We start from the raw sequence: 144,179 nt of genomic DNA, 5'->3' as shown, positions 1-144,179 counted from the left end.
AAAAAAAATATTTTCCTTTTTACTCAATCCTTTGCCCTCTTCCTCATCGGGCCCACTGGGTGCCACCCAGGCTATGACATGGCGGCCCCTAATTGGTCGGCATAGGCACCTGCCTTTCATTGCCATGTTAGTACACCCGAGACTCAATGCCACAGGGCACAATCCAGCATACCTGCATTACTTATGTCCCGGGCATCTTGGTTTTGTGGGCATGCACTATCCGTCGGATTTGCCACATGGTAGCATCCTGTGCATCCGCCTAATCTTACTATCAATTTCCACCTCATCGCCAACTGGGCCCACACTGCCACATGTTGCAATTTTTCATACGGGCAATATTTATCCATCGAGCAATTTGCTTTTGCGAGCATGCACCCACCGTCTGATTTGGACACATGGCACAATCTCTGAGCATCGTTGCCTAATCGGTGCGCCTGTATTTTCATTCAAAAGATTCCTTATGTCATCATCCATCTTTGCATCACATTTGACATGCTGGGGCCCACATGCAACTCTTCAAGTCCACAAAAGACACTGTGTCTTTAAGACATTTTAAACTATGTGTGTTATTGTATTTAAATACATAAAAGGACCCTCCCACGGGCAATGTGGGATAATAGCCTTTACTGGATTTCCCCTCTGACTACATTTTTTACATGCTGCCTTTGTTTTGTCTTCAAGCGCGCTGCTCTACATGTGTTGCCTCTTCTTTTTAAAGTTGACTCCTTGTTTGTTCTGCAGATTCCTTCCTTGGTAATCAACGGTTTAAACCTTTTCTGGTGATCGAGCATGGCTTCGCTAACCCTTAGCTGAGAGTGTCATTTGTAGAGGAATTCCATGCAATGGATGCTGTCAAGGATGAACATTTCTCAAATCTTTATACCGCATTGCTTACATTTTTAAATTCTACCAAAAGTTGCCATTGTTTAAGCTCCAGAGGATCAAGTAATTCATAGACCTTTGCATGACCATCACCATATGCAACCATCAATTTCAATCCGGATACATAGTTACCAAACTTGATATCCAATACTAATACACTGTTGTCTTGAACATGATTACACAATCTCCAATTGCATGATTCAATGTCTTCCCCTATGGCTTGTTTCTTTGTCATTCCCTCAGCGCTACCATAAGAATGGTGAATTTGAAATGACTGATCAATCTGTAGAAAGAGCTACCATTTCATCGTGCTAATAGGCCCCACCTCCAAGTTGAGAGGTAGTTCCTCAAATGTTTCATCGATCTATATTAATTTATCCCTCAAAAGCTAGAACTCATTAAAATAAACAATGGGAAAATAATTTCCCGTTATGGGATCAATGCGCAAGAGTTCAACTACAAGTGGAGGTATTGCATTCTGTGAGTAATGAGTGAAATCATCAACCAAATTAATAGTTATAGTTGGTTTCCAAAATGAGACCCACTCCACAATGCCATCATCTTTTATCCCAATAGAGCCCTCCTTTATGTTAGGTTTGGATGTATCCTGCTCTATGTCGTAGCCTGCTACTATGACATCTTTTCTTTTGAATTCCTCTTTGGATGCATGTTGCTCCTTTTAACACTAGCCAGCTTCAAACTTTAACTTGAGGCTTCTTTTATGTGTGAGACCCTTTAAGTGTGGGTGTTGTTGGTGACATGTTTCATAGCGTGGGTTTTCATTGTCTTAACACTGACTGTTTCCTAGTCCTACTCATGCCTTGCTCTCCTTTGGTGGATATATTTACCTTTTAATACGTTAACTGCCTCCATGTGCATTCTTGTCTCCATAGCTAGAAAGAAGTGTAGCTAGAAAGAGTGCTTTCACTATATTTCAACACCACTACCCATCTACTTGAGTTTGAACTTGAGTGTATATGTGCAACTATATATATGTATGCCCACTCTTAATGGTTTAGAACCATTTTTCTCATAAAAACACCATCCTAGCCAAGTGGTACAATAGAAATGGCTATTTTTTAAAAAGATGTGTCTTTATAATCACAAAAAATTTGTCAGATACATAAAGCTTGCAAATCCATTGATGGACGTCAAATATTACACTTCCTGATCATAGTGCTGGAATGAAAACATAGAACCATTCATATACATACAATGATGAAATGCTAATATCCCACGAGCATATCTAGCTATGATTAATTGTCCATCAGGACATCTGAGATGAAAGTAGGGATTTTGCCAAGCCTCAATAACATTGAATAACAACACAGATTGCAATAAAATTTTTGGAATATCATGTTAGTCCCTAAATATCTTCAATTTCACATTTTATCAATTTTATCAATTTGGTATAATTAGTCAGGCCCCAAGTGGGTCTGGCTAAATTTTTTTTTGTTTTCGAACAACTAAACCCTCAAATTGATCTATTGATCATCTCAAACTGATTAGAATTAGGTTCGACCACTAAAAATAACTTTTAAAGCTCATTTTACAATTAATCTACAAACTATCAATTTAATGCCAGAGGGTCCTTTGATCGGCTTTAAAAGCTAACCCAAACCTCTGATCGAGCTCTGAAATCTAACACGTTGATTCTTTGTTCTACATAATGACACCCTGTCGAATCTCGTCTCATGAAAAATTCCCAGTCAAAAGATATTGACTATCAAAGTTGACCTCTCAAAATTGCCTGTAAGAAAACATGTCAGAAAATAATAAATTGTGTTTGGATTTGGCTTTGAAAACTGGGCAAACAAGCACTTGGGGAAAAAAAAATTGGGATATTGGTTTACTATCATGAGGAAAGTATAAATCTATGATTTGGGCTCATGATGAATAACAGGATGCAAATGGCAAGCGGTCAAAGTGGGCTACTCAAATTTGCAAATTGGAAACACTGATAGAAAACACTTTTTGCAAATGGAATTGACCTAGGAAAATGTGCAAATGGATTCGTCAAGATTTACAAATTGGCACACTTGAAGTATTTTTAGAGTACAACATAGTGGTGCAAACCATTTGATCTCATCTATCACAAATTTCAAGATATGACATCACAAATAGGGGTTTTGACAAATTTGCACTTCTTGACACTAGTAAAAAGTTACAAATTGCATTTGGAATTGTGTTTGAAAACTGATCAAATGGATTCGTCATGAGCTGAAACTTGAAACATAACAAGTCTGTAACATCTAAAATGTAATGCAAAAGGAATTTTAGTATTTGGGTCAACTGGTCAAAAGTTACAACATGTCAAATAGGGCTTCCTAGAATTATGTGCAAATTGCAAATGCATGAAAATAGTAACCTACCAAATTTGAGGGATTCAAAACCTAGTCAAATGGACTTGAAACGACTCAAAATATGAAACATAGGCTCTTAAGTATGGACACTAGACATTCCCAAAGTGGTGAGTTACAAAATATTTCTAGGTACAAGATATTCAGATGCAAACATAGCCTCTTGTCATTGTTTGATACTTGGTGAAAAATGTAGATCTGACATTTGCTCAAAACAGGACTTTGCCAAATGACTCAGAACATCAATTTAACTTCATGGAACAAGTGGACAGGCTGAATGGAAGGTGTTAGAAGCATTAAATACCTATGGGGCCTCACAGGCACAATCGGGTACATATGCATTAAAAACGTTTATAGGGCTCAATTTTCTCAATGGTACTCAAAATTAACCTTGTAATTTTTAGTTCCAACAACCCTAAGCCCTTTTATACAAGTATTTTTAACACTTTAGGGTTATAATTAATAATTACATGTTGGCCCAAAATCCCAATAAAATAGGGCCCAAATTTTTTTCCAGGGTGATGCCACGAGCCCCAAAGAATTTATGAAGTATGTACAATACTTTCCTGATTAGTCACCACAAACTAATAATCTCCCACTTGGGGACTAATCAAGCTCCACACTAAACAACAATCTCCCACTTGGAGACTGGTCCTATAGCTATGCCACTACTCCAAGAGGCTCCCATTAGGTCAAACCACCTTGGACTCTATTGTTCTTTTATTCATGTTTAGTCTAGAAGACTAATTGAAGTTGTTCTGGTTACTACTTTTGTAAAAATATCTACTAGATTGTCATCTACATTTATCTTGTCCAACTTTAACTATCCATCATCCAAAACTGATCGAATGAAATGGTATTGCAACTATATGTGTTTGGTCTTTGAATGCAGAGCTAAATTCTTTGCAAGATGAATGGCACTTTGACTATCTATAAATAAATCATTATCCTTTTGAGGGTGTCTCAATTCTTCAAAGAAGAACTAAAGCCATATCATCTCCTTAGTTACCTCTATAGCAACAACATACTCTACCTCTATAGTGGATAAAGCATTAACCTTTTGTAACCTAGAAACCTAGCTCACGACTGCCTGACCAATAGTAAAGACATAACCTGTAGAACTCTGCCTGGTATCAATATCCCCTGCCAAATCCACGCCAACATAGCCCTATAAATAAGTAATAGAGCCCCCAAAGTGTAAACACTTATTTGATGTTCCTCTCAAATATTTGAGAATCCATTTGATTGCATTCCAATGCTCAATTCTTGGATGACCCATATACCTACTAATGACTCCCATTGCATGTGAAATATCTAGCTTTGTATATACCATAGTGTACATAAAGCTTCCTACAACTAAAGCATGGGTAACTTTAACATCTTATCCTCCTTTTCTTGTGTCTTGGGACACATCTCCTTAATCAACTTCAAATGACCAGGTAAAGGTGTGCTGACAGCTTTAGCATTCTCCATAGAGAAATGTTGCAACATCTTCTCAACATAATCAGCCTAAGATAGCGTCAATTTCTTATTCTTCCTATCTGTACAAATCTTCATACCAAGGATTTCCTTTGCTACCCCCAAATCCTTCATGGCAAATGCATGTGTTAACTAGCATTTCAACCCCTTAATCTGATCCATGTTAGACCTAGCTACAAGCATATCATCAACATATAAACATAAAATAATGCAGCTATCATCATCCAACCTCTTAAAGTGAACACAATGATCTAAATGACACCTACTATATCCATGCTCATGCATAAAATTGTCAAATTTTAGATACCATTGCCGAGTTTCTTGCTTCAAGCCATATAATTTTTTCTTCAATTTGCACACTATGTTCTCCTTACCTTTGACCTCAAATCCTTGTGGTTGAGTCATATATATCTCTTCATCCAAATCACCATGAAGGAAGGTTGTTTTAACATCAAGCTACTTTAAATGTAAATCTTTAGTAGCCATAATACTTAAAATAGAATGGATCGAAGTCTTCATAACAATAGGAGAAACTATCTCATAAAAATCAATGCCCTTTTTCTGTGAAAATCATTTTACAACTAACCTAGCTTTAAATGTTTTCTTACCTCCATCCTCTTCTTTTAACCTGTAAACCCACTTAATCTATAAAGCCCCTTTACTTGCAAGAAACTTACATAAATCCCATGTCTTATTTTTTAGCAAAGAGTCCATTGCATCTTTCATTGCAGACTCCCACTAAATCTTAGTATCCACCTGCACAACTTCATCATAACATTTAGGTTCACCAACATCAACAAGTAAAGTAGAATAAAAAGAGGGAGAAAACATTTTTGGAGGTCAAATTATCCTTATTAACCATCTAACATTCATTGTTGTGTGTGGTATTTTTTGTTGCGGTTGTTACACATCATGAGGAATTGCTGGAACATCATCTTTTGGAGTATCATCTAGCATTACATAATCATCTTCTTTCTTCTCATGTTACTACAATAGAACTTTGTACAACACTTTCTCATTGAATATAGCATCCTTGCTTCTTACAATTTTATGATTTTCAAAATCCCAAAGCCTATAACCGAATTCAGTAATGCCATATCCAACAAATACACATTTCTTTGACTTAGCTTCTAGCTTGGTTCTATTTTCAGAATCTATGTGACCAAATGCTTCACAACCGAAGGTTTTGAGAAAAGAATAACTCACCTTCTTACTAGTCCATGATTCCTTTGGAATACCACAACTCAAAGGAGTAGAGAGACCTCTATTAATCAAATATACAATAGTATTGATAGCCTCCACCCACATGTGTAAAGGCAACCCAATATGCAACCTCATGCTCATTGCATGTTCCATTATAGTCCTCTTCATGCATTCAACCACTCCATTTTCTTATGGAGTCCTTGGAATAGTTTTCTATGTATGAATACCATTAGTGGAGCAATAATCTTCAAATTCATGACTGCAATACTCACCACCATTATTAGATCTTAGACATTTTAATTTCTTACCAGTCTCATTTTCAACCAAGCATTTCCATTTCTTGAAAGTTTGAAATACATCAAATTTCTATCTAAGGAAATAAACCCATAATTTTCTAGTTGCATCGTCAATGAATGTAACATAATAATAAGAGCCACCAAGGAAAGATACTTGAGCTAGTCCCCATACATCTGTATGCATAAGCTATAATTTCTCCTTTTTATTTTCCTTCCCAATCTTCACAAAACTCACTCTCTTTTGTTTTCAATACACACAACTTTCATAGAAATCCATATAAACACATCTCATACCTGGTAAAACTTTCTTTGAATGAAGTACTTTCATACCTTTCTCACTCATGTGCCCAAGTCTTTTGTGCCACAACAATGTATCAGAATTTATAGTAGCTATTTGTTCTCCCTGCTCAACTACAGAAAATGTTCCTGAACATTCATTTTTCTTTGAAACAATTAAAGTAGAAGGAACAATATGAACTGTACAAAGATATAAGGTGCCCACTTTCACTCCTTTTGCTACTACAAGGAAACCTTTTGAAACCTTCCAATTTTTATCATTAAAGGTAACTACACAACCCTCATCACCAAGTTTCCTTGCTAAAATTAGGTTCCTACTCAGCCTTGGAACATGTCTTACCTCATGTAGTACCCAATGATTCTCATTCTGCAACTTAATCTTAACTTTTCCCTTTCTAACAATCTGACAGGGTTCATTATCTCCCAAATAAACAAGTCCAAAATCCCCTTGGACATAATCAATGAAATAACCTTTATGAGGTGTAGCATGAAATGAAGCACCAAAATCTAAAACCTAGGAATCGTCAACACTTTCTAAAGATAGAAGCAAAGCATCCTCTTCAGATTTGTTACTTATCACATTTGCCTCCTTGTCTTCATATGGTTTATCTCCTTCATTTTTCTTTCAAGTCCAACAATCTTTCTTTTTATGCCCTGGTTTCCCATAGTACCAGCAATTGTTCGGTCCTCTCAATTGAGACCTCCTCCCCTTTGATTTTCCTCTTGATTTTCCATGGTTTCTAGAATTACTTCCTCTCTTATTTGTTCTGTCTTGACTTTGTGCATTCAAAGAACTTTCTGATGTAGATCCACCTAAGGTTTTCCTACGAGTTTTCTCACTCAAAATAACACCGATCACATCATCATATTTTAGGGTACTAGATCTAGGAACAGAATTACTCATAGCCATTACCAAGCCATTCTAGCTTTCAGGCAAAGAACACAAAATTAAAAGAGCTCTAATTTATTCATCAAAATTGATACCCATAGAAGATAACTGACTAGTAATAGTATTAATCTCATTTGAATGATTTGCAATAGATTCACCTTCTGTCATTTTCATATTAAATAAATGCTTCATGAGAAATACCTTGTTTGAAGAGGAGAGCATTTCATATAATTTCACTAGAGTTTGCATCAACTCTTCTGTTGTCTTCATTTTTGTAATATTAAATGCCACCAATGGTGCCAGGCATAGTTGAATGCTTCCAAGTGCCTTTCTGTCCAAAAGATCCCAGTCGTCATTTGACATAGATCCTTGATTCTTGGTTTTTCCTTTCAATGACTTCAATGAATGCTTTTGATGAAGATAGTCTTCCATTTACATCTTCCATAACTGAAAGTTTTTCCCATTAAACTTGTCAACCCTCAACTTAACCTCACCTACCATCACTCCCACTCAACTGTTAGACTTTCCTACAGAGGATAACTAAAAGACAACTTCACTTTGATACCACTTTTTATGATTAAACCACAACCATAAATAAATATTACATGCAAATATAAGCAATATCAGAAAATAATAGATCACACAGAAAAGAACACAAGACACGAAGATTTAACATGGTTCACCCAATCCCTGAGCTACATCCACCAAACGACAAATCCAATATTATTACGATCTAGTGATTACAACCTGATTATAATCTGTAATCCCTTACAACTCAATACCACCACAAGAACCAATTTTTGCATCACAATAATGAAATAATCCCTAACCCTTAGCCATTTTATACAAGTATTTTTACCACTTTAGGTTTATAATTAATAATCACATGTCAACCCAAAATCTTGATAAAATAGGGCCCAATTTTTTGTGTCAAAGAATTTATGATGTATGTATAGTACTTTCTTGATTAGTCACCATAAACTAATAGGAATCATCCCTAGTTTACCTCTAAGATATTAATGAGCATCTTTGGGTAATGGTTTTTTGAATATGTGAGCAATTTATTCCTTTATATTCACATATTCTAGCTCCACTTCTTTCTCTTGAACTAATTCTCTCAAGTAGTGATACTTGATAGCAATGTGCTTTGTCTTAATGTGCATTAATGGATTCTTTGCAATGTTGACAAAACTTGTATTATCACAATAGTTAACTACTAGATTTGTAATCTCTTCTTTTATACTTTTCAATAATTGCTAAATCCACATTAGGTTTGAAAAATTCACTGAAGCTTCCACATACTTGACTTAAGTTGTTGATTGAGAAATATAATTATGCTTCTTTCTTGTCCATGAAACTAGTCTCTTTCCTAGAAAGAATGCACCTCCCCTTGTGCTTTTTCTATCATCAATATATCTATCCCAATCTAAGTTAGTGAAAACCTTTAGTTCAAATCTATTAGTTCTCTTGTAATATAATCCATAGTCTTCTATACCTTTCAGATATCTCAATATCCTTTTTAAAGTCATCATGTGATTCTCTTTAGGATTTTCTAAAAATCTACAAACTATCCCAACTACCAAAACAATATTTGGCCTATTGTGAACCACATATTGCAATTTTCCTATCATAGATCTGTATAGGGCCTTGTTCACATTAATAGAATCATTAGTCTTAGATAGCCTATGTCCTATAGACATAGGTGTACTCACTGGCCTTGAATCTTACATACCAAAAGTCTTTAATATTTCCTTAATGTATTTGGATTGTGAAATGAAAATACTAAACTTCAATTGACATACTTGTAATCCAACAAAGAATTTGATTTCACCAAATATAAAAATTTCAAATTCCTTTTTCATTTCATTAGCAAATGATTTATATAATGCTTCCCTTCCTCCAAATATAATATCATCAACAAATATCGTAGACAATAATACTTCATTGTTCTTACCATTCTTCAAATATAAGTTGACATTATCATTTTTGCTTTCAAAACCAATTTTCACTAAGTAGTTATGTAGTCTTTCATATTATGCTCTTGGGGCTTGGTTTAATCCATAAAGAGCTTTGTTCAATTTACATCATATGTGTATATGAGAAATATGTTAGCAAGTAATACTAATCTATTAAAAAACAAAAGCATTAACTAGCATATAAACCATAACATAAATGAGAGACTAAAGAGGAAACTCCAAGTGGAAATGTGAGCCAAATGAATGGACTCTCCCAATGGGATTTAGCTCCTTGCTTGGTAGATGGGTCTAAAGATTGGGATGTATGCTCAAGGTTCCCAAAAACTAGCTTCAATGGAGATGAAAAATGGCAAATTGGTAGCTTTGTGAGCTCTCAATTTGGCATCATAAGGGTATGGTTGATGGCTTTTGGCTCTCAAAAGGGCATTATAACTTTAGCTCCAAGATTGTGATGAAATGGCTTGGGAGGGGATTCAATTTATAGGCTAAGGGCTTGAAAGATGGAGGGCTAAGATGGAAGGAAAGATGAAAGCTTAAGGAGGGCTAGGATGCACTCAAAAGGGAGCACATGGATTGTGCTTGTTTAGCACCAATCAGGGAGTGACACATGTCACAAGGTGAGTGGATGGAGGAAAGGGGAAGGATGAGTCAACAAAGGAGGCTTTAAGGATAATATCTTCATAAAGACCCTTCATTATGTCTTGTAAGAGCTTGTAAGAGTCTTTATGGCTTTTGTAAGAGCATTCATTGTTGGGTGGTTGGGATATTTTGAGGGGAGTTGAGATTGTTGACTTTCCTTGGCTTAAGAAAGTGTTAAGCTTGCTTAGGGAATGTGACAACATTAGGGTGTGGATTAGGCTTGGGTTTAGGATTAGATTAGGGATGTTAGAGATTTGCAAGTGGATGGCATTCATGAGGGTGGGTGAGTTAGTGGCTAAGCTTGGTTAGTATGTGTGGATGGGGTGGATTAGGCTAAAAAGAGGGTTTAGGAATAAGTTAGGGGCTTTTAGATTTGAGGGTTTTATTTATCAAATAGATTTATTTAATAAATGGGGATTTTGGAATTAGATAGAAGAATAGGATTTAATTGATAAATAATAGGTTATTTGATTTATCAATTAGGACTATAGATGATTAATTAAATTAATCAGCTAGGGGATGGCAAAGGATTAATTAAATAGGAATTTAATTAATGATGCCTTTAGAGATAACTAAATAAGATTACCAAAGCAATGTAATCAAATTTAGGTGTCTACATTTTTCCCCTCTTTGACATAGTGTTGAGACAACACTATTTCAAAGAAGTTTGAATGAAGACGACACGAGGAAGATGTTTTAGCAACACAGTTGCCCTAGTCTCAGATAAGAAGAGGAGAGACTAGACTTAGATGATGCCGCCTCAAGAAGGTGGCGAAGAGAGAAATGAGGCTCGATGGCTTCTTGAAAAGTACAAGAATTCGAGATGAGCAAGGAGACTCAGATTGGCCTAAGAGAAGGGGTTGAATTAGCTCAAACTCTCACTACGGGAGAATGATAAAGGGCTATCAGATGCACAAGAGGAAACAAGCTTAAGACTTTTGGGATTGGGGGGAGGATGAAGGAGCAGAGTGCTATAAAAGGAATTCAGGATGGAGAGATGGATGAGGGGATTAAAAAGCTAATGCAACAGGATTTCAAAGAGTCAGATTGGCAGAAGATGGGTTTTCAAAGATCCCTAGAACTAGGATTGTGGATCTCGAAAGATGAGGCTTGGTGGATTGATTGGGATTGGTGGATCCCTAAGACTAGGATTGTGGATCCATAAAGCTAAGCGTGAGGAACAATTCAAAGAGGTACTGATGCACAAGCTGGGATAGGAGAGACAGATGCTGGATATGGATGGGGGATAATGGAGATGAAGGAAAACCATTGAAGCTGTTTGAGCGGGGGGGATACTTCAAAAAGAAGTACCACCATGTAGTTGAGCACTAGATTTGCTATAGGACTATTGATTAATTGCCAAGGTTACCAAGAACATCAAGGCCTGTTCACCAACTATCCAGAGGACTGACAAACTGACTCAAAACAAACATGCAAGGGTTGCCCCAGCATCACACATGAATCCTAGAGGAAGCAGTGCAGAACTGACACTGGGTAACCCACAAATAGACAAGAAAAACAAACAAAAGACTTGATCAAGACCTTACACTCTAATTGCCCCATTCACAGCATACCATGATATCGAAGATCGTGGCAACCTTGAGGAGGGAACAAGGAGATTGCTTGGAAAAGATACTTCAAGATCCAAAAGGAAAGATTCCAAATCAAAAGAAAGTGAAAATCCAAAAGAGAGCCGTTTGCCAACGAGATGGGTAGGATGAGGTACTAATGGACCAAGATCAGACATGAGGAAAGCTATATCCTGCAAGGACCTATTGGAGAGCACCTAAGCTGGTGGATCGGGACGAGTGGTACATCTGGCAAGCTAAACTAAGAAGGATAACACTTTGGTGACATGAGATCTAGCTAAAGGATGCATTGGAATAGCTAACCAAGGGTTGTACGATGTGTGCAAGATGCTGATCAAGGACAAACTGACATGAACACTGGATAGATACAATGGTACTAAGCTAAAGAGGATGTACAAGCTGACGGACCAAGATATGTTACAAATGTACAAGTTTTTTCATGTTTTGGTTTTTGTGAGATGGAAATGTTTGTGAAGGATGGGATGTCTACAATAGTTGATAGGTGGATAGGTAGATGGTTTGCGAAAAGTTTAAGGAAAATGGGATTCTTTGTGTGCATGTGATAGGATACAAGCTAGGATACAAGATTATCTACAAGCTGGAGTATGGTACAAGCTTTGGACAAGATTCAGATATACAAGGTATGGTACAAGATTTAAAAGGTATAATACAAGCTTTGGTACAAGATTTATAAGGTATAATACAAGCTTTGGTACAAGATTTTACAAGCTGTACAGGAGGTATTTACAAGCTCCATTAGATTTTGGATATTTGGTTGGAACACCAAGGGAACAAGCAGGTGTTTTATGGGATGGTGGGTGAATGGATGAGGGATAGGATAGTGATAGATAATGGATTAGTATTTAGTACACAAGGTGCCTGAATTACCAGGTTTTCACCAAGGTACCTATCTAAGGCACTTGAATTGCCAAGTTTTCACCATTGGACGCCTATTTTTCTTTACTATTTTTTTTTGTATTTTTCAAAAGTTGGGTATACCAAGGATCTTCAAGCATAGAAATTCTTGAGATGAATGATGTTAGTAGGATCATTCAAGAGTTCTCCTTCCGGTGTAGATAGCTGATAGGCTCCGGAGCCAAAGGAAGCAGTGACAACATAAGGACCAAGCCATGTAGGTTCAAACTTGCCTTTCTTTTCTTGATCTGCTTGGACTTTCATGTTTTCTTTGAGGACCATGTCACCTGGCTGAAAGTGTCGTGGAAGCACCTTCTTGTTGAAATTCCTTTTGAGATGAGTCTGATAGACTGTGAGATGATCATAGGCTTGTTGTCACTTCTCGTCTAAGAGATCTAGCTGGGTGAGCCAAGCTACTCTGTATTCTTCATCTGATATTTGCCCTTGCAAAGATATGCGTAAGGAGGGAAGTTCAACCTCTATAGGTAGTACCACTTCGGCACCATAGACTAGGGAGTATAGAGTTGTGCCTGTGGATGTACGAAAGGAAGTTCGATAGGCCCATAGGGCTGGATTTATTTGTAGGTGCCAATCATGGCCGAAATCATTGACAACTTTCTTTAGGATTTTGAGGAGGGTTTTGTTAGTTGCCTCTGCCTGGCTATTACCTTGTGGGAAATATGGGCTAGAAAAGCGGTGATGGATGCAGAGGGAAGTGCATAATTCTTCCATGTTGAGATTTTCAAAGTTACCTCCATGGTCAGTGAAGATGGTGGATGGGATGCCGAAGCGGCAAACAATGTGGTATAAGATGAACTTGGAGACCTGAACTCCTGTAGCTGAGATGAGGGGGACTGCTTCCACCCATTTAGTGAAATAGTCTGTAGCTGTTATTATCCATTTATGTCCATCAGATGAGAGGGGTGTGATAGTTCCAACTAGATCAAGGCCCCAACAAGCGAAAGGCCAAGGTGGTGCAATAGGCTGTAGATCCTATGCTGGAGCGTGCACAAGATTTTCATGCTACTGACATGGGAGACACTTTCTGACAAAGTCACAGGAGTCTTCTTCAATGATAGGCCAATAGTAGCCTACTCTAAGGATTTGTTGCGCTAGGACAATACCACTTGTGTGGGCACCGCAAAGTCCAGAGTGTACTTCCTTTAACACCATCACGGCCTCATTTTGGTCTAAACATCGAGAGAGAGTATCGTGATAACCCCGACGATATAGGGTATTGGCTATGATAACATAGCGGGATGATTTTTGAATGAGGTTCTGGCATTGGGTACGTGTGAGGTGAGGGGATATGATACCATCGTTAAGGTAAGCGTGAATCTCATGGTACCAAGGGGATTGGGGACCAACCAAGATACAAACAGGGTTTGAATCCTCATTCGCATAGGCGGGTGTGAGGAGCTGCTCCACTAAAAACTCATACTGTGTAGCTGCTTGGGAAATTTCCAAGAGCGAGCCTATAGTAGCCATAGCATTGGCTGCTTTGTTCTGTATTCGAGGCACTTGTGTAAATTGAAGCCTTGTAAAATGTTGGGTTAGCCGATCAACTAGCTCTTTGTAGGGTAATAGCTTTTCATCTTTGGTTTGATATTCATTTAGGGCTTGCTTGATGATGAGCTGAGAATCACCAAAGATTTGTAGCTCAGCAATGTTCCATTCTGCAGCTATCTTTAATCCTACTATGAGGGCCTCATATTCAGCTATATTGTTGGTGCTAGGGAATTGTAGCTTGAAGGCTTTTGGAATGTAATCTCCTTGAGGTGTGACCAACAATATTCCTGCCCATGATCCATGAGATGTGTATGAACCATCAAAATAAAGTTTCCATGGGGTTTGTTCTTCAATTAGACAGATATGCTCATCTAGAAATTCTGTGATCAACAGATAAGCATCTATTAGAGGTGCATCGGCTAGGTGATCTGCTATAGCTTGCCCTTTGATTGCCTTTCTGTCCACATACTGGATTCAAATTCACTAAGGAGCATAACCCATTTGGCCAAATGACTTTTAAGTGCTGTTCTGGAGAGCATATACTTTAGAGGGTCAATCTTTGAGACTAGTTGGATGGTATGACTTAGCATGTAGTGGTGAAGCTTTTGAGTTGAGAAAACAACTGCCAAACAAGCTTTTTCCATAGGAGTGTAATTGAGTTCATAACCAACTAGGGTTCTACTGATGTAGTAGATGGCTCTTTCTCTGCTATAGTCATCGAGCTATGCTAGAAGTGCCCCTAGAGCAGTAGGTGTTGCTGATATGTACAAAATTAGGGAACGACCAGGAACTGGTGGAACCAAGATAGGGGGATTGATGAGATACTACTTAAGATGGTTGAAGCTACGCTGACATAAACGATCCCACTTGAAGTTCTCATCCTTCTTCAGTAAATGTGAAAATGGTGTACACTTATCTGTAAGCTGGGAGATGAAGCGCCGAATAGATTGGAGCTTTCCTTGAAGAGAGCGAAGCTGTCACAGTGTCTGGGGAGGAGGCATGTCTAAGATAGCCTTGACCTTCTTGGGGTCGATCTCTATACCTCGTTTAGAAACTATAAAGCCTAGAAGCTTGCCAGATGTGACCCCAAAGACACATTTCTTGGGATTCAGCATGAGATGATATTTGGCTAACCCATCAAAGACTTTCTCCAGGTCAGCAAGATGATCCATGAAGGTATGAGACTTGACCAAGATATCATCCACATAATCCTCCAAAATGCTATGGATGAGATCATGAAAAATGGTTGTCATAGCTCTTTGATAGGTATCCCCAGCATTCTTTAGGCCAAAAGGCATCATGTTGTAGCAAAAAGTTCCCCAAGGGGTAGTGAATGCTGTCTTATGCTGATCCTCTTCTACAATCTTGATCTGATTATACCTAGAAAATCCATCCATGAGAGACAAAACTTCATGTTCAGCTGTAAGATCTACAATCATATTTATGTTGGGCAAGGGAAAATAATCTTTTGGACAAGCTTTGTTAAGATCTCTGAAATCAGTGTAGATTCTGATGTCACCGAAAGGTTTAGTGACGGGGACCATGTTGGAGATCCACTCTGAGTAGTCGATAGGTCGGATAACCTTAGCAGCTAACATTCTTTCTAATTTAGCTTTGACCAATAATGCCACCTTGGGGTGCATTTTTCTAAGCTTTTGTCTAACGGGCTTGATCTTTGGATCGACTGCAAGATGATGAACTACAAGCTTTGGATCAAGCCCTGGCATGTCTTGATATGACCATGCAAATCGACCAATGTTCTCTCTTAAGACCTCAAAGAGGAGGTCAGCTTGGTCCTGTGATAGGGATGTAGCAATGTGAACAAGCTTAGGGATCTCTGAAGAACTGATGTTGACTTCCCTAGTATCCTCAATTAGAATAGAAGATATCTCTGGTCGATTATCTTGAGGAGGCAATGCTAAATCCTCATGTTCTACTTGTGGCTCTGGATTTCCTTGCTGAGGAGTTCTCTTCACTATCTTAGCTAGTCTAAGATTCACCTTAGTTCCAGTTTTGGGTGTATCGAAACTAGGTTGGGGATTTTCTCCAAAATACCCCTTGGGATCTAGCTTGTAGATATAGGCAAAATCTGGCTTTGTTTTCTTGTGAGGTGTTTCAGCTCCCATGAATCTCAGAAGTGCTTCCTCTGATGTGAACTCATCAATGTGTATGAATTTTGGTTGGTCCCAATCTATGAGTTGTGGATGGGCGAGTGGTAGGTCAATGAGGTGGATGGATAGTTCTTGGAGAACAGAGTCTCCGAGGGAGATTTGGTCTAGGATATCGTCATAGGCTCTCTTTTCAACTTCCTCAGGAATGTCTTCAATTTTGACAAGGTCGCGGTGAATTTTTGAAAAAGCGTGACGATTCTCATTGGTGCCCCCAGTTATGGGTATGCCAAAGCCAAGACCTGACTTCGTTTCCCACTTATGTGCATCGATGGGGCACTGCATGCCTCTTTCTTCTGGTCCTAGACCACCACCTTGATAGTTCCATTTGTCAGTGATGAGCTTATGTTCTTGGGGATACTTTTGGCTGAAGTGATCAAGGCATGCTTGATTTCTTTGAGGTGCATCCTTATGTAACCATTTGTTGATATCTTGACTGAGCTCCTCATGAAGAGGGATTTTTGAGGATACAAAGGTTGTTGGGCCAAACTATTTGTATCAAGGAGGTGGAATCTCCTTAGCTTTGTGATATGTTGGTCATCCATGGGCATGTGGATCAAGTGGGAGTGCCCTGATAGCAAATGCATCCGATAGACTATACTCTCCACAACCTTTGTTATTGATCTTCACGGTAGACAGGGTAGAGGCAAGGATGGTTTCTGGGTCATTATAAGTGTGGGATGAGCTGGCGATGGATGTGCCAATATCAATTTGAGGGCAATGGTTTGTATATGAAGCTTCAACTACATTGCAGTAAGCAAAGGGTTCTGGATCGGCATGGATGGTTACCTCAGTGCCTTGATGCAGAAATTTGACGCACTGATGGTAAGTGGATGGAATGGCTTTCATGGCATGAATCCATGGGTGACTGAGGAGGATGTTAAATGGTAGGTTTAGATCAATAACATGGTAGAGTGTCTCTTGGATGACTGGCCCAACCTTGATTGGTAGCAAAATAGTTCCTTCTGTGGTTCTTTCCAAGTTGTCATAAGCTTTGATGGTGATAACCTCACTGATGATATCTGCCTCAGTATACCTAGCTTGTTTTATGAATTTTAGGATGCAAATATTCAAGGCTGATCCATTATCTATCATTACTCTTTTCATGGAAAAGTTGGATACCATGATGGCTATGCGAAGCAGAAGGGTGTGATCTGGCTCAACCATGGGTATGTCGGTGGGTTTGAATGATAGGGCGCATGAGGAGGATAGGTGTCCAACGAGATTACGAAAATCAGTAGCATTGCTATCTGAAGGGACATGTGATTCTATGAGAGCACTATCAAGGATGTTTTTGTACATAGGACTAGTGCAAAGAAGGTCTAAAATGGAGATTTGGGCTGGCATGTTCCCAAGGTGTTCCAAGATATTGTACTGGCTTTTTGATGGAGCTGATGGTGTTGGTGAAATGGGTGGGCCTGCGATGTTAAATCAGGCTCTTCGAGTGGTGACTGCACACTCATTGTTTGGTCCTTGGATATTGATAACATTGACAGAAGGCTCTTTCTTGGATATACAACCTATAAGGCTACCATAGTCTATATAGGATGAAGTGTGGTCATTGTTCTTCCCATGCTGTTGGTTTGGCTAACGGTTGTTGGTGTTGTTGTTGTTGGTTTGGATAGGTGCTTTTCCAAAATTTTGATTGTTGTGAGGAGGAAAAGCATTTTGATAGATCTGTAAGCCTGCATTGGGAGAGGTTTGGTCACCAACAGTGATTTCCTTCCGATCAATGAGGTCCTGCACATAGTCTTTTAGTTTCATGCATCTGAGGGTATTGTGACCTTTTACCCTATGAAATTTGCAGTAAATTTGATGAGGTTTTCTGGTGGGGACACAACCCAAGAATAGAATGGAAACAATAGAAAAGGGAAATTATATTAACTGAGAAAATAAGCTAGTACAACCAGTACAAGAAAATAAACTTCAAAACATGCCCTAAGGGCTTACAATAGCATAAATGTGGAGATAATTTCCCCTTATGGTACCTCCTCTCAAACTCCACTCCGAATTGCCTTTTACAATGCCAAAAATGTCCTTAAATAGACCCCGAAGGGTTAAGGACTAGGAGTACATTCTAGAAAGTTCTAGTAGGCATCCACCGACTGAATAGAAGGTTCCAGAAGCGTCGTTAGAAGTCGGTGCAAATCTAGAAGAATCCAAAAACGGTAACCAAACTTCTAGGAGGCATAACTTTTGAACCATAGCTCCGATTGACGAACCGTTTACATTTTTAGAAAGCTCTCAAAGCGCTCTATAGCCCTATGGACAAGCTTCACTTGTACCCCATTTTTTAGCCCTTTTTGAGGTCATTTAATGCCCCTAACTTGACTTTGAAGCATTCTTAGGAGGTCTCCAAAACTCAAAAAACTGCAATAACTTTCAAACCGTGGGGCCTTTTGACCTGATTCTTTTTCTAGAATGCTCTAAATTACAATTACATTCATCTAGCCAATTCACACCTTCTAGGTCATCAAAATGATGGCCAAATTGCATGCTCCTATTTTTTTGGGATTTTCAAACACACTGATAGTGGAACTGTGAGAGTTGGAACCTTTATTTGACCCAAATGGGTATCCAAAAATGTAAAGACATGAAACAGAAACTAAGTCTAAGTACATTTTTTTGGGTGACACATTATTGCCCTTATACCTTTGGATGCTCCTGCATCAGACACCCAGGGTAGATTGAAAAGTGACACTGTCACTTTATGGATGGTAGAGGAAATCCGAAATGGGAAACCTCAGCTGTTGAGATCCAAGTTGAGTCCTCAATTGGCCATCCTTTCCATTTGACCAAATACTCTTCATACTGCCTGTTTCTGGTACTCCTACCCACACGATGATCTAGAATGTCTTCTATCTCCTCCTTCTTAGAAGTAGGAATTGGACATGGCTCTAACACCAGCTCCTCATCTGCACCATCATCATGATACTCTGTTAAATCTACAATGTTGAAAATGGGAGAAATCTGAATACCATTTGGCAGCTTCACTTCATATGCATTTCCTGAGTCATGTTTCTTCAAAATTTTGTAGGGGCCAAATTTCTTCATTTTCAGCTTGTTATAAGTATCGGCTGGAAATCTTTCTTTTCGTAAGTGTACCATGACTAAATCTCCTACTTGGAATTCCTTATGTCTTCTCCTTTGATCAGCCCTAGCTTTATACTCTTGATTCATCTTGGTTATGTGTGCCTGAACCTCCTCATGTAGATGCTTGATATGTTCAGAAAATTCCTCAGCTTCAGCGCTTGTCCTCTCCCCTTGTTCTATCTTGCTTAGCTTTGGTGCAGTCCTTGGGCTATTCCCATATACAATTTGGAATGGTGATTTTCCAGTACTCCTATTTATAGAGTTATTATAAGCAAATTCTGCCTGTGGTAGAATCAAATCCCATCCCTTGGGCTTATCCCCAACTAAACATCTCAACAAATTTCCTAGACTTTTGTTTACCACTTCTGTTTGGCCATCAGTCTGCGGGTGATGCGTGGAACTGAATTTCAAGTCTGTCCTCAACTTTTTCCACAATGTCCTCCAGAAATACCCCACAAATTTAGTGTCTCTGTCAGAAACTATAATCCTTGGAAGACCATGTAGTCTTACCACCTCTTTGAAAAACAAGTCTGCAATATGGACAACATCATGAGTTTTGTGGCATGGAATGAATTGTGCCATTTTGGAGAACCTATCAACCACCACGAATACTAAGTCATTACCCCTTTGTGTCCTTGGCAATCCAAGAACAAAATCCATACTTATGTCCTCCCATGGCCTTGATGGAACAGGCAACGACTGATATAGACCAGTATTGTGACTAAACTCCTTGGCAACTTGACAAACCTGGCAACTTTGTACGAACTTCTTCACATCCTGTGAAATTTGAGGCCAAAAATAATGTTCTCTATGAATGGAAATGGTCTTATCTCGACCAAAATGTCCTGCCATCCCTCCACTGTGTTTCTCCTTAATCAGATTTTCCCTCATGGAACTCCTTGGAATGCACAATTGACTACCTTTGAACAACATGCCATCCTGAATCAAATAGTCTAACCACTTGGTTCTATCTATAGAAACAGACTCTTTACAAGCTTTCCATGCTTTAGCAAAATCAGGATCCTCGGGGTACAAATTCTTGAGTTCATCAAACCCAACTACTTCAACCTGCATTACTGTAAGCAGTGACTGTCTCCTACTTAGTGCATCTGCAACCCTGTTAGATTTTCCACTTCTATGCTTCATCACAAATGTATAACTCTGCAAGAATTCTACCCACTTCATATGCCTCTGATTCAATTTGCCTTGGCTATTTAGGTACTGTAATGCCTGATGATCAGTATACAAAACAAATTCCTTTGGCAATAAATAGTGCCTCCATTTCTTTAAGGCCTGAACTATTGCATAGAACTCTTGATCATAAACAGAATACTTCTTCTTTGCATCATTCAATTTTTCACTAAAATATGCAATAGGCTTACCTTCTTGGCTTAATATAGCCCCAATAGTGTTGCCACTAGCATCACAATCCACCTGGAACACTTTTCTAAAATTTGAAAGTGCCAACACAGGCTATTCTATCACCTTCTTCTTCAACAATTCAAAACTTCTCGCAGCTGCTGTAGTCCATTTAAACTCTTTTCTATCCCCTCTTATTGTATCAGTTAGGGGTGCACATATGCCACTGAAATTCTTAATAAACTTCCTGTAAAAACTAACCAGACCATGAAATGATCTTACCTTAGTAGCAGACCTTGGAGTAGGCCATTCCAAGATGGCTTTTACCTTCTCTGGATCCATTTTAAGACCTTCAGGTGATATAACAAACCCCAAATAGACTAACTCCCTTTTTGCAAAGATACACTTCTTCAGATTAATTAAAAGTTTATCTTCCCTTAGCCTTTCAAGGACACTACGAATATGTAGTAAATGTTCTTCCAAAGTCTTGCTGAAAATTAAAATATCATCCAAATAGACAATAACAAATTTTCCCAAGAACTTCTTAAGTACCTCATTCATGAGCCGCATGAAGGTGCTTGGGGCGTTCGTCAATCCACAGGGCATGACTAACCACTCATAAAGACCCTCCTTGGTCTTGAAGGCTGTTTTCACTCATCTCCTTCTCAAATCCATATTTGATGATAGCCACTCTTCAGATCTATCTTTGTGAAGTACTGAGCTCCACTCAAGCAGTCCATAAGATCATCCATCCTTGGCAAAGGAAACCGGTACTTGATGGTTATCCTATTTATAGCTCGGGAATCTATACACATCCTCCACTCTCCATCCTTCTTTGGTGCAAGTACTGCAGGTACTGCACATGGACTCAGGCTCTCTCGAATCAAGCCCTTCCTCAACAGCTCCTGAACCTGTCTATTTAGCTCCTCTGTTTTAGTAGGAGTCATCCTATGAGCAGCCTTGTTAGGCAAACTAGCTCCTGGAATCAGATCTATCTGATGACTAATTTGCCTTATTGGTGGCAATCCATCTGGAACATTATCAGAGATAATATCTCCAAATTCCCCTAGTAAATCTGAAACTTCAAATGGTATTTCACTACTACCTTCTTTATCTTTCCTAGGAATCAAAGCATAGCACATATGCTGATGTTTCATGCCATCTAAAAACTTCCTTTCATCAACAAGACAAATCCTAGCATTTCTACATACTTTTTCACCTTCCTTTTTCATGGGCTTCAATTTGTGGCAAACTCCATCCTTTGTTAGAGAGTATGTGTTTGCATGTCCATCATGTATTGCATGTCTATCAAACTGCCATGGTCTACCCAACAATAGAAGGAAAACATCCATCGAAATAATGTCACAGAGAACTTCATCATGGTAACTCCCAATTTTGAATTTTACTAAACATTGTTCACTTACCAAGACCTTATGATCATCTTTTACCCAAGAAATCTGATAGGGCTGGGGATGTTTCTCCCTCTTGAGCTTTAGCTTAGAGACCATCTCTTCTGATACCAAGTTATCACTGCTACCACCATCAATGATCACATCACAACATTTATCCTCACACTTGCATTTGGTATGGAACAAACTTCTCTGTTGTCCTGGTTCATTCTCACCACTTAGTAGGACTCTTTCATTTACCTAGGTCTCTCCTCTTTCTGCATCCTCTGAATGTGATGATTGTGCATCCTCATCCACATGAGCAACCCTAGCTTGGCCCTCAGTTCTCCTATCTGTCCTTCCTTGGCATTGAGGGCATTCAAAAGCATGATGACCTTTTTCATTCTAATGGAAATAGGTACCACGAAAGCCTCCTCTTCCTTGTACACATCCTCTACCTCTTCCTCTTTGATTTCCAAAGTCTTGATCATGGGAGCAGTTGAAACCCTCATTCCTCTGGTTTCTTCTAGTACCCACATCTTCATTTTTCTTTTGGGTTTCATTGCGGCCTCCAGATGATCTATCGCTTCCCCTTCCTCCTTGACCGCACCCCCTTTGTCTTCCTTCAAACCTTTTATTCAGCTTCTCTTCAACTCGTAGGGCAAACTGGTATGCTTTTTCAACGCTGGTCATTCTTACCAGACTTAATTCCTCCTGGATGCTTGGTCGCAACCCACTGATATAACGAGCAACCTTCTCCTTATTTGCTTCTGCATGCCCTGCTCTAATCAAGAGTCAGTAAAACTCCTCTGTATAGTCTTGGACTGATCTTCCTGCTTGCTTTAACACATGCATCTTCTTAAACAGATCTAGCTCGTAGTCCACAGGAATGAACTGCTTCTTCAATTTGTCCACCATGCGATCCCATCTTATGATCTTCTCCTTTCCTCTTCTAAGTCTTTCCAGTTGAACCTCTTGCCACCAGATTTTGGCATGGCCTTTGCAAACTTAACCCTATCTGGGTCCCTTATATCCTCATACTCAAAGTATTCTTCCAGTTCATTCATCCAATTGATCAACTCATCTGGTTTCAGATTTCTTGAAAATATACCCGCTTCAATTGTAGGTCTTTTCCCAAACTTAGTAATGGCCCTAAAAAGCCTTTCCTCTATAGGATTCAGAACTTCCCCGTCAACTTCCTCTTCTAGTCCCATTACTTCCTCTTCATTGTCATCCTCACTATTGTCACCTGCAGCAACATTTGCTCCTCTATGAAGCTCCTCTTGCAATGCCTGCACCTGCCTCTGGAGGGCTCTAACCTCCTCAGGATCAATAGCTCTGGCCCTTTTGCCATGCTCTCTTCGTGGAGGCATCTTCTAACTCGAACCCACAACCACACAGTCCTGGTGCAAACTGCCTCACAGTCTGCGCTCTGTCTACACACTCAGGAAAACTCGCTCTGATATCACTTGGTGGGGACACAACCCAAGAACAGAATGGAAACAACAAAAAAAGGAAATTATATTAACTGAGAAAATAAGCTAGTACAACCAGTACAGGAAAGTAAACTTCAAAACATGCCCTAAGGGCTTACAATAGCATAAATGTGGAGATAATTTCCCCTTATGGTACCTCCTCTCAAACTCCACTCCGAACTACCTTTTACAATGCCAAAAATGTCCTTAAATAGACCCTGGAGGGTTAAAGACTAGGAGTACATTCTAGAAAGTGCTAGTAGGCATCCACCGACCAAATAGAAGGTTCCAAAAGTGTCGTTAGAAGTGCTCCTAGGGATGGGATGCAACAAATGCTGGTGGATGCAAAAAAGGGGGAAGGCTTTTCTATGCAAATGATTTCCTAGGTTGAGGCAAAGCTATATGACAAAACCTAAGGAGGATTGGGTTGGGGATTCTAACTTCAAAGATATGTTGCCAAAGCACGAAAGGTCTACTTTCCTATGTGCAAGCTTGGTGGTGATTGTGTCAACTTAAGGATAGACTGATGATCCTTTAGGAAGAACACAAGATTGACCACTTGTGGATCCCAACCTTTAGCTCAAGGTGATGAGGGATGACAAGTGACAAAGCTAGATTACCCTAGACAAAGCTTTGTCAAAGGGATAACCTTGGTGAGGTTGGTGGATTTGAAAGTTTTTAGGAATGGCAAACTTTTGGCAAGGTGACAACAAATTTTGAAGGCTTGGATGTGAAGATTTTGGATTGCTGGCTAGATGGTTTGTCCTAAATGAGATGAATGAGCTAATAATGCTTAAGGGGATAACCTAAAATGGCTGGATTTTCTACAAAGATGAATCTAAAGTGAAGCTTATCCAAGAAGATGTGGAGAAACAAGGGGGTCTAATCATAGAAATCATGCCTAGTTGGTAAGGCATAAGCATTGTTAACTCCTAGATTTTGGCTAAATTTGATGGTGCGCTCTAACCAGGCCTCTTGAACTGCTTCGTCGGCAACTTTGTCCTCTGCTTTGTGGAGTTTGGCAATTCGAGGACTTGGTGTTAGTTCCTTTCTCTTGGCTAAAAGTTCTTGGTATGCTTGAGATGGCTTGAGTTTGACTTTGTGGAACTTCTATTTGGGTTTGGGTTGCTCTGACATGAATTCTTGAATCTACTTGGCTTTGAGAGAACTCATTTATTTTGCTTCAACTTGTTAAAGTTCTGGGATAGGCAGTGACTACGCTAAGTGTGCCCTAAGCTAGGATTGACCAAGTTTGGCAAACATGCATTCAATAAGTAAAAGACCAAACAATAGATAGAAACAACCAGATAGCAGTTTTGATTCCCAGAATGTGATACTTGCACCAAGGAGTGTGTGTGTTCTACAAATGTTTCAATCAGTCACTTCAAACACATTAACATCCTAGATGGTTGTCTGCAAGGCTGACAGTTGGTTTAGCTAGGGAGTCCTCGATATACCCAAGGTATGTGAGGCCCAAATCCGTAGATGAAACCAAAAAGATGTCACACAGTCGAGAGGAGCGGTAACCCACTTCTCCTCTTTCACTTCTCAAGGGTATAAAGTTCCTTGAGGCTTAACCCGAGTGACAAAATCTTGATCCCAAGAGAGGTGTCTTTCGATTCACCTTCCAGTTCTTATACTCTGCCGAAACGCTGGAGTTGAGGTCATCCTGAGGGGTGATGAAATCCCCAAGCAGGCCTCCTAAAAAGAAACAAGATTTTGGATCCTAATGTTATGCACCCAAGATGGCCTCGAAAGACGACAAGGGGAGAGAAGACTTGGATGACCTTGGGCTAAAAAATATGCTTTTTCTTTTACCAACTGACTCTTATGTGTGCTAATCTAGACTTTGCAAGCACTCATGTTTAAGAGACAATGTTCAATTCTCACTTAAAGTGCCAACAAAAGTAAATCGATCGAAGAATGCAAACAAGAAGAAGAGTTAGGTTCAACAAAAGAAAACTCGCGTGCCCGGAGGCCCTCCACATCAAGTATCGATTAATTTTCTTTAAGGCATTCAAGATTGAGTGTGAGTTTGTTTTAAAGCCCAAAGCAAAGATGTGTGAGACTCGATTTGTCAAGCACACATCCGGAGGCCCTCCACGTCAATAGTTGTTCAATTTTAGTGCCCAAACTTGAAGTGTGATCGATTTAATCTAGAGTTTTGATCATTTAAGAATTTTGATAAAGTTAAAGAAAACGTTCAAAGACCAAGTGAGTGAGTTAGATTGTGGAACATTTAACACCTTTTTCAAGTAGACCCATCCTCATAAATGGCGTTGAGATTGCAACCAATGGTTGAATTGATGGGTGATTAGAAAAGAGGTGAGTCTAAGGAACTACTCAAATTGATTTTTTCAAATTTGTATTTTAACTTAACAAAGTTTCTTAAATGTCCAAAAATCAAACTTTACCTAGATTGCATGTGGAAAAGAGATTTGTTTTGTTCAATTTTAGAAGCTCCAAATGAAGTGTTTGATATTGCAAGGGTTAATTGATCCTTGGCATTCAAGATTGGATTTGTTGTTTTAATCATGCATTCAAGGAAAATTTGATTTTAACCCACGACATTCAAGAGTGTGTTTTTTTTAGCAACATTCATTCAATAGAAAATGTGTTTAACCATTCAGGTTCATTTCATGAAAAACCTAAAAAACATGATTAGTCACCCAAAAAGTTGCTCCAACCTGCAATAAGACAAAAAACGAAATTGATTAGTCACCAAAATCTTCAAAAAAAAGGAAAGCTTAACTATGGAATTTTTTTAAAAAATTTTTTTTGCTGTTTTTCCTATGCATAAAAATGCTTAAAATGGTCTAAATCCTATGGAACCACTAAAAGTCAAATTTTTATTTATACTTTTTTAAAAAAAAAACTACAAAGTGCGAAAATAAAGATTTTAAAGAAAAAGTGCAACAGTGACAGGCGAAGACGACAGTTCATCAGGCACAGACAATGATCAGCGGAGACGCTAATCCATGGAGACGATAGAGGAAGAGGCGGAGATGATAGATTAAGTTGGCGATGAAGGAGACGACAGTCTAGGTTGCAGAGATGATAGTTTGTTTGCTGGCGGGGGCGGAGATGACAGTTTGACTGATGGCGGCAGCGGAGACGACAAAGTGGATTTTGAATGAGAAAATTGCCAGGTGGAAATGATAGTTAGAGGCGGAGACGATGATTAAAGCCAGGTAGAGACGCTGATTTGCATAGACGACAGAATTCACTTCGGAGACGACAGTTTTAGATTCGGAGATGACATTCGACCAATCAGAGACGCCGATCTGCAGAGACGACACTGCGCAAAATTTGGTTTAAAACACGCGGATTTTCTCTAGAAAAATTTTGAAATTTGATTTTTGAAGCTTCATTTTTTCTCCCTAATGCTTCCTTTAACCTGCAAGAACAAGATTAAACCCTACAACTCACTCAAATGACAAGAAACATTAGATTATTAGCAAAAAACAATATATAGATACAAATAGAGGATTAAATGACCCATAGTGGGGTCCCACTGGGTGTGCCAAAATGTATATGAGAAATATGTTAGCAAGTAATACTAATCTATTAAAAAACAAAAGCATTAACTAGCATATAAACCATAACATAAATGAGAGACTAAAGAGGAAACCCCAATTAGAAATGTGAGCCAAATGAATGGACTCTCCCAATGGGATTTAGCTCCTTGCTTGGTAGATGGGTCTAAAGATTGAGATGTATGCTCAAGGTTCCCAAAAACTAGCTTCAATGGAGATGAAAAATGGCAAATTGGTAGCTTTGTGAGCTCTCAATTTGGCATCATAAGGGTATAGTTAATGGCTTTTGGCTCTCAAAAGGGCATTATAACTTTAGCTCCAAGATTGTGATGAAATGGCTTGGGAGGGGATTCAATTTATAGGCTAAGGGCTTGAAAGATGGAGGGCTAAGATGGAAGGAAAGATGAAAGCTTAAGGAGGGCTAGGATGCACTCAAAAGGGAGCACATGGATTGTGCTTGTTTAGCACCAATCAGGGAGTGACACATGTCACAAGGTGAGTGGATGGAAAAAAGAGGAAGGATGAGTCAACAAAGGAGGCTCTAAGGATAATATCTTCATAAAGACCCTTCATTATGGCTTGTAAGAGCTTGTAAGAGTCTTTATGGCTTTTGTAAGAGCATTCATTGTTGGGTGGTTGGGATATTTTGAGGGGAGTTGAGATTGTTGACTTTCCTTGGCTTAAGAAAGTGTTAAGCTTGCTTAGGGAATGTGACAACATTAAGGGGTGGATTAGGCTTGGGTTTAGGATTAGATTAGGGATGTTAGAGATTTGCAAGTGGATGGCATTCATGAGGGTGGGTGAGTTAGTGGCTAAGCTTGGTTAGTATGTGTAGATGGGGTGGATTAGGCTAAAAAGAGGGTTTAGGAATAAGTTATGGGCTTTTAGATTTGAGGGTTTTATTTATCAAATAGATTTATTTAATAAATGGGGATTTTGGAATTAGATAGAAGAATAGGATTTAATTGATAAATAATAGGTTATTTGATTTATCAATTAGGACTATAGATGATTAATTAAATTAATCAGCTAGGGGATGGCAAAGGATTAATTAAATAGGAATTTAATTAATGATGCCTTTAGAGATAACTAAATAGGATTACCAAAGCAATGTAATCAAATTTAGGTGTGTACAATATGTTTATCTTGTCTAGATCTACAAATCCTTCAGGCTATTCAATGCATACTTCTTCCTCTAGTATACCATTTAAAAATGTAGATTTTACATCCATTTGATATACCTTGAAATTCTTCTAAGATGAGTATGCAAGTAGAGTTTCAACTCCTTCAAGTCTATCTACAGGAGAAAAAGTTTCTCCATAACCAACTCCTTCTTCTTATGCATAAATTGTGCATACCAATCTTGCCTTTTTTCTTGTTGCTTCACCATTTTTATTGAGCTTGTTCCTAAAAACCCACTTTGTCCCAATGAATTTTTTGTCTTTAGATCTTTGTAATAAATTCCAAGTATTTTTCTTCTCAATCTAGTCAATTTCTTTGTTCATCACTTGTATCTAATATTTTAATTGTCTAAAGCATCCTTTATTGATTTGGGCTCAAACTCACAAAGTAAGCATGTGTTGTCTTTGAGTCTTCTTCTTGTCATTACACTTGATTCAACATCACCAATGATTTGTTTAGGTTTATGATTTCTTCTCATATATTTTGGTAACATAGGTAGTTTCCTTCGTAGTTCTTCTTCAAGTTCGTCTAGGAAAATAATCTCAGACTCATTTCCTCTTCCTTGTTCAAATCCTAGTCTAGGTTTTGAATGCTTGGTATTCACTATCTGATGGTCAAAATTGCATGTCTATAACTCAACATATTCAATCTATTTCTTGACACCTACTCTGTTATTCAACAATTTGCATTTACATTCCATCATTTCCTATTTGATGGGAGCTTGCACCTTGACTTGTCCATTCACTTTAAGTGTTGGGAGCATCATCATCCACATAAATGAATGTACTATAGTCGTTAGGTTCTTTATTACATGAAGTATCATCTCTATCTACAAACTTATCAACTCTCACATTTGCACTTTCTACAACTTTGTTAGTGTTATAATTCAAACACTTATAAGATTTTCTTTTAGTGGAATAACCGAGGAATATTCCTTCATCACTTTTTGCATCAAGCTTTCTATTCCTATTATCTTTTAGTATATATAATCTACTACCAAAGATTTTGAAATAATTAACATTGGGAGCATAGCCATACCATAGTTCAAAAGGTGTAGCATTTGTACCTTTCTTGAATTGTACTCTATTTAGGGTATAGACATTAGTACTAACTAATTTTTTCCAATATTTTTGTGACACGTTCTTCTCCATCATTAGTGTTCTTGAACAATCCATTATTGATTTGTTTCTTCTTTTAGCTATCCCATTTTGAGGAGGGCTCCTGGGTTCTGACATCTATATTTTTATTCCCTTGTCATTGCAAAATGTATAGAACTCATGTGATATGAATTCCCCACCTCTATCAAATCTCAAACACTTTAGAATCTTCCTTGTTTCTTTTTCAACTTTGGCTAAATACCACTTGAATAACTGAAAAGCATTAGATTTTGCTTTAGGAAACATCATAGTCATCACTCTAGAACAATCATCTACAAATAGAATGAAATATTTATCTCCATAGTAACTTTTAACACCAATGGTTTCACATAGGTTAGTATGAACCAATTCCAAAATATCAGTAGCAGTATATGTTTTACTCTCAAAACTAGACTTTATCATCTTTCCTAATTGACATTGTTTACACATAGCATTGTCAGGCTTCTTTAGCTTAGGCAATCCTCTTAATTTATTCATCTTGTTGATATTTACCAAATTTTCAAAGTTCACATGACATAATCTTTTGTGCCATAACCAAGCATCTTCTTGTTGTGCAAACATATATGTCTCACTTGATAGGTGTAGATAGAATAAGTTACCTCTAGTCAGTTCACTAGTTCCAATTAGCTTATCATCACCATCATGTATCTTGGCCTTTCTATTGTGAAATTAAACTCTATAACCTATTTTGTTTAGTTGTGAAACACTCAACAAATTGTAGTTACGTCCTTCAACCCAGTAAACATTGTCACATGTTATCTTGTTTGTCAGTTGAATAGTGCCTTTACCTTTTATAACACATGGGATATCATTACCAAATTTAACACATCCACGATTGTATGGACCTATATCTTCAAATTTATCTTTATCACCAATCATATGATTAGAACATCCTCTATCAATTATCCATCTATCACTTTTTTTCACATAAGAAATTAATGTAGTTTTCTCATCTTCCTCAGAATCTTCTTTCATAGCAACATAGACAAATTCATCTTCATTACTGTCAAATTCATTATTAGTATTTTCTTTAGAAATATAACAAGATTTCTTACCTTTTTCATCCTTGCTTCTCCTATAATTTTTGTTATCTCTTCTTCCTTTGTACTTGGTTTCCTTCCTTTTATCCTTATCCTCCATGTCAGGAGGACTAGCAACAATATGACCAACTTTTTTTCATGAAAAAAAAATGATACGTAATTTACCTTTGTATTTATCTCTTCCTCTTCCAAACCTTTTTGCAATTAGGGCTTCAAGTTTATCAATCTCTTCATCAAAACTATCACTTTCACTCTTCACATGGTACTTGAAAGAAGATTCAATAGTTGCAAGCATGTAGTTATACAAAATAGACACCTCAAAAGCAATAAGTCTACCATTTTGTTAGTGAACAGATTATCTTCCAAGAAAATGCGTGCAAAAATAACCCTAAATGCCAAAGTGAGAGGATGAATCAACACCAATAGTTGGATAGGTTATCATTGGATTGATAACCTTTCTCTGAATTTTATTGGGTATAGCTCCCCATGTGATATATTCAATGAATTAATTATGGATGCTTTTAACCAGAAAGCACAAAAGGATTATAAACATCTATCTGTAAACATAGAGTAGATGCATAAACTTATTAACTGAAAAGAAAGAAAAGCAGAAAACAACATATCACACAAAGTTCAATTGCTACATGTTGCATTACAAAGGAAAAAGAGCTAAGGAATAATTTCCATCCTCCTGAGAAAAGAAGAATCAAAGCTTCAAAGAGATCTTGATATCAAAATGTGTTCATAAAAAAACAACATTAGATGTACTTAAAGAAAACTGAAAGTTTTGAAAAGATAACAATTAGTGGAAAGTATACTGCCTAAGCCCAAAATTGTAGTTTGCAGTTATCTTTCAAATCTCCCTTCTTTAAGATGTAAAAGTTGTACAAATCTTATTACACGCTACATCAGATTTACTATCTAGAAGAAAACAAAAACCCTCTCCCATACATTAGGTTGAGAAATCAAATCCCTTTAATAACTAGCACAAAGTCTAGCAAAGTAAAGCTCTGTTATGCTACAACTCTACCTTCTTCTCCCAGAGAACTAGAAAATCCCCCTAGAAAAACTAGAATCCTCTCACTAAAGTAGCATAAAATCTCCTTCTAGAAAGGAAACAAAAAATGGAACCCCCTGCATTGCTTGTCACTGGTTTATTTATCTTTTCACTTCTCGTGGCTTTTCAGTTTCCTTAACTGAATCTTGAAAGACTTTATGAATTCCCCTTTTTCCTTTTAAAATTTTCAACTTTGGCCAACACAATATTTTTAGGTAACAATATATCATGCATTTATACCCTTTACTTGATTACCATTTAAGAGTATTTCTTAAAATTTATAACCACTTCCCATATTGGAACCCGTAAAGTCAATCTTTATTATTTTCCTGCACCATGTCTTAAGCATATATGTTGTATGGAAAATTTGAATTAAAGTTCGATATATATATATTCCTTTAATCTGTAAAACTCAATGAAGCTCACACCTTCAATTTCCAACCAATCAACATGTGCTTCATCTCATACCCATGAGTGTCTTCGGGTATTATAATAGACAACTATTATAGTTCCCTTCAATATCATTGTGCCATGATAGGTGGATGAATTTTCCCTATGGTCTTCCTGTATATATCCCCTTTATTGCCTTTGAAATGACCTTCTAATTAATGGGTGTACAAAATCCACATTCCAATATCACCTTCGCATGCGAAATGTTAGAATCTCAAATTAGATTAAAGATCCTAAAAATATGAACTTAATCCTCCCAATCACCAATGATCTACATGCTTAAATGCATATTCATACCAACTGATTGCATTAATAGCAATTTACATTCAAAATATGCTATCGTAAAGTTGAAAGGAAGCTTGAACTTTTGCTCTTTGTGCATCTTTTGTATCCTCCTATTAACATGACTGTGTATGATGAAGACCACGTTGGCTAATTCATTATTGATACTCATGCCATCGCCATAACCGGTTGTAGATATAAGGCACAGACAAATACTGGTGACCCCATTACTCTTGTACAAACATTATTTTAGTTTCCTCATCAACATCTTGTGCTAGTCAAAGCGATGCAGAGTACTCAAGTGATTCATATACTATTAGATTAGGAGAGTGAACACCATTTTGTTCATAGTATCCTGAGATGTAGGCAAACATTTTTTATTTATTTTAGGGTACCCAAATATGCATATATTCCCTTCAATGTATCCTCCTATTTTTCTTCTTGCCAAGACATCCATCAATGTGGTTTTTCGAGCTCCACTAACTCCAACCAAGGCTGTAAGCATCCCTGGCCTAAAGGATCCACTTATGTTGGAAAGGAGTTGTAACTTGTCTTGACCCACACCTTCATTTTTTCATCTCCTATGGTATGTCAACATAGTAGTTGATTTTTTCAAAAGCAATTGATAATGGTTGGAAAGGAAGGACCATTCCTTTTTTTTCAAAATACTGAGTGCTAAATATCAGTTAGTTCTCTATCATGGCTTGAAGTTAGACTTTCTCTTCTCTCTAAAAAATTTGCATGACCTCTGGATTTTACCACCGATGTCAAATCAACAGACTTAAGTTGTTCTCCACGGTTGCTTTCTCTAGTTCTATTTACTTGTTTCTCTTCAATAATATCCTTAGATAACACAACTTATGATTTGCTCAACGGATTGAGGTATGCTAGAGCCAAGATAAATAAAGTATTAAAGATTATACATAACCTAATCAGTGCTCCAACAACAATCCAATATAATCTAGCTTTGGCAATTAATCCACGAGCTTCTATTATTTCATGTTGCAATGTCTTTTCTGAGGTAGTATTTGTGTAATGTCCCCTTTTTAGAATTCATAGCATGATGTTGTCGTTAGCCTATTTCCCCTTGGTCCCATAGGCTAACCAGGACATCAAAAGGGCTTATAGGCCATTTGGCCTAGATAGTTTCAGTTGCAGGTCTTTCTGAGGGGTTGTGAGGCAACTTTGGGCATACTTACTATTTATAGTAAGTCATCTTGGATATGGTCAGACATCCAGTGGCAGCAGTATGTCGATGGTAATTGTTTAAAATCAACAAGAAGACTTGTTTATCATTGATAAGATTTGTTATGCATTGATAAAGCTATTTTATAAAGTTAAATTTAAATATTTAACTTTATTAATGCATAGACTATAGTTTGTGGGAAATATTTAAATTAAAAGAGTCCCCTTTATTTTATAACACATTGGAGACATAAGTTACATAAAGGGAGTGATGTTTTATCCCACATTGAGAAAACGAAGGAATGAGCTCTTGTGAGAACACTATAAAAGAAAGGGAAGAGCTTCTTTTTAGTATGGTTGGAAATATCAAAGAAATTGGAGAATTTTTTGGAGGTTATGTCTCAATAGTTTGAAGGACGAAATCCCTTCAAGCTAAAAATTTTGACACCATTGAAAGATATGGTCTTGAGATTCAACAGGGTAGCAATCCGAAAAAGTAGAAACGAAAAAGCAGTCTGAAAAAGTGGAACCAAAAAAGCAGGCAAAAAAAGTGGAATCGAAAAAGCAAGCAGAAAAAGTAGAATTGAAAAAGTAGGTGAAAAAAGCGAAATCGAAAAAGCAAGCAGAAAAAGTGGAACCAAAAAAGCAGGCCAAAAAAGCAGTTCAAAAAAGTAAAGTAGAAGGGGCAACATTGAAGGAAAATTATTACAGCCATCTACAACCAGGTTCCCTTGTTAGTATTGTTTTTTTTAGAGTATTATAAGTTTTAGCCGTAAGTGTGCATTATACCAGCATTGTCATTTTGGTAATCCATGTAAATGCCAAAGTCTTGGCCATACTTTATGAGCATTGTATTAGAAATTTGATTGCAATCAAAAAGATAATAGTTGCTGGTGTCATTTAAGCAATTCAATCTCATTATTTATTAGCTAGATAGTTTGCATACCGACTGTTTGCAAAAATGCCAGTTGGCTATAGGTGTTCTTTTCTCATGCTTAGATCATAATATATGCACTGAATATTGTCAAAATTAGGAGCACACTCATGTTAGGTCATTGTGTAGTTCATTGTAATCTTCTATCACTAGATTCTCATTGATGCAAATTGGAAAAAAGTCATTTAAAGCAAGCTGAAATACTATGTCAGTCATATGTCCCTTGCATGCGAATTGTTTGATGAAATTCCTTGAGCTTTCATCAGCATTTTTTGAGGGCAAATTTGAGGAGGGTTATTACAGTGGTATCAGAGCTTGCTTGCAAAGTGTTTGATGAAATGCCAAACAACTAAAGTATAAAGATTTTTGGTGTTTGAAGGAGTTATAACCTATTGGGGTTATTACAGTGGTATCAGAGCTTGCTTGCAAAGTGTTTGACGAAATGTCAAACAACTGAAGTATAAAGATTTTTGGTGTTTGAAGAAGTTATAACCTGTTGGGGTTATTACAGTGGTATCAGAGCTATAAGTCCTGCCATCCTGTGGAGGTCTTATAGGAAATTTGGATTAGCTAGAGAGAGAAAAATGTTTGACAAAATGAATGCCGATCCAGATCAGGGAAAGGAAAGATTCTGACAATTATTAGACACCTTAGCACAGGGACAACGATCAGCAGAGCAAAGAGCACAGGAACAGAGTCAAAGATTTGAGCTTATGATGCAGGTGATGGCTCGTCAAATGGGGTTGAATGCTAATGTGGTTGGAGGAAATAATCAGAATGGTAATAATCAGAATGGTAATAATCAGAATGGTAATAATCAGGATGGGGCACATAATGGAGGCAAACAAGTTGAGAACAATTTTGATCATGCACCCCAGCAAACTAGGACAATGAGTTCAAGGTCCATGGTTCCAACATTTCCTCCTAGAGCTCCAGAGAAGCCCGTACCAGAGCCCTAGATCAATGATATATAGGACCAGCTAAGGAGAGATTGGGAAGCTGGAGGTCCAGATTTTACTGCTGCAATTACCTTTAGGGAGTATATAGATGTGCGGATGAAGCATATGCCTCGTGGACATGACAAGAACCAGAGCTATGAGCTACGGAAGAAAGTAGGAAAACTTCAATTACCATATTATGATGGCTTGGAGAAGTCTACAGCAAGAGCTTGGGTTCAGAGGCTTGACACATACTTTCAAATGAATCCTATGCCTGAGGAAGAAGCTATTAAGTATGCAACAATTCACCTGGATGGGTTAGCACACGAGTGGTGGCATCATGGTATGGTCACTATGGGTCATGCACAAATTACCTCATATGTGGAGTTTAAGGAGAGACTGATTGAACATTTTGATAGGCCTAAGGATTGTACCTTCCCTATGACAGGAAAACACTTGTATGAGGAGTTTAACAGACATGCAGATTCGATACAGGGAGACTTTAGCACATCTTCAGGTAATGGTTTATCTGCATCATCTTCATAGGCAGAAGGGGTTTCAGATGTTGTGCAGGTTGAGCCAGTTGCATCAGAAGGTGATATCATAGGCACACCAAATTGCATGATTGACACAGATAGTGATTCTAGTATAGTTGGGTTGGATAAAGTTACAACAGTTGAGGATACTGTCATGTTTGACGATAGTACAGTTGATCAAAAAGTGAGCATTCAAGACTTTGCAAAAAATGAGTATCAAGCACAGTTGGATGCTTCTTCACATGAGATAGAGGCTAGTAGCTCTTCACTTGGTTTGGAAAGCCAGCTGAAGACAAGGGACAAGGATATTGTCACGACTTTATCTCATCATGACAGGATACATGGATTGATTGAGAATCACATTTGGATGATTCAACTGCAGGACAGACATAAAGGAGTTACAATAGGTTCTTCTTGTGATGACTTACAATAGATCAAGGAAGATGCAGTGAAGAAGGAGGAGAAGGAGGTTGATTGGCTTTCTTATGGGCTCGAGGATACTCGAAATTCCTTGGTGTGTACTCGATTGGCTCTCTAGGATTTTGAGAGACACGTGGATGAGCTTTGTCTTGAGGTGAGTTCAGTATGAAAGTTAGCGCGTATAGCAGGGACTCAGTTTTCTTTTACAGTTGAGTCACATGATGATGATATGAGTATGTCTAGCATTCACACTCCGGATTCAAAGATTGTAGACAGGTGCGTGAAGTTAGTTGGTATTGTTCACATTACTTAGGCGAGAAGTTTACTTGAATTGCTAGCTAGTTTCCATTCATGGATTAGATGTTGGGATCCTTATCTTAGTACTTGGGATCGTTTTGACCAGAGATATTTATCATTCCTTGGTAGTAGTATCTATTGCACCATCATGGACTTGATTAGTAGTTTGCTAGGTGTAGTTCTCATCCATGCCAACAACTTGTTTGATGCTAGAATTAGTTTTTACACACCTGTGTTGGGCATTGTTCATATATCCAGTTGACCATTCTTGTTGGAATGGGTTGATGATCTCTCAGATATGACAGAGTTTATAGAAGAGTCCCAGGATCCGAGTATTATAGATGATAGCTATTTTGAGGTTATTCCTTTGGACAGTGTACCGGGGATAGAGTATAGGAGTTTGACTAGTCGGCACAATCATGTGTCTAGTTAGCTTAGAGTTGGCGAGCGAGACATTTCTATCGCTTGTGAGCATTTCGATGCTATTCGTCAGTTGTTAGCAGTTTATGGATGGGGTTCTCCTACTAGTGATGAGAAGGGAGGCAATTATCTTTCCTTGACAGAGATCCACTCTTTATGGGAGGCTATCCAGATTCTGAGACAAAATTATATGCAGTTGGTAGTCGACAGAGATTATCTTATGGAGTGGGGGAGTACAGCATACGATGCATTATTGGCCAAGGAAGATGAGGTGAGTGAGCTTACTCAGTAGCTTGAGGTGACTTCTGAGATTCTTGAGAGTACACAGTTGGCTTTCGAGGAGTCATAGTTTCATTTGGCTAAGGTGACCATGGAGTTAGAGTGACTTCAGTCTTTATCAGATTCTGTACAATCACGGACTGTGGTGTCTAGTGATTCGCGGATGTCCATGGTCGAGGTTGATAGAGGTAGTGGAGATGAGGATATATCTGTCCATGCCTCTACTATTGGCATATTTGGTCCATTTCCACTGGAGGCAGGTTCAACTGAGTTGGGCGCTACAGCTGAGCATTGTGATATGTTTGACTTGGAGGGTACAGAGACTAGTGATGTTGTTGTTGATTCTGCACTCTTGGATATATCATCCTTTGACTTAGCTGATGATTAGTCACAGTTGGTCATATCACATCTGCAAGATGAGTCTTTGACTGAGATTGGTTCTTTTTACCAACATTATACTAAAGGATATGTTCATCGGTTTGCTTTTGATCCATGTGTTGAGGAGTTGATGGCAGACAGGTTTGGACTGGGCTCTCATTTTTGCTATCTACCATGTAATGACTATTCACCATCAGTAGTGCATGGGTGTTATGGTTATGAGACAGTGGCCGGTAATCTGCAGAGTTGTGTTAACTGTAGCAGATGTACAGTGTGTGGATTCTCTATATTTGATGCAATTTCATGTGGGAGTGGTCACTATTATAGTAGAGTTGGAGTGTGCATTCCACATAACACGGTGGGTTGTGTGGATGGTGTTTATTATGTTGATAGTTTGGGTGATCTACTCTACTTGGGGTCTAATATTTTGAGAGTTTGTGCCTCATGGGTTCTTGACTATGGAAGTAGTGGATTTGGAGTTCAGTTGCACCGTGATTCACAATTCATTTATGGATTCCTCTTGGTTAATTTTCATAGGTTGTTGCAGGAGCCTATGTTGACTGACAACACTATAGTTCATGACTACATTTGGGATCCAGGTGGATTGATTGGGTTGTTGTTCGACCATTGCTTGGGGACAAGCAATTTTGGGAAGGGCAGACTGTAATGTCCCCTTTTTAGCATTAATAGCATGATGTTGTCATTAGCCTATTTCCCCACGGTCCCATAGGCTTACCAGGACATCAAAAGGGCTTAGAGGCCATTTGGCCTAGATAGTTTTAGTTGTAGGTCTTTCTGAGGGGCTGTGAGGCAACTTTGGGCATACTTACTATTTATAGTAAGTCATCTTGGATATGGTCGGACATCCAGTGGCAGTGGTATGTCAATGGTAATTTTTTAAAATCGACAAGAAGACTTGTTTATCATTTATAAGATTTTTTATGCATTGATAAAGCTATTTTATAAAGTTAAATTTAAATATTTAACTTTATTAATGCATAGACTATAGTTTGTGAGAAATATTTAAATTAAAAGAGTCCCCTTTATTTTATAACACATTGGATACATAAGTTACATAAAGGGAGTGATGTTTTATCCCACATTGAGAAAACAAAGGAATGAGCTCTTGTGAGAACACTATAAAAGAAAGGGAAGAGCTTCCTTTTAGTATGGTTGGAAATATCAAAGAAATTGGAGAATTTTTTGTAGGTTATGTCTCAATAGTTTGAAGGATGAAATCCCTTCAAGCTGAAAATCTTGACGCCATTGAAAGATATGGTCTTGAGATTCAACAGGGTAGCAATCCGAAAAAGCAAAAACGAAAAAGTAGTCCAAAAAAGTGGAACCGAAAAAGCAGGCAGAAAAAGATTAATCGAAAAAGCAAGCAAAAAAAGCAGAACTGAAAAAGCAGGCAGAAAAAGTGGAATAAAAAAAGCAAGTGGAAAAAGCAGAACCGAAAAAGAAGGCCGAAAAAGTAGTTCAAAAAAGTAAAGCAGAAGGGGCAGCATTGAAGGAAAATTATTACAGCCATCTACAACCAAGTTCCCTTGTTAGTATTGTTTTTTTTAGAGTATTATAAGTTTCAGCTGTAAGTGTGCATTACACCAGCATTGTCATTTTGGTAATCCATGCAAATGCCAAAGTCTTGGCCATAATTTATGAGCATTGTATTAGAAATTTGATTGCAATAAAAAAGATAATAGTTGCTGGTGTCATTTAAGCAATTCAATCTCATTATTTATCAGCTACATAGTTTGCATACCAACTGTTTGCAAAAATGCCAGTTGGCTGTAGGTGTTCTTTTCTCATGCTTAGATCATAATATATGCACTAAATATTGTGAAAATTAGGAGCACACTCATGTTAGGTCATTGTGTAGTTCATTGTAATCTTCAATCACTAGATTCTCATTGATGAAAATTGGAAAAAATTCATTTAAAGTGAGCTGAAATACTATATCAATCATACATCCCTTGCATGCGAATTGTTTGATGAAATTCCTTGAGCTTTCATCAGCATTTTTTGAGGGCAAATTTGAGGAGGGTTATTACAGTGGTATTAGAGCTTGCTTGCAAAGTGTTTGATAAAATGTCAAACAACTGAAGTATAAAGATTTTTGGTGTTTGAAGGAGTTATAACCTGTTGGGGTTATTACAGTGGTATCAAAGCTTGCTTGCAAAGTGTTTGACGAAATGTCAAACAACTAAAGTATAAAGATTTTTGGTGTTTTAAGAAGTTATAACTTGTTGGGGTTATTACAATTTGTTCCATCTAAGAGCTAGAAATTTATTGACAACAAGGGCATTTTGGCTATAATAAAATGGAGAACACCAATAGGCCCAAATCCATCAATTGGGTACGTCGACTCGAGAAACCACAAATCCTCCAAGAAGGAACATGATAAGATTAGCAAATGCTCCAAAAGTTTGTGAGACAATCATGTTTTGACCCAATGATCCCATGAACTTAAAAAGTCCCATTCCAATTTGATGCAACCAAAAGAGGAGAAAGACTTGCTCAAAGCATCTATCAGCCTCTGGTGCAAAACCAGTAGTATAGTATGTAATGAAAACCCATATCACTACTTCTACTAGAGAAAATGGGATATTTTATCAAGCCGTTCTGAATCCAATTTGAAATATCCCTTCAAAATAATGAATTGTAATTGGAACTATGAATTGCTGAACTCAAGTGAGTCAGAAATAAGCCTTTGAACCTGAACCATTTAATTAGGACTGAGCTCAAAAACTAATCATGAATTGTGAACTTTCTTGAATTAATGGATCTACATTTCAAACTTTGATTGAACCTTTGAAACATCAAAACCCATTGAACCTACATCTTAAACTCTGAACTTGTTGAACCTTTACTCTCAAATTGATACATATCTTCAACCTTTGAGCTTTGAATTCTAGCTTGAACATTGTGAATTATGACTAGCTTAATAAACCCTAAAGCATGAACTCGAAACTATGACTTCAAACTTCATACCTTCCAACTGGGAGCTACTTTTGTGGTGTTGAACTTTGAGCATTTGAGTCATTACACTCTGAACCGTTAGGACCATTTTGAATTTTGCTTATGTTGAACCTACATAATGGGTCATTTGAACCACTAAACCACTTCGAACTACTTTGAACTGAGGTTCAAAGTGGTTTGGAAACATAGATCACAAGTTTTAAAGCTATGTCTATATTGGGTACTAACACAATTACACCCTCTAAGGTCAAGTTGTTACTTGGTGTGCATCTCAACATTTGGATTATAGAGACTCTAATGGCATAGATAGGGAGTAGAGTCCTTAATACCTTACTTATCACTGTTTCATCTTTGATTTCTCCATTTGCACCTTGAATAGCATTAACAACCTCTTTAACTCTTGTACAATATTATACTATGTTATCACCTTCCATCATTGTCATGTCATCAAATTTTCATCTTAGGATTTTTGATTTAACTCTTAAAACATTGTCATGACCTCCATATATGGTCTTCAATATGTACCACATCTTCTTTAAAATATTGCAATCATTTAGGTCATCAAACTTGGCATAGCTCAGGGCTAACACAATCTCCAAGATTGTTGGTTATGATCTAACTTTTGTCTTAGTTATTCAACAGTTAGAGGAGTAGTTGTTAATTCTACATATTCATTGTCTAGAAACTTGACAACAACATCAATGATATTGGATATGTGTAGCTTCATCAAAATATTCCATGTAGGAAAGTTCTCCTTGTTCAACTTGGGTACATCTCTCTTGTTTGTCATGCTCTTTAGTTTTAAGTACCTTCAAAATTTTCTCTATAAGCACTGCGCTCTGATACAAATTGTTAGATATGTTTAGAATAACTGGGGGGGGGGGGGGTGAGGTTGGAATTTATAGTTGGGAAGATTTACTTTTGAGAGGGGGGGTGGGGTAGGAAACAGAAGTAACAAACTTTACCCTCTAAATTTTTTAATTGAGATTATTCACTTGCATCTAACACATCTAATTAACATGAAAATAAAGACATGCATGAAAATAGATAACACAAGATTTGATCACCCAAAAACCCTCCAAAATGAGAAGGTAAAACTAGGGTGGGGATGACACCCATAACTTATCATTGCAACAATATGTAACTGGTTAAGGTTACAAAGTTTGACCACTATCAATGGTCTACCCTATGAAAGGCCTACCCTGTTAAAGGCTTCACACCTTGTTAAAAAGTGACCTATCTAAAGGATTTACAAACATTCACTTGGAATGTCACCCTATTAAAGGATTTACAACATGGCTATTAAACCAACCTATCTTCATAGGATTTTCATTCTCCTAATACAATGGCTAGAAAGTATAGTAGAATGTGTTGACTTGATAACTTACAATCTTCAATTTTTGATCTCAGATCCTTGTACTATCTAATCTAATCCGATCCTTCCTAATATGATAAATCTCTATTTGAAGTGCTGATACTCTATTCTTGACCAACTAATTCTGTAATGTTGTTCTTCCTCTAAGTCTTCTCACCCCTTCCAAAACTTTGCTAGCATCCACTCATGCATTCCCACATGACCTCTTACTCACATGAATTATGGGGTTTTGACCTCCTTATAAAGGTTTCGAGACTTAGGGTTAGGTATGAATCCTTGATCGAGATTCATCCATCTTTTTTGGCTCAATTTTTTCCATATCTTCTGATTGGTTGCATGCTCTCTCCATTTTTTTGATTGGTTGCATGCTAATTACATAAGGAATGTAATAGATTCAATCTTATCTTTTAAATCCTTCGAGATTCATCTTGAGTCAGCTCAAAAATGGTTTACATCTAAGTTTGTGAGGGCACAAATTCTTATGCTGATTCTATGTTACTCACCACTTATTGAATGCTGATGCTCGACACATTTAGGAATTCTATCTTGCTCAGCTCCTATAGTAACTCTATCTTGCTTGACACCTATACTAGCTCTATCTTTCTCGACACCTATGCTAGCTCGACACATATACTAGCTCAGAATAAATTGTCACTCAACACTTGAAATTAGCTCGGCACATATACTATCTTGGCATCAATTGTCACTCAACACTTGAATAACTTGGCACCTATTGAATTTATGGCTCGACACATACTATAACTCAGCATCTATATTATACTCGACATTAACTTTAGAAATTTCTTAAGTGTGTTGACACTCAATTGTCAAAACCAATCTGAGACCAACAATCTCCCCCTTTAACATGAGTGTCAAAAACACATAACTAAACATTATGAATCTGATCTTAATTAGTATAATGTTCATCTTATTCAGCATATATACAAAATTTCAAAAACTTGTTCAAAATTTTGTAGAAGACTATATACCTCAAAACTTGTAACTCCCCCTGAGCTGATGTGAAATTTGTGTATCCAAAACTCCTTATGCTAGATTTATGTCATGCTGATTATTCTGATACTCTTTATATCTGCCTTGTCATTCCTTCCCTTGTCTGCCTTGTTTCTATCTGCTTTGTCTTTACTCCCCCTCACACATCTTCCCTTGTAGTTTTTATATCCTTTTGGCTTTATCTCCTTATCTCCTCAAAACTCAAAATTTTATTATCTCCCCCTTTTGGGTATCTCCTCATTTGGGTCTCTTAAATTATTATCTCCCTCAAAATGTATTAACTCCATAATGTATCATCTTCCCCTTTTTGACACATATGTCAAAGTGTCCTATGAATGAATTTAATACTTAGCCAATAAAGATTTGCTTACCTCCATAATGATTTTTAGAGCAGCATCACAATTGTCTAATGTAATTTTTAGTGCTTTAAGTTGGATGGTTGTCTCTGCTGCAAGGTGTACTAGGCCTTCCAATGTAGAAAGATTGAGATATTTCTTCAAGACATTCTTTGAATAGGCCATTTCTTTGTGCAAAACTTCCATGTGAGGGGTTATGGTAGATTGGATTTATATTAGCTTGGCCTTGGTGTTTGCATCATCTACTGTGAGTAAAACTAATTCCTTTTGTGTGTGAAGCATTGTAGAAAAATGCTTCTCACTTTGAGCTAGATCCTTTGGTAGCTGCATGCTAGATACTTTAAGGTTCATCTCCAAGCTCAATATCCTCTGGTTGGTCTCTTTTGTGAAGTATGAAGAATCACACAGTTCAGAGTATAGTGAGAATATATTCTCAAGTATTTCTTTCACCTTTTCTACCTTCTTTGCTAGCTCTACTTGAGAAAGTTCTATCTCACTAGATATTTTCTCATTTATCTTCATCTAGAACTTCGTTTTAGGCCATTCAAGCAATTTAGCATTGGTGTCTAGGTCTTCATTCTATACTTGGTCCACTATGTGTGATAATTGCTCCATTATGGGCTTTGTCTCATTAGGTACTTGCAAGATAAATGCATCAAGAAAGATGTCTTTGATTTCAATCAGAGCTTGCCTTTGTCTATACTCATTCTTGATTATCTCTTTTTTCTTCTTCTTTTCTAGTGCCTCTTGCACTTCATTAATTTGATCAATACTCATAGTTTTATAGTCATATCTTGGAATGACTATCTCCTCATCAAGTGTGGGGTCTCCATAGTGAAGTACCCTTGCTACCTTGGTAGAGTTTGACCCTGGTGCTGATATTTGCAGAGGTACTACATCAGTGCTTGGTTGCTATGTTGTTCTAGTGGGAGTCCCTGTAGTACACAAATTTATCAATGTTTGAATTGCCTCTTGTTCCTTTTCCTTAGGGCTCTCTTCCTTGTCCTCTTTAATTCTACCTTGATCAATTATAGTGATCTGAGGGAGTGCACCTTGTTTTTGTGCTATAGGAATAGAGATATCCTTCTGTCTTATTTTCTCCTTTACTTGCTCCTTGACAGTTGAAGTCACTATGACTATGGTGCCAACCGTAGCTGATGCATCTTGTGCTACTTGCTCTTGTGGTTGACCACTTGTAGCTGTTGGAGTATGTAAAGGTGGTTCTTGTGGATTCACCTTCTCCTTTGTAATATCAACTATAGCTTTTTGAAGTTCCTCTACACTCACCAAGACTAGATTAGTACATAGTTGTGATTGAAAAGTAGTCTAGTGAAGGATCTTTCTAAGGTCCTCTGTAGTCAATGGGTTGATGTTCTAACTAGAGGTGTCAAGAGCATCCTTTACAATTATTGTTTCTATAGGGGTAGATGTTACATGTGGAGGGCTAGGAGGTGGCATTTGTGTGTCTTGCACACTTTGATCTGTTTGGTACTGTATCATGTCATCTTTTTGTCTTTCCCTCTCCATTGCAACATCTATCTTTTCTTTCTCTCCTTCTTCTTCCTTGTCATTTTCTTCTTCATTATCTTCATCATTCCTTCCCTTAAAGGGATCTTCTTGTCCTTCCTTAACTGTCTAGAGACTATAAATTACTTTCCACATGAGAGTGGACTTCTTCATAACATCTTCAATTTTATTTTGCAAAATACTAAATGCTCTGTATTTGGGTGCAAATTTGCTCCCATGCTTCTTACTTGCCTTACTTGTTTGGCCTTTTGTGAGATCAAGCATCACATGAGCCAATGTTGACTCTCTTATTTCTTTTTCCATGTTTAGGCAATAATGCCATTTATTTTCTATTATGGAATATAACTCCTTAGGCATAGTATTATCAACTTCAAGTGGAGTATTCTTGAACTTTGCCATCATAGTGTATACTGATTCTTCCCCTATGTTTTTTTATTCTCTTGTCAACTTATTGAAATCAATGCCTTTAAGCCCTGACAAGTCTGCATTGTCCCTAATGTTGTCACAAATGTTTTCCAAATCAGATTTAGTGGTGTGACTTACCACTCTAAACTGTCCATTGTCATCAGACTCTGTCCTTTCTTCATCTAACTCTGGAAGTACCACATATTTTCTCCTCTACTTCTTCTTTGCTGGTCCTACTTTCTCTGTGGATTTCTTCTTTTCTTGTTCCTTTTCCACCTTTTTTGTAGCCCTTGTATCTACCCTTGTGGTAGGTTTTGTTGGGCTTGGCTTTGCTTCCTTCTTGCCTTTGAGCTGAGCAGCAAGTTGTTTTTGTTCTTTTCTCTTCTTTGCGTCTACCTTAGGTGCTTCCTTGGTTTGCTCCTCCTTGAAACCTTCTACTTCTTCAACATCTTCACCCATGCCTTGGGTTAGTGCGAGTGGCTCTTGCCTCTATTTCTCTTCATCTTTACCTTCTTCTTCATCATCATCATCTTCCTCTACTTCTGCTATGCCTTCTTCAAATTTAGCCTTGATATTTTTGACTAATTTGTCCTTTTTCTTGAGTGTAGAAGTAATCTTCAATTCTGTATCTACTTTAGATCTTACTACATCATATGTACCAAAATTTTGGGCACTTTTATCTACTTCTTTGGCAAGTAGAGCTATTATTGCTACAAATGCTTCATCAATATTTATCTCATACCCAAGTGGTCTAAGCCATCTTACCCTTGGTATGGCTGCTTGGATGTAGGTAAGACAATATCAACAAGAAAATAGATATCATTTATATGCTATTCCACAAGTGAGACTGGAATCTTAAGTCTCTGTTTCATTGATTTCTTGAAATCTTCAAAATAGTTGGTCATGAGTGTCTCAAAATTGGCTCCCATTTGTTCAATGTATTCATTCACTTGGGCTACAATGGACCCGTTTGTCTTCCAACTTATCTTTCCATAGGAAGGGAATTCATTCTGCACATAGAAGAATATACATATCAAAATTGCTCCAAACTTACATTGAGCTCCCTTTGTTCTTCTTATAGCTCTCAAATTCTCATTGATCTATTGTAGTTTTAGTTTATCTAGATCATAAGTATGATACTTTTAAAAAAGTTTATAATCAACATCCACTACAATACAGGGAACATTGTTGAGTCTGCTAGATTGGTAGAATTTGTGGGATATGACTCTAATAGCAAAATCAACAAGAAGATCCTTAATGGTGCCAATTTTCATGCCTCTCTTGTTCCACTTAGCTCCAATATTATTCTTAATAGCTTCTTTCATGTCACTTCTTAGGGTTTTAGGCTGATCTAGGGTTGGATACCCTATTACCCAATGAATAATCCTTTTTGATATTTTGACTGGCCCATCTTCTAACCATAAGCTACCATCATGTATCCTACTGAGTACAATTCTAATCCATTTGGTCTTAAACATAGTAGGGAAATATAGGGCATGGGTTAAGCCCTTCTTCTCAATGATTTGAAACTCTTCTTTCAAGACCCCATTCTCGCACAACTTGTCATATGCCTCCCTAATTTCCATGTCTCCAATAGCACCTATTTTTTAGTTATAGCATCTCCTGACATCTTGGACCATTACAACCTTAGGAGGAATTATGTACAAGGCTCTGACAGGGTCATTCTTGTATGCAACTTTAGGGATAGGTCTAAAATCAGGTTGCTTAACTTCATTTGACACTAACTGAACTTCGAATGACTCTTTTTCCTAGGGTTTTCTAGAACTAGAGGCCATTTGTGCAATATAGGGTTTCAACACAAAGAAATTTTGAAACTTCCTAGCTTGGCACAAATATAAATACCTTGAATCATCAAAACTATGTTGAATCTCAGTTGAAATCTGCTCAAATGCTTGATTCTCTGCTTTGAAATCCTTTTTGCACTTTTCTCATCTTTGTTGTTTGTTCGCGATGGTGAAAAAATGATCCAAAATGCGATCGAATACCCTTGTTTCATAGCATTTAATTCTTAGTACATTTACAACTGTCCACTTGGCTCCTTAAGCATTTATGCTTTACTTGTCTTCCAATACTAAACTCTGCTACCACTAATCACTCTGCTTCTACTGACTTTGGCAGACAACTCGGCATGCATTAGGTCTTCACTTGGCATCTGAAGGCAACTTACTTTGCAACACTTGTGAAAATTTGAAGTTTTAACTTTGCATCTCTATTCATGCTAATCTATCCTTTTCAGTACTTACTTATCTAGGAACTGATGTATGGTAAAGCTCTGTATGTTCCACATACCTTCTTTTGTTTAGTTGGATGAAGTGTGACCACTTGACCTTTTGGGTGAAGTGATCTCTTTATTGAATGTTTTGCCTCTATATTTCTTCTTCCATGTTTTATTCATTTCTCCTCTGATGTGTTCAACATCAACTTTTCCTTTTCCTTTGTTCAACTTTGAGTTGGGTGCCTTTGACCTTGTTGGGCAGTTCTTGCTGATGTGACTAGTCTTCAAATGACTGAAGCATGTAGTTTGGTTCAACCATCTATTGTAGCTTCCTCTAAAATTTCTTCTTATGTAATTTTTAGGGATGTTTCCATAATCTTGATAGTAGTGATAGCTATGCCTAGTGTTGTAGTCCCAATTGTAATGACGTCCATGATTATTTGACCTTACTAGTTGGTTAAGTGTGCACATAGACTTTGATCTACACTCAAAAGCTCTATGTCCATACTTCTTGCAATTGTAGTAATGGCCTTCAAATCTTGATGTCCCGATGGTTCTAGTCCTACAATCATGTGCCTAATGACCTTGCTTATTGCACTTGTGATAGAGACCCATATTTTTAGGTTTGTCATGCTGATTGGTGTTCTTGCTCTTGCACATATTAGAGGTATGTCCCTTTTTACCACAAAAATGACAAGTGGGTTTTGTGTTCTTACCTTTGTCACATCTTTCTTCTGTAGTCTTTGATGACTCACCTTCTTTAGTGCTCGAGTATCCTAGTCTTGAAGTGTCATTACTGGATCTTGGTGATTTTAGTAGCTGTTCAAAGTACTTGATGGCCTCATTAGGTTTGTTAAAGCTCTTTGCAATCTCCTTGTATCTTCTCAAATCATTTTGCAGTTGTTCATTTTGCATCTTCAGTGTGGAGATCTCAATGTCTTTGATATTCAACTCATGATGTACATTCATCATTTGGCTTAAGGTGTCTAGCTGCATATTAGAAATTCTTGCAACCTCAATTAAATTTTCCACCAATCTGTTAGCAAGGTTTCTCTTGTCATCTTCTATCATAGCCTTATCTTCAATGGCTCTTTTCTTCTATTCAGTCACTTCAGAAAGCATCATGGCTTGAGATTCTTGTTCAATCTTGAGAGTTCTAATTTCTTCTGCTTGAGCTCTATTCTTCTCCATTATATCTACTATTTCTGCATCAAACTCCTTGGAATCTCCATTTGAAAACACTTTTGAGGTGTCAATATTCTTGTACTATGTATCATTCTTAGCTATAGCAATCTCTCTTCTTCTCTTTAAGGATTTCCGCAATTCCTTCCTAGCTTCTTCCAGAGAATGTAGAACGAGTCTTATTTCAATTTCCTGATTCTCTATGATCTTCCCAAGTTTGTAGACTTCCATTTCTAGATCTTTTGCTACAAGCTATAAGGCTTCTTTGTGTGAGAACTTAGCTCTGATACTAATTGTTGGAATTTATAGTTGGGAAGATTTACTTCTGAGCAGGGGGGGGGGGATAAGAAGTAACAAACTTTACCCTCTAAATTTTTTAATTGAGATTATTCACATGCATCTAGCACATCTAATTAACATGAAAATAAATAAATGCATGAAAGTAGATAAGACAAGATTTGATCACCCAAAAAACCTCCAAAATGAGAAGGTAAAACTGGGGTGGGGATGATACCCACAACTTATTACTGCAGCAATATGTAACTAGTTAAGGTTACAAAGTTTGACCACCATCAATGGTCTACCCTATGAAAGGCTTGCCCCGTTAAAGGCTTTATACCCTGTTAAAAGTGACCTATCTAAAGGATTTACAAAAATTCACTTGGAATGTCAGCATATTAATGGATTCACAACATGGCTATTAAACCAACCTATCTTCATAGGATTTTCATTCTCCTAATACAATGGCTAGAAAGTATAGTAGAATGTGTTGATCTGATAACTTACAATCTTCAATTTATGATCTTAGATCCTTGTACTATCCAATCTAATTTTATCCTTCCTGATTTGATATATCTTTTTTCGAAGTGCTAACAGTCTATTCTTGACCAATTGATTCTGCAATGATGTTCTTCCTCTAAGTCTTCTCACCCCTTTCCAAAATTTCACTAGCATTCACTCATGCATTCCCACATGACCTCTTACTCACATGAATTATGGGGTTTTGACCTCCTTATAAAGGTTTTAAGACTTAGGGTTAGGTATGAATCTTCGGTCAAGATTCATCCATCTTTTCCCAATCAATTCTTTCCATATTTCTTGATTGGTTGCATGCTCTCTCCATTTTTTTGATTGTTTGCATGCTGATTAAATAAGGAATGTAATAGATTTGATATTATCTTTTAAATCCTTTGAGATTCATCTTGATTTAGCTCAAAAATGGTTTACATCTCAGTTTGTGAGGGCACAAACTCTTATGTTGATTCTGTGTTACTCGGCACGTACTGATTGCTGATGCTTGACACATAGAAATTCTGTCTTTCTCAACTCCTATAGTAACTCTATCTTGCTCAACACCTATACTAGATCTATCTTGCTTGACACCTATACTACCTTAGCACATATACTAGCTCAACATCAATTGTCACTCGACACTTGAAACTAGCTTGACACATATACTAGCTTGACATCAATTGTCACCTGACATTTGAAACTTGCTCAACACTTGAATAAATCGTTACCTGTTGAATTTCTAGCTTGACACATACTATAGCTTAGCATCTATATTATACTTGACATCAACTTTATAAATTTCTTAAGTGTGTTGACACTCAATTTTCAAAACCAATCTAAGACCAACAAGGGGGTGGTGAGTCAGTTACACAAGGTCTATATGTACCACTTGAAAACTAAACATTAAACACTGCATTGTTTTGCTTATCTTGTTGTTGCTCGATCTCTACTATAAAATTTTCATAAACATAACTTGAATTTCATAATGGAAACATTATCAAATGTAAACATTCATAAAACATCCATCATAGTTTGACACTAAGATTTTATGTAGAAACCCAATTTGGAAAAAACCACCAGCAACATGTCACTCTTTTTTACTCTTTCGAAGTGAGCTCTATTAGGAGCCAACCTCATTAAAGGTTATAATACACACTATTAAATGTGACTTGGTAAGAGGATATAATCACCCTATGAGGAGTGGTCTTGTAAGAGAACTTTGATCATTCCATTTAGAATGTCACCTAGTTAAACGATTTACATAGACTATTAAGTCTTCAAATGACTGTTAGGTCAACCTTTGTTAAAAGGATTTTAATAAAAACTATTTACAATGATAAGAAATAAAATAATAGGTTCAATCTATGTGATTACAAATCACTTTTATTGGTTTAGATCTTTGTTCGGTCCTTGTGCTAGTTCACTGATAATCCTTTCACTGTCATCTCTGATCTTCATCTGCTTGGACACCTTTCAAGCAATAAGTCCACTCTTCTCATAAAAACTTAAGCCTTTTTCTCTAATTCACTTATCAGTAACAAAATCATATTTGCAAGCTTTCTCCTTTAGCTTTTCATTCACACAATTGTGTATTTCTAATCAACCTTGCTCTGTATGTGCCCTTTCTTCACATACACACTTGCTGATATACACACTAGCTGGGCTTGGCTAGGATTGACTAGACACAACACTAAATGATCAGTTTTGTTTCTCTTTAAATAGGTAACTTGTGTTTTACCATTTTCTACATCCACCATAGATCTTAGGGTTTATGATCATATTCAATTCGATTCACTATATCTATTCATCTTCTTGATCATCATCTAGAAAATTCTCTAGAATCCATCTATTAGGTCTTTACCTAATTAACTCCTTCAATTTAATGATCCAACTCATCAATCTTATCTTTAACACATTTTATATCTCCTAAGAAATCAACTAAATCGACTTGATCTTATGATTATTTGAATTTTGTTCTCTTACTATCACTCAAAAATCTCTAAATTTTGATACTCAGTCAACACTAAAATACTTGGTCATTGTAAAGCTTCTTGCTCAACATCAACAAAATTTATTGATTGATGCTAATGGTTGGTCAACACTAGATTTTCTCAGCACTAACTATAGTTTAGTTGATACTAACATTATTTGACACTCAGTATTTTACTCTTTTGGTCAGCTTAACTTAACTCTCTTTACATAAACAATTACTTTGATTTATCAAAGTATATCCAATCATATGTCCATTATTGCTTTCTTTTCATAACTTCAACCTTTCCTCTAGGTGCTATAGTTATGAGTAATTTCTCAAATCCTCTTCATCAATCAAATAGATATAACATTTGGACTAGCTAGCAATATGTTTCATCCATAGATTTGACATCAATGACAAAACAACAATTGTTCCAATTGTAAGTTTCCAAAAAAAAAAAAAAAGAATATAACATATATATATATATATATATATATATATATATATATATATATATATATATATATATATATATATATATATATATATATATATATATATATATATATATATATATTGTTATATTTATTATTTTCTTAATGAATAAACATGCCCTATGAAGGGACATGTCTATTCATGGCCTATTCTCTATATATATAAATATAAGAGGGTGTTTCATTTGGAGCACACATAACAAGAAAAATGGTAGTGCCACTATAAATGCAACAATCCTCATAATACCTTAATAGTTATACACAATGATAATCAAAGCTTCATTAAGCTATCAATGAACCAAATCTTCCATAATAGATCCAAGCACATAGATATTCTCTACCATTACATCAGGGATATGGTAGATAGCAATGCCATCAAGTTGGTATATATCAACACTGAAGAGCTTAATGTTGACATATTTACCAAACCTCTTGCAAAGTTAAGAGTGGAGTACTTTAGAGGTAAATTTGGTATGACTAAAATGTAATTGTAATTCGTATGATTATACATAAGTCATATTTAAATTTAATATATATTCATTTATATATTAAATGTTGAAAGAGTTACAATGTTGCATATGTGGATTATGTCATTAAAGATGCCATTCTTTCATTTGATATAGGTGTAAGGTCACTATTGTAAGGTGACGATCTTAGCAATAGCTTGACCTGTTATCATGATAGACTTCATTAAGTTGTTATCCTGGAATGTGTCAGAGATCATGATAAAAGAAGTATTATGGTTGACTATATTAAGCTTTTTGTTTAGGAATGTTCTAAAAAGTATGATACTACATTTTTTTTTCTTGAGTTCTTGATCATGATAGACTACATTAAATTGTTGTCTCAAAATGTGTCGAAGGTCATGACAACTAATGTGTCATGATAGAACACCTTAAGTTGATATCCCAAAGTATGTCACAAATCACGATACATGTCATAATAAAGACTACATTAAGTTGTTGTTCTTGAGATCATGAGTGTTATTTGATAGATTAGATTTAGTTGCTATCTCAAAATACTTCAGAAGTTAGATAAGTTAATCCTTTAGGATATGGAATTTATCTATTGGAAACAATTCTTTAAATTGTACATTGTCATTTATGTTACATAAATGTTAGTATTAACCAAGGAAATATCAATATTAACTGAGCATAGTTAGGTTTTAACTTAGCACAATCAGTATTAACCAATTATGATAGCACTAGTCAAGTTTAGTTGAGCAATGAAGGAATCACAATAATAATTGAGTATCAATGAATTGCTCTTGTTAATTATTTGAATAATTGAGGCCAACTAGTTGGATGTTTAATGATTATATTAAAAGGTATTCGATTAAAATTAGCAAAGCTTATGATATATAAGTGAGGTCAAGAAATGTAATGAAATATGCAAATGTGAAACAAGATGGATATGTGATCAAAGAAAAAGGAAGAGAAGGCAATTGTGGAAGATAAGCAATAGAGAATATTTTGATCATCAAGGATCTAGAGGTCAAGCCGAAACAAAGATCTAAATCTACAAAAGAAGTTGCTTCATAAATCAGGTCAAATTACTGTTACCTTCTAACCATTGTAGCAGTGAATAAATCTCATAACAGAATTGACTTAACAATTAGATTGTAAATCCTCTAACAAGGTGAAATTTCAATATTAATGTGTCTAAAGACCTCTAACTAGGCCACTCCTAATAGGGTGAACTAAATCCTCTAACAAGATCATACTTAATAGTATGTATTGTAACCTTTAATAGGTTTGGCTCCTAACAAGGCTCACTTCAAAAGAGTCAAAGATATTGTAACTAGTTGCATGATGGTTTTCCCAAATTGGGTTTCCATGTTAAATCTTGGTGTCATCTACGTTCATGTTATTTAATTTATGCTTTATGTTTCTACAACTAAGTTACTGAAGGTTAAAATATCTTAACAATCATACAGACTTCTTTGTGAATTGAGTTACAACAAGAACTTAGTTTTAATCAAGCTGGATAAAGTATTGCATTATTAGTGAAAAGTTTAATTTGACATCTAGGGTCTGGGAATTATTTTGGAGTAATTGATTCACCCCTCCAATCTAAGTCACTCCATTTCCAAAAATTGATATTAGGTTATTTGGTGCTTGCAGGAAAGGTTTCAAAGGCCTAAGTTAAAGATCAAGATGTCATACAAAAGGGACATTCCCAAGCTCAATAGAGAAATTTTTTCAGCATGGAAGGAATTGATGAAGCTACACCTATCAGGCCCCGGGGATACTAGTCTATTCTACTTAGAAAACATATATGCTCCACCACCAAAGCCTATGATTGTGGAACAGATGAGTGAGGTGAAATATCACAATATAATGATGATTGATATAGCTTCCTCTCTCAACTATTCTGAATTTGATGAAGTTAAAGAATGTCCAATTGCATTTGACATGTGGGAGAAACTTAAAAAAGTTTATGGAGGTGATAAAAATGTCCTCAGAGCCAAGGAAGAAAGTTTAAGAGGTAACTTTGATCAACTGAAAATAAAAGAAGGTGAAAAAATTGTCCAATACAATGAAAGAATCAAAGAAAGTGTGAGTGCAATCAGAGATGCAAGACAAAAAATGACTAATGAAACAATGATCAACAAGATATTAAGAACTCTTCTTCCTATTTGTGCAATTAGAGTTTCATCAATTCAAGAAATTAGATGCAATCCAAAAAATGATGTAACCTTGGATACACTTGTGGAAAGATTGGCTACTTTTGAATTGGGCAACTTTGATAACTATGCTCCTAATCCTAGCAACATTGAATCTACATTCAAAACCAAACTAGCTCTTGGTAGAAAAGGAGGAAACTCAGAAGGAAAACATGTTGATAGTGATAAAGAAGATGATACTGATGACGATCTTGAAGTCATTGAAGCCCTGCTTGCAAAAATTTTACCAAAAGAGAAAGGTAAATTTAAAGGCAAAGTTCCATTGATTTGTTTCTGGGTCATCCCACACAACTCGTTCCCACTTTTCATCACGAATAGATTGGATGACAACTGGGGAAAATTTTTTTGGGGCTTTTTGAGTGAAGTGATGTCTTCCATTGAAGCCACCACATGGCTTTGCTCGAAGCCATGTAGAGAGGGCTTTGAGCAAAGCTAGGGGCTTCCTTCAAAGCCTTTACAGCTTCGATGGAAGCCTTAAAGGATTTTTTCAAAGAACACAAAAACCCTAACCACGATGGCTTTTTAGGTGATTTACCACTTTTCAATCTCATTTTTATGCCGACTATTTTGGACTAGCAGTTGGGGTGAAGTTTGTGACGTCTACAATTAGACCATCATTCAAAATTAGCATATTCAACCTCCTTCAAGCATTCAACATACGAGGTATGTTCATCTTTGTATTTTTAATGAATATTTAGTTATTTTTAATGATTTTTTAGTTATTTTGATGAATTAAGTAGTTTTAAAAAAAAAAATAGTTAGTTTTATGAATTTATTGAACTTTTTTATGGGTATTTTGTCATTTTTAGTATACAGCTATTAATTTTATGTTTATATGCTGCATTTTAGTTTAAATGTTAGAAATTATTGTTAAAATTATAGCTAATGGAAGAAATATTATATGTTTAGTTTATTTAAAATTCTAGGTAGAAAAACAATAAAAACAAAAAATATGATTTAGATTTAGAAAACCAAAAATATGATTCTAGATGTAGAAAACCAAAAATAGGATTCACCATGTGTAGAAAACAAAAAATAGGATTCGGTGTAGAAAACTAAAAATATGATCTAAGATGTAGAGAACAAACAATAGGATTAGATGTAGAAAACAAAAAATGATTTAAAACTTAGAGATGAATAAAAATTAATAAAAAATTTTCTTCAATATTTAGAAAAACTCTCTCTCTTCAGAATTTCTCTTTCATAAGACTTTCTATCTCTTCTCACTTTCTCTCTCCTAAAACTTTCTATCTCTTCTCACTTTCTCTCTCCTCAAACTTTCTCTCTCTTCACTTTCTCTCTCCTCATTTCTTTCTCCTTACTTTCTCTATCATCACTTCCTCTCTCCTCACACTCTCTCAAAATTTCTCTCTCATCACATTTTCTCTCTCCTCATAGTCTCCCTCTTCTTACTTTCTCTCTCATCACTCCTCTCTCCTTACTTTATCTCTCTTTACTTGCTCTCTCTTCTCACTTTCTCTCATCAATTTCTCTCTCCTCACACTTTCTCTCTCCTCACACACTCTCTCTCTCTCTCCTCACACTCTCTCTCCCTCTTCTTACTTTCTAAACTCGTCACTTTCTCTCTCCTCACACTCTCTCTCCCTCTACTTACTTTCTAAGCTCATCACATTCTCTCTCCTCTCACTTCTCTCTCCTTACTTTCTCTCTCATCATACTTTCTCTCTCTCCTTACAATCTCTCCCTCTTCTTACTTTCTCTCTCCTCTCACTTTTCTCTCCTTTATCTCTCTTCACTTTCTCTCGAATCAATTTCTCTCTTCACACACACTCTCTCTTCCCACACTCTCTCTCCTCACACTCTCTTCTTAGTTTCTCTCCCCTCTCACTTCTCTCTGTTCATTTTCTCTCTCCTCTCACTTCTTTCTCATCAATTTTTCTCTCTCCTCACACACTCTCTCTCCTCACTCTTTCTCTCTCATCACACTTTCTCTTTTCTCACACTCTCTCCCTCTTCTTACTTTCTCTTTCACCACTTTCTCTCCCCTCACACTTTCTCTCTCCTTGAACTCTCTCACACATAATTTCTCTCTCCTCATGCACTTTATCTCTCCTTTCATATCTCTCTCCTCTCTCTTCAAGCTCTCCTTAAACTTTCTCTCTCCTCACTTTTTCTCTCTCTTATCACTTCTCTCTCCTTACTTTGTCTCTCACTCTCACACTTCTCTCTCCTTACAGAAAGTATCTCTCCTTTCAAATCTCTCTCATCACTTCTCTCCTTAAAATTTCTCTCTCCTCACTTTCTCTCTCTTCTCACACTTTCTCTCTCCTCACACTCTCTCTCCTCACATACTCTCTCTCACACACTTTCTCTCTCCTCACACTTTATCTCTCCTTTCAAATCTCTCTCCTCACACTTCTTTCTCATCACTTCTCTCCTTAAACTTTCTCTCTCATCAATTTCTCCCTCCCCACACTCTCTCTCCTCACTCTTTCTCTCTTATAATTTCTATCTCCTCACTTTCTCTTTCTCCTCACACTTTTTCTCTACTCATATACACTCTCTCTCACACACACTTTCTCTCTTAGGACCATACTTTATCTCTCCTTTCAAATCTCTCTCTTCTCACACTTCTCTCTCATCACTTTTCTCGTTAAACTTTCTCTCTCATCAATTTCTCAAGCTCCTCACACATACTCTCTCTCTCTCTCTCTCTCCCTCCTTGACACTCAAGCTCTCTCCTCACACACTCTCTCTCTCACATACTCTCTCTTAGGATCACACTTTATCTCTCCTTTCATATCTCTCTCTCCTCACACTTCTCTCTCATCACTTCTCTCCTTAAACTTTCTCTCTCCTCACACACACTCTCTCTCTCCTCACTCTTTCTCTCATAATTTCTCTCTTCTCACACTTGAGCTCTCTCCTCACACTCTCTCTCACACACACTTTCTCTCTCCTCACACTTTATCTCTCCTTTCAAATCTCTCTCTTCACACTTCTCTCCTTAAACTTTCTCTCTCATCAATTTCTTTTATCACTTCTCCCTCCTCACACTCTCTCTCCTCACTCCTCTCTTATCACTTTCTCTCTCTCATCACTTCTCTCTCCTTCACTTTCTCTCAAGCATCACTTTCTCTTTCCTCACACACACTCTCTCTCTGCTCACACTTTCTCTCTCATCACTCTCTCTCTCATCACACTTTCTCTCTCCTCACACTCTCTCCCTCTTTTTTCTTTCTCTCTCCTCTCTCTTCTCTCTTATCACACTCTGTCTCCCTCTTCTTACTTTCTCTCTCCTCTCACTTCTCTCTCATCACTTTCGTAATATTAAGTTAGCATTAAGTTCCCCTTATGTTCTTGTAATATTATGTTAACATTTAGTTTGCATGTCATACACTTAAATGACATCCCATGATCAAGCTCAGGATCAGGGACAGGGAGAGGGATATGGACAGGATTAGGGAAGGAGAGGGACATGGATAGGATTAGGGACATGGACAAGATCATGTACAGGGACAAGGATAGGGACAGGCTCAGGGACAAGGATAGGGAAAGAGACATGGATAGGTATAGGCATAGGGATAGGGACAAGCTCACATTCTTGATATGTTGACTATATTCTAGTTTTTGACTATAGAGACTGCTAGACTGAGATCATCTATATAGAGGTATGTGTCAATAGATTTTGACTAGCCTTGAGGAGTTTACTAATAGACTTAGATTATAGTTTTCATTTACACCACAGTCCGTAGAGAGGATTTTTGATGAGCTTAGAGCAGAGATCTCAGATGGTATATCCTTAGACTAGGTTTAGAGCTTGGTTTCTAAGGAGATTATCAAATGAGAGGTCTTCCTATTTTATGAGCATAAGAGCATGCTCAGGGCATATCAGGTTACTAGATGTATTATGCCATAGATTGCTTGTATGATATACCCTCAATTCCTAGCAGCACATGGTCATTATCCTAATAATGACCAATTTCCATTATATTTTTCCCAGAAATTGTACATGGAGTTCCGTTTGGGGCACCGCATCAACTATTTAGATATTCCAAGATATTATGGTCAGTGACATGATAGAGTTTGTGATTGTGATGCATACTGTGGGATGACTCATGTTGTTCATCAGCATCGTGCATTGGTGGGATCTAGGACCCCAACAGTGACTCCAATGATGGCTGTTGCTATGGATAGAGTTTTCATGGCTTCTCAAAGAGAAGCAATTGATCGGATAGGACACATTGCATCTGCTACTAGGAGAATTACATCTGACACTTTGGGTAGATATCTTTTGAGTAAACCTAGTCAACGCAGATCATCTTTTGAGGCATCATTGAGTACTACATGACCCACTAATGAGATCTATAGAGTTGCACGTATTCCTACCCCAATAGATATATCGGACCTCATTGGAGGGCACATAAATATGGAGATGGCCTTGTATCTTCTAGATGATCTTTTACATGCATATTCATACATTGCAGATACATAAGGGATGCCTTTACATAGTATCACAAAGATGATTTCATAAAGGACTATATTTTGAGCATCCCATGACATTTCATTAGGTCATGCACACTAGAGTACACAACACTCTGCACAGGACTTTGGTGTTGAGCACTCTACACAACACTCTGATGCTCAATAGTCAACTCAGCACTCAGCTTAGTAGTCAGCTCAACACTCAGCTCGACACTCAACTCAATAGTTTGTTGTAGCTCCACTTGAGGGGATCTTAGGAGTAAGTCAAGGTATATCTATTTCTATTGATGAAGTTGACATGTTTGATCAGCAGTTACGAGATTTGAGTCAGATTCATGTTCCTAGTAGTGACATAGGATCTTACATGGACATGTTTCTATTTCAGTCTACTGACTCTAAACCACTTCCATCCCAGCTTGTTAGTCCTTTGCACTCCTCACTATTTCAGAGGATTGATACTATTAGAGATGGAGTTTCTATTTTTGACACCTTAATATGTGTCACTAATGGCCCTCTTGCTCCTTAGACCTAGGTATACACCTCTTTTAAGTTTTATTTTTACAATAACAAATTTCCATGTACAAACTTATAATTATGTACTCATATTTCCAAATGAGTTATATTTTGTAGGTATAGGTAGTAGAGCATGCTTCTTCTAGTGTGGGCTCTAATCATAGTGGGAGGAGAGATGTTGTCAATGCGACACCTACTACTTGTTGGGGTACAAATATGATGGATGTGACACCCACTAGTGCTTAGGAATTTTTAATAAAATAGAACTTTAAATTAATTTGAAATTTACTAGATACATGTGCACTTGTATCAATGCATTTAAATTTAAATATAAACATGTAAATATAATTTGAAACTCTAGAACCCATGTGTATATATATACAGGTCCCATAGATACATGTCTAATACATTGTTATATTTTAATTTATTAAGCTCAATTGATACTCCATAGACACTGATCCTCATGATTCTCAATCGGATGGTCGCTTTGTTCATATGTGTCTTGATGACTCTCTAGTTTAGGACACATGCACATATTTACTTTATTACTGATCTAATCAAGACATATAACATTTATGATTTGACAAATATCTACCTATCTATCTATCTACACACACACACACATGTACGTATTGATCTTTCCACATACATACATGTGTTCATGATTCAATTTTTATCAAACACATGATTGGTTTGAAATTTATTCAATCGTTGAATATATGTTTCTAGTTTATGACCTTTGGATATGATCTATATGTATGTATTTCATTTATAATTAGAAATATGATATATACATACATTTCTATTTTATACCACTCAATATACATGTATTTAGTTAATGGTTAGATGTGTACATAATTGGTTCACTTTATGATTAGAAATATGATATATGTACATGTTTCTATTTTAAGGTCCATGTGATATACATGTATTTAGTTTATGGTTAGAAATGTGTACATGTATGATTGGTTCAATTTATTCAATTAAATCTAAATGTGATATAATCATGTTTCTAGTTTATGGTAATTGTAAACATGTAAGTACTCAAATAAACTCCTAGGAGTTTCATATTAGTAAGTACAAAATTAAAATCCTAAACTTCATATTTATTTAAATGAACATGTAAGGTACACAAATAAACTCGTAAACTTCTAGATGATCAAATGAACATGTAAGTATTCAATGTACTGTATGAATACATGAAATGGATATCAAATGAACATGTCAAGTATGTATGTATGTAATATATGAACTTATTAAGTATATCATTTAATGAACACATGTAAGTATTCAATATAAGTATGCAAATTACACATGTAAGTATGAACAATGTACGTACATGTATGAAATGAATTAAATTAACTATGCAATGTTTTTTTATATCTAAGGAAGTGATCTAGAAATATGAAACATTAAACTTAGCAAGTCCTAGAAATATGAAATATCTATTTGCAAGTTCTACAAATATGAAATTATCAATCTTGACTATACACATATGATGGGTTCCAAGTGGTTGCACATGCTCTAGACACATATAATGAACATACACATGTGTACATGTATGAAATGAAATAAATTAAATATCTTTAAGTAAGTGATAGTAGAAATATGAGTATTAAACATAGTAAGAACTTCTAGAAATATGAAATATCTTTAGCTCAAGTTCTAAAAATATGAAATAGATGTCAAGTGGTTCTGCATGCTCATGGAGAACATTTAATATTCTCTCTTGGTCCTTAGTATCTAATCTCCGCTTGCGACATCCACCTTTATGTTTAACTGGATGTAGAGAAATAGATGTAGCAATAACATGGTGACTATATTGAACCACTTTATTGTCAAGTTGGTAAGCAACAAAGTGAATTCCATGTTTCACTAATTTTTGTTGCTTGAGATATGTTCCCTCCAAAATAATTGAACCTGCAGAAAATGCATTTGAAATGAATTTGAACATCATTTAAATATAAACACACTCATAATTTAAATTAGTTAATTTAATGCACATGTACCTATAGGGAATAACATTCCATCACTTTCTTCAGGTTCAATTAACTTCATCCTTTCAACAATGCAACATAATAAATAATAACTCACTCCTTCTACATTTCTAGGCTTAGCAATAACTGCAAAGACTTCTCCTGTACACACAATTTTAAAAATAGATCATGTACATACATATATTGTGAGCTCTAAAATTTCTTTGTGACATTAATATGTTGATATATAAATTTATTATTTTTAAAATTTTACTTACCAATTCGAACTAGTCAAAATATATGGTTATAATTAGTAGAAATCAAAGGAATGTCATCAAAGTATTCATCTTCATCTAAATTATCTGTATCAACAACAAAAAGTGGCACTGAAGTCCATAGACCTACATATTCGTGATCCTGATTGATGCACTCATTGTAATTCTTAGCAATGCAATAACAACCGAAGCATGAATAGTCTCTCATGTACAATGTCCAATTGTGATGATTGGTACTCATAACAAAATGTAAGGATCGTGTTTTTCAATCCTCTTGCAACCATTCATAGTTTTTCTATCCACACCTGAAGACACATATTTAATCTATATGTACAAAAACATATTAGAGAAAAAAAAAAAAATTAAAAAAAATAAAATAAATAAATAAATAAATAAATATATTCATGCATATGCCATGTGTGTATAACTTAAATTAGATTTAAGAGGAAATATATATGTGTGCACATGTACATTTACTTGATATCTCCCAAAAGACTCTGCATAAAAATGCACCAACCTCATTTGATGAAAAATGTGTCTTGCACTATTCAACACCATCATGTGCATTATTTATATGAACTCCCTTATAATTCATTTGATACTTTCATAGAGAATGTTTGATACAAGCTCCAACACCATCATGTTCACCTTTGCCATGTCCACTTTCAAAGAAACTCCATACATGTGGTATGTTTTCATCATTATTAGAAAAGTGCATAAAATGGTCGAGATGATTTGAATTGTGTATCACACCCATCTGACCACACATAATGTTTATCGATACTTATTCCTCTTTCTTTGTTATATGCAAAAAAATTCTTGAAACAATGTTCTACATAATGAATATCATGTTCTTTATCAGGAATTATGTAGAAGTGATTTTTTTTTATGACTCATTCTTCAACTGTGCTTTGAATACCATCAAAATCTAACTACGCATGATGATAGCACACTTGTACCACAATAGTAACCTGATCTAAAAAATAGTAGTCAAATTGAATAGCCTTTTGATGAACAAAGGAATAGTTTTCTGTAATGTCAGCAACTGATAAAATGGTTCCAAGTGGGAAGTCATCTCTAAGCGTTTGAAATTGTTGTGCTTGCTACTTTGCAAAATACACATGATTAATATATGTTGTATCAAACTTTTAAATTTGTCCATAAATGCTCCCACAGTCATCTCCTCTTCAACATATTCTAATCTTTTCAATTCTTTCCTAGATTTAGTTTGATTTGTTACATACTTGTAACCCTTGCAAGTTATCATTTTTGTGCCATCAATATCTTCCTTATTCGAAGGAAAAAGAGCCAAACTAGAACACATGTCACATATTACTCTAATGCAATTTATTTGACCAACAAGATCATCTATTTTTTCACACAAAATAGATGAAGATGAACTCACTTCGTCTACTAGGAGGGGCATTTTCATAACCAAAAGTTTCTTCTATAAATTTTTGATAAAATTGATAGTGGAGATGAAATTCAATATGATAAGGAAAACAACAAGTTTCAAACACTTTGTTTCTCCTAACATAATATGGCTTCATTCTTTCAAATAATGTCTGCCCAATCTTTATATCTAGATTTGAACTACAAAATGAGACATACATTTCATGCTGTGTTATGTCCAACCAATGTTTTATGTGATGTTCATAAAGGTTAGGTCTAACCCTATGTCTAAGAACATCTCTAGTATTTGATGAAGGATGATTATTATCATTCCAAAATGATATTACCAAATTTTTTATTCTATCATCAATCATATCACAATGAGGAGCTCTACACATAATTGACCAATTTCCTTCCAAAGTGCTATCATCCAAAATCATTATTCTCTTAACATATTTTGACATGGTTTTTCTACTAAAACCAATATGTGATGAAATTGAAGATATTTGTCTATTTTTTGGTATACTAATACTAAGAATAGATTGCAAAATATCTCTTCTTGTAGTTCTCTTCTTTACTTCAATTTTTCTTCCTTATAGAGCTCAAACCTTAACATTTTCAACAATATTAGTTTGCATATTAGAAAATTTTTCTCTTTTTTGATGTTGTGTCTACACCTAAAATTTTTAATGACTCTTCCAAGTTTTTTTGTAAAAGAACATGGGCAAGTACTTGAGTTTTTTCAAGTGTTTCCAAAACATCAAATTTACTTTCTATATCTTTTACTATCTTATTCATACCTCTTTTTTTGGAAAGACTTACCGATTTAATATCAACAAGTGATTTGAATTTCTCCACATCCATTGTAAGTAAATGATCTAAATTAATATGACTAATATTTTTCTTTACACTTGTGGCTAGTCTTATGCATTCATCCATACCAATTTGAGAAATTGATCCCAACCCTTCTCCAAGTTCCATTGGTTCATGTCCTAAATTATCATATCCTAGATTGTTATGTCCTAGATTGTCATGTCCCAAATCTTCTTCAACATGTATTTTCTTGTCTTGTGACTGTTTGTTAAGATCTACATGCATATAAATGAATAAATGTAGAAAATTTTAGTTATAAAATTGCAAATATACACATCCATATGAATTTACACATATACATAACTTCTCTTCTTTTGTGATAATTTGCTAAAGTTTTCTCATGATTTCTCTATTCTACATTAGTTGGTCTATTTCTTGCAGATTTACTTTGTCTTCCTTGCTGTCATCCTATCTTTGATTTTCAAAATATTTTGAATTATCAAGTCAATCTACAAAAAACTAACAAAATAATTCAAATTATCTTGAGTCTTCTTCCTTTTTCTTCAAAAAAATGAATTCCTTCTAACATTTATGTTTTTTGATTAAAATATAAGCCTATAATTGTTATTTATACCAAACCAAATAATTAGAAAAATTTGATTTTTTTCAAACTAGGGGCTTCGAACAAAGTCGACATGACACCCAAAATGGATATCAAGAGGGGCTTCAAACAAAGCCCCTTGACACCCACCATTTTCCTAGGGGCTTCAAACAAAGCCCCTAAGTGGCTAAAGCTTGGCCATGGCAGGGTTGGCCAAGGGGCCCCTTGGTTGTCCCACATGACCATTTTTGGCCACCATGAAATAGCACAATGAAGCCCCCCCTTGCAAAGAGGTAAATCGTTCAGAGTGCTTCCCATGAAGGGTCTTAGCTTGAAGACCCAAAAAGGGGCTTAGAATAAAGTCCTCTTTGCGCGAAGCCTCCAAAAATGGAAAGTTTTCAGATTATGCTCAATTTTTGACAATTTTCTTTTCTTTTCTTTTGATGGCTCAAAAAAGGGCCAAATAAGTTTAAACTCTAAAACTAAGTTTAGAAATGTGTTCTCCTTTCAATAAGCTTTCCAATGAATATATTTTTAGCATATATTGTGTTTATTGTGATGTTTTATTTTTAATTTTATTAAATATAGTTTTTTAAAAATCATTTTAGAAACCTCTATTTGAAGTCTTGGGAAAATTATAAAATGAACGAATAATTTTTTTAGGTCGAGAGGCGTTCTATACAATCACAACACAAATAGCCGGCACGAGAATATGCCAAAAAAGATTCTCCGTCAATAAAAAAGAATTGGGAGCGGTTACAAACTTCCAAATTAAATATTAAAAAAGAATTCCCGAAATAATAGCTGGCCGAAATAATAGGAAGCCAAATGGAGGCCGAAATAATAAGCCCGAAATAATAGGGCCCGAAAAATAAGGGCTCGAAAAAATAGGGGCAAAATAATTTCAATATGATTTCTTTTTGTTAAATATAATTTTGCATGCACATTCATACTTATTTTTTGTGGGGAGTGGGGGAATTTGAAACAAATTCGTGGAATGTGAAGAGACGTCTGTTGGGGGATATGAGGAGCCTCTCAAAAGTTATAAAACCAAGGCTCCTCATTTCATTTTCATTTTATGTTTTTGCGGGAAGGAAGAGGTGGAGGTTATTGGAGGATTAGATTGGAGTTTTTGAATAGGAGTAGATTGAAGTTTTGGAGTAACATTTTTGTAGGTGAGATTTCTATTTTTTATTTACATTTTCATTTAGATTTAGATGTAGATGTAAATTGAAATTCAAAATTAGTTATAATATTCAACTTTGATGTAGATTTCAATTTTAATTAATTTCATTTAGATTTAGAATTTTGTTCATAACTATTTAGGCTTGCATTTAATAGTTTAGTCTTGCATGTTTGATTTAGATTTAGATTTGTATTCAAAATCTATTTGATTTATATATTTTATAATACTTTTCATTGTTAATGGTGCTTGATGGGAGTGTTTTAGGAGTGTCTTCTTTTCTACTTCTGAAATATTTTGGTCCAATATGTACTTTCCTAGCCAGATCTATCCATTTTCTTCTGATTCATGCATGGAGCTTCCTGATGCTATTAGCGCGTTGCTGGGACTGAATGGGAATGGATTAAAGGTAAAAAACTGACTCTGGATTTGGATATGCATTTGGAATTGGCTCTGCTATAGCTCCAATTTATAGGTTCCTTCGTGCTACCTATTCTTTCGGTGGTTTAATCTGGTTAAGTGGGGATTGAGAGGTTCTGGCTCATTCCCACCAGTTTGTAATTTTGTCATGATGTCTAGTGTGTGGCATTCTGATGGGATTCTTCATTGAAAAATGGTGTGGATAATTATGTCAATGCTGAATGACTTGTCCAATGTGATAATTGCTCTGGATATAGAGTGCGGCCATGGTGATTTTCTTAGCAATACAATTTAAAAAGAAGGGAAATCTAGTATTAACACAATGTTATAGGAAATCTCTGAGCAGAAATGCTTATAAATACATTCAAATTTCTTTTGTAACTCATAATATCAATCTCACTTTTTCTTGTGCTCCTTTAGTCTAAGAAAGATAACAGATTGGAGGAACAAATTGCTTCTGTAATGGTAGTTGCAGGTGCAATTATTTTAACAATTTTGGGCATTCTAACTGTTCCTGTGATGGGTACTTATGTTTTAGTTTCTAGATTATGTGATTTGGTTGTATTTAGAGTCTTTTTAATAATGTTTGAAACTACTGTTAAATATAATAATAAAGATTAATTTAATGTTAAATATAACATGCTACAACACTTATCAAAAATATCAAAAACACAATTGCTACAGCAAAACGAGAATGGAGAAAAAAATTCAGTTTTTGTATTAATTCGTCTGCTTAAAATAGATTACAATTGCCATATTTTATATTGAGGAATGCCTCATATGGACTTTCACATGCTTATTTAACTACACTACAATCAAGACTAACTTTTTACTTAATCTAATTTTATCGAATGAGACTAGCCCAAGATTCCTATGTAACTGCTGTTATAACAAACATAGACAACTGTAGAACTTGTGATTAATAATTTATAACTGCTTGATTCTCCGTATTTCATTCGTAAATTCATGATTCTAAAAACTCAAAGTTCAAACTGCATGTTACATTCTCTTCCTTATTCGGTGAATTGGTGCATGACTATGAGATTAAATGGTGCATGGAAGAGATAAAACACTAAAAGAAATTACTCTTTCCTTATTATTATTGTTGCTGCTATTTTTAATTTTTTTATAATTATTGTTAGCCTTGATGTTGTTTTTAATTTTATTATTACAAATATTGATTATTAATATCTCTGAGTTCATCCAGAGAATAGTACTAAATCTAGAAAAACTTAGTAATAACAGTTTGAGATAACTATAGAAGGTTTTTATTTTCACAAATATTTTCTTTCTTTTGAAAATCTGCTATTATTTTGGTAATGAATTGTAAAGTAGAAAGGAAAAAATTTCTGTAAATATTTTTTGGTTACTGTTTCGCTTGCAGTTTTCATTTTATATGAAAGTTTATTATTTTTTCAAATCTTAAAAATAAAGATTTTTATATATGTAATTTTATTTTATTATTAAAATAATAAGATTTTGGAGGTTGTAAAATATTGAATTTTAGAAATTATTTTAGATTTTACAAATGAATTTTAACATAATATTTATATTAAAGAAAGAAAAGATAATAAAATTGTTACTTAAATCAAATATAAAAATTATAAAATTTTACCTAAATTTATTAATTGTATAAAAAAATATTAAAGATAATTAAGTTCTATTAAATGTACTTGATTTTATATTATAGAAATACAAAAAAAATTATAAATTGGGACAAACTTTAGAAATGAAGTCAAATTTAAAGAGAGACAAATAACATAAGGTGACATGTGTGTGTGTGTGTGTGTGTGTGTGTGTGTGTGAGAGAGAGAGAGAGAGAGAGAGAGAGAGAGAGAGAGAGAGAGAGAGAGAGAGAGAGAGAGAGAGAGAGAATTAACATGAGGTGACATGATATAGAGAAAGAGTGAGATAAATAACATGACGCAATGTGTGTGTGTGTGTGTGTGTGTGTGTGTGTGTGTGTGTGAGAGAGAGAGAGAGAGAGAGAGAGAGAGAGAGAGAGAGAGAGAGAGAGAGAGAGAGATGATTAGAGGGGGTAGGAGATGTAGATATATAGAAGGGGAGTAGGGAGAGATGAGCTAAATAAGAAAAAGAATATATAAGGCCCAAAAGAGATGTAGACAATGATGGGGAGAGGAAGAGTATGATGGATAGTGATAGACAATGACAATAATTATGGAGGGAGAGATGTATATATGTAGAGAAAGAGATGGACAAAGAGAACAACATAGGGGGAGTGGGGAGGGTATACATTATTTGGGGGGGGGGGTAATTATAGAATGAGACATGTGAGAGAGAGTGTGATTACAATTAACCCTAACCCTAACCCTAACTCTAAATTATAATTATAATTTAGAGTAATAATATTTATTAATTATAATTTTATTAGCTATAATATGATTAGTAACCCAAAAATTATCTTAACAGCAATAATAACACAAACCCTAACCCTAACTCTAACTCTAACTATATAATTCTAATTTTTAACCCTAACCCTAACCCTAACTCTAACTCTAACTCTATCTCTAACTTTAATTCTCCCCCTACCCTAACCTTAACCCTTTATAATCCTAAATCTAATGTTAATTCTAACCCTAACCCTAATTCTAGCCCTAACCCTAAGCCTTACTATAACTCTAATCCTAACTCTAATTCTAACTCTAATGCTAATTCTAACCCTAAATCTAACCCTAATTTAAACCCATATTCTAACTCTAACCTTAAGTCTAACTCCAACTCTATCTCTAACCCTAACCCTACCCCTACCCCTAATTCTAACCCTAACTCTAACTCTAACTCTAACCCTCACTATAATTATAACTCTAACTCTAATTGTAACCCTAACACTAACCCTAACTCTAACCCTAACCCTAACTCTAACCCTAACTCTAACCCTAATCCTACCCATAATCCTAATCCTAACACTATATATAATGCTAATACTAACCCTAACACTATATGTAACTCTAACTCTAATCCTAACCCTAATTCTAATCATAAACCCAATCCTAATTCTAACCCTAACTCTAACTCTAAACCTAAATCTAACCCTAAATCTAACCCTAACTCCAGCCCTAACCCTAAATCTGACCCTAACTCCAACTCTATCTCTAACTTTAACTCTAACTTGATCCCTAACTCTAACTCTAATTCTAACCCTAACCCTAACCCTAACCCTAGCCTCAATTCTAGCCCCGATTCTAACCCTAACCCTAACCCTAACACTAATACTAACACTAACACTAAAACTAACACTAATTATAACCCTAACCCTAATGCTAACCCTAACTCTAACCATAACCCTTATGCTAGCCATAATCCTAGCCCTAATTCTAACCCTACCTATAACTCCAACTCTTGTTCTAATTCTAATTCTAACTCTAACTCTAGCTCAAATCCTACCTCTAAATCTAACCCTAACCCTAACCCTAACTTAATTTGTAACCCTAATTCTAGCCCTAACCCTAATGGTTACCCTTACCCTAACTCTAGCTCTAACTCAATCTGTAACCCTAATTATATTTGTAACCCTAATTCTAACCCTAACCCTAATTCTAACTCTAACTCTAATTGTAACTCTAATTCTACCCCTAATCTTAACCCAAACCTATATAACCCTAACTCTAACCCTAATTCTAACCCTAACCCTAATTCTAGCTCTAACCCTAACATAATTCTAACCCTAACTATAACTCTGTTCCTAACTCTAACCCTAACTATAACTCTAACTCTAATTCTTACCCTAACCCTAACCCTAATTCTAACCCTAGCTCTAACTCTAATGCTAATTCTAATCCTAACCTTGATTCTTACCCTAAATCTAACTCTAACTCTAACTCTAACCCTAACTCTAACTCTAACTTTATCCCTAATTCTAACCCTACCCCTAATTCTAACCCTAACTCTAACTTTGACTATTTTTGTAACCCTAACCCCATTATTAACCCTAACCCTAACTTTGACTATAAACCTACCCCTAATCCTAACCCTAACACTATATATAACTCTAACTCTAACACTAACCCTAATTCTAATCCTAATCCTAGCCCTAACTCTTACCCTAACCCTAAATCTAATAAGGTAACTTCAACCCTAACCCTAATCTAATCCTGATCACAACTCTATCTCTAACTTTAACTCTAACTCTAACTTGAACCCTAACTCTAACTCTAATTCTAACTCTAACTCTTATACTAACACTAACACTAACACTACCTCTAATTTTAACTCTTATTCTAATTGTAACCCTAACCCTAATGGTAATCCTAACCATAACCCTAACACTAACCCTAATCCTAACCCTAATGCTAACCCTAACCATAACCCTAACACTGACCATAACCCTAACTCTAACACTAATTCTAATCCTAACCTTAATTCTAACCCTAAATATAACCCTAACTCTAACTCTAACTCTAACTCTAACTCTAACTCCAACCCTTATTCTAACTCTATCTCTAACCCTAACCCTAACTCTTATTTTAACCCTAACACTAACCCTAACTATATTTGTAACCCTAATTCTAACCCTTACCCTAATTCTTACCCTTACCCTAACCCTAACTCTATCTCTAATCCTAACTATATTTCTAACTCTAATTCTAACCCTAACCCTAATCCCAACTCTAACTCTAATTTTAAACCTAACCCTAACCCCAACTGTAACTCTAACCCTGATTGTAACTCTAACCCTAACCCTAACTCTAGCTTTAATTGTAAACCTAACCCTAATAAGAACCATAACTCTAATTCAAACCCTATCCCTTACCCTAATTTTCATCCTAATGCTAACCCTAACTCTAACTCTAACCTTAACACTAACCCTAACCTTAATTGTAACCTTAACTCTAACCTTAACTCTAACTCTAACTCTAACCCTAACCCTAACCTTAACACTAATCTGAACCATAAACATTAATTTGTCCCTAACTCTAACCCTAAATCTAACTCTACCATAATTGGACTCTGACCATAACCCTAATCCTAACTTTAATCTTGGCTCAAAACTTTTCCCTAACCATAACTCTAGAACCTTAACCCTTACTCAAGCCCTAACCCTAAAGCTAACCCTAACCCTGGCCCTACTATAACCCTAACCCTAACCATAACCATAAGTCTAACCCTAACCTTAACCATGAGCATAACTCTAACCCTAAACTTAACCATAAACATAATTCTATCCCTAACTCTAACCCTAAATCTAACTCTACCATAACTAGACTCTAACCCTACTCCTAGCCCTAACTTTAATCCTAACTAAAACCCTAACCCTAACTGAAACCCTAACCTTATCCCTACAATAACCCTAACTCAAGCCCTATAATAACCCTAACCCTAACCCTAACCATAACCATAACTCTAACCCTAACCTTAACCACATGAACATAACTCTAACCCTAAATCTAACTCTACCATAATTGGACTCTAACCCTAACCCTAACCCTTACTTTACTCCTGACTCAAACCCTAACCTTGACTCTAACCTTAACCCTAGCTCAAACCCTAACCCTAGCCTTACTATAACACTAACCCTAACCATAACCATAACTCTAACCCTAATCTTAACTATGACCATAACTCTAACCCTAACCTTAACCATAAACATAACTCTAATCCGAACCTTAACTGTAACCATAACTCTAACCCTAACCTTAACCATAAACATAACTCTAACCCAAACCTTAACCATAACTCTAACAATAACCATAACCGTAACTCTAACCCTAAACTTAACCATAACTCAAACCCTAACCCTAACTCCAGCCCTAACCCTAATGCTACCCCTAACCCTTATTCTATCCCTAAGGTTAACATTAACTGTAATGGTAACTTTGTCCCTAACCATATATGTATGTTTGACTATAACATTTTACATTACAATATGCCAAAAAGAAAATTACTTTTTTAAAACCATAATCCTACCCCTAACTCTAACCCTAAATATAACCCTAACTGTAAATCCGATTCTACCATAATTAGACTCTAATCCTAACCCTAATCCTTAGTTTAACCTTCACTAAAATTGTAACCTAACCCTAACTCTAACCTTAATCCTGACTTAAAACTCTAAATCTAACCTTAACCCTCACTTTAATCTAGACAAAAACTATAGCCCTAACCCTAACCCTAACCTTAACCCCAACTCAAACCCTTCCCCTAACCTTAACCCTGATGTAACTCTATATACAACCCTAACTCTAAATATAAACCTAACCTTAACCATCACCTTAAAACTAACCCTTTCTCTACCCCTTTCTCTAATTCCAACCATAAATCTAATTTTAACCCTAACCCTAATCCTAATTATAACCCTAATTTCAACTCTAACTCTAGCCCTTATTTGAGCTCCAATTCCAACTCTACCTCTAACTCAAACCCTAGCTCTAATTCTAGTCCTAACCCTAACTATATTTTTAACCTAAACCCTTATTCTTACCCTTGCCCTTACCTTAACCCTAACCCTAATGCTAATCCTAACTCTAATTGTAACTCTATTCCTAACTGTAACTCTAACCCTATCCATAACTCAAACTCTAACAATAGCCCCAACCCTAACACTAACCCTAACCCTAACTATAACTCTACTCTTCAATATAACATTTTACATAACAATATGCTTAAAAAAAAACTGAATTAAAGTGATACAAATAAACACCATATATAGAATTAAAAAAAATATATTCAAGAATAATTTTATAGTAAGTTTACACTATTACATTTTTATAGTAAGTTTATACAATTGTATTTAAAAAGAAATAAATAATTCAACACTAACCTTAAAAAAATAGAAAAAATTTAAAAAATACTTTTCCTGTTGTGCCGCGAATGCCACTAGCTTATATATACCTATATATATATTACGCCGAGAGTAATCGTTCTCGAGGCACCTATTTTCATTTCCATAATCCCAACTGTGATTAAAATAACCTTGGGATTAAATCAAAATAGGTGCCTCGAGAATGATTACTCTCAGCATAATATATATAGAGGTATATATAAGCTATTTTAAAAAATTCTCATCAAAGCTATGTGTATTAGCTTTCTAGAAAGTCAAGAAAAATTGCATTTCGATATATACAAATCAAGTTGTATTGATCAAAAGCAACCTACGTCTAAATTATCGTTAGTGTCACTTTGACACTAAATAAAACCTATAATTTTTGACTAAATTGAACAAAACCAAAAAATATTGCTAGTTATTAATATTAATATTCTAGCCCAAAAATAATTTTGTAATTATCCTATTTAAAAAAGAAGTTATGTTGATCAAAACACCCATCACTTTTTGAAAATATCAATTTTCATATAAATCACTTCTTAGAGGAGATAAAAAAAGGACTTCAAATGAAATTATTAAAAAAACTAAAAAATATTTTTAGAAACTAAATAGAAAATGCTAAAAACCATTAGTTTACATCATCATCATATTCTTTACGGTTTTGTCATAATATGCATTTGAAAATCAAGTTTTTGTTAAAAATATCTACTTTAGTGTCAAACTTGGCCAAAAAGTGGGAACCATTACCATGGCCTTACCACTCATGTGAAGAGGTGTTGGAAATCTGATTGAAAAGATCATTATTGAAAAAGGGAGACTGTTGCAAAGAGGGAGATTGTTGATATAAAGAATGTTTTCAATCATTGTTTTGTCATTGATGTCAAACCTGCTATTTGCTAGAATGAAAATTGCTTATAAGATCCAAGTACTATCATTTAGTTGATTGATGAAGGGGATTTAATCAATAAGATGTAACAAAAGTACCTAAGGGAAAGGTTGAGTTATGGTTTTGTAATGAAGTGCAAGGATCAGTTAAGACAATGGTGAAATGATGTACTTGAAGATACAGAGGTTGGCTACACTTAGAAACTCTAGAAGAATGAGTTGTAACAAAGCTTTCTACAAAGCTCGACTAATTTCATTAGTGGGTGCTGAGCAAGCTAGTTCATGCTGAGAAAAATGTCTGTAAGTGCCAAGAAAATGCAAAATTTAGTGTGTGCCAAGTGAAACAAAAGGTGTCGAGTAAGTAATAGATGCTGAGCATCAGTCACAGTAGGTGCCGAGCATTGGTAAAATGTAGTTGGTGCCAAGTAACACAGTATATGCTGAGCTACTAAATTATTTGAAAAGTCAAAGATTTTCCAGATCTAAGTTGACAAGTTTGTTACCTTGAATTTTATAAGCTAGATGTAAGATAAGAATGATGAGCTGGTGGCACAAAAATTTAGGTAAACCATTTTTGGGTGAATTAAGGAGGATTCTTGATGATGTTTCTAGAAGAAACAAGATAAGGGGTAGATTCATTAAATCCTACCTAATCCATTCAGACTAAAATTAGAAGTGGGAATATTCGAGAGGTAAAAGTATTCCAGACTTCTATTTAAGGAGTTACAGGTCAACAAACAAGAGTTACTAAGTTTCCAAGTTGTTGAAGTGGTTGGAAGGATGTTAAGGTGAAGGCATTGAGAAGGAAGAACAAAGTATATAGACTCTGCTTCGATAAGTGGCCATTTAGGAGATTGCATTGGTACATCAAGCATGGAGACTCAAGGAGATGAAGCTTGAAAGGAGGACAAGCTATCAGAGTTGTAGAGACTGAAAGTCAAACAAATTTGAGAGCTGAAATGAGATCTAAAATTTGCAAGTTAAGTTGTGAGTTGTATCAGATCAAAAGCCCTTGTTGTTACTCTCTAACAATTGTATCAGTTAGGGTAAAATCCTATGGACTTAGGTTGGTTTAACAACCATTTGTAAATGCTTTAACAGGGTGGCATTCCGAATGATCTAACTAGGCCCACTTCTAATAGGGTGGTTGAAATCCTTTAACTAGGTCACATTTAACAATGTGTTTTAGCCTTTAACAGGGTAGGCCTTTCATAGGGCATCACTTCAGAAGAGTGAGAATTGAGTAGCATGTTACTGGTAGGTTTTCCCAAATTGGGTTTCCACGTAAATCACTGTATTATGTGTTGATCTTTCATGGCTTATTCTTGCATGTTGATTTTATAGAAACTTGCTAAGGTAAATGTTTAGCTTGGATGCATGATTAGTTTAATTGGGCTCACTATAATTGGTGAAAAAGGTTTTATCAAGACATTTGGACCTTGAATAACTAATTCAACCCCCCCTCTCAGTTACTCTAAAGAATTTCTAACAATTGGTATCAGAGACATCCATTGATTTAGTTTAAAAGTACTAGAAGTAGGAAGATCAAGATGTCCAAGAGAGAAGTTCCCAAGCTCAATAGAGATAACTTCGCTACATGGAAAAGTTTAATGAAGTTGGACCTTGGATCAATAGGTGATCATACAAAAACCTCAATTGAAGTGGAAAATGTTGATCCAGATAAAGTCCCTACTATAGAAGATTTAAATAAAAAGGAGCATAATCAAGCAATGCTAGAGATTGTCTCTACCCTTAACTATGCTGAATTTGATGACATCAACGGATATGACTCTACATTCAAGATGCGAAAAGCCTTGACTAATATCTATGGAGAAGATTAGAATGTCTAAAGAGCAAAAAGAGAAAGCCTCAGAGGAAAATTTGATGACATGAGAATGAAGGAAGATGAGAATAGTGCTCAATATGCCTCTAGAATAAAGGAAGTAGTAAGTGCAATAAGAATTTTGGGTGATCACTTAGAAGATGATACTATTAATAGAAAATTCTTAAGGAAATTTCTCCCCATCTATGCTATTAGAGTTTTAGCCATCCAAGAATTAAGATGCATACTAGGAAACAAGCTAACTCTTGAAGGTATAGTGAGAAGACTAACTGCATTTGAGTTATCCAACTTCAATAACTACAAACTTGAGAATCTTGAATCTACTTTCAAGGCCAAGCTAATGCTGAAAGACACTGAGGAGGTGAAACCAAAGAAGAAGAAAAGAAAGACAAAAGTTGCATCCAGTGACAACAACACAGATGAAGAAAATGTGGAATAATTGAAAGCATTACTGGCAAGAAGGATTAACAGAGGCAAAGGTAAATTCAAAGGTAAGCTACGTATCATTTGGTTTAATTGCAATGAAGTGGGACATATTGCTGCAAGATGCACATAGAAAAATAATTACAGAGAATGCAACAAGAACAAGAATATAAGAGAAGATGATAGCAGAGATTACAAAGACAAAGGTAAAAAGTGCTATATTGTTGAAGAAGAATATTCTAATGAAAATGATGATGAGGTAGTCTATGTAGCCATGAAGGATGAATCAGATGTAGATGAGGCAACAACACTGGTAACGTGTGTGAACAAAAATGATAGGGGGATCATAGACAGTGGATGCTCATATCACATGACATGAGACAAAAGTAAGTTTATTACCTTTACTCAATATGATGGAAATAGTGTTAGATTTGGAAATGATGCTCCATGTCTAATCAAAGGAAAAGGTTCCATTAAGCTTATAGTGAAAAATTCATGTGATAATGCATATTATGCTGAAGGATTGAACTACAATCTGCTGAGTGTGTCACAATTAAGCAATGTAGGTTGCAAAATAGAAATTGAATACAAAATCGCCAAAATCTATGACACTGATGGAAATTTGATAGGAAGAGGAGACCAAACTAGGAGTAATTTGTTTTACCTAGATATGGAAAATGCAACCTATCTTATTGTAAAACTTGATGATGTGTGGCTATGGCATAAAAGGTTATGTCATGTCAACTTTGATAATCTAATTAGCATCAGCAAAATGAAGAGAGTCAGAGGATTGCCTAAACTGAAGAAGCCTGACAATACAATGTGCAAATAGGGTTAGCTAGGAAAGATGACCAAGTCAAGTTTCAAAAGAAAAACCTACACTTCCAAAGAAGTATTATAGTTAGTCCATATAGACTTGTGTGGCCCAATAGAAGTGCAAAGCTACAAAGAAGATAGATATATAATGGTGTTTGTGGATGACTACTCTAGGATGATAACTACCACATTCTTAAAGAAAAAAATTGATACATTTCAAATGTTTAAGTGGTATTTGGCTAGGGTTGAGAAGGAAATAGGAAAGAGTCTAAAGTGCGTTAGATTAGATAGAGGAGGAGAGTGCAATTCTAAAGAATTTGAGATATTTTACAATGACAAAGGAATTAAGAGACAAACATCAGCACCAAGAACTCCCCCATAGAATGGCATTGCAAAAAGAAGGAATAGATTAGTGATAGACTAGTGCAAGAACATTAATGATGGAAAATAATGTTGCACTAAAGTACTGGAGAGAAGTTGTTAGTATTTCTATTTACACCCTGAATCGAGTACAAGTCAAGAAAGGTACAAATGCAACACCTTTTGAATTATGGTATGGTCACTCACCCAATGTAAAACATTTCAAAGTATTGGGTTGTAAATGCTATATTCTTAATGATACTAGAAATGGCAAGTTTGATGCAAAGAGTGATGAAGGCATATTTCTTGGATACTCCAATAGAAGTAAAGTATATAAGTGTTTGAATACTAACACTAATAAAATTGTGGAGAGTGAAAATGTAAATTTTGATGAGCATATAGAAGTTCAAGTTGATGAAATCAAGAAATCAGAAGAGTACAAATCTTTTGTATATTTTTATGAAGGAATACCTATTGAAAAAGAAGCTACCAATCAATTTGGGAATCATCAACAAGCTTCAGTATCAGTTGAGTCACAACTAGTGAATGCCAAGTTGTATTCATAAGCCAAGTTATAGAATGAAAAAAATGCACATTCTAATTCCAAAATTAGTACACATGAAAGAGATGAAGAAATATCTAAAAGAGATGTGCATAGTAACTCTGAAGTTGAAAGACCAAACATGGAAATAAGGAAAGAACCAAGGCTATCCTAGTATTTGAGAAGACATCACCCTGCAAAAAAAATCATTGGTGACAAGGAAGCTAGACCAATGATAAGGAACAAACTAAGAAATAAATCATGTCTGTTGAGCAAGATTGAACCCAAAAAAGTAAAAGATGCACTGCAAGATGATAATTGGTGTAATGCTATGGAAGAATAAATTGAGTAGATTAAGAAGAACAAAACCTGGACCTTTTTTCCAAGACTAGCTGATAAGAATGTGATTGGTACCAAGTGGGTGTTTAGGAACAAGTTTGATGAGAATGGTGAGATTGCAAGAAATAAGGCTAGACTAGTTTGCAAAGGTTTTGCACAAGAAGAAGGACTGGACTATGGGAAAACATTTCCCCCTATTGCAAGGATGGAAGGAGTAAGAACTCTACTTGCATATGCTGCTTACAAAGGTTTAAAAGTCTACCAAATGGATGTAAAGTCTACTTTTTGGAATGGTTTACTGGAAGAGGAAGTCTATATAGAATAACTAGAGGAATTTGTTGATGATAAACACAAGGATATGGTTTGCAAACTACATAAAGCACTCTATGGTTTGAAGCAAGCACCTAGAGCATGGTATGAGAGATTGCACAAATATCTTGTGAAGATAGGATTTGAGAGAACATATGACAAAAACAAACTATATATCAAGGGAAAAGAAGGTAAAGGCATTTTGATATCTGAGATATTTTTTGATGACATAATATTTGGAGGAAAAGATGCTCTATGTAAAGATTTTTCTGATAAAATGAAACATGAGTTTGAGATGTCAATGTTTGGAGAAATCAAATTCTTTGTTGGATTGCAAGTACATCAATTGAAACATGGCATATTTGTGACTCAATCAAAATATATCAAGGAGATACTCAAGACATTTGGCCTAGAGGATTCAAAAATAGTCAGTGAACCAATGGTAATAGGGCATAAGTTATCCAAGAATGATGAGTCAACTGAGGTAAATTAGACAATGTATAGATCAATGATTGGAAAGTTGCAGTATGTTGTACATAGCAGACTAGACATTGCATTAGCTATTGGAATAGTGGCAAGATTTTTTACCAATCCAAGAGAAAATTATCTTATGGCAGTAAAAAGAATATTGAGGCACCTAAAAGGAACTGATGACTTTGGATTATATTACAAGAGGACTAAAGATTTTGAGTTGAAAGCCAACACTGATGCAGATTTGGAGGTAATATAGATGAACAAAAAAGCATCAGTGGAGGAGCACTTTCTTTAGGTTAAAGATTAGTCACTTGGACTAGCAAAAAGAAAAATTGCACCTCATAGTCCACAACAAAAGTTGAATATGTTGCTGCTTTTATTAATTGCACCAATATTGTATGGATCAAACATCTGTTGCAAGGTATGAAAGAAGATATGATTGAACCTATGATACTCTATTGTGATACCACAAGTGCCATCACCATATCAAAGAATCCTATGATGCATGCTAAAACAAAGCACATTGCAATTAAGTATCACCATGTAAGAGGATTGGTGGAAGACAAGTGAGGATGAAATATGTTAGTTCAAAGGAAAAAATTGCTGACATCTTCACAAAAGCACTACCTAAAGATGCATTTGAGTATCTTAGAGGTAAGTTAGGGGTGATACCCCTATCCAAGGTTGTTTGAGCAACAACAAGATTGCCCTGCATCAAATGAGTTGATTGCTGAAATCTTATAAAGTAATGCAGAGGATACTTACTTTAGGTATTACATAAAGTAATTAGAGTACTAAAATGAAAAACAAGTCACAAGCAAGGTGACATAGGAAGAAATTGAAGTTCTTGCAAATGCTATACTTGGATGATAAGATGCTGGAATAATGTATCTTTGGCATTATTGTCAAAGAGGGAGAAATAATAGAAACTGACCACTGCATATAGAGGGAGAAATAATGTGCAGTGGGAGAAATGACACATTTAAAGGAACAAAGTGCAAGGGGGAGAAATAGTAGTTAAGAAAAAGAGCCAAGAGAAGAATTGATAAAAACAAGATAAGCCATAAAAAAGAGGGAGCCATACAAAAATTGATCATATGTGTAGAGGAAGAAATAGAAGAAAGGAAAGAGAAAGGAAACAATAGTTCAGAGGGAGAAGCAGAACCAAAGAAATCAGTATAGTAGATTAGAAAGGGAGTAAAACAAAAAGAGAAGACAATGTATCAACAAAAAGGAAGATGTGAAAGATAATGAAAATAGCAATGGTAACACAATTTCTTTTTGGCATTTGACTTACTATTTTGACCTATTTAGCATTTTGATAACTTGGTTGATTAGTTTGGTTTTCCATCAATGCCAAAGAGGGAGATTGTTGGAAATATGATTGAAAAGATCATTATTGAAAAAGGGAGACTGTTGTAAAGAGGGAGATTGTTGATATAAAGAATGTTTTCAATCATTATTTTGTCATTGATGTCAAACCTACTATTTGCTGGAATGAAAATTGCTTAAAAGATCAAAGTACTATCACTTAGTTGATTGATAAGGGGGATTTAATCAATAAAATGTAACAAAAGTACCTAAAGGAAAGGTTGAGTTATGATTTTGCAATGAAGTGCAAGGATCAGTTAAGACAATGGGGAAATGATGTACTTGAAGATATAGAGGTTGGCTACAATTAGAAACTCTAGAAGATGAGTTGTAACAAAGCTGTCTGCAAAGCTTGACTAAGTTCATTAGTGGGTACGAGGAAGCTAGTTCATGCCGAGCAGAATATCAGTAAGTGTCGAGAAAATGCAAAATCTAGTGCGTTCTGAGTGAAACAGAAGGTGCTAGGTAATTAATAGGTGCCGAGCATTAAAAAAACTTAGTTGATGCTGAGTGAATCCATAGTAGGTGCCAAGCATTAGTAAAATGTAGTTGGTGCTGAGTAACATAGTATGTACCAAGAATTAGAATTTCAATAGTGTCGAGCTGCTACATTATTTGAAAAGTCAAAGATTTGCCAGATCTGAGTGAACAAGTTTGTTACTTTGAATTTTGTAAACCAAATGGAAGATAAGGATGATGAGCTTGTGGCACAGAATTTTAGGTAAACCATTTTTGGGTGAATTCAAGAGGATTCTTCATGATGTTTCTAGAAAAAACAAGATAAGGGGTAGATTCGTTGAATCCTACCTAATCCATTTGAATTGAAATTAAAAGTGGGAAGATTTGAGAGGGAAAAGTATTCCAGACTTCTATTTAAGGAGTTATAGGTCAAGAAGCAAGAGTTGCTAAGTTTCCAAGTTGTTGAAGTGGTTGGAAGGATGTCAAGGTGAAGGCATTAAGAAGGAAGAATAGAGTACATAGACTCTACTTTGATAAGTGGCCATATAGGAGATTGCACTAGTACATCAAGCATGGAGACTCAAGGAGACAAAGCTTGAAAGAAGGAAAAGCTATCAGAGCTATAGAGACTGAAAGTCAAACAAATTTGAGAGCTGAACTGAGATCTAAAATCTACAAGTTAAGTTGTGAGTTGTATTAGATCAAAACCCCTTGTTGTTACTCTCTAACAATTGTATCAGTTAGGGTAAAATCCTATGGACTTAGGTTGGTTTAACATCCATTTGTAAATCCTTTAAAAGGGTGGCATTCCAAGTGAATGTTCTAAAGTCCTTTAAATAGGCCCACTTCTAATAGGGTGGTTGAAATCCTTTAACCATGTTACATTTAATAGTGTATTGTAGCCTTTAACAGGACAAGCCTTTCATAGGGCATCACTTTAGAAGAGTGAGAATTGAGTAGCATGTTGCTGGTGGTTTTTCCCAAATTGGGTTTCCATGTAAATCACTATTTTATGTGTTGATATTTCATGTCTTATTCTTGCATGTTGATTTTACAGTAACTTACTAAGATAAATATTTATCTTGCATGCATGATTAGTTTAATTGGGCTTAATCTACTTGGTGAAAATTTTTTTATCAAGACATTTGGACCTTGAATAACTAATTTACCCCCCCTCTCAATTATTATAAAGAATTTCTAACAAGAGGTTGGTCATATTGCTGTAAGATGTCCAAACAAAGAAGATAAAGATGAGAGAAGAAATAAAAGTTTCAAAGGAAATAAAGGCTTCAAAAAATACAAGGACTACAGAGACAAAGGTAAGAAATCTTATTGCATTGCTAAAGATTTTGATAGTGATGATAATGAAGAAGTAGTTTATATGGCTATTAAGGATGAATCTGATAATGAGGAAAATGAAAAGATGTCACTTATCTCTCATGTTAGAAAAAATGATACATGGATTATAGATAGTGGTTGTTCTCATCACATGACTAGTGACAAAATTAAGTTTGAACATTTAGAACACTATGATGGTGGAAGTGTTAAGTTTGGAAATAATGAACCATGTTATGTAAAAGGAAAAGGATTCATAACATTAATTAAAGGAATCAAATGTGAAAATGCCTACTGGGTTGAAGGACTAAGACACAATCTACTTTGTGTGGTACAACTGAACAACATATGATATAAGGTAGAATTCATGAATGGAAAAACTATGTTATTGGATGGTAAATGAAACCTAGTTGGGATTGGAAATTAGACAAAAGGTAACTGGCTTTACCTAGATCTTACTAAAAATACATGTTTATTGGCACAAATAGAGGAAAGTTAGCTATGACAAAAAAGGATATGTCATGTTAACTTTGATAATCTAGTTACCATAAGAAAGAATAAAATAGTAAGAGGCATACCAAATTTGAAGAAAAATGAGACAACCATGTGTAAACAATGTCAAATTGGAAAGATGAGTAAAAGAAGTTTTACAAGTAAAATTTTCAATTTTGAAGAAGTTTTGGAACTAGTTCATACAAACCTTTGTGGACCAACAGGTATAGAAAGCTACTATGGAGACATATACTTCATTCTATTTGTGGATGACTATTTTATGATGATGAGTGTAATGTTGTTAAATGATAAATCTATTGCTTTTCTAAAGTTCAAATGGTATTTTGTTAGAGTTGAGAAAGAAATATGAAATAATCTAAAATTCCTAAGATCAGATAGAAGAGGTGAATTCATCTCAAATGAATTCAATGAGTTCTGCAATGAAAGAGGAATTTAAAGATAGGTATCAATACCTAGAACACCAAAGAAAAATCATATATGAGAAATAAGGAATAGATCAATCACGGAGTGTGAAAGAACATGAATGATTAAGAAAATTGTTGCACCAAAATATTTGAGAGAAGCAATCAACAAAATAGTTCATACACTAAACTGAGTTTAATTGAAGAAAAGTACAGACAAAATACCTTATGAATTATGGTATGGGTGTAAGCCTAATGTTTGATATTTCAAAGTATTTGGAAGCAAATGTTATATCTTAAAAGATATAAAGAAAGGAAAATTTGATGCAAAATGTGATGAAGGCATATTCCTAGGTTCCTCCAATAAGAGTAAGGCATACACATGTTTGGGTCTTGCTACTCACAAATTTATAGAAAGTGCACATGTGAATATTGATGAGTTTGTAGAAATAAGTGAAGAACAGAGAAGCAATAAACCTAAAAACTACAAAAAGTTTGTTTACTATGAGGACAAACTTTATACTTTACCCTTTTGGTATCTCTAACCATTATTGTCTATTAGTGTCAACCACTTTGTCATTTACAAGGCAAAGTTAGATAGTCATCACTATGACCAAGATACTCTACATAGGTTGAGTCATGCATGTAAGAAAATATGTACCGAGCTCTATAGGAGCTAAGTAAGTTTATGGTCATTGAGTATTTTAATACAAACTAAGATCAACAATGACTAAGAAAAGTTTCAAGCATACAAGTGTCGAGTGACATAGTATGCCGAGCACTATACATAATGAGTAAGATCAATATTTAGTGTTAGAATATAGTAAAGACCAAGAAATGCAAAGTTTACACAAAAGTTAGGAATGAATTAAATTTTGAGGTAACACATTTCTGAGCTGACATGGAAAGAACACTTAATTTTTGTAGAGGTTTCTACAGAGAGTTTTACATGTGAATGACGTGGATTACATATCCCTATGATTTGTGATCAATGACTTAGATGGAGAGGCTATTATGGAACCATCTAGAAAACTCTTTACAAAACTCTTTAAATAATGAATATCTTAACCTAGCTCATGTATGTATGTGAGATCGAGCAAGGGAAAGAATGGAAAAAATTATGCATGCAAACAAGGAGTAAAGTGAAGGATCAAGATCAGATCAAAAGTTATTAACATGGTTCTATTATCACTTAACAGAGCAAGTGACCTATTCATAGCAGTGAAGTGAAAGGGAAAGATAAGTAATATCAGATTAGAGGAGATGATCACTTAGTAAGGAGAAGACTCAAAATTAGCTTACATAGAAAACTAAGAGTCAGGTACTAAATCAGTTTTAACCGACTTGAATCAAGGTAAATCTCTTAATAGAGTGGTCTTAATAGATCTTTGTAAATATCCTAACAGAGTCCTTACTTTTTTTGTAAGTGTTAAATCGTCTACAAAGGTGAGACCTAGCAATTTATTTAGCTTTTAACATGATAGACCCCTCACAGAGTAGATCATATTTTATGATCAAACATTGTAACCACAACAAGTTAACTATATTACTACAATAGTGAATATTTGTGGGTGTCATCCCCACCTCAATTTTACCTTTACCTTGAAGGGTTTCTGGGTAACAAATATTGTGTTATTTGTTTATTTTCATGCATGTGATAGATCAGATTTATATGTTACAATAGATTTACATTACAAGTTTTACATGCACAAGTTTACTATTAGATGTGAGTGAATTGGTGAAATGTTTAAGTGTTTAAGATTCTAATTCATCCCCCTCTCAGTATCTTGTTTATCCTATTTATACTTCCATTAGTCAATAATTGGTATCAAAGCATTGGTTCTCTGAAGGAAGCTTAATATTGTAGAGATTAGATCTTGGAGAAGGAGGCTTTCAAACTAGACAAGGTTATTGACAATCAGGTTATTGACATCCAACTTGTTAGTTTGTGGTGATTGATTAGGAAAGTACTGTACAATTTTTTTTGGGCCCTATTTTATTGAGATTTTGGGCCAACATGTAATTATTAATTATAAACCTAAAATGGTAAAAATACTTGTATAAAAGAGCTTATAGTTAGGGATTGTTTCATTGTTGTGATGTGAAATTGGTTCTTGCCATGGTATTGAGTTGTAAGGGATTACGGATTGTAATTAGGTTATACTCACTGGATCATAATAATATTAGATTTTCTATTTGGTGGACATAGCCCACGGATTGGGTGAACCAGGTTAAATCTTGGTGTCTTGTGTTCTTTTCTATGTGATCTATTATTTTTTGATATTGTTTATATTTGCATGTAATTGTTATTTCTATCCATGGTTTAATCCTAACAAGTAGTATCAGAGCAAGGTTGTTCTTTTAGTTATCCTCTATAGTAAAGTCTCATGGTTGAGTGGGAGCCTCACAGTTGAGTGGGAGAGATGGAAGATGAGGGTAAGTTGAGGTTTGACAGGTATAATGGGTAGAACTTTTAGTTATGGAAGATGGAAATGGAAGACTATCTTTATCAAAAGGATTTATGGAAGCCATTGGAAGGCAAAACCAAGAATTAGGGATCTATGTCAAATGACAACAGAAGAGTTGATGCAAACCCTAGAAAAACTGTATGAAAAGCCCTTCGCTTCAAACAAGGTATTTCTCATGAAGCATTTATTTAATATAAAAATGATAGAAGGTGGATCTATTATGAATCATTTAAATGAGTTTAACACTATTACTAGTCAGTTATCTTCTGTGGGTATCAATTTGATGAAGAAATTAGGGCTCTCTTGATTTTTTGTTCTTTTCCTGAAAGCTAGAATGGCTTGCTAATAACTATGAGTAATTCTATTCCTAGATCTAGTACCCTAAAATATGATTTTGTGATTGGTGTTATTTTGATTAAGGACCCTTGTAGAAAAACCTCAGATGGATCTACATCAAGAAGTGCTTTGAATGCACAAAGTCGAGGTAGAATGATTGAGAGAGGAAGTAATTATGAAAATTGTGGGATTTAAGAGGAAAGTCAAAGGGGAGAAGGTCTCAATTGAGAGGATCAAATGACTGTTGGTACTATGGGAAACCAAGGCATAAAAAGAAAGATTGTTGGACTCAAAAGAAAAATGGAGATAAACTAGATGGAGACAAGGAGGCAAATGTGGTAAATAAAAAATCCAAAGAGGATGCTTTGCTTCTATCTTTAGAAAGGGTTGATGATTCATAGGTTTTAGATTTTGGTGCTTCATTTCATGCTACACCTGATAGAGGTTATTTCATTGATCATGTCTAAGGGGAATTTGGACTTTTTTATTTGGGGGATATTGAACCCTGTCAGATTCTTGGAAAGGGAAACGTTAAGATTAAGTTGAATAATGTGAATCATTGGCTACTACATGATGTAAGACATGTTCCAAGGTTGAGTAGGAATTTAATTTTAGTAGGGCAACTCGGTGATGAGGGTTGTGTAGTTACTTTTAATGATAAAAATTGGAAGGTTTCAAAAGGTTCCCTTGTAGTAGCAAAAGGTGTGAAAGTAGGCACCTTATATCTTTATACAGGTCATATTGTTCCTTCTGCTTTATTTGTTTAAGAGAAAAATGAATGTTCAGGAACAATTGCTACAGTTGAGTAGGGAGAATAAATAGCTACTATAGATTCTGATACAACACTGTAGCATAATAGACTTGGGCATATAAGTGAGGAAGGTATGAAAGTACTTCATTTAAAGAAAGTTTTACCAAGTCTAAAATGTGTTAATATGGATTTCTTTGAAAGTTGTGTGTATGGAAAACAAAAGAGAGTGAGTTTTGTGAAGACTGAGATGGAAAATAAAAAGAAGAAATTAGAGCTTGTGAATACCAATGTATGGGGATCGGCTTAGGGATCTTCCCTTGGTAGCTCTCATTATTATGTTACATTCATTGATGATGCAACTAGAAAATTATGAGTTTATTTCCTTAGATAGAAATTTGATGTATTTCAAACTTTTAAGAAATGGAAATGCTTGATTGAAAATGAGATTGGTAAGAAATTAAAAAGTCTCAGATCTGATAATGGTGGTGAGTATTGCAGTAATAAATTTGAAGATTATTGCTCCACTAATGGTATTCATAGATAGAAAACTATTCTAAGGACTCCATAGGAAAATGGAGTGGCTGAATGCATGAACATGACTATAATGGAGCATGCAAGGAGCATGAGGTTGCATACTGGGTTGCCCTTACTCATGTGGGTGGAGGCTATCAATAATACTATATATTTGATTAATAGAGGTCCCTCTACTCCTTTGGGTTGTGGTATTCTAGAGGACCCACAGACTGATAAGAAGGTGAGTCATTCTTTTCTCAAAAGCTTTGATTGTAAAGTATTTCCTCACACAAATTCTGAAAATAGAACCAAGTTGGAAGCTAAGTCAAAGAAATGTGTATTTTTTGGATATGACATTAATGAATTTGGTTATAGGCTTTGGTATTTTGAAAATCATAAAATTGTAAGAAGCAAGGATGTCATATTCAATGAGAAAGTGTTGTACAAAGATCTGTTGTAGCAATGTGAGAAGAAAGAAGATGATTATGTAGTGTTGGGTGATGCTCCAAAAGATGATGTTTCAACCATTCCTCATGATGTGCAACAACCGCATAAACAAATACCACATACACTAGTGCATCTTAGATGGTCAACAAGGAAAATTAGACCTCCAAAAAGATTTTCTCCCTCTTTGTATTCTATTTTACTAACAAATGTTGGTGAACCTGAATGTTATGATGAAGTTGTGCAAGTGGATACTAAGATTAAGTGAGAGTCTACAATGAAAGATGAAATGGACTCTTTGCTAAAAAATAAGACATGGAATTTATGCAAGTTGGCTATAAGTAAAAGGGCTTTACAGAAAAAGTGGGTTTACATGTTAAAAGAAGAGGATGGAAGTAAGAAAATATTTAAAGCTAGGTTAGTTGTAAAAGGATTTGCATAGAAAAGGGTATTGATTTTGATGAGATATTTTCTCCTGTTGTTAAGATGACTTCTATCTATATTGTTTTAAATATTGTGGCTACTGAAGATTTGCATTTAGACTAGCTTGATGTTAGAATAACCTTCCTTCATGGTGATTTGGATGAAGAGATATATATGGCTCAACCATAGGGATTTGAGGTCAAAGGTAAGGAGAACTTAGTGTACAAATTGAAGAAAAGTTTATATGGCTTGAAGCAAGCACCTTGGCAATGGTATCTAAAATTTGACAGTTTTATGCATGAGCATGGATATCATTGGTGTCATTCAGATCATTGTGTTTACTTTAAGAGGTTGGATGATGATAGATACATTATTTTATGTTTATATGTTGATGATATGCTTGTAGCTAGGTCTAACATGGATCACATTAAGGGGCTGAAATGCTAGTTAGTACATGCATTTTCTATGAAGGATTTGGGGGTAGCAAAGAAAATCCTTCGTATGAAGATTTATGGAGATAGGAAGAATAAGAAATTGATGCTATCTCAGGTTGATTATCTTGAGAAGGTGTTACAATATTTCTCTATGTAGAATGCTAAAGCTATCAGCACACATTTACCTAGTCATTTGAAGTTGACTAAGGAGATGTCTCCCAAGACACAAGAAGAGGATGATAAGATGTCAAAGGGACCTTGTACTTTAGCTATAGGAAGGTTGATGTATGCTATGGTATGTACAAAGCTAGATATTGCACATGTAGTGGGAGTTGTTAGTAGGTATAGGAGTCATTTAGGAATTGAGCATTGGAATGCAGTCAAATGGATTCTCAGATATTTGAGAGGAACATCCAATAAGTGCTTACACTTTGGGAGCTCTACTACTAATTTATAGGGCTATGTTGACTCAAATTTAGCAAGAGATATTGATACTAGGAAGAGTACTATAGGTTATGTCTTTACTATTGGTGGGGCATCATGAGCTAGGTTTCTAGGTTACAGAAGGTTAATGCTTTATCCACTATAGAGGCAGAGTATGTTGTTGCTACAGAGGCAATGAAGGAGATGATATGGCTTGAGTTCTTCTTGGAAGAATTGGGACACCCTCATAAGGATAATCATTTATTTATAGATAGTCTTAGTGCCATTCATCTTGCAAAGAATTCAGCTCTACATTCAAAGACCAAATACATACAGTTGTGGTACCATTTCATTCAGTCAGTTTTGGATGGTGGACAGTTAAATTTGGACAAGATACATATAGATGGCAATCCTCTTCAACTTTAGTTGGTCTTCTAGACTGAACATGAATAAAGGAACAACAACGTCTAGTGTGGTTTGATCTAGTGGGAGCCTCATGTGGTAGTAGTATTTCTACAAGATCAATCTCCAAGTGGTAGATTGTTGTCTAGTGTGGAGTCTGATCAGTCCCCAAGTGGGAGATTATTAGTTTGTGGTGATTAATTAGGAAAGTACTATACATACTTCATAAATTCTTTAGGGCTCGAGGCATCGCCTAGAAATTTTTTTGGGCACTATTTTATCAAGATTTTGGGCCGACATTTAATTATTAATTATAAATCTAAAATGGTAAAAATACTTGTATAAAAGGGGTTAGGGTTAGGCATTGTTTTATTATTATGACACAAAAATTGGTTCTTATGGTGATATTAAGCTGTAAGGGATTACAGATTGTAATCAAGTTGTAATCATTGGATCGTAATAATATCAGACTTGTTGTTTGGTGGACATAGTCTAGGGATTGGGTGAACCATGTTAAATCTTGGTGTCTTGTGTTCTTTTCTATGTGGTCTATTATTTTATGATATTGTTTATATTTGCATGTAATTTTTATTTCTGTCAATGGTTTAATCCTAACACAACTCATACTGCATAAAATTGAGAAGGCAAGACAAGATCTAAAGGATTCCCTAAAAAGGAGAAAGGAAATTTCCATCCAAATAAAAAATTTTCTTATGAAGAAGTTGAGACTGAAAGACTATTTGAACCAATCAATCCAAATGACAAACCATCTACTTATCTACTTGATAAGAACAAATTCTTGAATGAAGAAATAAGAGGACTGAAAAGAGAATATGAAATCCAATCAATAAGACTATGTGAAGTGACTAAACAAAAGAAGAAATATGAAGATGACATGACTATGGACGAAGAAGGAAAAAGGGTAATGGCCACCAGACTTGAAGAAAGGATATTCAATGTGTATAAGCTCATGAACACACAACTAGACATGATGAATCAACTAATTCTTACAAATCAGTAATTGAATCACAAGGATGTGGAAATTGCAAAGCTCAAATCATAGAAGGAGATACTGAATAATGAAATAAAGACTGAGAAAGAATCCTTGGGGAGATTCAAAAAACCTAAAGAGGAAATGAAGTACTTTGAAGAAATTATGAAGTCATCAAGATGCTCTAATGAATTAGGACATTCATGCACTAAGAAAGGAGAATCATCAAGGAATGAAGAACAGACAAATGCAAAGTCAAAACACAAACCAACATGCTATCACTATGGGAAACTTGGTTATACTACAAATATTTGTTGAAGAAAATATGGTATATAAAATTATAAACCTAATTTTATTGGTTACTATTTTTATTGTAAGAAACACGACATCAAATACATGAGTGTAGGTCAAGACTGAAGAATGCATCTACTACACCTAATTTGAAGGATATTTCTATAATTGTCAAAAGTATGGGCATAGAGCATATGAATGTAGATCACAAAAAAAATCTTACTAAAAAAATTAGAGGAATAATTATGCACCTAACAATGCATGTTCCAAATGTCATAAGTTTGGATATCTAAGCAAGAATTGTAGAACTCAAGTACATTCAACAAATCAGACAAAAGATAAAGGCAAAGGAAAAGTGGACATTGAGCAAGTGAGGAATGAGATGAACCGGAAATGAAAAAAGAGAACCAAATATGGAAATATTAGAGAAAATGGAGCTAAGGTCACCTAATCTAATGGAAAAGGTGTTAGGATTAACCTTAGACAAAAATAACAATTACACGAAAATATAACCAACATCAGAAAATAATAAATCACATAGAAGAGAAAACAAGACACCAAGATTTAATGTGGTTCACCCAAACCCTAGGCTACATCCACCAAATAGTAAGTCCAATATTATTACAATCCAGTAATTATAACCTAATTACAATTCATAATCCCTTACAACTCAATACCACCGCAAGAAGCAATTATCACCTCACACCTTATGGAAAAATCCCTAACTCTAAGCCCTTTTAAACAAGTATTTTTCTTCTTTAGGGTTATAGTTAATTACAATATGTTGGCACAAAATTACCAATAAAATATTTGTGATAAGATAGGACCCGATAAAATAGGGCCCAAAATAATTATGAAGTATGTACAATACTTCCTTGATCAGTCACCACAAACTAACAGAAGGTGTTATCATAAATGTTGATGATATTCCTTTGGGGGACTATCCTAAGCATTAGAGAGTATTGACATGTTGCATTCATGACTATATTTGTCATTTATGTCAACATAGCAGCAAGTTTGTAAAGAGTGGCAGAATAGGAGACATAGATCATATTTGTACAACCAAAGCTTTGATGTACAAGTAAATTAATGATGAGGTTAATTGCACAAAGTCTAAGTCAAAGATGCATGGAAGGTATAAGTGATCTATAGAGAGAAGTGTATGTAGAAAATGTGGGCCTCAATATTCACACATACTTTGACATGATCCTTATATGTGAAATCATCCCGGAATGAACATTAAGTCATTCATCCAAAACAATTCAGAAAACTGATCCATTGGCTCCTAACTAGATGGATTATGTTGTTGCTCTCAAAAAAAGAAGCTAGCAACCAAACTTCTAGTATGAAGGATTTAATTAAGCTATGTGAGAATGCAAATTAATCTACATGAAATGCATGTATTAAGCTAAGAATAAAAAGAACATATTATTCTATATATGTGCATTTTAAACTATAATGATATTGATATGTACAAACTTTAAGCTAAGAATGAAAGAGCAATGAATAGATATTTCAGCATAAGTTTGATGCAAAATTAATTCAACCTTTGTAATAAGGAATTGGAGGCTCCTTAAATAGAATTCTAGAATTGATCGACGAGAGATTGGAGATGAGATTCAATTGGAATGGAAAAATCCTTGTGCAGATGAAGTTAACTAATTCACTTCTGAGTGCGAGACAGAGTTAACTGAGTTAATTCCATTCCCAATTCCAATTCACACAGAATTTCCATTCATGAAACGAAGAGAAGATTTGGAGGGGATATTTAATTTAATAAAATAGAATATGACCTCATAAATGCAGATTCTTACTTAATTGAATAATTAAACTCAATATTAAAATGAGGACATTAGCTTATTAAATTAAATACATTTAATTCCTTTGTACATTAGCTAAAGAGGTAATTTTAATTTAATTAAAGTATGAAGACTTATAATTAATTTAAACTTAATTAATAGGTTTGATGTAGCTAATTTGAGTCAATACTTGGAATTAAATAAAGAGTGTGATTAATGCAAATTAAGGTTTTTTTTCTGCATTCAACACTTAGGTCAAGTAGCGAGTATCAAAATTCAGATTTTCCTAGTAAAATAGGACTTAGGATTGATTAAATAGACCAAAATTGGTTTAACATGACAATGTGCCAATTTTGGGGTATTATATTTTCCCCTCTTTGAATGAATATGCGAGCAACAAATTTGATTCAAAGAAATTAGAAGTATGAAGCATAGATCAAGAAATGATATTGGTTTTGAAATTAATGACACAGAGACCAATTGATAAGCTTTTTAAGGTTGTCTCCTGAATGAAACTTAACCTTAGGGGATCTAGATAGAACACCTAGATACTGATATGTGATGAGATTGGTTCTGAGATTGATGACATAGAAACCAATTGATAAGATTTTTAAGGTTATCTCTAGAACAAAGCTTAACCTTAGAGGATCCATATATAACACCTAGATACCAAAAATTAATGGAACAAAGGTTGTTAAACTTCACATAATTGTTCCCAAAATGAGACTCAATTCTCAGGAGTCAATATTAGACTGTCCCAATACCTATCCATTAGAAGATGACAATATTTATCACAATTCATAGAATTATCCCTAGAATGAGGCATAATCCTCTAAAGTTAGGGTTAGACTATCTGTTGGCATTATGATACATTTTTGTCATTAGTTACAACACTTATTGGATTCTGAATGCTTACCGAGCTCACACCGGAAACCAAGCTTTACCTAGTACTCAGTGTTTATCGAGTAATCAAGGTGAACAAAGAAGTCAGTGTTTACCGAGTGATCAAGGTGAACAAAGCAATCAGTGTTTACCGAGTGATCAAGGTGAACAAAGCAATCAGTGTTTACCGAGTGATCAAGGTGAACAAAGCAATCAGTGTTTACCGAGCATTCAAGATAAAGAAAGGAATCAGTTTTGACCGAGTAAAGATGTACTAAGATGTAACCGAGAACTTCATGATAACCGAGCTCCTGAGGTTATCAAGGAAATTAATTTTTACCAAGCTCAGACGGATATCAAGGAAACTAACTATCACCGAGTCACAAGGTTCTATCAAGTATTTCCTTTGATCACCGAGCAACAGTTTAGAAAGAAGTATTCACCGAGTGACATCTCTTCTACCGAGTCTCCAGTGGTTACCGAGTTCAGAACTATTCGAAGTGTTTAGTATGAACCGTGCCTTCACTTCTACCGAGTGCATGACGATGCCGAGTAACGCAGTGGACGCCGAGTATCAGAAGGACACCGAGTCAGTTCAGTGAACCCGAGTTTTTACCTTGGGCTGACTTTGTATAGAGATTTGCACTTGTTATTTTAGCCGACCTTGCATGTATTATTTATATGGATAGTATATATATGCAATGTATTGTATCATTAAAAAAAAAAGAAATAGAAAATGGTAATGAGTGGAAATATGAAAGTGTGAATATGTGAAAGTGCAAAAGAAATACATGCATGCGAAAGTATGTGGGCTGAATTGTGAAGATATTCAGCAGGTCTAGTTTTGAAGCATAAAAGTTTTATCTATCACATCAAGGTGAATCGGAGCATAGCGGATCTTATCAGCAATCAGTTGTAATCAGATCCACTATTTCATTCTAACAGGTGAATCAGTTTTTGCAAATCCTTTAACAGGGTAGACTTAACAGTCTTTTGTAAATCTCCTAACAGAGTGCATACTTTATTGTATGTTTGGAAATCCTCTAACAAGGTGGATCTAGCAATCCTTTATGCTCCTAACAGGGCAGATCACCAGAAGTGGTCATTGTAAGCCTTAACCGGCCAACTTCATACTGCAGTAACGAAGCTTGTGGGTTTCATCCCCACCCCAGTTTTACTTTCTATTTGGAAGGTTTCTGGGTCACCAAATCTGTGTGTTCAAATGTTGCAAATGATTTTGTTTCATGCTTACAATAGGTTACTTGGATGAATGATGAATATATCAGTATACAGTTTTATTGTTTGAAATTTTAGAAGTTACTGATTCACCCCTCCCCTCTCAGTAACTTGTCATATCTTGAATATTTCCAACAATTGGTATCAGAGCTATAAGGTTCTCAAGATAAAAGCTTCACAGCTTGAGCAAAGATCAAGGACAATGGAGATATTCAAACTTGACAAAACTATTGAGAATGAAAAGCTAGATCTGAAAATGGCCATGGCTCAACTCAATGAAGCAAAAGAGCATCTTTTACAATCCTTGAAAAGAAGAAAAGAACTTGCAAAGAAAATGAATGACCATCAGTATGTTGAAGAAAAGATTGAAGATCTCTCACCATCAAATAGTTCAGATGAAGCTGGCAAAGCAATCAAAGAACTCTTAGAAAAGAATGGATCTCTGCAGGAAGAAGTAAGAAAGCTCAAAAGGGAACAAGGAATCCAGTCCATCAGGCTATGCGAAATCTTGGAGCAAAGGAACAAGGCAGCTGAAGACTTAGAGGTAAGGAATAATCAATCCTCTCAGCTTGAAAATCTTGTAACTCAGTTATCTAATGCAAATGAAGAAATTATGAATCTAAGATCTGAGAATGAGATTTTGAGAAATGACTTAATTACTGAAAGACAAATCAATGCAAGCTTACAAAGTGATCTAATCTCTGAAAAACAAGTCAATGAGAGAATGGTAAAATCTCAAAAAGACATGGATCAATTGAATCTGCAAAATGAAGAAAACTTTCATAAACAAAATGGTAAAGCAGGCCTTGGATACAAGGAAGAAGGTGAATCCTCCAAACAGGGTACTCAAAAGAATCAAAAACCTACTTGCAGCCACTGTGGTAAGTTAGGTCATACATCTAACAGATGTTGGAGCAATGGAAAAGGCAAATTTAATGGAAAATGCTACAATTGCAATCAGCATGGACACAAAGCCAATGAATGCAAAAGGAAACCGAAATTTGAAGGTAAATGTCACAAATGCCAAAAGCAAGGTCATAAGGCATCACAATGCAAATTCAAATCTTTTAATCCAGCTGAACAACTTGTCAAAGCAATATTTGATTGGGACTACAACACTTGGTGCAGATGTCATTATTGTGGAGAATATGGTCATACTGGCATAAACTGTGCAAGGCATCACCTAAGAAAAAGGGATACCACTATAAGATGTTATACATGTACAGAACTTGGTCATATATCTAAAAACTGCATGAACATAAAGAAAGTCGAGGATGAGAAGAAAATCAAAGTAGACAATATTCGGAAGCAAATGAAGCGGCAATGGATTTCTAAGTCTACCGAGCCAGATAATTCAAGTAATGGAATGGTCACTCAAGAAGTGAGTGACTCTCCCATTTCCAATTAAGACTCATCAGGATAAGACCAGGACTGTATCTACAAGCAATATCCTAAGCAGTCCTAGAATGAAAATATGATCAAATCAATATTTCAGATACATCAGGATCATGGTTGGTACATGACCTTACCGAGCTCAGTCAGGTGCAATAAGGCTTCTTTCACCAAGTTTCACTTACCGAGCATGGTTGGTTCTTCTCTTACCGAGTTAAGGGCGGATTAACCTATTTTCTTTTGGTCACCGAGTTGCAAAGTTTAAACCGAGCTAGTGGATGACAGCTTGCCAATCGCAGCTACCTCCGTGCTGAACATTAATGACGAATTTTTCATCAAAAGGGAAAATTTCAACCTCATTTTTTCACCGCGAATTTGAGATTTTCAAAAGAGGGCTTTCAAGCGAATTCAAGTGAGTTGAAGAAATTTTCCAGTGAAGTATTCTTACGAAATCTTCTTACTCACCGAGCAGCAATGGCTTCCGCAAGCATCAGTAGCAGCAAGGCGAAGAAAGGATCAAAAATGCTTGTGAAGGGAACGGAATGGAAGGCACCGACGTTCAAGCTTGTTCCTGCCATCGCTGAATCACTCGACCCGCATGGAGCTCAATCACAGATTCCTCCAAAGGTACTTCTAATCAATGATATTCGTACTCATTTCAAGTGTACTGTGCAAGAAATAGGGACACTAGATATGGATAGCACCCTAGCCGAGTTATGCATAGATGGAACCCTAAAACCTGAATTCAAACATTTGGAAACCAAAGGCTTAACCCATATCCCGCATCTGCCAAGAAGTTTCCAAGTGAAATGGGTGAGGTATATCTTGAGCCGAGTACATAATGGTCAGTTGTGGTTGGAACAACCAGTTTTGATAACCAAGAAGATGATTCACAAAATCACGGGTCTCCCAATGCTCAGCAAAGCCAAAACCACCAAAACCCTAGGACAGGATGAGTTACAGAAGAAAACCCAAGCCGAATGGGATGGCAGAGGTTTAAAACTCAACAATGTTTTAGATATAGAACTGAAATTTGGTATTTATGTTATTGCATACAAACTGTATAGTTCCAGCAGGCTGAATAGTGTACCTTGCGAAGCTGTAGATTTGGCATATAAAATTGTGAAGAAAAATATGGAGTTTGACCTAGCAGATGTATTATTAAAACAATTCAATAAAAACATGGAAAGCATAAGGACTGCAAAGACAAACCCTTATAAATTTGGTTCTTTGCTAGTTTGTTTATTCTTCTATGTACAGAAATTCTTTCCATCCAAAGGTACAGTTGTATGGAGGAAAGATACTCCAATTTTGTATCAAATAAATGAATTCATAGTAGATATGGGTATGAATTTTGACAAAGTAATGGACAATTATTTTGAAGATTTCAAGGAAAGGATGAACAACAGATTCAGAATACCTCCAAAACTTGTTGAAGAGTATAAGGATGATGTCTATTTCATGGTTGACTGTGACAAGGTATACATACAGGCAGTTAGACCCCGAGTTGCATGGGTGAAACCTCTTCCATATGAGGTAAATATTGATGAAACCAGGGATATCATTGAAGCACTGGTAAATGAGCCAGTAGACCCAAGGCAATGAATTTTTGGTACTTATGATGAAGCAAAGGCCAGAATTGAACTAGAAATCAAAATTCCACAGGCCATCAGCAAAGGTAAAAGGAAAATGGCCAAACTAAAAACTGAAATGAGTTCTCTTATGGTCACCGAGGGAAAAGGTGAAGATAAAGAAAGTGAAGAAGAAAAAGAAGGAGAAAAAGAATCAGAAAAAGAGCAACCGGCAAAGAAGAAAGGCAAGGTAATCATTACCAAGCCCAAGAAGCAGCCTACTGCAGTATTCACACGAAGAACGAGAAAAGGTATTCAGGAACCTGTATTGGTCAAACCTGCACCTACATTCGAGCAAAGGCTCAAAACATTGGAAGAAGGAGCTGGCATTGCAAATTTCAAGGCATTGAGATTTGAGACAAGGACTGATGCAGAGAAAATGCAAATTGAGGAACTGGTACTTAACAAAATGGGAAAATGGAAATACTCCCCGGACCAGATTGCTCCTCATATCCCTAAAGAACTACTGGAGAGAGTACAACCAAGATGGGAGTTAGCCACCAAGACGGTAAAAGATATATATGAGCAATCCCTGAAGAATCTTCGGCCTAGTCTCACTGGAGCTGAGGTAAAATCTGAATTGAAAACCTATGAAGGTAAAATGATGATCAGATTCCACACTTGTTTAGTTTTGATCAAAGATATAGAGCATGTTGTAAATGATGCTACAAACATGTGGAAAAACATCTATCATCTACATAAGCCCAGTGTAGACCCAGTAGAAATAAAGGATGATGACAGCAACAGCAGCAGTGATGAATCAGATAGCACTCCATCCATCACAGTTACACCAGGAGAGTTGCATGCAATGATGGAAGAAAAGGAGGAAGAAGACAAAGAGGAAGAAGCTGAAGAGGAAGATAAGGAGGATGATACAGTAAAAATTGCAGCAGCAGTTATTGCATCCCTTCCTCACTCCCCATACAAACCTATGACATCATCAAGGTTGGAGTCAGCTTTAGCAGGTTCATCTACACCAGTTTTACCATCTACACCTGCCATATCTCAGCTCCAGGTATCATCAGTGGAAGTGACTACAACTTCGTCTACCGAGCTGCACCCCTTTTCATCTACCGAGTTAGCCTCCTCGACTCCATCATCATCAGTTGGCATTGCTGTAAGTTCTCAAATTTTGAAAACTCAAATTTGTTCTACAATTTTGTTGCCATCTACTTCAGGCACAGTGAGCTCAGATACTATATTACCGAGTGTATCACCATTTTTGGCCAGCACTCAAATTTTTGACCCTGTACATACTTCTATTGGCACTCAAACCTCAAACATCCCAGTTTTTACTGCTAGTCCTTCTATCTCTACTGTTGTGTCTATTCCAAAGGTCAAACCAGTCATCCCAGAAGTCAAACAAAAGCAACCATTAAGACTTATGATCACTGGTAAGGAAATTCCTGAAGATATTGACTTGGACACAGAGATAATAATTCCAAAGATTGACTTTGATAATGCTACCATTGAAGAAATGAGGTATGCTAGTCAACATATTGAGAAAAAGGCTACTCAGATGCAGTTAAGATCAGAAAGGGATAAGGAATATAGGATAATTGAGGAAGCCCAAAACATAATTACTGAGGCTATAGGTGTTGATGTTGATACTTCTCAACACATTTTGATTCAACTAGAAGAGGCAGTTAATAAATTCAATGAAGATGCCTCCGGACAAGAAAAGCTAATTGAGCGTGTAGAAAAGAAATTTGATAATAAGGTATTAGGGCACATTGCCCAGAACATTGCAATAAATCAGGTTGCATTAACCTCAGTTTTGGCAGATATGAAAAATTCTTTTAATAATGTAACATCTCTTTTTGCTAAACTTTGTGATGTTACCGAATACACTAAAGGAATAAGAGAAAAACTAAATAAAATTGATGAAGATCTAAAGGTAAGTGCACAGAACTTGAAGCTTGACCCCAGTTCAAGCTCATCTCATCACCTCAGAATCAAATTTTTGTCAGACAAGCAGGCAGAGCTGTCGAGGGAAGAGGCAAGGATCTGATTTACATTGATAGATATCCAAAACATGATCCTTCCCATCATGGATTCAATGCAGAAGCATATTGCACATTCAAAGACATTAATCCATGATAATAACTTCTCCATTGCAGATCATGTGATTGAACTTTTGGCTGAAATTCAAATAGCTCTTTCTACCTGCAAAATTTTGCAAGAGAATTGGGATAAGACTCTCCAGCTTATTCTCCAGGTACATTCAGAGTTCATCTCTCATTTTGGTGTTTCCATATAAGTATATATATTCTTTATTCTTTGGCATTATTGTCAAAAAGGGGGAGATTATTGTTGGATATGTATACTATTTGGATATGTATACTATGGGTAAATAAGTATTTTCAAAATTTTTACAAAGAAAGAGATATACAACTCATGTAAATAATGTATGTACATTCTATGGGGGAGTTGTACATAAAAGCTATTCTATGGGGGAGTTGTATATAACGAAGCTATGTATATTCAGAATCAGTCATCAGCATGTCAGATAAATTTTGTCTCATAAGTGTTTTTGTCACTAATGCCAAAGGGGGAGATTGTTGGCATTATGATACATTTTTGTCATTAGTTACAACACTTATTGGATTCTGAATGCTTACCGAGCTCACACCGGAAACCAAGCTTTACCTAGTACTCAGTGTTTATCGAGTAATCAAGGTGAACAAAGAAGTCAGTGTTTACCGAGTGATCAAGGTGAACAAAGCAATCAGTGTTTACCGAGTGATCAAGGTGAACAAAGCAATCAGTGTTTACCGAGTGATCAAGGTGAACAAAGCAATCAGTGTTTACCGAGCATTCAAGATAAAGAAAGGAATCAGTTTTGACCGAGTAAAGATGTACTAAGATGTAACCGAGAACTTCATGATAACCGAGCTCCTGAGGTTATCAAGGAAATTAATTTTTACCGAGCTCAGACGGGTATCAAGGAAACTAACTATCACCGAGTCACAAGGTTCAATCAAGTATTTCCTTTGATCACCGAGCAACAGTTCAGAAAGAAGTATTCACCGAGTGACATCTCTTCTACCGAGTCTCCAGTGGTTACCGAGTTCAGAACTATTCGAAGTGTTTAGTATGAATCGTGCCTTCACTTCTACCGAGTGCATGACGATGCCGAGTAACGCAGTGGACGCCGAGTATCAGAAGGACACCGAGTCAGTTCAGTGAACCCGAGTTTTTACCTTGGGCCGACTTTGTATAGAGATTTGCACTTGTTGTTTTAGCCGACCTTGCATGTATTGTTTAGCTGACCTTGCATGTATTATTTATATGGATAGTATATATATGCAATGTATTGTATCATTAAAAAAAAAAGAAATAGAAAATGGTAATGAGTGGAAATATGAAAATGTGAATATATGAAAGTGCGAAAGAAATACATGCATGCGAAAGTATGTGGGCTGAATTGTGAAGCTATTCAGCAGGTCTAGTTTTGAAGCAGAAAAGTTTTATCTATCACATCAAGGTGAATCAGAGCATAGCGGATCTTATCAGCAATCAGTTGTAATCAGATCCACTGTTTCATTCTAACAGGTGAATCAGTTTTTGCAAATCCTTTAACAGGGTAGACTTAACAGTCTTTTGTAAATCTCCTAACAGAGTGCATACTTTATTGTATGTTTGGAAATCCTCTAACAAGGTGGATCTAGCAATCCTTTGTGCTCCTAACAGGGTAGATCACCAGAAGTGGTCATTGTAAGCCTTAACCGGCCAACTTCATACTGCAGTAACAAAGCTTGTGGGTTTCATCCCCACCCCAGTTTTACTTTCTATTTGGAAGGTTTCTGGGTCACCAAATCTGTGTGTTCAAATGTTGCAAATGATTTTGTTTCATGCTTACAATAGGTTACTTGGATGAATGATGAATATATCAGTATACATTTTTATTGTTTGAAATTTTAGAAGTTACTGATTCACCCCTCCCCTCTCAGTAACTTGTCATATCTTGAATATTTCCAACACTATCCCAATACCTGTCCATTGAAAAGTGATCAAAAGAAATAGTTTAAAATTGTCCCCACAATGAGGCTTAATTCTTAGCAAGAGTTAGGATTATGAATCCTTAGCAAGAAATTTGGAATGATCTCTAGAATAGAGCTTAATCCCCTAGACTCCAAATAGAACACCTAAATACTGGTCCATGAAAGAGATAACAAGGCCTATCATGAGTCATAGAATCATCCCTAGAATGAGGTTTAATCCTCAGGAGTCAGGGTTAGACCATCTTGATACCTGTCCATCAAAATTTAACAAGAACTGTTATAAGATTGATCAACTGATCAAAAGGATAAGATAGATGACATAGATTCCAAATAGAGGGGAATAGGATGCCCCAAGTGATATGATGCCCTGGGTGATGAGGACATAAGATTCAGATTGTATTGAAGCCAGATTTGAAAGATTCAATGATGTAATCATCCTACCCCCTCAAGAACAAAATCAAAAGATGACACACCAAAATAGTGATGTAGAGTAGTATATTGAGAGATACTAAAGAAATCAAAGATTCAGAAGAATGTAGAATAGATAAGAAGAATTTGAATAAAATTTAAAGTCAATTTAGAGTGATTTCGAGGTCCAAAAGACCAAGTTTGAAAAAAGTTGACTAGAGGTGACCAAAATTGACTCTTTCCAAAAATGTTGGAAAATTTGAAGAAAATGTGAATTGAAAAATTCCAAGATTCACAAAATATCAAAAAAATTGAATTGCACAAGCGTTCAATTGCGTCAATCTCAAAATTTTAAAATGTAATTTTGAGTTGTTTAAGTGTGTCAGATTTTGAATTCAATCCCAAAAATGGGTTTAGAGCAGCCAAATTGGCTAGGGGATGATTTTCACGCCAATCGAATCACTTTGAAAAATTAGTTCAAAACCTATATAAGGGCCTAAAGGGTCATTTTCAATTAATTTGTGCTTTTGTCTTTTGTGAAGGAGAGAGTTCTAAGGAGAAAGATGGTGGTCCCCGTGTGTATGCATTGATTTGAGTTCTCTAAATGACACACCCAACCGAAAAACTACAGGCCTCCGGTGAGTCATTGATAATCTCACTTTTTATTTGAAATTTTACACATTTTGAGTAATTTTTAGCATTTTTTTAGGGTTTCTTTCAATTTTTCATGTCAGTTTTCACATGAGGATGTCATTCCTCATGCGAAGCCAATCTCCCTTCACACGAAGAAGTACTAGGCTAGTACTTCTTCATGGGTTTGATGGGTTTCCTTGCATGGAAAATACCCATTTTTTTCATGAGAATCCCTAAATTTAGAGAGTTTTTGATGGTATTTTTTGTTGCTTTTTGAGCGAGAAAGTGTTTCCTTGTATGAAGATGTGCAAGCTCACACGAGAACATGAATTGTCACATGAAAATCTAGTGTAAATTGCAAGTTTAATGTTTGAAAATTGATATTCATATCAATGTTTTGTATTTTCATTCATTGTTTTCGCCTTTTGGAGATTGATCATTTGCTTGGTGTTTTTGTGTGTGTAGGTTATCTTTCTAGATGTTAGATTCTAATCACATTACCCACCTTATGTAGCTTTATTACAAAAATTAGATGATGCAAACATGGCACACATTGATGCTCTAGGTCTATTGTATCTTTGCCAGATTCTCACACTACTGGTGAATCATGGCCTATTGATAGCATTGGTTGAGTGTTTGGAGACAAACACCTTCCATCTACCCTAGGGAGAGATCACTATGACCTTGGAGGAAATCTATAGGATTCTTCAAATCCCATTCCATGGGCCATGAGTAGTATATGACACAATACCACAGATTGGTATAGAGGCACTACATGCCATTTTCTAAGAGGATCTTATCATGGGTTGAGCCATCACCTTAGACGAGCTAATGCATACCTATGAACCCACACACAAGTTACCATCAGTATTGGCCATATTTATTAGCTACTTTCTAATGTTAGACAGATGTTAATATGGTTTAGAGTGCGGATGGGGATGGATGCTATAGTTGATTCTAGGGGCACCCAAATGATATGGATGGGCTTAGTGCATGCTCACCCATATGTTCCATGAGATGAATGAGATTTTATAGCACAAGAGGAGGAGAATGGCTGCTAGGGTTTATGCTCTTTAGGTATGGGCATGGGAGCATTTTCTTATCCCTATACCTATTTTTGCAAATGAGAGATAGCCTATGGAGCCATACATATGTAGATATTGAGGCCAACTGACCCAGATAGCTCTGGGGAAGACTAAGTAGTGGAGAGGTCAACCAGATGACCTAGTAGCAGTAGTGTGGAGACCATGGAGAGAGACAGAGGCATGGGATGATGCATTGTAGAGTTGGGATATATGTTTGTCTCTCAAATAATGATTAGTTGCTTCGTGTAGGTGATAGAGAGATTCACATTGACACGAGTCTAGTAACAATATGGTTGGCCATAGGGCATATCAAAAGAGTATTATTCATATGCATCGATTGCTACTAATGTCCATTGTGGGTGGTCAACGAGGTTAGACCCAGGCTATTTAATGATTGATGTGTAGACCATAGTGGTGACATAGTGGGATTACTTGCTAGTGGTAGTAGATGGGGGGATGACTCTAGCATATCAAGCATACTTTGTGAGTCATCCCTTCCCTCAATTCATAGATTTGGTGGGGATGGCCATATTGATACAACTAGTGTATGCATCACAACCACCATTATAGCAGCCACAGTAGGAGAGAGCTAGATAGAGGACACATCATGTGCCTATTCCTCCTTGACAAATGAGATTAGACCTATATGATAGTGGTAGTGGGATAGGTCAAAGGCATCCTTGAGGTGAGATGGGCTCCCTAGTAGTGATAGGAGGAGATACTTAGAGGCCATGCATAGAGGCTTAGCAACTATCTGAGTAGGTAGAGTAGGAGGTGGGCGATGAGGAGATGTAGGATCAGCCTATTGGGCCATAGGGCAGAGATAACCTGACACAGACCTAGGATGCCCTCAAGAGATCTCGAGATTGAGTGAGGATCACACAATGATAGTTAGGGGAGCTAAATATACAGTTCATTGATAGGGTTTATTGCTCTTGATAGGGTTTTTTCTATTCAGGACCTTGACAGTAATGTCAAAGCTAGGTTTTCTATTACCAACTTGGAAAACTTCGGAGCCACTTGGTGGACTATCAAAGAGAAGAAGCTAGGCATAGACATGAATAGTGTCACATGGGAGTTATTATTGGAAAATTTTTGTGAGCGATTCCTACCAAAGGAATGAAAGCAACATAGAGAAGATGAGTTCCACAACCTAAGACAGTTCACTATGACCATAGTAGATTATGAGTGCAAGTTCTATGAGCTCATGCCCTTTTAAGGAATTAGTGACAACCCAACACAGTTGGCACAACATTTCATCAGAGGCTTGAACAATTATCTAGTTAGGGGTGTTAAGATGTTTGAAACTAAAACCCTCAAGGATGTGGTACATCAAGCCATTCTTGTAGAGCATAGTGTTAACCTAGGACATGGGGGTTTTGTAGGAGCAAGTTTAGCATCAAGATCCAAGGGTAATCTGGGAGCAGGTGGTAATAAGAAACCTCCTCTTGGAGGTAATAAGTAGCAAGAAGGATCTTATCCTCCAATTCAGGGTGATGATGGTGGTTCTATATCTAAGAACTACCACAATGCACAGTCTGATAAGAGAAACTAGTATGATCAGCCATCTTAGAGTGTTCAGTCTTATCTTAGTGGGGGTAGTGTTCAACAGTCTAGTGCACCTAGGGTGTAGAGGAGTTTTGACAGAGCGTGTTTCTCATGCGAACAATGTGGACATAGGTCATCCCATTTCCCTCAAGGGAAATCACAATTCTTAGGCCAGAGACCCACAACTTCAAAACCTATAGTTGGAGATATAGGTAGATCCTAGAGAGTGTTCTCAGTTGAGTCATATCCTCCTACAGGGGGAAAGGGTCCAATAGGACCCGCATAGTGAGCTCTTTAGTTTTACCATTCTTGTAGGCTTCCAAGAGTAAGCCTAAGTCTAGGGTGGTGGAGGCAGTTCTCATTTATGTTATTATTGCCGAACTCTTTTAGGCCTATTTTATGTTTGATGATTAGTAGCATTGTTTCGAGATTATCATATATTATTTCAAATTCAGTTGATTTTATGATGAGATTACTTGGTACTCTATACCTCATGTATGCATGATGATTATTATAGTGTTTTCAATTATTGATGATGATTAGTTAGATGGATTATCATATGTGTTTTCTTATGGATACTTAACCCATACTACATGTGTATGGTGTGCGTGTATGTTTTCTTTATGTAAGGCATTTCTGATGTGGTTAAGGAAGGGAGTCGTAGTCAATTGCTAGTTAGGATCTACATGATGCACCACTTCCTGCCATTGTTTGTTTAGCTTAGAATATTTTGTTTGTACATATGTGAATTTTATGCAGATTATAGATACCGGGTATTGACTTCCCTGAATTGCCAGGATGAGCATACCCTATCACATTATCTCAATGGTAAGAGAGGGGAGATAAATTCTTAAGTCCAAATCCTAAAGCTTTAAGCCATTTGTCTTAGAAAATTAAGACAAGTATCTAAGTTGAGTACCTTCCCAATGTGTCAAATGACATTAATTCATGATTATAACCCTTTAGTTTGATCTTATATGTGTTTTTCTTTGATGGGTTTTCATATTTTGTCCCATAGGTCTTTAGGTGTTTTTCTATTAACTAAGTCAAATTAAATTATTAAATTAATTTTTTAATTTAATGGAGAATTATTGTGGCATTTTAATATTTAACTATATTTAATTAATTGAGAAATTAATTAAATAAAAAGAATTAAATTTGAAGATAAAAGTTATAAGAATAATTTTAGAACGTGATAATATTTATTTAATTTAATAATAACATATTTAGAGTTTATTTTTAAATAGATGCTAAATAATATTATTATTTAAGTTAATAAATATTTTATCAATTAATGATTCAAAAATTAATTTAAGCATGAAAAGATATTAATTTAAATTTTTTATAAAGTATGTATGAGATTAAAATATAACAAATTAATTAAAAAGTGAAAAAGATATTAATTTATTAAAAGTTTCAAAATTGCATAATGCATGCATGAGATTAAAATTTTATAAGTTAATTGAAAAGAGAAGTCAAGTGAAAAATTAAATAAAGTTATTTAATAATTCAATAAATGTGCATGGAAAAGAAAAAGAAAAGATAAAGGAAAGATAAAGAAAAGTTAATTTAGAGTTGAAGTTTGGTGAGCAAGGGTTCTCTTGGGTGAACGCATAATTAGTGCTCTGATTTTAGGAGAGAACTCCATATCACAATTTGGGGGTTCATTTTCGAAGGACTGCGGGTTTTGGAAGAGGGAGGAATTTTTGGAAAGGAGAAGTTTTTGAGAGGAGGGATTTCTCTTCAATCCTCTTGGGTGTAGCGATTAGCATCAGTGTCTAGGTAGATGCTTGTGATTATTTATTTGTCTTTCATTATGATGAATTTTTCAATTTGGAATTACTAGTATGCATGTTGATTTCTTCTACATATGCAAAGATTAAAATATTTTAGAATCCTCATTCAGTAATTTTACAAATTAGTTTTAAACTGGAAGGGTTTGAATGGAATACAAATTTTATATCGAAGATTTGATTAGCTTTTCGTATTTTCTCTATCAGAGAATTGCTAAGAATTCAATCAAAAAAAATAAATTATTAGATGATTTGTGGGGGGGGGGGGGGGGGGTTTATGTTGGTTTTATATAACAAAATTTATAAATTAAAAAATAAATGATGGGGTGGGCGGGGACCATCAACCCCCCACCCCCCTTCTTACCTTTCCCCTCCGCAGTGTGTTGTACCTCTATGTACACAGACATATTGCTGTACGCAACAGTAGTAATAACTGCTACTTGAAATAGAAGGCCATTTACGGCCACAGATGGCCACACAATGACAACCATTAAAGGCCGACTGATGGGCCTTAAACGCCATGCACTGTGCAATTCAATTTTTTTTAAAATTGTTTTTTTGTAATAAAATATAATATAATTTTAATTTATTAATTAATAATAATTTTTAATTAATAATTTTATTATTAATTAATTGATTAATTAATTTTTAGTAAATATTATTTATTAAACAATTTTATTCATAGTCTTATTATTAATTATTAACAAATATTATTTATCAAAGAATTTTGCTAATAGTTTTGGGTATTAATTAATTAATTATTATTAATTTAGTAATTTAAATTATTATTGGAATTAACTTGAATTAATGATAAATATAAAGTAATGGCATTAATTATATTTATTGTTATTAATATTTAATAATTTGATGATTAACAAAATTGGAGTTATTTTATTTAATAATTGATAATTATTATTATTTTAATAATTTAATAGATGGTTATTATTACTTTTAAGCCATGTTATGATATTAAATATAAGAACAAGAATGGGTTTAATTGTGAGGGTAGAACTGTAATTTTTATCTACTTGAAAACTTATACTGAAATGAAAATTATAACCTTACTGTGAACTGAAATTATGTGTTTTCAAGACTAAACCAAACTACGACCAACATTGTTGTTTGTATGTTGTTTTTGTTTTGGGTTTGAGTTGACTAGATTGTTGACCAGTCCTAGAATGTTACCAGAGGCTTGGGAGTTATGTGGTTGTGATGCTAAGCTGATTTGATCTCGATCTTTCAAACCCAACCATGGTAATGTGTCTGGTATGCTCTACGATGTGTGTTGATCTACTGATTGTTATTGGTTTCTAGTGTTCATGTGTGAAGCTAAGGTGTTTGGTGTTTGCTTTGTTCTTGGTGATGTCATGTTATGACATATTTGATTTAACCATTTTGAGTCTTCAATCAGTATGCTTGGGATGCTTTCTAGTTGCTCGTAGAGAACTGATGTGTTATTATGAATTATCTTTTGATGCTTTCCAATCACTTGTATAGGACTGAGGTGACTTTATATGATTCTTTGATTTGTGCTTTTATGGGCTTAGGGTAGGTTATCTATATGTAATGTCAGGAAGTGGCTTGCAATGGGGGCCAGGGCCCTAAGTGGTTGCCAGGATAACCCATTGTAAGTTGTTTAATAAGTGAAAACACTACAATAAATGGGAATAAAATGAACCTAATAAGAGTCTTTGTATGTTCTCGCCCATGCTTCGAGTACTAGTATAGACTAGGATGAGAGTAGAGAGAGCACTTGGTTGCGACCTTGCATCCATAGTATGCCTTGTTAGTACAAGAGGATACTAGTGGCCGCATGGGGATCACTAGGGGTCCAGGGTCTTGAGAGACTGCCACAATAACTCTAGCATGATTTGTGTGATGACACTTTCTCGCTTACATAGTAGGTTTCCTACATGTCTTGTGTGCCTCTAGGTTTAGATGTCGATTTATCTTGGAACCTTTGAGTTAGATTTCTTTTAGGATTTCTTGGACTTAGAGAGTACTTTTGATATTTGATTTGATATCCTATTTGGGACTTGAGACTATCTCCTCAGCATAATGGGAGTGGGCTATCTAGGTTCCACACGATCAGGTGGTAATGCTTTTTACTCTTACCATTGAGATCCATCCGAAGTCACTGTGGCTAGAGTTTCCTTGTCTACATTTTTCTTCATTACATCTTTGTATCATTATGATGGATGGTTATATCTTATGATGGATGGTTTCATTTATGGCATTGTACTTTGTATCATGGATCCGAGAAGGATGATGTAATCTAGTTTTATAAATGTATGTTCTTTTAGCCTTTCATACCCTGTGACATGTACAGTGGATGATTGAGCATTTCAAATTTTATTGCCAAGTGGTATTCAGAACAAATGTATATTATTTATATGGATTTTGGACTTTTAATTATTCTTGCATATGGATGTGTTATTTATTAGACTTAGTATTAATTAAAAATTAAATGTGACTCAATGTCTTGGAATCCTTAAGGAATGTTATCTATGATGTTTTCTTAATTATGATTGTATGTTATTTCTTCTGCTACTTTGTATTTGACATGTATGTTATTCTTTCTTTTAAAAAAAAAGCTTGGAAAACTTAGTAAAACTTTAGGTTAATTCTTTTGGATCCCTTGGCATGGCATTACATTTGGTATCAGAGCCCGAGTTTCTACATTGGGAGCTCTAGATATATTGGAATGCCACTAGTGTTAACTAGTTGAACAAAAATAAAAACTTAAACTATTATGTATACCTATTTCAAATTGAAAGTTGAACTATTTGAATTGAAATAGAACTTAAAATTTTAGTTGTATACTTTCAAAACTTAAACACTTAAACATCAAAACTAAAATTATTCTTAAACCTAAAAATAGGCAAAATTGACAATTGAACTTAAATTGTTTTCAAAACACGTGTATTTTATATATTCTTTATAGTGGTATGTTTTATGGTTATTATAACATCTTGTATCTTGTTGTAGGATGGTATCTAGGATGAGATCTTCAATTATAGGTCATAGCCTAGGTCGTGGTAGAGACTGTGGTCAAGGCAGAAACATCAGTGTCCATGAGTCTATCCATGAAGGGCCTATTTAGGAAGAGAATAGGGAAGAGCATCATGAAGAGAACCATAGAGAGCAGCAAGCTACTTCAGAGGAAGTTGACCTGAGGCAAATGATGAGGAATGTCATTGATAGCCGACCTCCTCTTTAGGGTGTTGGTCAGGATGGGGCACATCACAAAGGACATGAGCATAGACCTAGGTCTAGAAGTCCTTGGAGGGATCAATAGAGATCCATTGTATCTACTCAGATGAATGACCTTTAGAGGTCCAACGTCAAACCCTTTAATGGGTTGGGTTCAGGTTATGTAATTGAGTAGTAGCTTATTGCTCTTGATAGGGTTTTTGCTATTCAAGATTTTGAAAGTAATGTCAAAGCTAGGTTTGCTATTACCAACCTAGAAAACTTTGGAGCCACTTGGTAGACTATTGAAGAGAAGAAGCTAGGCATAGACATGAATAGTGTCACATGGGAGTTATTATTGGAAAACTTTTTTTGAGTGATTCCTACCAGAGGAATGGAAGCAGCATAGAGACGATGAGTTCTACAACCTAAGACAGTTCACTATGACCATAGTAGATTATGAGCACAAGTTCTATGAGCTCATGCACTTTTCAAGAATTAGTAACAACCCAACACAGTTGGTACAACATTTCATTAGAGGCTTGAACAACTATTTAATTAGGGGTGTTAAGGTGTTTGAACCTAAAACCCTCCAGGATGTAGTACATCGAGCCATTCTTGTAGATTAGAGTGTTAACCTAGGACATGGGTGTTTTGTAGGAGCACGTTCAACATCAAGATCCAAGGGTAATCTGGGAGCATGTGGTAATAAGAAACCTCCTCCTAGAGGTAATTAGTACTAGGGAGGATCTTATCCTCTAGCTTAGGGTGATAAAAGTGGTTCTATCTCTAAGAACTACCATAATGTGTAGTGTGATAAGCGCAACTAGTATGATCGGCCATCTCAGAGTGTTTGGTCTTGTCCTAGTGGGGGTAGTGTTTAGCAGTTTAGTGCACCTAGGGTGTAGAGGAGTTTCAACGGAGAGTGTTTCTTGTGCAGATAACATGGACACAAGTCATCCCATTGCCCTAAAGGGAAATCACAATTCTCAGGCCAGAGACTCGCAACTTCAAAACCTATAGTTGGAGACACGGGTATATCCTAGAGAGTGTTCTCAGTTGAGTCATATCCTCCTATAGGGGGAAAGGGTCCAATGGGACCCACATTGTGAGTTCTTTAGTTTTACCATTCTTGTAGGCTTCCAAGAGTAAGCCTAAGTCTAGGGGGGTGGATGTAGTGCTTGCCCCTAGTTCTCATTTCTGTTATTATTGCCGAACTCTTTTAGGCCTATTTTATGCTTGATGATTAGTATCATTGTTTTGAGATTATTAGATATTGTTTCAAATTCAATTGATTTTATAATGAGATTACTTGGTGCTCTATACCTCATGTATGCATGATGATTATTATAATTTTTCAGTTACTGATGATGATTAGTTGGATGGATTATCATATGTATTTTCTTATGGATACTTACCTCATATTGCATGTGTATGGTGTGCATGCATGTTTTTTTTAATGTATGGTGTTTCTAATGTGGTTAAGGAAGGGAGTCATAGTCACTTTCTAGTTGGGATCTACATGATGCACCACTTCCTACCATTTCCTTTTTAGCTTAGAATATTGTGTTTGTACATATGTGAATTTTGTGCAAATTGTAGGTACTGGGTATCGACTTCTTTGAATTGTCAGGATGAGCATACCCTATCGTATTATCTCAATGGTAAGAGATGGGAGATAAATACTTAAGTCCAAATCCTAAACCTTTAAGCCATTTGTCCTAGAAAATTAGGACAAGTATCTAAGTTGAGTACCTTCTAAATGCATCAAATGACGTTAATTCATGATTATAACCCTTTAGTTTGATCTTGTATGTGTTTTTCTTTGATGGGTTTTCGTATTTCATCCCATAGGTCTTTAGGTTTTTTTCTATTAATTAAGTCAAATTAAATTATAAAATCAATGATTTAATTTAAAGGAGAATTATTATGGTATTTTAATATTTAACTATATTTAATTAATTAGTAAATTAGTTAAATAAAATGAATTAAATTTGAAGATAAAAGTTATAAGAATAATTTTAGAATGTGACGATATTAATTTAATTTAATAATAATATATTTAGAGTTTATTTTTAAATAAATGCTAAATAATATTTTTATTCAAGTTAATAAATATTTTATCAATTAACGATTTGAAAATTAATTTAAGCATGAAAATATATTAATTAAAAAATTTCATAAAGTATACGTGAGATTAAAATATAACAAATTAATTAAAAAGTGAAAAAGATATTAATTTATTAAAAGTTCAAAAATTGCATAATGCATGCATGAGATTAAAATTTAATAAATTAATTGAAAAGAGAAGTCAAGTGAAAAATTAAATAAAGTTATTTAATAATTCAATAAATGTGCATGGAAAAGAAAAAGAAAAGATAAAGGAAAGATAAAGAAAAGTTAATTTAGAGTTGATGTCTGGTGAGCAAGGGTTCTCTTGAGTGAAAGCACAATTACTGCCCCAATTTTAGGAGAGAACTCCATATCACAATTTGGGGGTTCATTTTCGAAGGACCACAAGTTTTGGAAGAGGGAGGAATTTTCGGAAATGAGAAGTTTCTAAGAGGAGGGATTTTTCTTCAATCCTCTTGGGTATAGCGATTAGCATTAGTGTCCAGGTAGATGCTTGTGATTATTGCCTCAATTTGTTATGCTCTTTCTTTCCTGTCTTCTTCATGACTGTGAATTATTTATCTTTCTTTCTTTATGATGAATTTTTCAATTTGGAATTATTGGTATGCATGTTGATTTCTTCTGCATACGCAGAGATTAAAATATTTTAGAATCCTCATTCAGTAATTTTACAAATTAGTTTTAAACGAGAAGGGTTTGAATAGAATAGAAATTTTATATCAAAGATTTGATTGGTTTTCTATATTTTCTCTATCAAAAAATTGCTAAGAGTTCAGTCAAAAAAAAATATTTTTATTAAATGATTTATGGGGGGTATGTTGGTTTTATATAATAAAATTTATAAATTTAAATTAAATTTTTTTTTAAAAAATGATGGGGTGGGCGGGGGCCACCAACCCCCAGCCCCCTTCTTACCTTTCCCACCACAATGTGTTGTAACTCTATATACGTAGATGTACTACTATACACAATAGCAATAATAACTACTGCCTATGACAGCAAGCCATCTACAACTATAGATGGCCGCATGATGACAACCATTAAAGGCTGGCTGACAAGCCTTAAACGCCATTCATTGTGCAATTTGATTATTTATTTATTTTTAATATAATTAAATTAAATTAAGTTTATTTTAATTTATTAATTATTAATAATTCTATTAATAATTAATTAATTAATTAATGTTTAGTAAATATTATTTTTTAAACAAATTTATTCATAGTCTTATTATTAATTATTAAATTAATTAATGATTAACAAATATTATTTATTAAAAATTTTTGTTAATAGTTTTGGATATTAATTAATTAATTATTATTAATTCAGTAATTTAAATTATTATTGGAATTAACTTGAATTAATGATAAATATCAATTAATGATATTAGTTATATTTATTGTTATTAATATTTAATAATTTGATGGTTAACAAAATTAGGGTTATTTTATTTAATAATTGATAATTATTATTATTTTAATAATTTAATAGATGGTTATTATTACTTTTAAGCCATGTTATAATATTGATTATAAGAAAAAGAATGGGTTTAATTGTGAGGGTAGAGCTGTAATTCTTATATATTTGAAAACTTATAGTGAAATGAAAATTGAAACCTTACTATAAATTGAAACTGTGTTTTCAAGACTAAACCAAACTATGACCAACACTGTTGTTTGTATGTTGTCTATGTTTTGGGTTTGGGTTGACTAGATTGTTGACCAATCTTAGGATGTCACCAGAGGCTTGGGAGTTATGTGATTGTGATGCTATGCTGATTTGATCTTGATCTTTTAAACCCAACCATGGTAATGTGTCTGGTATGCTCTATGATGTGTGTTGATCTACTGATTGTTATTGCTTTCTAGTGTTCATGTGTGAAGTTGAGGTGTTTGGTGTTTTCTTTGTTCTTGGTGATGTCATGTTATGCCATATTTCACTTAACCATTTTAAGTCTTCGATCAGTATTCTTGGGATACTTTCTAGTTGCTCGTAGATAACTGATGTGTTATTATGAATTATCTTTTGATGCTTTCCAATCACTTGTATAGGACTGAGGTGATTTTATATGATTCTTTGATTTGTTCTTTTATGGGCTTAGGGTAGGTTATCTATATGTAATGTCAGGAAGTGGCTTGCAATGGCGGCTGGGGCCCTAAGTGGTTGCTAGGGTAATCCATTGTAAATTGTTTAATAAGTGAAAACATTACACTAAATGTGAATAAAATGAACCTAATAAGAGTCTTTGTATGTTCTTTCCCATTCCTCGAGTGCTAGTACAGACTAGGATGGGAGTAGAGAGAGTGCTTGGTTGTGACCTTACATCCGTAGTATGCCTTGTCAATATGAGAGGATACTAGTGGCTGCATAGGGATCACTAGGGGGCCAGGGTACTCAGAGACTACGAAGGTAACTCTAGCATGATTCGTGTGATGACACTTGCCTACTTACATAGTAGGTTTCCTACTGTCTTGTGTGCCTCTAGGTTTAGATGTCAATTTATCTTGGAACCTTTGAGTTAGATTACTTTTAGGATTTCCTAGACTTAGAGAGAACTTTTGATATTTGGTTTGATATCCTGTCGAGGACTTGGGACTATCTCCTCAATGCGGTGGGAGTGGGCCATCTAGGTTCCACATGGTCGAGTGGTAGTGCTTTTTACTTTTACCATTGAGATTCGTTCATAGTCACCATGGTTGGAGTTTCCTTATCTGCATTTCCCTTCATTACATCTTTGTATCATTATGATGGATGGTTATATCTTATGATGGATGTTTATATCTTTTATGATGGATGGTTTCATTAATGGCATTGTACTTTGTATCATGGATCTCAAAAGTATGATGTAATCTAGTTTTATAAATGTATATTCTTTAAGCCTTACATACCCTGTGACATGTACAATGGATGATTGAGCATTTCAAATTTTATTTCCAAGTGGCATTTGGAACAAATGTATATTATTTATATGGACTTTGGACTTTTAATTATTCTTTCATATGGATGTGTTATTTATTAGACTTAGTATTAATTAAAAATTAAATGTGACTCAACATCTTGGGATCCTTAAGGAATGTAATCTGTGATGTTTTCTTAATTATGATTGTATGTTATTATTTCTGCTACTTTGTGTTTGACGTGTATGTTATTCTTTCTTTAAAAAAAAAAAAGTTTGGAAAACTTAGTAAAACTTTAGGTTAATTCTTTTGAATCCCTTGGTAGGGCGTTACAAGTTACGAAGGTTCAAAAATTATCATCACTGAGTGTTTAGGTAAATCCCAAATGTGGTATAATTCCTATTGACATTGCAATCATAGGAATATGAATATGACCCCTATTCTTAAAAAATTTAAGCATTCAAGACACAAGAAGCTAGAATGACAAGAACATTTGTCCCTCTTAATGTAGCAAGCTAATATAAGCATCAGAGAATAAACACTAAGATGACTAGAATGCTACTTGCATGTAGACATACTAGACACATGAGAGATCCTTTGTATGCTAAGTAATTAGTAAGTATTCTATCAGCAATAACCCTTGCATTCATAACCTAAGACATAAGTGTACTAGGTATACTTGCAGTGACTCATATGTTCACTTAGTAGGATGAGTATCTATATTTACTGTAGCATAGAGAATTCACTCCAACAAGCAAGAAAAAGAACCAACTTCATTGAAGAATCCATATAAAATGAGTCAAGGTACACATGACTATCCAATATAAGATAGGTGCTCTTATACTGGACATCCCTTTTATATGGATGCTTCAGATTATTGTAACTAAACTATCAAATAGAAAGAAAAGAAAAGGATCATGTACCTAGTCCTCACTTCTCTAGCCAAAAATGACATCAAATAGAAAAGAAAGAAAAGCTCAGCATATCCCAAACAAATTCATCATTTTTAGTTTAGTGTTTTGTGTCATAGGATTGATGTCAAGTGCCAATTTTTAGAACATATATGAAGGAAATCTCTTTAGTGTGGTGATGATAGTAGACAGATGTAGTTAGAACAATTGGTGACTAAAGTCAAAGAGGAACCTTCACTAAGAAGAAACTTAGTAGGAACTAGGTGATAGTAGATAGATACAATTAGGACAATTGTGACTAATGTGAGAGAGAGCTTCCATGAGAGGAATCTCAAAAAGTGACATGAGTGATAGTACGAAGACACAAGTAGAACAACTAGTGATTGATGCTAGAGAGATTTTCCATGAGAGGAATCTCAAAAGTGACATGAGCAATAGTAAGTAGACACAATTAGAACAATTGGTGACTAATGCTTAAGAGATTTCTATGACACTAAAGGGTGTTGCCCCCGAGTTATGACAAGATTCTATCTATGGATACATGAGCGGAAGTAGCAAACTAAAGTAGGAAAGAAACTATACAAGAAGCTAGAAGATGCACTGAAAGATATAGAATTAGAAATAAGAGGTACCTATTTACTATCTTTTCACCTTCTTGGTAGAGATTCTTTTTGTTTTTTTGCTATCATGATGCCTGTTTGCCAAGTTTTCATCAATGGCACTTTTTTTTTTTTTCAATTTTTTTGTATTTTTGTCTTTTTTGATTTTTTTGTATTTTTGTATTTTTCAAAATTTTTGGTATTACCAAGGTGCTTATTTCTAGGTTTTCACCAAGATAATTATTTTTAAAGGACTTTTAAGTATATATAGAGAGCTTTTGAAATCAGATCAGTTGTAGAACTACTTCAGATGGAGAGTGTTGATGGGCTCCTTGAGTGCCTCTCCCTTGGCTATAGAAAATTAGATCCAAATGCTACAGTAACTATGTATGGACGAAGCTAGTTGGGTTCAAACTTCCCTTTTTGTACCTATTGTTTTCGATTCTTAGGGTTTTCTCTAAGAATGAGATCACCCTATTGGAAGTCACATGGCTTAACTTTGTTATTGTAGCTTCTGGACATATGTTGTTGATAAGCTCAAAGATAATCACATGCCACTTGTTGACATTCATCTAACAATTCTAGCTCTTGAAGCTAAGATATTTTGTAGTCATCATCAGTAATGAGGCCCTTCATGGAGATTCTCAAACTAGGAATCTCAACCTCAATTAGAAGCACATCTACTCCATATACCAAAGCAAAGGGCATTGTACCCATTGGAGCTCTGATACTTGTTCTATAAGCCCATAAAGTTGGATTAATCTAAAGGTGACAGTCCCTTCCATATTTGTTAACTATGTGATGCAAGATCTTAAGGATCACCTTGTTGGATGCCTCCACTTGACCATTACCCTAAGGGTAGTAATAATAGGACCAATGTTGTTTGATTCTAAAATTTTTGCACAACTCCTTGAGATCTTTATTTTTAAACTATCCTCCATTATCAGTAATGATGGAGGAAGGTACACCATACCTACATATGATGTGATTCGTAATGAAAAGAGCTATAGTTTTTCCATTTTCTATAGAGAGAGGGATTGCCTCTTACCACTTATTGAAGTAGTCTATAGTTGTAATAATGAAGTTGTTTCCATTTGAAGAGGATGGGTGAATCTGACCCACAAGATCAAAGGCCCATTGTTAGAATGGCCACAACATGATAGATGGAATTAGCTCCCTAGTTGGAGCATGAATCAAATTTCCATGGAGCTGGTATTGTTTGTAGGACTTGGTATATTTGATTTCCTCTTGCTCCATATTCGGCCAATAGTAACCAACTTTAATAAGTTTATGATCTAGTATCAAGCCATTAGAGTGAGATCTACAAATGCCCTTGTGTACAATCATTAATGCGCATTTGGACTCATCGGGTTCTAGACACCTAAGGAGTGTTTTGTTGAGACCTCTCCTAAACAAGTCATCAACAATAATAATAGACCATGAAGCATTGCAAATAAGGTGATTTTTTTCATTTAGGGTTAGATTTTCTAGGATGGTTTGGTCATGCAAGTAAGAGTATATATGGTGGTAGCTAGATGAGTCATGTCCAACAATAGAACTAATCATCTAAGATTTAGGGGAATTATAGGCAGGGTAGAGTAACATTTCCACCAAGATCTTGTGTTGAAGATCATTCTCTGGCATCTGTAACATGGAAGCAAGAGTAGCCATGGCATCAACTGCTCTTTTTTCTACCCGAGGAATTTTTCAAAAAGTGATATGAGTAAAGTATTTCTTTAGGTCATCCACTATGCATTTATAAGGTATCAACTTCTCATCTTTCATCTGATACACATCATTGACTTGGTTGATTATGAGTTGTGAATCACCAAAGATGTTTAACTCATCCACTCTCCATTCAACTATGATCTTCATGCAATTAATTAGGGCTTCATATTCTTCAATGTTGTATGTACAAGGAAATAGAATCTTGTAAACCTTAGGAAGTTAAAACCTCTATGGTGTTATGAATAAGAGCCCAACACTGGATCCCTGTTGTGTGAAGGAATTGTCAAAGAACATCACCCAAGTTTGGTGTGTGAGCATTAGAATTGATTCATTAGGGAAGTCAATGCTTATCAGAAGAAGACTTTGCATTGGTGCTTCTACTAATTTATCAATGATCACTTTTCCTTTGATAGCCTTTCATTCAACATATTTAATGCCAAACTCACTGAGTATCATGACTCACTTAGCTAACCTTCCTGTTAGAGCTGCCTTGCTGAATAAGTATTTTAGTGGATCAATTTTAGCAACCAGTCATGTAGTATGAGTGAGCATGTAGTGTCTTAATTTTTGGGAAGCAAAGATGATTTCCAAGAAAGCTTTCTCAATGATACTATAATTCATTTCATAAGAAATCAGCATGCAACTTAGATAGTAAATAGCTCTTTCCTTGTTATCATTGTCTTCTTGAGCTAGCAAGATACCAAGAGATGACTTTGTTGTTGATATGTACAAAATAAGAGGCTTCTAATAGATAGGAGGTATCAATATTGGTGGATTAGCAAGATATTGCTTTATTTGTGTTAGACTCTGATCACACTCTTGGCTCCAGTTGTATTTCACACCTTTATCTAGAGTCTTAGTAAAAGGTCGTGATCTATCCACAAGCTATGAGATGAATATGTGAATGGATTGAAGTCTTCCTTTTAATCCCTTTATCTAACTAATATTATGAGGTGGAGGCATGCCCATGATTTTTTGAACTTTCTCTCGATCAACCTCAATTCCTCTTATAAAGACAATGTAACCAAGTAGTTTCCTAGATGTTACCCCAAATGCACATTTCTTGGGGTTAAGTCTTAGATTGAATTTCTCCATATGATATAGGATGGGTCCCAAATATTGAAGGTGAGTGTTGCATTTTGTGCTCTTAACCAAGGTATCACTGACATAGTCCTCCATGGTCTTATGTATCATATCATGGAAAATTGTAGTAATTTCCCTTTGATATGTGGCACTAGAATTTTTTAGACCAAATGGCATCACGTTCCAACAAAAGGTTCCCCATGCATAGGTGAAAGTAGTCTTTTCCTCATCTTCTGGTGCAATTTTGATCTAATTATAACCATAAAATCCATCCATGAGTGAGTACATTTCATATCCTATTGTCATATCCACTATCATATCAATTTTAGGAAGTGGAAAATCATCCTTTGAACATGCTAAGTTTAGATCCCCAAAATCTGTATAGACTCTAATAGATTTGTCATGCTTGGAGACTAGAACAATGTTTGATATCCATTTAGTGTAATCAATAGCATAGATAAAACCAAATTTTAGAAGCTTTCTAATTCAGATTTGACAAGTAATGCAACATGAGGATGCATTTTCCTAAGAATCTGTTTGACTAGTTTAACTCTTGGCACAATAGATAAATGGTGCAGTAGGAGATCAGGATCCAAGCTTGGCATGTCTGAGTATGTCCATGCAAGATTTATCTTTTTCTCTTGGAAGAAGGAAATGAATTACTCTTTTTCTTTTGGAGATAGTAATTGGCAAGATGAATCATGTGAGGGTATTCTTCTATTCCCAAGTTGATCAGTTATGTCATCTCTATCAACATTGATGATCTTTCCTAAAAAGTACTATGAAGTACATCAAATATCTCATCCGTAGGCACCTCAGGGAGGTTTTCACCTTTGGATACATCTTTTATTTTTACTATTTTAGGTTTTGATATTGCCATAGTGTGTTTTTCACCATTAGACCTTTTATTTCTTTTCTTTTTGATTGTATGACTAAGATATTTGATGTTAGCTTCAGTCATGTTGACACTTTGTTTGTTGGTAGAAGATGTTATAGGTTCGAAAATGTTTAAGTAATAGGCAAGAGCATAGTCATTTTAGAATGTAGGGACTTCATTAGATGCATTGGAATCTCAATCTATGAGCTCAGGATAGGTGAGTGAAAGAGATGTGGTGGGTTTGATAGCATTCACACTATAATCATCAAATGCGTGGACACACAATTTGAGACCTAGAGTGACTTCATCCAAAAGTGTGTTTGAATACCTTTGAGTTCTATCATCATTAATTGAAGACTCAATGATACTAGTTGGATAAGAAAAATTTGACCTAATCCTACATGATTCACCTACTTCAAGCTGATTTTCATATACATGAACTTGATCTATGTCTTTGTCCATAGTTGCTTCTGAGAGAGAGTCAAATTCATACTTTCGAGAATTTGTGCTATATGGAGATAGACTATAGAATTCCCCAATAGTGATAGGGACACATTCTCCTTCATCATCTATATTTTTATAAAGGTACTCAATGACTAAAGCATGGTTAAAATCTCCTTGTTCTTGTTGGATATGGGAAGAACTAGTAGTGTCATAAGAAGAACCACCATCATCATTCACAGTGTTGACACATGATACAAACTCATCTGGTTTTGGAAATAATTTAGTGAGATCATCAATAATTGGATAAGGATAAGGGTCCTCATCATCAACATCATTCTCATGGTCATCCAACTCAACTTATGACTCATGTTCAGATGAACTTTCAGGTTCTGGTATAAATTTGTTAATCCCTAGATGAAAGGGAGTCTTCTTGAAGCCTAGACTGGATGTATCTCAAGACCTTCTAGCTATCACTTTGACAAGATCAACTAGACCATTTTTGTTGCATCCAATCAAGCCATTCCCCTTATAGCCAAAGAATTTCATTAGTTTAAGACCTAGACCATACTTTTCAGGAGTAATTTTACAAGATTGTTCTGTGAGTTCAATTGGAGTTTCCTCTTTGTATATCCATGCAACAATGGTTTTATTTTCATATTTATTCTTGAGTGGTATAGTAGCTTTGAAAAATGTGCCATTGTATTTAGTTTGAGGTGTTAGCACAAAAGGTCTCTTTATTTCAGATGGTCTCCCATAATGACAAGGAGACTTAGGAAGAGATGTCAAAGATAGAACTACTTCTATGTGATATTCACCCATTCCAATTTCTTTTAGCTTAAGTGACTACTCAATTTGCTTCATCCTATTATCATGAAGGTCTATAGATTCACTATTAGTAGGTACAAATATTTTAGCAGATTTCAACATGTTACAAGTATAGCTAGAATTTGTAGGTATGGTGGCTTCAGAGCCATGAAATGGGGACTTTATGCATTGATGGTAAGTTGACAAAAAAACTTGCATTTCATGTATCCATGGTCTTCCTAGTAGAATGTTTTGTGCTAACATAATATCAAGGACTTGATAAGTGACATTTCTTTCTATAGGACCAACCCAGAGAGGCAACACAAGAAGACCCAAATATTTATGTTCAACTTTGTCATATGCCTTTATCTTGATACAGGGATCAATGGAATCTTCAATATAGCCCAATTGTTTGAGTAGAGCATCAAAGACAATGTTTAAACCAACTCCATTATCAATGAGCACACAATAGAAATGTTTCTAGTGTATCATGATTTCAATGTGTAGTGGTTGGTTATGCAGATGACTCAGTGAATTTTCATCCTCCTTAGAGAAGGACATATAGTAAGGTGAGGTAAGATGACATACCATAGATTGGAACCTATCAAGGTCAATATCTTGAGGTACATTTGCCTCAGTGAGGGCTTTGTCAAGAATCTACCTATGAGTAGGTGAGATTTTTAGCAATTCAAATATCATGATTTGAGCATTTCATTGTTGTAATTGATCAAGGATATTGTAGCTAGTAGTTGTAGATGATGTTGTAACTTTTGTTCCTTTCCCAGATGGATTAGCAAGAGGTTTGTCTTTGTGTTGTTCTAGATCAAGAGCAAAAGGCATAGGGTATTTGAGTACTAACTTAGCATAGGAATGCATAACAACATTGACACAAGATTGTGATGGTTCGTTGTCAGATGTGTTGGACATAGGCCCCCTTAAGATGAAAGGTGTCTTAGGTTTGGTGTTATCTTGTTTTCCCTTAATGTGATAATGTCACAATACTCAAAATCAACTGGTTTAACCATATGGACTATCTCATCATCATTAGAGTACATATAGTTGATCTTGTTATGAGATTTTTGTTTTTAGTTTTCTTCTTTTTCATAAGATGGGAATGCTTCCTTGAAAGCCCTATGATCCAAGTTCTTGTTATGTCAATCTACAACAATGTCACCATCATCAATTAAGTCTTGAACTTTGTGATGCAGGTTGATACAGTTGCTAATTTTTTTGTTAGAGTAATTATTTGTTTACACTTATTTATTAGATCACTTTGATTTAATTAATTAAGGTGTCTATTACTCTAGTTTACTTAAGCTATCCCTTAGGTGCATATAATTAATATTTTATATTACTTATAATGCACAACCTAGTTTTTTTCCTTTATAGGGTTTCATTCACCTTGGAGGTTGAACTCTTGTAACAATTGTTTTTTACATCTAGGAATACAATTTTGTTCTCACTCTACTAAGATTTCCAAGCTTTGTTTTTCCTCTTTGGTTTCCTTTAAGAAATAGGTTATTTTGCATGCAGGTGTTCTTGGCAAATTATGAAGTTGGTTTTCTCAACTTCTACATGGTATCAGAGCTTCCCTACTACTACCTAGTCTGGAGAACTTGAAGTTGTGATTCAAAGACAAAAAACTAGCTTTTCATGGTTGGTTTTTTTCAATCTGGAGGAGGAGCCTTTTTCTAGTGCACTTTGAGCAAAAATGGATGCTACCATTGTGCTCAAAAGACCTGGTACAATCAAAATCCATATAAAATTTTTCTTTTTTGGCCACAATAGCCTCTGGGAATTTTTCTTCCCTCTCTTAGCTTTAATGGCTCAAAATGAGGAAAAAAATGCATTTAAAAGCATATTTTGGGAGCGCGACGACCGCACCACCCATGCACCACCCATGCTCGACTTGCACTCTGTGCCTACTAGTGTGCCATTGCTCTAGTCCTACTAGCATGCCATTTCCACCACCTCTATTGCCACCATGCCACCCAACTACCACTTCTGCTACCTAGTTACTACCGCTGACCACTGACATTAGCAACCTAGCAGGTGACATCAACAATCCTATAGTGACCTATAATTTTTCCAATGACCATTTTTTTTTTCTGGTAAATGGTCACTTGATGGTCATACGACCATCAAAATTTTTCTCATCTATATATTTTTCTAGAGAGCTTATTGTTTGGAGGAGTAATTGGTTTTTTGGCCATATCTTTTGTATGTAGTGTCTATTTTTGAAAAAAAAAAAATTGTCGAAAAGTTATTTTTGAGCTGGAGGGGATGATGCTCATTTTGTTTTATAACTTGATTGTTTGAGCTCCTATTTTTGGTGTTGAAGTAGAGGCTTTAGTTTCCTACCTCTCTACAATGGCATCCAAGTTTTCTTATAGTTTTTTGTGCTTTCCTTAGTTGTTTCTTTAGTATACAGGGGATAGATTTATACATTGTGGCGGGTTGAATCTTTCTTTTTGTAATTTAATTCAGAAATGAACCTTCTACTTCTATCTTCTTTTCTTAAGGTTAGAACCATCTGTGGCCCGACTAACACCACACAACTACCATACTTGGAAAGTACGTATGACTAGGCTTCTTATGTCACATGGCTTATGGTCATGTCTGGAAAAAAAATAGCTTGTCTTGTAATGCCCCTTTGAGGTTCTTCAATAGATAAAATAAATGAATGAAGCCATGGGATTGATTGCACTAAACATCTCTAATAGTCTCCTATTTCACATGGATGGTTTGACTAGTCCTTAGGCTAGTTGGACCAAGTTTTCCAACTTGTTTGGCATAGTGAATGAGTTTTAGGCACTACAGCTTGATGTAGCATTGACTAGTTTGACTCCTATTAGCTTTCCCACCATGGATGAATTCTTGATGAAGTTCAAATCTTTGTGCTCAATTTTGTAGGGATGTGAGAAAACCAAGACAAATGATGAGTGTATTTTTTTGATACTCTCAAAGTTGAGAGGACACTATTAGATATTTTCTTCCACTTTCTACTCCACTATGGATTCTTTGGGCAACAGACATGTCATGCCTTCTTTTGAGACATTCTATCATCATTTGACATGGGAACATGTAAAGATCTAATGGATGGATACTTTTGGCTCTTCTAGCCAAGCATTGGTTCTTCAGTCTTCATAGGGGAAACCAAAATCGAAAGCCAAACCAAAGAAAGATACATATAAAACTGATCCCAAACCTCCAACTAACCCTTCCAAGGGTAAATCTTCTTCGAAGTCTACTAAGTCTACCTCCAAGACTAAGAAGAAATCAATTGAGACCTATAATTTTTGTGGAAAGGATGGAAATCCCATTTCTAAGTGTTGGAAATGTTTGGAAATGTTTGGAGGCTTTAGAGGAAGCCATGTAGGAGCATCAAATTTCTTCTCCTACGTCTTCATCCCCCCTATAGGGAAAGGTCATGCTCTTACTGCATGAGCAATGACTTCTGGGCCCACCTAGATTCTTGATTCCATTGCCTCTCACCATATGACTCACACTCAATGAGTAGTCACCTCATTTTCTCCTTGTGCTAGTTCACAGATTGGTGTTGGGAACTCGTCACATCTTTCAATCTTGGGTTTTGGTTCTATTGCATTAGTTTGGGGTTCTCTTCAGGTCATTCTTTTTGTCCCTAACATCTTGATGAACCTATTGTCTATTTATCAGATTTTCCAGTTTGGCTGTAGTAATACAATTGATTTCTCACCACATGATGTGGTTATATTTGGGACTTACATGATTTTGAGTTAATAGTGGCTACTAGGAGTGTTGACTCTACATCTTGCCTACACAGATTTAATGGATTTGATTCTTCTAATGGAATAGGTTCCTATATTGTAGCACATGTAGATTTAGTAAGTAGACTTAAGCATGAGCTTTTGGGCCATGTCAATTATAGATATCTTCAGTAGATGAGCACATAGGCACTTTTTCTTGGGATTCTCTAGATTTCTTGCACAAATGTTGTTTGTTAGGGTTGTACTCTTGGCAAAAAACATAGGGATCCTTTTCCACATGGACGAGCTACTAATGCTTTAGCACCATTGGAGTTGATTCATAGTGACCTCATGTCATTTCCCACTCCTTTTTTTGGTGCCAAATATGTGCTTACTTTAATTGATGACTTTTCTAGGAGCACATGGTGTACTTTTTGAATTACAAGTCTGACATCTTTGATTCATTTCGAGTCTTCAAGACATTTGTGGAGAAGCAATCTGGTATTTATTTTTAGTGGATATGCATAGATAATGGGGGAGAGTATATGAACCAAGAATTCATGGATTTTTTCTCTAAACATGATCTTCAACATTAGCCTTTAGTGCCCTACACCCCTCAACATAATGGTGTGGTATTGAGAAAGAATAAAAAACTTCGGGAGATGGCTAATTATATGATATAGTCTAGGTCCATGGATTCATCTTTTTGGGTAGAGGTAGTCAATTGTACCAACTATATTCAAAATTAGATGTCTCATAAGGTAGTTTGACATATGACTCTTGAGGAGGCTTGGTCTCATGTCAAGCCTAATGTATCTTCATTTTGAGTTTTTGGTAGTGAAGCATGGGAATTTGTACTTGATTCTTAGAGGAGAGCAATGGAGTGGAAGAGTTGACACCTCATTTTTGTTGGCTACTACGAGGATGTTAAGGCACATAGGTTGTTTGATCTTGATTCCACATAGGTCCTATTTTGATGGGATGTCTAGTTTGATGAGCATCTTCCTATAGTAGATACCCTACCTCTAGAGTCTACTTCACTTACGACTACTCCCTCATCCTTTCCAATCTCTTTTCTAGATGACAAGGCTAATGATCTTGGTGATCCCCATTTACCTCCACCACAGGATCCTCCATAGATGCCTAAATGGGCTCATGTTACAATTGATTCTATCATATCTCTAGTTGGTGACCCTTCCACTTCTCATCGAACCTATTCTCATATTATAGGTTCTTGTCTTCTAAGTCATGCTCTTTGTAGTGATCCTTAGACATTTGTTGCAGTGACATGACATACTAAGTGGGATAGTGCCATCGAGGAGGAGTATATTTCTTTGGTGAAGAATCATTCTTGGTATCTTTGTTCTCTTCCTAAGGGAAGAAAGTTAGTGCAATGCAAATGGTTATATCATACTAAGTTTTTTGCTTATGGTTCTATTGATAAGTACAAGGCATGTCTTGTTCTGAAGGGTTTTTCATAGGTTGAGGGTAGTGATTACATTGAGACATTTTCCCTTGTCACCAAGATGAACTCTATTCGCCTTATCTTATCCCTCACAGCTTCTCAGAGATGACCCATTTTTAGATGGATGTGAAGAGTATATTCTTGCATAATGATCTTACTGAGGAACTTTACATGGAGCAACCTCAGGGATTTGTGTAGGATTCCTCCTTGGTTTGCAGACTTAGACACTCATTGTATGGTCTGAAATAGGCCCTTGGGGCTTGGTATGAGAAGATGGACTCCTTTCTACTTTCTACAGGCTTTAAACATTGCCATTCTGATCCTATAGTTTATATTTAGTGTCTTGAGGATGAGGTTTTAATCCTTGTTCTATATGTTGATGATATTCTCTTCATAGGTAGCTCATCCTCTCTAATTCAAGATGTTTAGTGCACATTGATGGAATAGTTTGAGATGACTAATCTTGGTCTGTTACACTACTTTCTTGGTTTATAGATTTTTTAGTCCTCTGCTAGGATCTTTGTTTACTAGTAGAAGTATGCTCTTGACATGCTTCCATACTTTAACATACTTGTTTGCAATCCTATTGCCACATCTTTTCAATCAGGTGTTACCTTGTCTACCTCTTGCACTTTGCCTTCAGTGGATCCTACATTGTATCAATAGTTGGTTGGTAGTTTGTTGTACCCAACACATACTCATCCTGATCTCTCCTTTTTAGTTGGTCTTGTCTCTTAGTTTTTACATGAGCCTCATGAGAGTCATTGGCATGCTACCAAGCATATTTTGAGATATATTCAGGGTACACTTATGTATGGAATTCATTACACATCAGGAAATTCTCACATTGTTGGCTTCACTGACTTACATTGGGATGGTGATGTTGATGATTAGAAGTCTACTTCTTGCTTTGTCTTTTTTATTGGCCCTAGTCCTATCACCTGGTCATGCAAGAAGTAGAATTCTCATGCACTTTCATCTATAGAGGTCAAGTATAGAGAAGTAGTGCATGCCAGTCAGGAGATTTTATGGCTTCATCAGTTGATGATTGAGTTTGGTTTTCCTTCTAATCATCCCACTATTCTGTGGTGTGATAATTAGAGTGCTATTCACATTTCTTGAAACTTAGTGGAGCATCAGTGCACTAAAAAAATTCAACTTCATATGCATTTCATCCATTAGTAGATTCAAGATGGTGTTCTCTCTTTGGAGTATATTCCCACTAATGCACATGTTGCTAACATCTTCACCAAAAATTTTGCATCACCACACTATCTTCAGTTGCATTCTATGCTTGGGGTTATAGAAGTTTTCCTTGGGGGGTCTTATTAAGGCCTTTCTTCCTTCATGGTTTTTTAGCACATTTGTTTTATCTCTATTTGGAGAGGATTTTTTCCCACTAGGTTTTCTCCTTTGTCTCCAGTTTACATAGATTTCCTTGTTTTGGGTACCTGATTAGGTGTTGTTGCCAAGACCCATTTCTCCTGCTTCCATAGCTGAGCTAGGTTATCTTACCTCCTAAACTTCACTTAAGGGGGGTTTTATAGTAATTATTTTTTTACACTTATTAATTAGATCACTTTGATTTAATTAATTAAGTTGTCTATTACTCTAGTTTACTTAAGCTATCTCTTGGGTGCATATAATTAATATTTTATATTAATTATAATGCACAACCTAGTTTTCTTTTTCCTTTTTAGGATTTTGTTCATCTTTAAGGTTGAACTCTTGTAATTATTGTTTTTTACATCTTGGAATACAATTTTTCTCTCACTCCACTGAGATTTCCAAACTTCACTATTTCCTCTTTGGTTTCTTCTCAGCAACATGTTATTTTGCATGTAGGTGTTCTTGGTGAACTGTGAAGTTGGTTTTCTCTACTTCTACATTTGTGACCCTTGTTTTGGTGGTATTTGCAAAATGCAATTTTTTTCCACCATGGAGGGTGTGGTTGTGTATCATAAGGACATGAGTTATCCAATGGAGAAATGAGCTTGTTTTGTAGCAAGGTCTTATAGACCATGTCTAAAGGTTCACCAAGAGGTGTATATTCTCATTTTTGGAATATAACCTAAGAGGAATTCTTTGGTTGTTTGCAAATGTCTTGTTGTTAGTAGGAGGTTTGTCAACATTTTTAGATGCTTTCAGATTGTTTGTGAGATTGAAAGTTGCTTTAGTAGGCTTAGGAGTAATGTTGTCAACAACTCCATCATGCACAACCTCTAAGTTCTTGTTCACATACTTGGATTTGTCCTTATTAGAGGTTAATCCTTATCTAGTGTCCTTTTGAAGGGTTAGTTCACCACTTTTGACCATGAATTCCTCTATCTAAATAGCTTGTGGGACCATGTCTTCAAAGGTGTGTAGACCTTGAAGTTGAACTTTATACCCAAAGTCAAGTAAAAGATTATTAGCAAAGATGTCAAATTTTTCTATTTTAGGAATATTTTATGAATATTTGGTGTAAAGTTGTCTCCATCTCTAAAGGAATATGAGGAAAGGTTCCCCAACTTTTTGTTTAAGGTTACACAAGTCTCATATGTTAACAAAATGTTGTATGTTGTGGGAGTACTATTGAATATACATGTTAGCAATTTCATTGAATGTTTTGATACCAATAAGCAACTATGAAAACCATTCCATGGCCTGACCAGCTACATTTCATGGGAATAGATGCATGATATATGTCTAATCATGTATAAATTCCATAGAAAAGGCACCAAATTCTAGTAAATGATCTTGGGGATCAGAAGTTTTGAAGTATTTATCGTACTTAGGTAACTCAACTCCTTTTGGAAAAGGAGGCATGTCTATACTCTTGTCAAAAGGAAATGGAAAAAGAGTGTCTAAGGTGTATGATTTTTTAGGTTTTTCCTTATCAAGCATCATCCAAGCTAACTATTTTTGCATGATTTTCAGTTGTTTTTGCAATTTGGATGTTTCAATTTCTCTTTAGGTGTAATGATAGTTTCAACATTAAAGTGACGACATAGCTTGGCTCTCTCTTGAGAAAGTTTGAGAATGTATTTCTCTTTCTCTTTGTTAAGAAAGATTTCCATGACTTTTTGGAAGTGTTTATCCTTATGACATCTTTCAACATCTTCAAGAAGTATCTATTCATTTCCCTCATTCTCATCAGTAAAAGGGTCTTTATATCTCTCATTCCTTTGGTGTTCTTGTTCTCTACTATGTTCTCCATGTTCTTGGTCTTGATCAACCCTTTTAGGGATGTGATAAGTTTTAGTGTATGTTGGTTGAAAAGGTTGTCTAAATAATAATTCATCTGTGTTGTTTGGAGATGTATGATCTTTGCTAGTTTTAGGATTCCTTTAATACAAGGGATTCCTAGTTTGTTGTATGTTTATGGAAAATGTTCTTTGAACACGAGGGGATCTAACTAGTGAAGGAGATCATGAAGAATCCTTAGTAGACATACTGGACACAAAATATATATAATTTAACAAGAATCCTCTACCATAATTATGACCCCTAGCTCTACCTCATCTAGTGTATGGGGATAAAACATGTTTCCACTTCTTGTTGCCACAATTATAGACAATGATAAAAAGCAAAAGCCTAGACAAGGACCACAGTGGAATGTAGCCTCAAAGTGAGATAAGAGTGTTGTATACTTAGGTACAAGTCATTTGAGTAATGGCTAGAACAACCAAGAGTTATGAATATCATGACAAAAAGTATGAAAAACATGAAAGGATAGAAAAAGATAACTAAATGAGGAAACTAGTTCACATGTATATCACAAGTTGTTGATTAAGAAAGAGGTCATTATTTGACACTATTTGCAGATAGAGAAGTGATCAATTGTTGCAAACATAGATCATACTTGGGGCATAGATAATGCTGACAGGATAGTTTAATAGTTTTAAGAAAAGATCCCGCATGAGGCCTCATAGAGAACTGCAAAAGAAAGTACAATAAGCCAAGCGAAGATTTAGAACAACAAATTTTGACCAATTTTCTCATGCGATGACTTGCATAGAGCTGCATGAGGATGTGATAGTTTGACTAAAAAGGTAGAATTTTGGCATAAAAAGATAGTTTTTGGCAAGATCTTGTGCAAAGATTCATAGGGAGTTGTTTGAGGAACTACTAAGAACCTTGGGAGGAAGTATTGACAAAGAGTTTTTTCATAGGAAAATTTGTAGAACCGGGCACAAGAATCTGGATAGACTGATAATTTTTGATTGAACTTGAAGATATTTTCAATGTTTTTGACAGTTCTAAATAGAAGGCTAATTGTGTTTACAAATTTTAGATAGATATTAGGGTAGTTTTCAATTTTTGGACGACATTTTGGTTTTTAAATAAACAATTTTTTTGAAACATAGGAAGCAAGTAGTCGATACAAACATTCCAACTAAGGGCAAAGCAACTTGAAGGGATAGGGGAGTCTTGACCTTTTTTTTATTTGATAGATTTGGACAATCTTAAAGACTTGAAAAAGATACACTTTATCACTAAAACCAAAAATGGTAGAGGAAGAAAAACCTTTGTCTCACAACTTATGTGCATGCGTTCACCTCACACAGTCGTGTCACCCCACTAGAGGGTGCTTGTGTTTTTAGTGTATTCCAAGGACTCAATAACATATACACTGAATGAACACCCTTGTGGTAGGGGTCAAACATGTATATCAACTTCCAATGTCCAGGTACATGCCTATGGTAGGTATCTACAAGAGATATTCTTCCCCTTCCTTGCATAAAGATTATGGCCCCTTTCAGAGGTGAACTAGGTAGCAACTAAGTAAGAGGTTTTTACTTGGCTTCCATTCATATTAACCCCTAGTGGCTTTATGAATGAAGTTGATGCCAATAGCTCATACTAGCATCTAAAAGTGCACACACTTGACTAGCAAGACTAGGGCTGGTGCTGACCAGTGCAACCAATAGAGCCTCTTCTTGATATGTGACATCAAAATGAAGAAGAAGAAATTAATATGGCTTTTGAGTCTTTCTCTCAAAAAATCTTGTTTACTATAGTGAGTTAGAATCTTTGACAAAAGGAGTGTGCTTACTTGTGAGATTGCCAAAGGTTGGATTGCTTTGATAAACCCTCTAAAAGGTTGACTTAGACTGGTGGTTCAGATATAAGGGTCCAAGTTTGCAATTTCTCTCAAGGGAAATGAGCATACTCCTCTACCTCATCACCTTAGCCAAACATGCAAGACATATTCATCACAAAATTAGCTTATCGATCCTAACTTGTCTTTTCTCAAGATTTTGATTTCCTAAAAGGAAGTTATCATCCCTTTATATAAAAGAATCATACAGGAGAACCATTAACTTTCTTGCCTCCATCAAGTACCATCTTTCAAAGGCATCTAGGTTTCTAATTTACTCTTGGGCATCAGTTCCAAGTAGTAAATAGCATACTCCCCTATTCCCTTATCTTGCATCCTATGAAGTTCACAAGCCCTATTAAACTATGTATAAGAAAATAGGAAGGAAACCACAACATTTTAGTGGGTTTGAATTGATTTCTTTGACATGTATGTCTTTGACAAATGTCCTACAATCAAATAATCAGTACTGTTTTGAGGATTTGTTATAAGGTGTCTTTGATAAGTTTCCTGCAAACCATTATTAAGCCATTGAAAATAAAAAATAAAAAATGAAATTGCTTCAGAAATAACTATTAGTTAAAACATGATGATAAAAATTTAATTTTGAAAATTGCACTTCGCATTCATTGATGCAAAATTTTGTGCGAAATCTTGCACAGGCTTGTCCAAAAAAAAGGTGTGTACCGCACAAGAAACTACACAATTATACACTTTTTTGTGTGAGGAAGTGTAGTACAGGGAGTGAAATCTTAGTTTCTTCATGTGAAAATGAGATTTATCGCATGAGAAACTGGAGTACTATATAAATGACAGTGATAGAATACTAAAAAATGTAGAAAAATAGAACAAATGAGGCTAGAAACTTGATTGCTCAGCCTCACAGTGAGCACCATAAATGTATGTGGAAAATGTGGGCCTTAATCTTCACACACCCTTTGATAGGATCCTTATATGTGAAGTCATCCTAGAATGAACATTGAGTCGTTCATCTGAAATAATTCATAAAATTGATTTGTCGCCTCCTAACTAGATGGATTATGCTATTGCTATTAGAACACGAAGCTAGCAACCAAACCTTTATTATGAAGGATTTAATTCAGCTATATGAGAATGAAAATTAATCTAAATGAAATTCATGTATTAACCTAAGAATAAAAAGAACATATTATTTTAAATGTGTGCATTTTAAACTAGAATGATATTGATATGTAAGAAATTTAAGCTAAGAATGCAAGAGAAATGAATAGATATTTCAGCATAAGCTCAATGCAAAATAAATTCAACCTCCATAATGAGGAATTGAAGGATCCTTAAATAGAATTCTAGAATTGATTGATGGTCGAGATCAATTGGAATGAACAATTGAGATTAGAGATGAGATTCAGTTAGAATGGTAAATTCCTTGTGCAGATGAAGTTAATTGATTCACTTCTAAGTGAGAGAGAGAGAGTTAACTGTGTTAATTCCATTCCCAGTTCTAGTTCACTTAGAATTTCCATTTTTCAACTAAAGAGAAGATTTGGAGGGGATATTTAATTTAATAAAATAGAATATGACCTCATAAATGCATAATCTTAATTAGTTGAATAATTAAACTCAATAATTGAAACGAGGACATTATCTTATTAAATTAAATACATTTAATTCCTTTGTACATTAGCTAAAGAGGTAATTTTAATTTAATTAAAGTATGAAGACTTATAATTAAATTAAACTTAATTAATAAGTTTAATGTAGCTAATTTGAGTCAATACTTAGGAATTAAATAAAGAGTGTGATTAATGTAGATTAGGGTTTTTTCTACATTTGACACTTAGGTCAAGTAGCAAGTATTAGAATTCAAAATTGCATAGTAAAATAGGACTTAAGATTGATTAAATAGACCAGAAATGGTTTAACATGGCAATGTGCCAACTTTTGGGTATTACAAGAAGCATAGAGACAGAGTACATGGAAAAAAGTTTTTGATGATCTTGTTATATCTTGTAACAGAGATATAATCTAGTAATGTACAGTCAACTAGTGATAGAAGACAATCTGATGGTGATGTTAGCAAGTGTGTAAGTCCTGAAGTCACACGTGTGAAGTTTTGTATATACCATGAGCTGACCGTGCTATTGTAATTGTGAATTAATTAATTATGATATTAAAAGTAACTAGGAAAGCCTCAAGGCCCACTCAAGGAATTATTTTAAAGATAAGGTATAAGGAAAATATGTTTTCCTTTTTTGTAAGCAACAATGAAGTGTATGTGTATCAAGTATTGAATGCAAGGTGTGGAAAGGAGAAGAGTGTTTGGTAAATGTGAGTAAGTGACCCAAGGAATTATTGGATGCAAACTTCATGATCTGGTGTCAAGATCAGAAGGAGCAGAGGTCTGATTGACAAGATAAAGAAAGAGGAAATAAGTAGAATAAAACAATCATTTGGATAGTGGGTTCGTTGGTCTTTCCCTTGAAGCTATTTGGATAGTGGGTCCATCTACCTTCTACAACTCCTAATAGGGTTGGAATCTCCTAACAAGGATTCAAAGTCTCCTAATAGGGACTAATATGTACTGAATGTGTTATACACTCCTAACAGAGTCCATCCTCTAACAAGGAATATTTATATTAGTACATCATCTTGTGGGTACCATCCCCATTGGGGTTTTCCCTTTGATTAAGGGTTTCCCTAGTTAAAATATCTAGTGTTATTGTGCATGAGTATCTTGTTGTGGTTTCTAATTATATTTTTCACTTGGTTAAGCTTGATTAAGGTTGATAATTATGATAATAGTTGAATAATTGAATCAATCCCCCTGCCCCCCCCTCGCTCCTAGTTATATTGGTGGACTATATATTCTAATAGAAGGTGATCATGTCATCTCAAACTAAGAAAGAGAGATGTGTGTGGAATTGTAATCTTAATTGATACCTTACATGTAAATGTGCCAAAAGTTCATATTTACACATATAAAGATGTATAATAAAAAATTTATGAAAGGTTTTCGAGCATCAACAAAATTGAATATGTTGATCAAGCTTCACAACATAGACCAAGCACTTTAGAAGAGGAATAATAGAGACCAAATGGAATGGTAGAGACTGAGTGATATGGAAGAGATTGAGCTATAAAGTAAAGATCTAGTTGAAAGGCATCAATATCAACCAAGATAGCTAGCTTCCACTTACCTAAGAATACGACATTAATGGAGACTTTAAATCGACCAAAGGAAGGTATATATTGAATTCTAAAGATATTAGATCATACCTTGCATTTAGATTCTTAAAAGCACATATTGATTTGGCAATTTAAGCGATGAGTAAAATATTTCAAGATAAATTTGGACTAGAAGCTTGAATGTGTGGAGCTTTGAACTATACCAAATGATCTAGAGAAGAAAAAACTTCAAAATATAACAATGAACATGGAAACATCTTCAATCACTAGAATAAGCCAAGAGGTTAGTAAAATTCAATTGGTGAAGAGTGACACTTTTCCTCCACTAAAGTTTCATGTTATTCAAGAAATTATAATGAAAGGAGACTCAATGGGTGTACTATCTTTGATACTCAACCTAAAGTCATTATGATCCATGATGTTAGAAACTATTACATGTATAAAATTAGAGAAGTAGGAGACTACAAGATCAGGGAAGCATATTAGAAGTTGTACAATGAAGGTATTTTGAAATATAAATTTAATATTGTTGAAAGGAAAGGGTTAACTTGTGCCCTATAATTCCCAAGGAATTTCAAGATTGAATGGATTAAAGTTGTTTTGAGAAGAATTGTGACATCAAGTTTTGGTTACAGAATGGACTTGTAGAGATTACAAATAAAATTATACATAGGGTTACAAGCTATCTAACCCTAGATAAGAAGAAAAACATGTGATGTTTGAGTCAAGAAGAAGTTTAGGAAAATACTGGAGTTGAGTGGAATGGATGTGGTAATTCCATCACAAACATTTTTGATCCACTAATTGAGTTTTGAGTGATAATCATAGGTCACAAATTCTATCAATCAAGTAGATTGAATAGTGTGCCTTGTATGGTTGTGGATCAAGTGTGGAAGATTGTAATGAAAGATCATGAGTATGATCTTGTTGAACTACAAAGGCTACAACTTGCAGAAAATCTATTATCCACAAAAAAAAGTGAAGAATTCAATGTGCAAGTTTGGATCCCTCATTGTGTGTATTTTATGTTACATACAAAATTATTTTCTTGGTATTGGTAATGTTGTATGGGATAAAGACAAATGAGTGAAAAAATAGATTAATGAGTACATTACTCAATTGGGAGAAAATTTTGAGAATGTAATGGATACTTATTTTGATGAATTTAAGAAAAGGATGAAAAGGAGAATGAGGACACTTGAAGAGTTGGTCAAAAAGTATTATAGTGACATATATTTTCTTGTGGATATAGACAACACTTTTGTACATGTAGTGAAGATGAGGAAGGCTTGATAACAAATTTTTGATTATGAGATAGATAGTGATGTAGTGAGTGCAAACATTGAGGCACTACTTAAAGAAGAAATAGATGTTGAGGCTAAACCTTTTAGTAGATATGAATAAGCTAAAGAAAGAATAACTGTAAGTATTAAGATTGCCTCTAAAGAAAAGAGAGGAAGAAAATTATTGAAGACCTATAAGCAAAATTGGGCACTCTAGGTAAGGGAAAAAAACCATTACAATTGACACAAGGTCTTGATGAACATGAGGAAGAATATAGTGGTGATGAGGAAGAGGAAGAAGAATAAGGTGACAAGGGTAAAGCCATAGTTTTTGTCATGCTACCAAGAAAAAAGGCTCAAGGAAGAAAGAAGAAGCTGACAGCGACACCCATCCCTCCACCACTGAACAAGCCAAGGACTAGGGCATCTGTTATTGCCAAGAAGAATACAAAGAAGAAGGTAGAAGAGTTTACAAAGAAAATTGACCACAAAACTAGAAGAAGTAGATTGGTCAGAGGACCACCCATAAAAAAATCTAAATCTTTTGAAGAGGTATGTGTAGATCTAAGAAGATCTATAAGGTTATCTAGTTTTAGATTTGTAATGTATGATACATTAAATAACTTTGATCAAACCAAAGTTGAGGAGGCTATGGTAGAAATGATTTCTAATCAAAAGCTTTCCCCTAGTGGAATTGAGAAAAGGACACCTACGAATTTGTATGATAGACTAGAAAGGAGATGGTAGTAGGCTAAAGTAGTAGAGAAATAAATAATAACTAACACATTAGTCACATTCATGCCTGATCTGTCCTAGGAGCAACAAGACACATTTTTGGAACAACATTTTTGGATTATCAACAAAAATAGGAGAGACAAACACTGTAAACACTAAAATGATTACATCAATGGAGAAAGCTCATGTGAGTCAAGTCCACAAGGTAGCATATCACTAGTAAATGATAATACTCTTGACACTCTAGAGGTCGAGAAATCAAAGCTCATAGATACAAAGGTAGATGGTGAAGAGAAAGATAATAAGATTCTTTCAATACCTCATATTGAGGAAAGAAAAGAATCAAATAAAGCTAAACTGAGTGTGACTATTATTGTCTCAAACATAGATCCACCAACATGACCAAGTGGTGAAACCCCTTCACCAACTCTTAAAGAAGCGTCAAGTAGCAATACTCCTTCACCAAGCAAGAAGAGAATAATAAGATGTTTCACTAGTTATTGAAGTTAGTTTGGATGAAATCATTGAGATTCTAAAATTGGATCTAGAAAATCTCACCTTAGAGAAAACCTTTTTTCTACAAGAAGAGCTAAAAAGAGAGTACAAGAAGAAGAAGGTACTAGATGATGTAAAACATTTTTTTTTTTATTGTTTTGACATTCAAAAGTTTTATGAAGATGCACCAACCATCAACCAACTTGTAAATATAGCTAATCAAGTGAGTGTTGGTACTATGGAGTCAAATGAGAAACTAATATATTGGTTTGAGAGAATATTTGAAACTAAGGTTGTGGACAAAGTTCCTATAACCATTCTTCAGTAGAAAGTGCAATTACAAGAGAATGTACAAGTTATGCTAGAACTAATTTAGAAGGCACAACATTTTTATAGAACTTTTTTAGAAGCACCATGATTCAAAAATAACATTTAGGAAAAAATAAATCAAATTGAGGCTGAGATGAAGAGATCCATCAACGTTATTTTAGAGTCAACAAGATCAAGCATTGACCATTTTAGTAATCTATTGAATGCTCAAGACACATTGGTGTTGGAATACTTTATAATAATTGAGGGGGGGGGTTGAATTAGTTATCCAAGGTTCAAATGCATAAATAAAACTTTTCATAGCTTGGTGAACCCATAAAACATTTATCATCATGCATGCATCCATAAGATTTACACACTTGACACAATGATTTACATGGAAACCAAATTTGGGAAAAAACATCAGTATTATGCTACTCTTTTTCACTCTTTTGAAGTGATGCCCTATGAAAGGAAAACCCTATTAAAGGTTACAATACACACTATTAAATGTGACCTTGTTGAAGGATTTCAATCACCCTGTTAGAAGTGAGCCTTGTTAGAGGACTTTAGACCATTCACTTGGAATGTCATCCAGTTAAAGGATTCACAAATGACTGTTAGGTCAACCTTAATCCAAAAGATTTACCCTTGACTGATGCAATTGTTAGAGAGTAATAGTAAGGCTTCAATCTAATAATAAGTTACAACTTCATTTTTAGATTATTAATCTCTATTTAGTCCTGAATTTTGCTTGGCCTTCATACTTTGCAACTCTGATAGTTTTTTCACCCTTCAAGCATTCATCTCCTTAAGCCTTCTTTCTTAACATGTCAATGTAGTCTCTTCTCTTAGGTCACTTGATGAAGAAAAACCCTTAAATCCTTGTCTCCTTAGGTTCTCACACATGACAACCTTGCTTCATGACCAGCCATTCCTATAAATAGGAAATTAAGATATTTTTCTACTCATTCTCCATCATCCAAATTAGGTTTAGGATGGATTAGGTAGGATACAATGTATCTACCCACATTCCATATCTCTTCTAGAAACTTCTCATAGAATCCACCTAAATTCACCTCAAAATAGTTTACCTTAAAGTCTATGCCACCAGCTCATCATCCTTATCTTCTACCTGGTTCACATAATCCAAGAAAATAAAATTGTCATGTTAGATTCATCAAATTCATGATCTTTTAAATAATGTAGCAGCTCAACATTATCATGCTTCTGATGATCGACACATACTATGTTGCCCAACATCCACTATGAAATTACTCAACACAAACTAAAGTTTACTAGTGCTCAACATCAACTAAACTTTACTTGGCATCCACTATTCTACTTGGCATACACTAGAATAAACTTTTACTTGGCTCCAACTAATTTTCTACTTGGCTTGCACTATATTTTCCTAGCACCTACTATCCACTTGGTCAAGCTTGGCAGACAACCTCTGTATAACTTGTTCTTCTAAACTTTCTTAGTATAACTAGCCTTTATAAAATTAAGTAGATTATCAATACATCATTTTATTACAGTCTTAACTGATTCTTGTACTTCATTACATAATTATAACTCAACCTTTCCTTTAGGTGCTATTGTTACATCTTTTGATTAACTCCTCTTCATCAATCAACTTAAGTGATAGTACTTAAATCTTATAAGCAGTTGTCTTACTAGCAAATAGTAGTCTTGACATCAGTGACAAAATAATGATTGAATCATATTGGTCATACTTGTATGTTCTCAACAATATCCCTTTACAATCTCCCTCTTTGATTAGCTTCTTTAATATATTCTCAAAAATCTCCCTCTTCAGCATTGATGGCAAACCAAATGGCAAACACCTTGTTCAACCAAATTGACTAGGTTCAAACAGTAAGACAATACCAAAAAGAAAATAATTCCTTGTATTGAAATCTCTCTCTCTATCAGTAACTTCTATCTTTTGAATAGGTTACAAAACTCTTTCTTACAACTCCCTCTGAATTTCTTATATCTCCCTCTTACTAGGCAACTATTAGGATTTCTCCCTCTTTCTTGTATTTATCTATCTCCTATATCTCTTGTATATCTCCTGATCAACAATATCAACGATATCTCTTGATCAGTAATCTCTCCCTCACTTTGATTAGTAAATCTCTCTTGATTAGTAATCTCTCTTGATCAGTAACATTATCTCCCTCTTTGACAATAATGCCAAAGACTTGTCATCTTATCATGCAGATATAAGCTTTTTCTAGTTCTTTAGTTTCTCCCTCTGTCACCTTGCTTGTGACTGATTTAGAGTTTCATCTCTTTGATTACTTTAGGTAGCTCCTAAAGTAAGATCCTCTACATCAATTTGCACCATATGAACATCAAATTGTTTGATGCAGGGCACTCCTCTTGTTACTTATATAGCCTTTGATAGGGGTATCACCCCTAATTTACCTCTTAGATACTCATGAGCATCCTTAGGTAATGCTTTTGTGAAGATGTTAGCAATTTTTTCCTTTGTGTTAATATATTCCATCTTCATCTCTTTATCTTGAACTAATTCTCTTAAGTAATGATACTTGATTGCAATGTTCTTTGTCTTTGTGTGCATCACTAAATTCTTTGATATATTGAAAACACTTGCATTATCATAGTAAAGTACTATTGGTTCTATGATCTCTTCCTTTATTCCTTTGAGTAGCTATTTGATCCATACAATGTTTATGCAGTTTACAACAATAGCAACATATTCAGCTTCAATAGTAGATTGTGAAGTACAACTCTATTTCTTGCTAGTCTATGTAACTTGTCTCTTGCCTAAGAATAATGCTCCTCCACTGGTGCTCTTTCTGTCATCAATGTTTCTAGCCCAATCAGCATCAATGTAGGCTCTCAATTCAAACCTTTGTATGAAGAATAAGCAAGTAGATTTCTTACTCCTTTCAATCTAGCAACAGGGGAAATTTCTCTCCATAGTCAATTCCTTCTTCTTGTGCATATCCTTTGCAAACTAATCTTGCTTTGTTCCTTGTGACTTCACCATTTTCATCTAGCTTATTTTTAAATACCCACTTGGTGCCAATCACATTTTTGTCTTCTGGTCTAGGAACCAGACTCCATGTTTTGTGCTTCTCTATTTTTTCAATCTCTTCTTCCATGGCTTTACTCTAGTCAACATCTTCTAATGCATCTCTCATTGATTTGGGTTCCTTCATGCTCAAAAAACATGTATCACTTCACAGTCTATTTCTTCTCATTGTTCTAAGATCTTTATCTCCAATGATTTGAGCAACAGGGTGATGTCTCTTGACATATTTAGACAATCTTTGTTCAACTCTTGTTTCTTCACTTTATCTTTCAACTTTAGAATAGTTGTGTGCATCTCTATCAATTAAATCACCATTTCCACCAATCTTAGAATCAGAAGGTGCTTCAACTTCATTTTGTAACTTGACATCTAAATGTAGCTTGGTTCCTAAATGAAACTCGACATTCATAATATGTGACTTGGTAGTTATTGAAACTTGTTGTTGGTTTGTAGCTTGATTTGTAGCATCTTCTTTAGAAGACATCCTTTCATAAAAGTATACAAATGATTTGTATTCTTTTGGTTCTTTCATAGGTTCAACCTAATGTACTTCTATATATTTATCAAAGTTCATATTTGCACTTTCTACAATTTTGTTAGTGCTAGTATTTAAACACTTATAAGCTTTACTTCTTGTGGAATAGCCTAGAAATATACCTTCTTCATTTTTTGCATCAATCTTACCATTCTTGAAGTTCTTAAGAATGTAAGCTTTTCTTCCAAATACCTTAAAGTATTTTATGTTGGGTGAGTATCCATACCATAGTTCAAAAGGTGTTGAATAAGTACCTTTCTTGACTTGTGCAAATGTCTCTCCATATCCAATTCCTTCTTCTTGTGCATATCCCTTGAAAATTAATCTTGAATGTAACATTTTCATCTAGCTTGTTTCTAAATACCCACTTGGTATCAATCACATTTTTGTCTTCTAGTCTAGGAACCCAACTCCATATTTTGTTCTTCTCTATTTGTTCAATCTCTTCTTCCATGGCTTTACTCTAGTCAACATCTTCTAATGCATTTCTCACTTATTTGGGTTCCTTCATGCTTAGAAAACATGTTTCATTTATTAATTTTTTTTTTTGTCATTGGTCTAACATCTTTGTCTCTAATTATTTGAACAGCAAAATAATGTCTTTCGACATACTTAGACAATTTTGGTTTAGCTCTTGTTTCTTCATTCTATCTTTCAGCTTTAGAATCACTATGTATATCTCTGTCAGGTAGTTCAACATCTCTTTCATTTATACTAATGTCAAAATTTGAATATGCATCCATTTCATTTTGTAACTTGGCGTATAAATGTAGGTTGGTTCCTAAATGCAACTCGACATTCATAGGGTATGACTCAACAGTGACTGTAACTTGCTATTGATTTGCAACATCTTCTTTAGTAGGCATACCTTCATAAAAGTATACAAATGATTTGCATTCTTCTAGTTCTTTCATAGGTTTAGCCTCATACACTTCTATATATTCATCAAAGTTCACATTTGCACTTTCCACAATTTTGTCAATGTTAGCATTCAAACACTTATAATCTTTACTTCTTGTGGAGTATCCTTGGAAAATACCTTCTTCACTTTTTGCATCAATCTTTCCATTCTTACCATCTTTAATAATGTAACACTTACTTCCAAATACCTTAAAGTACTTTACATTGGGTGAGTATTCGTACCATAGTTCAAAAGGTGTTGAATGAGTACCTTTTTTGATTTGCACATGGTTCAAGGTATAGATAGCTATACTTATAGCTTCTCTCTAGTATTTCAAAGTAACATTCTTCTCTATCATGAGTTTTCTAGCACAATCCATTATAAATCTATTTCTCCTTTCAGCTATTCCATTTTCTGGAGGGGTTCTAGGGGTAGATGTCTATCTTTTTATTCCTCTATCATTACAAAACATCTCAAATTCATTTGATGTGAATTCTCCTCCTCTGTTAGATCTCAAACACTTCAGACTTTTTCCTATTTCTTTTTCAACTCTTGCGAAGTACCACTTAAACATTTGAAAAATCTCATATTTCTATTTCAGAAACATAACTATCATTATCCTAGAATAGTCATTAACAAATAACATTATGTACTTATCTCCCTTTTAGCTTTGTACATCAATTGGTTCACACAAGTTAGTATGAAAAATCTCTAGTATTCCTTTAGCGGTATAGGTTTTACTCTTAAAACTTTACTTTATCATTTTTCCTAACTAACATTGTTTGCACATTATGGTATCAGGCTTCTTCAACTTAGGACAACCTCAAACTTTCTTCATGTTATTGATATTAACCAAGTTATTAAAATTAATATGACATAACCTCTTGTGCCATAGCCACACATCATCAAATTTTACAAGAAGACAAGTAGCATCCTCTATATCAAGATAGAATAGATTACTTCTAGTTTGATCACCTTTTCCAATTAGTTTCCCATTTGTGTCATATATCTTAGCAATCTCATTTTCAAACTCAACCTTAAATCCCAAATTATTCAGTTGTGACACACTCAACAAATTATAGTTAATTCGTTCAACACAGTAAGCATTGTCACATAAAATCTTATCTATGAGTTTCATAGAACCTTTTCCTTTTATCAAACATTGTGCATCATTTCTGAATCTTACACTATTTCCATCATAACAATTTAGGGTAATGAACTTACTTTTGTCTCTAGTCATGTGATGTAAACATCCACTATCAGTGATCCATCTATCATTCTTGTTCACACAAGTCACAAGTATAGTTGCCTCATCTTCATCAGATTCATCCTTCATTGCAACATATACCACCTCATCATCATGTTCATCAGATTCATTCTCTTTAGCAATGTAGCAAGATTTCTTTCCTTTTTCTTTGTAATCTTTGCTATCTTCATATCTTCTACTCTTGTACTTGTCACTACCTCTATAGTTCTTCTTCTCTAGAAATCTAGTAGCAATATGACCAACCTTATTGCAATTGAAACAAATGATAGATAAATTACCTTTGAACTTTCCTTTACCTTTGTGAAATCTTCTTGCCAGTAGCAGTTCAAGTTGTTCAACATCCTTCTCATCTATATCACTATCATTGGACATATAATTCTTCTTCTCATTAGGTTCCTTTAATGACACTTTAGCTTTGAAAGAAAATTCAATCTTTTCAGGTTTGTAATTATCAAAGTTAGATAGCTCAAAACTAGTGAGCCTACCTACTAGACCTTCA

General features: G+C 35.2%; 1 pseudogene; it reads right to left on the bottom strand.

The window, feature by feature from the left end:
- Nucleotides 1–26,558: 26,558 nt before the first annotated feature.
- LOC149554611 (pleiotropic drug resistance protein 1-like) lies at nt 26,559–107,501 on the bottom strand (annotated as a pseudogene).
- Nucleotides 107,502–144,179: the final 36,678 nt, after the last annotated feature.

This window comes from Cupressus sempervirens, chromosome 5 (assembly GCF_028749045.1).
Source record: "Cupressus sempervirens isolate cs-2001-9-10 chromosome 5, ASM2874904v1, whole genome shotgun sequence".
Lineage (NCBI taxonomy): Eukaryota > Viridiplantae > Streptophyta > Pinopsida > Cupressales > Cupressaceae > Cupressus > Cupressus sempervirens.
Note: the sequence above shows the minus strand (reverse complement) of the source record. Positions and strands in the feature narration are given on the sequence as shown.